Consider the following 121,896-nt stretch of genomic DNA (forward strand, 5'->3'; position numbering starts at 1 on the left):
ATGCATATACACTCGTAATCCAAAACATTATGAACATCCCTGTGTCCACGAGTGGACGCATTTCTCGCGCAGCATAATAGTAACTGCAACATATACAGACAGGCACAAACCGTTAATATAGCGCCTACCGAACAGACAAGCACTATAGTACAGTGTAGTGCATGTCTGTTCGCGAGTACCAAGCCCATGCAATGGAGAAAGGAAACGGGATTACTTTCAGGAAAACACAGCACCAACCTACCAAGCCATAAGAAAGATAGACAAATGGCAACCAGTACTCAACCTTAACAAGGAAACCCTATTCGCACAGAGAGAGAAAGATGGGCAAAGAAGGCACTCCATGTCAGACACTACAATGACCTCCATCAAGACTCAATCGATGGCTTCCAACGCATGGCTCACGAACGGGAAGCTCTTCCCCGAGACCTAAGGATTCATGTTTGCCATCCAAGATCAGCTAGTGAACATCAGGTAGTACATTGCTAAGGACCGCAGAGTGACAGATGGCACATGTCAACGATGCCACTTGGCCCCAGAAACAAATCAACACATAATCTCGGGATGCAGGGTGATCACCCAGGCGGAGTACACTCACAGACACGACCAGATCGCCAGGATAATAAATCAAAAGCTAGCCCAAAAATACCAGTTAATCAAGGAAAGTGTACCATATTACAAGTACGAACCATAAGCCGCACTAGAGACCCCTACTCACAAAATACTGGGACCGTGCCATAATAGCAGACAAGACAATTCCGCACAACAGACCATATATAATCCGAAGAAGTAAAATGGTGCCCAGCACCCTCCAGAAAACCTACGAGGAAAAGATCAGAAAGTACACAGACCTAAGACAGAAAGTCAAAGAAATGTGACATATGGAACAAGTAATGACCAGCCTGATGATCGTGTCAACCACCAGCATGGTGCCAAAGAGCCTCCATAGAACAATTACATGGAATTCCAGAAAGTCGCGATCCTGAACACCTGCAGGACAGTAGGAGAGTTCTTTGACCAACAGTAATAACAATAATAATAGTAAACAGACACAACCAAGCAGCCCACGAGTTTGGTACCAGTACCTGTTCTAGGGCGAAAAGCATCCCATAAAGGAGAAAAAGTTTCATAAAAATAATAATAATTCCTTTGCGTCCTAGTTGCAACATGGAGCATGTAAATCTTCCTTTATTTATCTAGGGAATTGCAGGGTGTTTCTGGTATTTCTGTAACTTTCTCATTCAGAATTCAGTGGGAGAAAGAGTTTGATAAAGGACACCACGAAGATTTAAAAATGCCTCGCAGTTTATCCATACTGAACGCAGTGGTGAAAGACATCATGGAACTGTTCCAATTTATCTGAGTTTAATAAACGCTTCGAGCATCTTAGAAAAAAAATAGGTCATTTGTTTTTTTTGAAACCCTAACCTAAGCTATTTGAATTCGCTGCGATTTCTTGGAACAGATGGGGGTTGTCGCAAAGAACCAGTTGAACGACCAGGCAACTTGAACTGTCTTGTAGTGGGTAATTATTTCGTCTGGATGTCGTGAGTACTATTTTCTGATGACTGAATTTGGTTCAACTTAGTATCGTTTCTGAAACCTCTTGTTCTCATTCGAAAGCTCAGCTGTGCTTCCTGTTTAAGAAAAATAAGTGCACTGTCTCTGAAAATTATTAGAACACCAAATGCTTTTGAGCTAGGACTAACATCGAAATCAGACAAATCACCTGCTTTCTATTAATATTCAGTGCACGCTAATAAATATCTTTGTGACGTACTTAGACACGTGATATTTTTATTCCTGTTTGGAACAAGTTTGGTTATGGCAGGGTGACCTACCATCAGGAACTCTTGAAGGTGACCCGGAAAAGTCAATACCCTCAGTGCTGTCCTTAAGGTTAAGTGCAAGGGCGTCGACGCTAGGAGAATGAAAATGTTGGATCGCCTATCAGACTTGTGTTTCCACCTCCTCCCCCAAGTTTCTTAAGGATTAAAAATGCTTTTATTTGAAATAGATTTGAATATGGAAACATTGCTCAACAACACCATGTGTTAACTTATGGGGAAATAAATGGCCACAACCTCCTTTGTCTTCTAATTTTCACATACGATGACCATACACTCACTGGATAAAATATTAGAATCTTTTTGCGAATGACATCAGATAAATAATGATAAAGATAAAGAATGGTATCAGATAAATATTGTATCTTTAGTCTGACGAGTATCGATTTACACTTTTTGCACCAATGGTAGGTTGAAAGTGTGGCACGTACCTTGTGAAGCCATGCATCCAGACTGTCTCTTATCCACCACTCAAATGGCTGGATGGATTATATTTTGTTGGTACGGACTGGGTCTTCTCATGCTGTTAGAAGGCCGTGGTACCTCCTCTTAATATCTTTCTGTCGTATCGGACCAACTTCATCCTGTAATGTTTCATTTTTACTCGGATGGAGACAACACAACTGTCCACTGTGCAACAGTTGTATCTGAATGGTTCAAGGAGCATTCCCAAGATTTCCAACATCTAACCTGGCCACCTAGTTCTCCAGATCTTAATTCAATTGAGAAAGTTATGAGGTATGTTGGAAGGACAGTTCTGTTTTGCAGATCTCTACCAACCATTATTTAGCAGCTGACAAATATCCTCATGGAAGAATAGTGCCCTTACTAGATATTGAATAAAGGTTTCTATTTTTTTTGGCCAGTGAGTCTATATGCACCGTGGTACACAAGAGTTGTTTAATTTTCCTGAGCGAGGCGCATGGAAAAGAGATAAAGGTATAAGTAAATGTTCTTACCATAAATGTTCTTATGTCTCCTTTTCATGATGCTTATAGGTTGGTTTTTGGATTCTTCTCCTTCTGCTCCTCCTTTTCCGGGCAAGGCTATGTTGTGAATATCACCGCAGACAGAATCTGTACTCATTTGCGAACATAAAGCAAAATGTAAGGTCTTACACCTGGGGAAACAGCATCCCCAAAATAACTTATACACGTGGTGGAGTTGAACTAAAGTCAGTAGTGGAAGAAAGGGACTTGGGAGTTACAATACGGTTAGACATGAAGTTCTTTGAGCATTGTAGACAAGTTGTAAGGAAGGCCCATGGTGTCTTATCGATGATTTGTTGAGCATTAGTAGAGATAAGGACATCATAATCCCATTGTATAAGACTATTGTTAGACCACACTTGGAACACTGTATTCAGGTATGGGACCGCACTTAAAAAAAAAGGACATCGAGCTTCTTGAAAGGGTCCAAAGACGGGTAACTCGCCTGGTGAGATGGACAAAAAGGTGTCCATATGAGGAAAGACTTCAAATATGTGGGTTGCAGAGCTTGGAAACTGGGCACCTTAGAGGAGACTTCATTAAGGTGTTTAAGGCTCTGAGAGGTAAAAGTAAAGTGAATGGGGACGAAATTTTCACGGTTCAGTCAAAGGTCAGCTAGATTATTATTATTTTACTCTTTTTTTTGGCTGGTACAGCATAAACCTTAGGCTTCCTTGCACCATATAGCCATTACTAATACAGTACTAATATGTGGTTATTGCGTCAGCTCGCTATGATTGGATAAAGAGCAAGCGCATAAAGGTTAAAAACTACCAGACAAAAGTCAAGTGTACTTAACTATTGTATGGTAGTGTATTTTTAACAATTCCTTTGAAATACAAAACAAACGTTCTTTTCTGTCATCTACAATATCAGATTAGCCTTTATCTCCCCTTAGCAGATATTAGAACATCCGCTAACCGCTTTGTCGGTCCTAACATTTAGCTTAATGTCTTTTGGTCTGTCGCATAGCAACAGGCGAACAGCCGACAAAAAGGAAAAAAAAAAAAGACCGAGGTTTTCGACTGCTATCTAAACTTGCAATTCGTAACGGTTTCTGTAAAAATCAATTTTCAGTGCCCGATCTGCTTGGCACGTGGCCGGATCACTTTCAGGACTGTCGTTTGGTGTTCGCAGGCCCCAGGTACTTTTTATTCTGACTCGACGTATTAACTCAATCCGGAGTGCAACAGAAAATTGATTTATTTGTCTGTTAAACGTTGAAGCCAAAACTACAACATACCTAGTTTGTCGATGTCAGGAGCATGATCCAAAAGTTGCCTCGTATTGTTAAGTGACCTTGGTATAGAGAGATCGATCACCGTCCCTTTAAAAGTCGATCGATTTGTTTTTGCTTTACTGGATTAGTCGAACCTTAGTGTAGTGGCAGGAATCTGAAATCTGTGGAAGATAAATATTTAATTTTAAATATTTCATCTCAGTTATATAATCTACAATTCTGTGAAGGCCTTGTTGGTGACGAGAAGGATAACTGAGGATAACTTAAAATAAACTGTACGTTTAATGCTCCAACATGTATTGAGACATTTATGTGTCGTGGAACAGAATGGATGAGACTCCACTTTTTTAATGAAGATCCCCCCCCCCCCCCCCCAAGCATGAGAAGTATTAGAGAACCTATAGTACTTAGTACCCTGCATGGGTTGAAGGTTGAGAGGATGAAAGAAGACATTTGTTGATATTAGACTTCAATTTCTGTAGATTGTAATTTTCAGGAAATTCTTATGAAGGGTGGTTGTTCAGAAGAAAACAGAAGTGGAATGATTAAATGAGGAAGAAGCATAGTTGGTTCTGTTAGTTTGAAGTTAGATGGTAAAAGGATGCTGACTGGTTGCGGCATGTGTTCGGACTGGCTTGGAAGAGGGAATTATGGAAGGCTATTCAGAAGAACAGTGCCTATGGAAGTATCTATAGAAAAGGCATGCAGCAGAAACACCACGTTTATGAGGCAGAGAGTGGAGAGACTGTTAAAGATGAGTCATTAATTAGAGTAACTGCTCTCTTTTGAATGGAATCTAGAAGCCTGAGAGAGGTTTTGGGAGCACCGTCCCCCCCAGATGTAGGAACAATATTTCATGGTAGCGCGGATTTGCGATTTTTACAGATTGAACAGCTGTTTGGAAGAAAAGTAACGCCGAGAGCGAAAGAGAAAACCAAGTTTTTTAGATGCAGAGGAAGCAATATTTGTAATGTGCTTGTGCCAAGAGAGATTAGAAGTCAGGGTAATTCCCAATAGATAAATGTGATTTCTAGATCTTGTCTAGAAATCAGTCATCGAAGATAAGCATAGGACCAGAAGAATCCGTTTTGCGAGATATAAGACAGGACTGAGTTTAGAAGGATGAAATCGACTTAGTTGTCCTTTGCCCCACTGGAGAACTACCTGATCAGCATTTAAGGAATTGGTAGTGGATATTCGAGAAGTTGAAGCTGTTTGTGCAGGGCAAGGTTTTTCAAACTGGAAGGCGCATTGCAATGTGCTATCATCAACAAAACTGTGGATAGGATTTCTGGTCACTGGAAGAAGATCATTAATGTACAAGAGGAAAAGAGTGGGAAAAAGAACTGAACTTTGGGGAAAACCAGCATTAGTGAAGAAGTTAGAAGACAGAGAGCCATCTATTATCACCCGCAATGAGTGGTCAGAGAGGAAACTGGATACTCAATTATAAAAACAGTTGGAAAGCCATAAGATGGAAGCTTATGTAGAGAATCTTTATGCTTAAACAAACAAAAGCTTTTGAAATGTCAAGAGCAACTGCTTGAGTTTCGCTACACTTTTCCATTGAATTTGTCCATAGATGGTTAATATTAGCCAGTATATCACCAGTAGATCGACACTTACGGTATCCATACTGGCGATCATTGATCAGATGGAGGGTTTCTAGATAGTTTAAGAGCTGGCGGTTCATTGATTTCTCCATTACTTTAGAAAGAGTAGAGTTAAGTGCAATGGTCCTTGAGGCTGTCACAGACATTCTTTCAGGTATGTAAAGCTGGGTTTGCCACTGATATTCAGGTGATACTGACAGCTAACTGATATTGTCATCTATCTGAAGATAACCGAAAATAAATCAAGGATAACTGGCTTCTGGAAATAACAATTACTTTCTTGGTACTTGTTGGAGGATAGTGAATTTTAAAGGTGTGAGGTTCACTTCGAAAATTTGTATATAGATTTTTTTTTACCCGGCTTTATAGTTAGGTTGTTTCAGTAAGAGGTATGAACTCCTTACGCCGCCCCAAAGATGCAATTTCAGTTTTTGGGAGAATTCGATGCTGGAGGATAACTTATATGGGAAGTTTGAGAAGGATTATGATAGCTCATAAAACCAGAGGGTTCCAGTTGCTGTAATTGGATCGCTGTGCTCCTCACACCGGTGGAAAAGACCTGAGTTTGAATCCCGTCGATGACGAGGATTTTTATGGGCGTTTTTCACAACGTGGCTGAGTTAGTCGATCTCCTGCGAGGGTAGCGTGGTTTTTTTCTCCGGAAAGGTACAAATTGTCTTGTAAGCAATGTAAATATAAACTGGAGATTTTTTCTTCAAAAAATGCAAACGTATGCAGACACTAGCGAGATCCATTGCTAATAAATTATATACAGTGGAGCAGATTTTAAGCTATGATACCTAAAATATGATACAATAGAAATATGAAGAATTCTTGGCATTATCAGAAAGTTGGCTGGCAGGATTCCAACAGACTCCATCAGCGAACTGCTCATTATGATTAGAAGTGTAGGTATCTGCAGCTCTTGTGAAGATTGAAGGGGTATTACCACCTCATAAATGTGTTATAAGTCTCTGGCCACTTTTAAAACTTTCTGATGCGGTAGATATGACGTTTTTAGTTAAATATTAATGCCAAAGATTGTCTGACATTATATGTCCACTTCCACGTGTATTCAAAGAGGAGTTATTGTGAAGTATAATATTGATTTTTAGGAACACATTAAAAAAATCCTCTGATTTTATACAAAAAATTTAACTTTTGACAAAATATAGAACGGACCATAAGTTCTGAGATATTTTCTTTTTAATGTGCAGTCAACTGACCAAAAAATTAGAAACCTTAAGGGAGCTTCTAAGTCGATTCGTTCGTGGGGAAACATAGGTGATGTTTCCGATTTTCAGACAGGAGTTATTGTTGGTGCACGTTTAGTAGGAGATACAATTGAGAAAACAAAGGAAATCGCTGAAGTGTCGATAGGAACCATCTCAAAATGATATGCAACGAGTGCCAGACCATTCTCTGGACTGGTTGGGCTTGTTTGTTTGGTGTTTGCACCATAATGTTGTTTGTTTTTGCACTGTGATTGTGTGCATTCCTTGGTTTTGCTGTATCATGAATAAAAATCTTAACTACCAAGGAAAAAAAACCATCTACCCGAAACCGGGTAACTGGGTCACAATATGAAAAAAACCCATAAAAATTCCTTCCTTCTCTCACCGCTAACATCAGAATATCACTACTATTACAATATTTTACTGCCTCCAAAAGAATAATTGAAGATATGCAGTTGTAAGAAAAAAGTTGTGGGACGTCACAAGACTGAAGGCCAACATTTCTCCAAAAGTCCCTCTGCAGTTTTCCCAGAATTAGGAGTGTTACGTCCAGGTGTGCTCACTTTTCCTATTTCAATTCTTGTGACTTAGATGTACAAGTATTACAAATAGCCTGAGGTATTTTTATTGCGTTTTCTATATATTTCCTGTATGTATTACAGAGCTATTAAGAATTTCTTGTAGGGGCGTTTCATGCATTAGTATATCCTATATACGCAAACAACATGTAGGATACATATTTGGAAGTAGAATTTAATAAGATCCATCTTTATCTGTAAACTGCCAGCTAATGAGCACTATTAGTACAGAATTAAGTGATCGAAAAGAAAACCTCATATTTAAGAGTATTTTGAAATGCTCTAAGATAAGCTATCGAGGTTCATTAGTTTCGTCAATAGTAAAAGCTACAATATTGACGAAAGATATTATTCCTTTACAGGTTGAGAAAGAAAGTCTAGATTTCCACATCGCCAAAAAAGTAATCATCAGTCAAAATTCCAGCAGGGGTACCACTGCCAACTTAACTTATATAGGTAAAGTAACCAACCTCCAGCTGTTACAAAGTAGAAAATCTTGTCTGCAGATACAATTTGTAAATCTTTTCGGGACTTTAATATAGAACCAGGCTAATTATAGTAAATTCAAATACACTGTAGTCATATTCTAAACAACATTTATCGTTATGCCATCAGTTTCAACTGAATGTAGTAACACTCTTAAAGAACCTTGATAATTTCTTTCCCCCTCAATTCTAGATTGATGACAGGATTCCATGAGCTATTTCAGGAATGCCACCAGATAATTTTGTGTTTGGTAACTTGATAATACTTGAAATTGGGAACGTCATTTTTGTTTTGCAACCTTTCTAAAAAGGAAAAAGCAACACGCGCTATATACAGCTGAATGATGATTGCAGACCTTTGTAATATCTACTACTCTACAAAGGTCAGTATAATATCTGGAAACTTAATAATGCTAAGAATGGGAAATTTCACATTTTTGTACTGTAACCTTTCTAAAAATGGAAGAAACTATCAATACACTTAATTCAGATCGAAAATCACGCGATGTAAGAGTGTGTCTTTTCCTTATAAATATTTGATTAGGTTTTCTCTTTCATTCGACAGCAGTGTAAACTTATAGAAAATGTAGAACAGTCGATGGCAATTTCACAGTCACACGTTGAGTGGCGAGTTTTAAACGTGTCAACAGTGGTTGTTGTTGCAATAGGATATCGGCAACTAAGGTCATATTGCTGTGTGTATATTTTCTGTAAATTGCGTGTGTTCTGAGCTCGATTTTCTGTTTGCTGGACGAAAAAAACCCCTAGTTTCCGGGAGTGAAAACAATGCTGGACCGACTAACTGAGCCACGTTGTGAAAAAGCCCATGAAAAATTGCTCACATCATCGACAGGACTCGAACTTAGGTATTTTCCAGCCGGTTGGGAGAGGACGCGATTCTACCAACTGTGCTACCCACGAGAGCATGGTAATTTTAAGCTGATGGCGATAACATAAGGATTTCATGATTATAATTTATGGAGGCCTATTTATTTTCAATCATATTAGATGGTTCTTGTAAGATCTGACCATTGACCTCATCTTAACGTCGAACTTTGTACTGGAAAATGATTTTTCTTTTGTGGAAATTTCCTTTAGAGTGGGAAATGAGTTTTCTTTTGTGGAAATTTCCTTTCATCTAAATATTTATGAAAGGTCGATGACTTTGGTACACCATCGATGAATGGAGCGATAATGTCATATGTGATACACATGTAAGTGTTATGGCAAAAAGTTCTTGTGTATTTCCTCATTAGTAACATTAGTAGAGGGCCCAACTGTTTCCTCTAGGTTATCTTTAGATAAGAAGAAAGTTACCATTCAGACGTATCAAAAACTATCACATAAAAGATGGTTAATACCATATGAAGATTGTGTTTTTTTATCCATTAATTAATTATAAAATAATTAGTTTGACTTGGCGCATTATGGCCTTAGCTGCCAATGCGCCATTAAAAACCAAATCAATCAATCAAGCAAACAAGGATCAGTAATTATAATCAGAACAAGTAATTATACAAAAATTAATTATACGAGTATTTGTATAATTAATTATTGGCCAGTTATGTTCTGCGCGTTACTGTATCAGTTCTGGATTCTGAATATTGTATTTTAAAATTAAAATTCTCCTCAGGAAATTATCCAAATTACGGAATTAAAAAAAAAAAGAAAAGAAAAAACAAACTGAAAAGGGAGATTAATCTTTTGTAATCTGGTTGTTATGATATATGGAAGTCACTTCACTCTGAAACTTATGTCCATCATATACTCATATTGGTTGGTTTGAACATTCTCCTCTTATAAGGCTAACTTGGGACTGGAAAAAAGGAAGGTGTGTGCAAAAATTGTGCTGCACAGCCTCACGGATGAGTAGAAACAACAAAGAGTGTTATCCTGTAAAGACTTCATTCGGACTTGTCAAGACAATCCTAATTTCCTCGACTGTATTTACACTGGAGATCACCAAGGCGCAAAAATTTTCCTTTAGAGAAGTTCAGGATCAAGATAATGCTAATCATGTTTTTCAACAAACAGGTTGTGATTCAAAAGGAATTTGTACCTGAAGGGGAAAGAGTCGATGCTGTATTCCACATGCAGGTGCTTCAAACAGTAATGAAGCGCATTTCCCGGGTTAGGTAGCAATTTCAAGAGAAAGGCACTTTTTTTTACACTTTGAAATGCGAACTATCGGCTTATCTTAAGTAGTTCTGAAAATGCCAGATTAAATAGCACGAATAGAGCAAGCCATACCAAAGTATAGATCAAAATAATAATTAATCGTTATCTGTAGTGTAGAGAAGCTAAGGGACTGCAGCAGGGCCGGATTTGAACTGGTTGTGGCCCTTCTCTCTAACTGTTCACTTCTAACAACATTTAAAAATGATTTTTTTAAGATGGAGCAAGGCCTCTTTGTAATGTGAGTCTCAAAGCGGTAGCTTGTTTAGCTTATATATAAATCCGGCCCTGTACTGCAGCACATACTCGTATTGGTTGGTTGGAACATTCAACTCTCATAATATCACTCGTGACTGCAACTGTGCATATTAACCTGTTATATAATTATTACTATGTAACTTATGTAAATAAATACGTAATTTTTTATACATTTATTGAGAAATAAATTATTTAAAATCTTAAATTCAGTCCAAGTAGCAAGGGAACAAATAATAAATTTTACGAATTAATGGTCAGACCTGGTCTGCAAGTGACTTTTCTGTAATATCTTTGCTTACCATTGAAATAATTTCCAAATGTGCAAAGTAAAGATGATTATGAAGTAAGGATCAGTCAAAATGACCAGTGTCTGCCTGCTGTAATATCATCTGCTGTTCTCCAGTTCTTTAAAAAATAAATTAATTAAATTAAAATAAATCTTGCAACTGCCGATGAAATGTAAGAAAAGAACACTTTATCAGCACGTACTTTAAAAAAAAAAAAACACAGTATAGCAAAAAAATTTACAGAATAACTTTAAGTTCTGTAAAGATTTTGGAAAGAAATTTGAGGTATGTTCGGTTCCTCTGGCCTCGTGGCTTTCATATGAAAGTTGTGCATACAGATACATTAGTATTAGCATTAGCATTAGTAGAGGCATATGATGCAAGAAAGCAAGCTTATGCAGCATCAGCCAAAAAAAAAAAAAAAAAAAAAAAAAGAAAAGCCTCAGCTGAGCCTTCATTTTATTTAGGCTATCAACTTCCACAACAAGGGATGGAAGTCTGTTCCACCAACCAACTACCCGCTGGCTACCGCACATCTATCCTACATCTGTCTTTCCTCAATTTGAATTTATGCCCTCTCAGGTGATTATTCTGAGCAAGAGGAAGAATCCCATCGGCATTGAGCATATTCAAACTATTCAAGGCTTTATACACACCTCTATCAGATCACCTCGCCGGTACCTAGTCTCCAGACACTGTAATTTGCAAAACTCAAGCCTTTCTTCGTAAGAGCAACCCTTTGTTCCATTCATTAATCTTGTTGCCCTTCTCTGTACTCGTTCCAGCATCTCTACATCCTTCTTGAAATTAGGCCTCCAGACCTGTACGCAGTACTCAAGGCGTGACCTGACCATTGCCTTATACAAGGGAATAATCACCTCCTTATCCCTGCTACAAAAATTCCTGTATATCATTGACAAGACACCATGAGCTACTCTTGCAGCCCGTCTTCACTACTCAGAACTCTTCATATCTGCCTGCACAATTACACCCAGGTCCTTTTCATTCTCTACCACTGTCAGTGTAGTAGCAGAGAGTTGATACGTTGCTCTGGGGTTATTGTTTCTCATATGTAGTACTTTACATTTGTCAATGTTAAACTTCATTTGCCACCTCTCAGCCCATCTGCTCAACCTTTCCAGATCCTGTTGCAGCAGCATAGCGTCAGAAGTGTACTTAACAACCCTGCCAACCTTTGTATCGTCTGCAATCTTGGACATTAAGCTTGATATACCATCATCGTCATTTATAAATACAGAAAACAACGATGGACCCAACACTCAACCCTGAGGGACTCCACTAATAACATTAGTACACGATGAGCAGTGTCCATTGATTACCACTCTCTGTCTTCTCCCCCTCAACCATCCCTTTATCCTAATAGCAATTTGCCTCCAATGCCACACTGCTCCAATTTGTGCAGCAGTCTTCCCTGTGCAATAATATCAAAAGCCTTTCTAAGATCCAAATATGTAATATCAAAGTTATTCCCTGCATCCAGTTCTTTTGTGACTGCATCATAGTATCCAATCAAATTGGTCAGGCAAGACTTTCCCTTAACAAAACCATGCTGTGTCCGAGCTATAACTGAAGTCTGGTCTACATGATCCTGCAGTGCTTCTTTAACCAGTGCCTCCATTAATTTTCCTGGAACAGAAGTTAAACTCACAGGTCTATAATTACTTGTGTTAGCCTTTTATCCTCATTTGTGAATTGGGATCACATTTGCACATCTCCAGTCTTTGGGTACTTCCCCTGAGTCCAAAGAAGCTCTCATAATTATGGCTAAGGGTTTGCTTACTTCATTTGCTGTCTCCTTTAATATAACTGGATAGATCCCATCTACTCTGAATGCCTTTTTTATGTTTACCCTCAACAATTTCTCCTCCACTTTCCTCTTAGTTATTACCAAATCATTCATCTAGCTCACTGCCAGAGTTTAGTTCACCTCTGGCATTCCCCTTCCTGAATAACTGCTCGTGTGTGAATGTAGATGCAAAATACTCGTTTAGTTTGTTAGCCACCTGAGCAGGATCCTCAACTGTTGAACCACAATATCCAGTGGACCAATCTGATTCATCCCTTTCCTTCTAGAGTTTACATAGGTAAAGAACTCTCTTCTGTTTTTCTTTGCATCCTTTGCCAAGGATTTCTCATAATCTGCCTTTGCCTGCCTAATCTCCTTTGTGACTTGGTTACAGACCAGCTTATATCTATCATAGGCTTCCATGTCACCCATTAATTTATATGTATCCCATGCATTTTTCTTCTGTGTCATACGTCTCATTAGTTCATCTGACATCCATTTAGGCATAAACCTTGAACAATATTTCTTAGTTGGTATGTGAAGCCTAGTAGCTTCCAAGATAAGCTCTTTGAATGCTTCCCATTTTGAATTTGCTGTGGGTAACATCATCAGTTGGTCCCACTGTATAGAATTTAAATACTGTCTCAGACCATCATAGTCGCCTTTACGAAAGCAAAAACCCTTCCCTTTACCCCTGATGGTAGTTACCTCTTCGAGTAAATCCTACTTCAGCACGGCGCCTCCGTAGCCAGGTGGGAAGGAACAGTAGTGCATATAGGCGCCATTTTATGAAGGATGTAAAGCAGCTGGAACGAGTACAGAGAAGGGCAACGAGATTGATTAATCGAACAAAGGGTTACTCTTATGAAGAAAGGCTTAAGTTCTGCGAATACAGTGTCTGGAGACTAGGCAACTGCGGGGTGATCTGATTGAAGTGTATAAGGCCTTGAGTGGTTTGAGCAAGTTCAATGCTGATGGGACTCTTCCTCTTGCCGAGATTAATCGCCTGAGCGGACATAAATTCAAATCGAGGAAAGACAGTTGTAGAATAGATGTGCGGAAATTTGCCTTTAGCCAGCGGGTGGTTAATTGCTGGAACAAACTTCCATCTGTCGTTGTAGAAGTTGATAGTTTAAATAAATAAAATCAAGGAAAGACTGAACAAACGTTTGGAGCGAATGACTGGATGAAATGGGAAGGTTTATTTATTTATTTATTATTATTATTTTTTGTTTGATGCTGTATAAGCTTGCATCATATGCGTCTACTAATATAGCATTTTGTCTGACTGACTGTTTATAGTCAGAAAATTCCTGCCTCTAAATATAGAGGCTGGAAAATACAGTCCCCACATGTTACGAAACAGCCTCTAAATATAGAGGCTGTTTCATAATATGTGGACTGTATTTTCTGAATCGATTCAGGACCTGAAAACAGTTATAAAAGTTTTATAAATGTGTTTTCGATCTTGATCGATTACAATGTTTTTTTTTTTTTTTGTTTTTTATATGAAAACCCCAAGCACGAAAGGTATCACAACCTATAGTACTTAGACCTGACGGGTTGTTGGAGATTTGGAAAAAGGGGATTACTCTGGTGACTAAACATGGGTTTCACCACTTCAGTATCCAATTAGCAAATTGGTGGTATTGCACCGGTTGATAAGAGTCATCTATCGCATAGAATATGGCTGTTTGAAGTTTAAAAAATGGGGGTTTGAATAATAAAAAAAACAATAAAAATAAGCAGACATATACCTAGGAAATGTCTGTTAATTCCAGGTACATGTTTGCTTATTCGTGTTTATTATTTATTTTATAAGAAAATAGTTATCAGCAAAGTTCTTTTCAAAAGCAATTTTCTTCCTAATAAATAATATTTGGCTAATTAATTTTTCAGTTAGAAAATAGTCAGTGAACATATATTTTAAGGGAAATCAGGTTTTTGACTAGGTTTTGTTTTGTCAGCGAATTTCATAAGATGCTGTTCATAATAGGAACACAGAAAAATCCCTACTGAAACCTGAATTCCAGAAAGTAGGTTTTTAGGGCGTGCTGTAAATGACGACAGCATAAAACGTAATTGAAATGCTTACGTGACTACAGACTCGTACACCATGTTCTCCTCTTTCAGTACACGTATTTAATAATATATATATTAATCAAAAATGAATAAGAAGTTTACCTCAGTAATTTCTTATAAACGCTCCAATATGGATACTCTCTGTTATATAATTAATTTAGTAAAAATTACTTAAATATCTTTACACCCGAAGGAAGGTGTAAAGATACATTTAAGTAATTTTACTAAATTCATTATATAACAGAGAGTGAGGATAATGGAGAGTTTTACAAGGAATTACTAAATCTCTTATTCATTTTTGATTTTTTATAAGGTAAACGTACTCAGCCTCGTTGTTCTTATATTTTCTAATATATATTAATAAATTATCATTAATTTATTAACATAAAATATTTATTAATACATAATTATTAAGATATAAAATTAAATAATTATATATTAAGTATTATGACGAGTACTGTATATTTAACTGCATGGACAGAAGCAAAGAGAAAAATAAAAATAATAATAATTTTCGCACTACCAGTTGAAATCACCAGGGGACACTGCTGTTAAAAATGACGTCACAAAACAGTTAATATTAGTAGAATTTCAGTATGGTTTTGAGAATTGTTTTCCTGACATTTAATCACTGTTAGTAAATATTTATCTACACTTGAACACACACACGTGAGTATGATATTCTTATGATAATGATTAAATTTATGCATCATTAGGGCATGCTCCAAAATGTTTACTGAGGTTATTTTTGATAATGGTACTTCATAATAAATAATAAATGGACTGTTTTTAAAGTAGCTGATATTTTAATTTAATATTTAAATTAAATTTATTAGTATTAGAAGTGGCCAATGATGCAAGAAAGCTATCTTCAGAGCCAAACAAAAAAAAAAAAAAAAAACCATTTCATCTGTCCATCCCCTCCAATAGTGTTTATCTAGTTATTTCTTGAATTTATTCACGCAAATTTCATTAATTTAATTAATAAATTAAAATAAATATTCATTAATAAATAAAACGACAACGTACCACATAAGAGGTAAACCGGTTCCCGCAGAGTCACCTGTACAATGTTATACACACGATAAAGATTGTATCTAGTTAGGTTAGGTGTGTGTGGTAATTGGCAAAGCAACTAAGGCTATGAGGCATCAGTATTTTGTGTATATAACTGCGTTTATTATATTGCGTTGCACCATAAGAGATCTGTTTTTGTGGGTATATTAAAGTTCCATGTGGTCGGATTATTAAAATTCAGACTTACATGTTCCATGTTAATATTATTGCTGCCATAATTTTCTTCTGCCAACTGTTGTTGGTTAGTGTCCACACTTTCTAATTCTTTTAAAGTAACTTCAACTGTTTGAGCTTTTTCTTGGACTTCCATTTCTGTGGCATCATCATTTGTTTCATCTTCATTCGAATCATGTTCGTTTTCTTCGTCACTTTCAGGTTTGGAACGGTTTATTGTAAGCCAGTTTTGTAAACAAGGGGAATGTTTTTTTCTAATTTCCTCTTTATGCAGTCTTTCCACTTTTTTTCTTTGGTGGCATGTCTAAAATTAATTTGGTCTTTATTGTTTTATTTAAATTTCCATTCGCCATTACCTGTTTATATAGCAATCAAAAAACACTATAACTTATAACTTATTCAGTTTGTACACAATGCGTGAATTGCGAACTGTTATGCATTCGATCTTGCGCTGATGAAACGATCGCCTGATTGGTCCCTTCAAAGTTACACCTGGACAGCAAATAGATCTACGATGATATGCAGTATGTACTCAGATGTAAGGATGCATGCAGGCTTGAATCACTGTGAGAAAATTAATTTTCACCCTCCCTGTGCTGTCTTGATTCGACATCATCGAGGGCGCCATTTCATCAGCTAGCCTCGGGTGTCGAAATAGCTTGACACTGTACTGATGTAGTCTGTCAGTGGCGTCCTTCTCCTGTCGGCGCCCTTGGTATCTGCCCCCAATGCCAAGGCGTTCCTACGCCACTGCCGGGGACCCCCAACTCTGTGTCACAGTACATTGTAAGTTTACATATAGATAGTCTGCGCAGTGTAGGCTATGTTGGTTCCTCCTGCCCTTTAGCTGCGGGGCCTCTAGCGAGACTCGCCGATTGCTTGTCCACACCTCGGGGTAGCCGGGAAAAAGGGGTAAAGATAAGACAGGTGGACGATAGAAAGGCTTTCCATCTGGAAGCAGGAAGTTAAAGGTATAGAGGGAGGACACATCCTGTGGAGGGAGCCCACCCATCACAGCACAGGGGGAATGCCAAAAGCAGTAAAGAGTTATTGGTGGTAGGGTCCACCAGGAAAAGGGTTTGGAATGGGAAGTGGGGGTGGACGGTGGTTATGACTACTGTGCTACCGCAAGGGCATCAACATCTAATACTGTATGAAGTGGCATGTATGTGGCTAAATGGTCGATGCGCCAAGGGGTCTCTCTAACAACCCACCAATCTATTTTAAAACTGCAACGCAAGTATTCTCTCGGGTAGTTCTTGACGGCACGTCGACCGCATGCAGTTATCTTGAAACCTTTCTAGAACCGGTACTTCTACCAATTCTACACTCGTTCCCAAATACTGTACAATTTCAATTGTGCACTGTAGAGATGTGAGGCAGTATGTAGGCAGGACCATGCCTGCCTGCATATTGCCTCACATCTCTACAGTGTCTACCAATGTACGCTGTTATTTATTATAATAGCGTACATTGGTGATGAAACCGTATTTATATCGGTTAAAAAAAGGGGTAGGTTGAGTAAGAGTTCTAAAAAAAGTATAATATTTGGCTCTTTTACTATGCTAGTTATAACAATGATATTTTCACTGTTTAATTGGAGCAGAACTGTAACCATTTCCGTAGTCTCTTTGCTAAATCTTCTGATTTGGCCTTGCTGTTTGCAGTATGTTTGCTGTACTTGAATGATGCTGAATAAATGAATTTTGATAAACTGGTTGGTTGATTAAAATTCGTCACGATGAGTGTATTATATACTTGTATATAACAGAATACAATATACATTTAAGTAATTTTTAAAGCCCTATTTTGTTTAAGTTTATTTCATTCATTTTAAAAGGAGTATTAATATATTTTGATATTTCAGACTGTTTATTCCTCTTATCATTAAACTAAAATTGATAGTGATCATTTCCCACACACTATTCATTTGCATCGGAAAACTTTAATTGGAAGCCTTAGAATCTGATAATTAGTTTAGTAATAATCCCCATTCAGAAACTGGGTGTAAGTTTCCAATTGGTTGTTTATGTTGTACAATGTTTATCTAATTTTAAAGGGGGATAGACTATGAATTGTGGTTATCAGGTTGGTTGGTAGTCAGGGTTCTTTAATTAAAGATACTTCAGAGCTGTAAATAGCCACTTCATTTCGGTTTTCTCATTCCTTACCTTGCTTCCGTTTTTTAAAATTCTATAATATCCTTTGTGTGTGGCTGCGATATGATCAGATTTAATAGTTAATGGGAAGTAGTTATTGACCATTATTTTGATCAAAATTCCAATACTGGTGGTTGCAAAGTAATCAACAATGTAGCAGAGTTAGGACAAGAAAGGCTTTGAACTTTGTTGGCCAAAGTCTGTTTAGGTCCATATCCGTTGTCCAAAGTCTACTGAGGTCCATGGCCGTTAAAGTAAACAAATAATTTTATCTCAGATGAGTAAAATTAAAACATGTTTGCCTTTTCTGACAGGTAACCGAGCAAAGATTGTTACCCAAAATAAGAGAATTTAAAAGTTTCAAAAACAATACTTTTCAGACAGAGTTTAAGCATCAGTTGTATTGAAGTGATGATTCAAATGAAATGCAAATAAATACTGCAGACAATTAGTTATAGATTATTTTATTGATTACTTAATTAAGATATCCAAGAAAATAAGCCATTTATGAGTTTTGAGGTACATCATAATAATGAAATCACTGTAAAAAAAGACGCACATTTAAGTATTTTGTAATTATTATACATCAGATCTACCTCAGTAGACTTTGGACAACGGATATGGACCTCAACAGACTTTGGCCAACAAAGTTCAAAGCCTTTCTTGTCCTAACTCTGCTGCATTGTTGATTACTTTGCTACCACCAGTATTGGAATTTTGATCAAAATAATGGTTCGAATAACTACTTCCCATTAAGAAAGAAAGGATGGTCTTTTCTACTGCTTCTTTAACTTTCGCCACTCAGTGCAGAAATCACAGTCAGTGTTCAGAAAATGGCACCAAAACACACACTAGCAACTGAAGTCATTTTGCGTCTTGTTTCATTGTACAGTGTTATAGCACACGAAAATAAGTTTTGGATTTCTCTGTTTTTTGTTGTTTACTTGGTAATAATGAGAATTTTAATTTCTATCTGTATCTGTATCTTCCTCGTTGTTCCAAACTAGGGTTAGGTCAGGCGAATCAAAGCCTTCCATCTTTTTCTATCTTCCCAAATCTTATCTTCTGTCATTCTCTCTCACTCAATTCCCTTCGTTTCCACATCTTCCCTAATCTGATCTCTTCGTCTTTTTCGGAGTCTTCCTGTCCATTTTAATCTTAAACATTGTTTTTGGTATTCTGCTCGAGTTCATTCTCTTCATGTGTTCAAACCATCTCAAACGTGATGCAATCATCTTCACCCCGCGCATTATAGCCTTAGTTGCTAATGCGCCAATAAAACCAAACCAACCAATCTTCACCCTCAAACTTTCTATTCCCAAGTTCATTCTAATGTCAATATTTCTAATTTTGTTTCTTCTAGTTTTAGCAATCATAGTCCTTAACACCTTCATTTCCATTGCTTGGATTCTGCTGGTATCCTTTTTATTCATCCTCGACGTCTTAACAACATAGGTCAAAATGGGGACAAAATATGACCTATTTATCAGATTTTTATGCTTAATTGAAACTTCCCTAGCACATAACATGCTGTTAACGTTATAGAAGAAACTCTGATTATAACAAGGAAATAACAAGGAGAGCTGCTACTCTCCTTGTTATTTCCATATCTAGCCTGCCATCCTTTGTTAATACACTCCCTAGGTACTTAAAATTGTTCAACACTTCCAACATTTCATTCCCAAATTTTATTCCTTTTACACTCACTTCTCCCACTCTGTCCATCATCATCTCTTTGCTTTTTTGGCTAGTTATCTTTAGACCATACTCACTGCTACACTTTCCCGATGTGTTAGTTTCTCTTGAAGTTCTTTCTCCTCGTTTGCAAGGACATCATCCGCAAACACAGCTGTTCCACCTTTTTTATCATCCAACTGTACATGCAATTGTTATACGGTATATTGCCGGTACATATAATTATTATACGGTATACTGTCCATGACAATAATAAAAAGCAGTGGTGACAATTTTTATTTCTAATTTTCACTATATCATCTGTTGTAAAAGATATAGCAAAATCAGATGAATGGGTTGTATATAAAACTCGAAAGTGACTCACTACACTGAGAAAATCTTGCATGAGTAAATGTATATCGGCAATTAATCTACATAACAAAATTTCCACACCATAAAGCAGTAAAATTTCTCTTTATAATTGTAAGTACCTTATATTACCGAGGTATATGATGATGGTTCAGTAAAGATTGCATCTCTTGCTAATTCATCTAGAATTAGCAAGGGATGTTTGAAACTAGGCACGTTTATTAAATCATTTTTTAAATGGTTGCCATCCAGGAAAATATAGTTTTGCCATCAAAAAATGCACCTTCAGAGAGCATTTCTGTAGAGTGCATGTGTTTCTTTAAAATTGTGACTCAGTTCTCTCACAGAAAAATGCTTGCAATTCGTAAAACGACTTCAGAGATGAAAAGTGACAGAATGTGAAGGGTGCCACTCTTGGAGAATAAGCTGTGGCCAAAAAATTAAGTTCAAGGATCTCCTTTGAGACTTTGGAGACATAATAAAATTATGGATACATTTTGGTAAATCCGGCGACCGCCTCAGAAATTGCTTTAGTTTTTATCTTCCTTAGAGGAACAGGTAGCGAAAGATGGATCTTTGCAAGGCTGGATTTATAGTGGTTCTCTTATGGCCCAGTAAATCTGGCCATTACCGAAGAATCCTTCTAAACAGAATCGTGTCAAGACTCTTGAATACCTAGATGTAAACAAAGAATATTTCCCCTCTCCACAAAATGAAAAGTTTTTCAATCCTGTGGCTGGCACATCGATGCAGTCACTTCAGGCTTTAACTTCAAAAAAGCATAAAAATATGACCTTATGTGTTTTTTCCAAATTTGGTGGAAATTTAGTTCCTTGCTTCCTTCGCTTCTTTTGAGCGTATTGATGGAGAGAGAGAGAGAGAGAGAGAGAGAGAGAGAGAGAGAGAGAGAGAGTATTGCCACAAGAAGATTACATATAATGTTGCAACTTGCACATCACGTTACTGTTGTTGTCTTTTATAAGTAATGCCACACCACAAGTCCACAACACCCAATCGGTTATATCAATGATAACGGCATGTTACCATAGGGAGGGAGAGAGAGAGAGAGTTTCTATCTGGGCAATCTTTGTAAAGGGTTGTGCACAGCCATCTTAGTTGTACAATACCAAGGAAATCATGGCGATAATTACAAATTAGTTGATTCAGCGGTATATTCATATGGCGAAGAAAGTGTAGCTAAATCAGGGCACAAAACTCGGAGAAGCCCAAATGGAAAAAAAAAATAAAAAATTACACAAAAAATATTTATGTTACACCAGGGTCCAAGTTCATGATGATACACTACTGCCTTTATGTCGTTATGAAAAAACTCAAGATTTTATGTAATGAAAAGTTTGGTTGTTCATATATCGTAATAGAGCAAAAGAACGTAGAATGCGCTATTAATAATGTATAAATAAACAAGATACACAAATAAACAAACAAAAACAATTAGAATGGATACAAATTTGTGCATGCATTCATACAAACAATAAATGTTTTTATCATAGAATATATTTTTTTAATTTTTGTTGTTTGCATATTTTTTGACGATATTGATATATCTTCTCATCAAAATAATAATAAATTATTCGTTTTATTATACACATAAGAAATGCATTAGTACATTTTTTTTTTTATGATCGTCGTCTTTGTTCCATTTTGACGAGGGTATGTGCTTGAATGAAATTATTATTTAAATAGTCGCCATTACCAGAAGGGCAAAAAAAAAAGTTTTTGTGCTATATAAAACAAACTGTAAAGTCTTTGTCAACTCGACGAAGTATAATTAAAATTAGCAAATGGAGTTAGTCGGTTTTTGACCTCTTGGAAGACGTGACAATCGAACAAGATAGCCTGGACTTTATGCTAAGCAGCGCTCAGTGGTTAGAGGTTACGCATGCGCAGTATCGTGTGACTGTCTTGTCCGGCTGTTAACTTCTGTTTGGCAAGATGATGGAGTTGGTTCTCGTTCGCTTTCCCCAAAATTTAATTTTTAAACTGTATGTGTTTTTTTGTTAATGGAGATTGAGTTTTGGGAGTTACGAGCCACAGTGTGTGAATCGCACTGGCTTCCTGCAAGGTGAAGTTTGTATTGTAAGCAACCGATTTGGCTGAACTTCGAATTTGAAGCAGTTTGTTCTCATTTCCTTCCTTCCTTTCTTCAACCTCAGCTTAACGCTGTCCGACCAAATTAGTAGAGATTTTTCGAGTTCTTGGTTATGCGTGGAAGTAGAGTATTTTTGGCTTCTCAATTGGACTTAAAATTTAACAGATTTGCTGGGTTATGATCACAATTTTGCATTAGTGTTATTTTATGTTATCTGAAACTTATCGTAGTCGATTAAACCCAACTGCCTTCTAAGATCAGCAGTTAAACACGCACAGAGGATTTACATGAGAGAATTAGAACCAGATTCGGTCAATATTAAACATATTTGAAGAGTATCCTCTAATTACAAACAACCCATCGAGTAGTTTCTTATAGCGTTAATGGATAACAGAAATCTAGCACTAATGCATTAATGAATCATAACGATTTTTAATCCCCCCCGCTCTCCTTTTCTGAAGCAAATTTGAAATAATTTTGTCATGATGCTTTTGTCCCAGTTTCATATTTGTTTGTGTCCTGGAAAAGAGATCCAAAAACAGAGCTTATCATGTATGAAAATTTATACAAAAACATCATCAATTCGAATGTTATCGTATTTTCGGGGACCAGAATATGGTCATCAGCTGAAAGAAAAAACGAAAACTGTACAGTCGTTCTATAACCAGTCTGCCATCGATGTTGCTGCTGCCAAGGTAAGTTCGAAGGCCTTAATTTATTTTTATTAGAATTACATAATCATTTTAAAACTGCTCTGAAAGTTTCTTTAGTTGAAGGCGTATAATCAAAAGAATATGGAGATTTTGTTAAAAAAAAAAAAAAAGTGTGTATGTGGGGGGTGAAGTAATGGTGGTATGCAAGTCAGTTAGAAATTAAGGGAATTAACATGCAAGTTAATATGTAATTAAAACAAATTACATATTAAAATAAATTTTTAAAAATTATGTAACCCCGAGTATGTTCTAAGCAAATTAAGTTACAATTGCAATAAGTGAAAAGTATGAGTTGCAAAATATTATCTTAATGTAAACTTATTTCGATAATGGCTGCAGTGTCACCTATTGTCTTACTAACTTGTGAACTGTAAATTAAACATTCTGGAGAGTATGATAAGATAAAATATCAGAAGTTGATGTTGGTAGTACTGTTGGAATTTCTTCTGGCAATTTATTGTCATGTAATATCTTTGGTTAATTTTTATTTTTTTATTATTTTTTTTTATATAAGCACTTTCTCATTGGTTACTTATCATTAATATCTATAAATGGCTCATCAGACTTCATTAAAAGATTTATCTACAGTAATTTGACAAAACAGGATTTTTCAATATGATAGAATTGTCTGAAACGTGTGGCAGTAATCAGGTTTTTATTAACTAGTGGCCCTTAATGCTTGTAAATTTAATTTGAGAGATTTTTGGTGGCTATTTTTATTTTTTTTTATTTAATTTAACTTGTGTTTTGAAGTCCTGCTCATCCAGTGATAACTTGGTATGTTTTGTTTTTTACCATTTCAGAATTCTCTGCTTAATGGGGTCAAAGTGATCTCTACATTTGCTGAGGCTTTTATTTACCTGTCAGTGATAATTTTGATTGCTGTTTCTTTTTGTTGTTTAAATACTATGAATGGATCCAAAATTTAAAGGATTTCTGAAAACAATTTTCAAGGAGTATGTGTTAGAGTTCTGTTGAAATTATCATGGGAAAAATAGGTTACACATTAGTTATCTTTTAAGAGTTGCAGTATGATAATTTGAATGAAGAGAGGGAGAAGTAAAAATGGCAGATTAGTGTTAGGGAAACCAGACGTATGACTACCGTACAACAGGTTTTGGACTTTTGAAATGAAATCAATTTTGAATTTATAAATTACTTATTGGCAGAAGTTGTGGATAGATTTATTTATTTCCTGTAGCATGAACAGGGGCATTCCTAAATCCATATGTGGTGCCCGGGCGCCAATTGAAATTTGGCACCCCTCTTTAAAATTATTCATGTGTATGTAAGTTTCAGATTTTCAGGTGTCCCTTGAACGTTGGTGCCTGGGTCCAGTGCACCACTTTCACCCTTGGGATGGCCTGCCCTTGATCATGCTAACCCAGTTTAAGTTGTGTTATTCTGTAACATGTAAATCAAATCTCATAAGGATTTAAGAATATCATGTTAGTAAATTAAATGCTTAATTCCTTATTTATGTTGCTGTAATTTGCTTTTAGTTAGCATATTTTCAAAATGTTTTCTATGGTGCAAATTACGTTTGCTTAGTTCAGACTTTAGAAGATGAAAGCTGATTAAGATTTCAAAGTACATAAATCCTGTTAGCTTGAGATATAATTTCATTAAAAATAATGTGCACTTATTGTGGTTTAGAATTCAGGTAAAACAGTATAAATAGGAATAATCTTTGTGTGGGGGAGGTTAATATTGAATCAGTGGTTTTGGCAAAAAAATCTGTTGTGGATCAGTTAATTTTTCAGTTATTACCCCATGGAATGCTAAAATTTTTGCAATTTTTTAAAAATTATTATACTCTTTAATGATTAGGTGCAATATGGCTTAAGTTGCTGATGCATTTAAAACTCTACAGCAAGTAATCAATTTTGATGATTAACCGTGAAATCATTGCAAATGGCTGTGCAAAAAGGTCCTTGGTGACCCAGATAAAAAGGGGGCTCGTTTATTTATGTTGAGATTTTGATGGCTCCCTCAAGTGGGACCTCTGGTGTGGTACATCCAATGCACCCTCTATTTGCATGGCCCTGATTGCAAACAATATTTAAAACATCATTCATAATGAACAAACAATAAAATTCACTTTATAACAATTAATGCAACTTAGTGTCATTCCTACTTTCCATTATTTCTTTAAGCTAAACTGCTTATTGTCCTTCTTTCAGAACATTTATGAACTTAATGAAATTTTATAATTTTCATTTTATTTTTTTTCTGTTGATCACTGAAATTGATATTTTCTTTTCATGGAATAACTTTTTTTTTTTTTTTTTTTTTAGTCTTAAATTCAGGGAAATTAAATATAATTAAGTTTAAGATCAGGCTGGTGTCTGAGAAAGACACTGATTAAATCCATGTTTCCTACATAGTTAATATGGATTTTTTTCACATTTGTGGAAAATGTATATAGGGGTTACCCAAGTGTAGGGTAAAAATGCACATACTCTTATCTAAATTTTTATCAAATATGTTTATTTGCACTTATTGTGTAATGGAGGCATGAAACTTTTGAAATAGTTTTAATGATTGCACAAGGTAAAAGTAATGTGTTATCAAGTCAAATGTTTTCAACAATCATTCACATCACTTCGATTAATCTAACTTGATAATATAGACTACTCTAGTTCTGTTTATATGCTTAAACAATGCTTTTACTCCTTTCAAGTAGTTCTCAACATGATATATGCGCTTCCCCCCATAATGAGATTGCTTAAATTGATATTGTGATTAACTATGAAGTGTAGTTTTTTTTTTTTTTAATTGAAATTTTTTTGATGAATAGGTGGGCCCTCAGAATCCTAATACATAGGATTGGCATTAGTAATAGCAAAAATGATCCAAGGAATCAAGTTTATACAGTATCAATCAGAAAAATAAAAAAACTACACAGTTTATTCATACCTGCTAATAATTTATTCAAACTACCCACTTCCACAATGCCGGATGAAGTTTGTTCCAACTATCACTCTTTAGCTGAAAGTAAATTTTCACATCTATTCTACACCATCCTCCTTTCGTTTAAATTTATGCCCCATGATGTGTGTATTGTCTGAGAAAGAGTAAGGGTGTCACCAACATTTAGTTTACTTAACCCACTTAAAACCTTAACTTTAAACACTTCACCCACATCTCCTTTTTGTTGCTTAGTTTCTAGCTGCTGTAATTTACAGAACTCAGGTTTTTCTTTCTGAGAGTACCGGTTGTGCTTCTGACTAATTTTAATGCTCTTCTTTGCACCTGTTTCAACAGCGTTCTTGAAGCCACATTGTCAAGCAACTAGGTATATTCTTGCTGTGTGTATGTCATAAATTTCATTACTTCTGACATATATCCCTAACTTTTCTTTACTATAGAATTCATTGTGAATAGTCATAAAACAAACCTGAGAAAAGAACTGAATCTCCCAATCATATCCTCTTTCGTTTCACAAATATAAGTGGTCCCACTTACTTTTTTGGGCAGAATCTTAATTATCAGGTAATTCGACCACTGCTCATCTCAATTGCCCTAATTATTTGCTTTATGATAACTTTTACTTCAAGGTCGTACTTTTGCATATGTTGGCTCTTATATTTCTTGTCAGAGACTTAGTAATTTGGAATCTCCTCTTTTTGATCTTCCCTGACTTAAAATCTTTTTACCCTATTCTGTAAGATTTAATCGATCTCCAATTCCACTGATCACTTGGAACTCTTAACTTCCTTTCTCAGGAACTACTTTCTCCAGTCTGTTCTTTAGTCATACAGATCCAGCTGGTTGAGATGCTGAGGCTATTACAGTTACTAATGGCTTTGCACAGATTGTTCAGAATACCAGACAGTCCTAACCACATCCAACACTCTTGATCTTTTCCTCACAACCAACCCTTCCATGTACACGACTGAAGTGAGTGGTCCTCTAGGCACCTTGTATTACAACTTGGTGAAGGTCTTTTCTCTAATGGAGCCTTTATCTCATGACCACTCTCACCCTTGTGTTGATTGGCATTACAAGAATGCAAAATAGCATGATCTGTGAGTTTTTTCATTTTCTTTTCCTTGGTTGGATTACTGTTTTAAATCTTCTGATGTCAGTGTTTGCTCATATCATGTAGGTAAAATTATTCTTAAGGCCTTAAATCCTTTATTCCACACTCCACCTTAAAATCTTTGTCCTTTATCCAAACCTTGTTTTTCCAATAAATTTGCTAAGGCTGTTCAAGATAAGAATGTTGCATCTCCCAATAGACTTACATCCAAATCTCCAGGTTTATTTTCTGCCAACACCAAAGATCACAACAATTGTAAAGCAGTTATTAATCAGCCCATTCTAGGTTTTTAACAGGCTAGGAGTAAAAAATTTGTCTTGTCCAAATGGTAGTCGAGCATTCTGTTCTCTTGCCAGAGCTGTTGGCTACAACTTTTGCTTGTCTCTACTTCTAAAGATAAGGTTGACTTACTGGCATCCTACTTTTCTTTAATTCTTTTATTGACAATCTTGACAAACCACCTGCTACCATTCTCAGTACAGTCCACTCATTGCCTCCTCTAGACTTTGGGGATTTATTGGATGACTGTTTTCTGTAGCAATATGCTAGGGAGGCAGTGAGAGAAAGTAATACTCTTGATTTCGTTATGAGTAGTGATTATTCATGCTTTAAGAATCTACAGATAAAAGAACCACTAGGTGGCAGTTATTTGGATTTTCTTAAGGATGTAACTATCATTAAGGGTAAAGGGTGGGACTTTTACTTTCATAAAGGTAACTACGGTGGTTTGACAGTTTTTAAATTGTGTGTAGTGGGACCAACCGATGATGTTACCATCAGCAAATTCTAAATGGGAAGCGTTCAAGGAATTAATCATAGAAGCCACTAAATTTTTCATACCAACTAAGAAATACTCCTCAAGGTATAGGCCTAAATGGATGTCAGATCAAATGTGGCAAAGAAGAAAAGTGCATGGGATGCATATAAATTATTGGGCAATTGGATGCCTAGATAAACTAGTCTGTAATAAAAGACAGAGTGGTTAATAACACACTGCTTTATGTGGATTAATGTTACAGTATTTGGGGAGTCTCCCAGTGTTCAGTGATGGGCCCATTAATTTTTCCAATAAATTTGCCAAGGCTGTTCAAGATAAGAATGTTGCATCTCCTAATAGACTTACATCCAAATCTCCAGGTTCATTTTCTGCCAACACCAAAGATCACAACAATTGTAAAGCAGTTAATCAGCCCAGTCTAGATTTTTAACAATATTTATTAATGACATTGATGAAGGTATATTGCACTTAATGTTTAAATTTGCAGATGATACCTAGGTTGGCAGGGTGGTTAATGACAGTTATCAGGGTGAGCTACTGCAACAAGATCTAGGAAAATTTGGTTGATGGGCTGAGAAATGGCAGTAAGTTTTAAACATTGACAAATGCAAGGTATTGCATATGGGCAGCAGTAATTCAGACTAACTTATCAAGTGTGCAGTACTACACTCAGGGCAGTGGAAAAGTACCTGAGGGTAGTTGTGCAGTCAGATATGAAATTCTCTGAGTAGTGCAGACATGCTGCTAAGACAGCCCACAGTGTTTTTGTCCATAATACACAGAAATTTTGCTAGTAGGGATAAGGAGGTAATTATCCCTTTGCACAAGCCATGGTTAGGCCACACCTTGAGTACTGCATACAGGTCTGGAGACCTCATTTTAGGAAGGATATAGAGTTGCTTGAGTGAGTACAGAGAAGGGCAACAAAATTGGTGATGGGAATGAAAGAGTGATTTTACCAAGAAAGGCTTCAGTTCTGCAAATTGCAGCATTTGGAGACTAGGCACTTGCGTGGTGATTTAATTGAGTTGTTTGATTGATTGAGTAAGCTGAATGTTATTGGAATGCTTCCTTTTGCTAAGACTGCACACATGTGAGGGCAGTAAATTCAATTTGATGAAGAATGGTTGCAGGACAGGTGTGTGGCAGTCTGCCTTCAGCCAGAAGGTGGTTGAATGTTGCAACAGGCTTCCATCTGTTGTTGTGGAAGTGGATGGTTTCAATAAATTTGAGGAAGAACTAGATAAATTCTTGGAAAGCTTGGTTTCTTGCATCATTTGGGGATTATCCTGACTTCTAATCTCTCTTGGCACAAATACATTACAAATATTGCTTCCTCTGCATCTAAAAAACTTGGTTTTCTCTTTCGCTCTCAACGTTACTTTTCTTCCAAACATCTGCTCACTCTGCATAAATCGCAAATCTGCCCTACCATGGAATATTGTTCCCACATCTGGGGTGGTGCCCCCAAAACCTCTCTCAGGCTTCTTTATTCCATTCAGAAGAGGGCAGTTAGGTTAATTAGTGATTCATCTCTAACAGAGTCTCTCCACTCACTGTCTCATGGACATACTGTTTCTGCTGCATGCCTTTTCTACAGATACTTTCATGGGCACTGTTCTTCTGATTTGGCTTCTATAATTTCCACTCTCTCTTTCAAAACAGTCTGAACAAGTGCAGCCACCATCCAACATCCATTTACTCTCCAACTTCAAACTCACAGAACCAACTTTTCATCTTCCTCGTTTACTCATTCAACTACTGTTTTCTGGAACAACCTTCCTTCGTACGTATTTCCTGAAAATTATAGTCTACAGAAGTTCAAGTCCAATGTCAACAAATATCTTCTTTCTCTTCTCAACCTCCAACCCAAGCACGGTACTAAGTGCTATAGGTTCTAATACCTCGTGTTTGGGGTTTACATAAAAAAAAAAAAAAAAAAAAATTTACTAGATGAGCATAGTAACAGTGTACTTTTTTGCAAGTAATCTTCTTCTTTAATGCTGCCGAATGGTGTTTGCGACTTCGTTTTGATATTGTTCTCTGTCTAGCGCTGCGTGTATACAGAATTTGTGCTGTTGTCATGTGAAGCCAGGTGTTGATGTTATCTAGCCATGCCATTTTCAGTTTGCCTGGGCGTTTCTTGCCTTCGTTTACCACTCACCTACTACCACTCACCCTCCAGGATGAGTGGTAGTAGGTGATATTTTTGTTGGTTCCTAGCGATGTGACCTAGGTATTTGCATTTCCTGCTTATGATGGTTTTGAGCAGGTCCCGTTCCGTGTTTACGTTGGTTATCTTGGCTGTCCACGGGATTTTCAGCATTCTTCGGTAGAGCCACATTTCGAAGGCCTGGAGCTTTTTTGTAGTGGCTGATGTTAGAGTCCAGGTTTCTACACCGTAGAGCAGTATTGGCCAGATGTAGCATTTCAATGTGCGTAATTTGAGCATGATGTTCAAGCTTCTGTCGGTGAGGAGGGTTTTCCAGTTGGTGAATGCCTGCCTGGCTTGTTCAGTTCTGCTTTTGATTTCGGCCTCATGGTTCAGCTGGTCATCAATGAGTACTCAGAGATACTTGAAGCGGTGTATTTGCTCTAATTTTTCATTGTTTAGTTTGATTGTGATTTTGCTTGCAGTCCTGCTGACCTTCATCACCTTTGTTTTCTTTTTGTTGATTCGTAGCCCCCATGCTTGGCTTTCTATGTCCACTTCGTTCAAGATGGTCTGTAAATCTTGTTCTGAATCCACTATTAGTGCTGTGTCATCGGCATATCTTAAGTTATTGATGTAGTGTCCGTTAACTTTTGTGCCGATGTTCTTGTCAGCCAGTGTTTGGTCGAAGATCATTTCCGAATAGATGTTAAAAAGAATGGGAGATAATGGGCAGCCTTGCCGGACGCCTTTTTTTATTGGAATTGGGACTGTCAGGTCATTGTCATAGCGAAGCCGGGCTGTTTGATTCCAGTAGAGAGTTGTAATAAAGTTGATATCGTTGTTTTCAAGCCCAAGTTTTCTCAGTCGGTCAATTAGACGTTCGTGGTCTACTGAATCAAAGGCTTTCTCGTAATCAATAAAACATATATACACGTCTTTTTGATGTTCATAGCACCTTTGTAGCAATGTTTGTAAACAGAAAATTGCTTCTCTGGTGCCTAGTCCCCTGCAGAATCCGAACTGTGTGTTTCCTAGTGCACTTTCGCACTTACATCTTATCCTTTGCTGAATCACCTTGAGGAAGACTTTTAGCACCTGGCTCATTAGACTGATCAGCCTGAAGTCTTCGCATTTCCGGCTGGTAGCCTTTTTTGGTAGGGCCACGAAGATGGATGGGAGCCATTCGGATGGAATGTCGTTGTTGTTGTAGATTTGATTGAACCATTTTGTTAGTTGTCGGATGTTGCTGTAGTCTAGTTGTTTCAGCAGTTCCACATGAATCTGATCAGGTCCACAGGCCTTGCCTGGCTTTGTTATTCAGATGACATGTTCCACTTCAGATGTTAATATGTGGAGATTGTCTTCCTGTGTTTGTTGCGTTTCTGCCGGTTTTTTGTTGGTGCCGAACAGATTGTATATATAGCTCTTCCAGGTGTCGAGTTTGGCTTGTTTGCTTAGTATTACCTTGAATTGGCGTTTAAAGAATTGGTAGTGGATATTTGAAGTTGAAATTTGTCCAGGACAAGGTATCTGAAACTGGAAGGTTGGAATGTAGTAAAGTGTGTTAGTTGTCTGATGGCACCATTGTATTCTTTGTATGTGTGACACAGGCCTCTATGGAGGCCAGAGGTTTAAAAAGTGTGTGAGGAGTGGTTTGTTGTGTAGTGTTATGTTCTGTTGTTTCTCTTACCATTTAGCTGTTGGTCCCTATTGGGACCCACCGACGCCCACACTTTAAATACTCTGGCAGGTCCTGCCACCTAATTTTCCGAGGACTTTTGATACTGTTGTATATGGAAGATTGCTGCACAAATTAGAGCTGTTTGGCATTGGAGGCAAATTGTTGCTATGGATAAAAGGATGGTTGAATGGGAGAAGACAGGGTGGTAATCAATGGACACTGCTCTTTGTGGACTAATGTTATTAGTGGAGTTCCCCAGGGCTCAGTGTTGGGTCCATTGTTGTTTTCTGTATTTATTAATGATATTGATGATGGTATATCAGGCTTAATGTCTAAGTTTGCGGATGATACGAAAGTTGCCAGGGTTGTTAATGACAGGTCTGGCCCAGAATCTGGTCTGCTGGTCATCCAGTTTAGCATCACTGGGCTCCAGTGTTGATTCATTCTAGGAATCTGGTGTATTTGTTGTGTGCTGTGACCTATGGAAACACAAATGGTGGTTGAGGGGGCCTAGCTTAAACACACCACTTTGATAAGATGGGAGGTCCTTGGATGACTCACCCTGCATCAGTTTTCCAGTGGGTTTGCCTGTAAGGGTCCACCATGTCATATTCATTCCTGTCCATCATGGGCTGAGGGACAAGATTCAGGCTGGTGGCAGTACAGTTAATGGTTCTTGGATAGCCCAAGCACTGAAACAAAATGAAAACCTCACCATTCACATTCTCTTTCTGTGGCCTCGACATGGTTCTATCAGAACATATTGACTCTCACACAATATGAATGCAACAAAATGGCCCAGGATGTAAGAAATATCAGACTTGCGCCACATATGAAGGTAATGCATTTCACAAGTGAAAAACCAGTGGGGGAAACATTCCTTTTTTTTTTTTTAAATTTTATTTCAGAAGCGGTTTGGAAGTGTTGGCAGTCTCCCCTAAATCTGTCAGATGTCTGTGTTTGACAAGCACCTCTTCTATTGGGGGAATGCCATTTACTGTAACACTGCATAAGACACTGAACTCATCCCAAGGAATGTTCTCAGAATGAGAACATTCCTTGGGATGTTCTCATTCTGACTTCCTTGAAGACTGAAGAGGAAATGTATTCTGATCTAAAGATACAAGGAGGGACAGCTGCAAAATTAATATTCGTATATTGGGATGGAAACCTAGTTCTCACTAGAAACCTTATCCCTATTTTCAGTTTACCGATGTCTCCAAATTAAATTACTGCTGGGTATTTCCACTGCCCAGTAAGGTTACACATACCTGACTTACTAAAATGCTTTAAGTGCTAAAAATATGGACACTCACAAAGGTTCTGTCGTAGTGTGCTTAATGTAGTGCAAAGGACTATAAAATTATGTTGTGTTTTGCTACAAAATCCACATGTGTTATTGTCTAAGGAGAACACCCTATGTTACATACTCATGACCATGTCAGCAGTGGAAAGAGGAAAAAGATATAAAGATTAAAGACAGAGCTGAATATATCATACCAGGAAACAAGCAAAGTGATTTAACTTATAAATAACAAACCATCATACATGCTTAGAAGGTTGCAAGATGTTCCATTGAAACACAAATTAAATTAGTATTCCGCCTGAAGAATCATTTACTCCTATTGCAAGCTATTTATTTTAAGCCAGCAAAAGTCCATCCAGAAATACCCGTAAGCTGCCATTCCTATATCAGTATCTCCTACTTCACTCCTCTCTACCAAAACCCAGTTGTAAAGGAAAACCTCCAAAAACTGAAGTATTCCCTTTTGCAACACGAGAAAAAGTGGTCGTTGAGGTCAAGGAGGTAGTGGCCTCCTTGACCTCATAAATCCAAATTACAGGGAAGAGTTTTAGGTTACACTTTGGGAAGTTTCATTTTATCTAGTAAATCATTGATTACTGGAACAAGTCACCTCTGTAGGTAATTGATGCTGACTATTTTAAGAAATTCAAAGATCAACTGGATTACCTGTGTGAGGAGGAAAGTGCATAATTTGTATTTTCTTATTATTATTATTTTTTTTTTTGGCTGGTGCAACAAAAGCCTGTGGCTTCCTTGCACCATATTGCTAATACTAATACTGTTCAGTGCCAGAGTCAAATGGAATCTTGGATGTTTTATTTCATCCATAATCCATTTCACTAGTTCAAAAGTAGTCTGGGAATAAGATCTGAAAATTGAAGGGAAAATAACCCTTGTGTCCTTCAGTGATCCTGGAGCAAATTGTATGTGAAATTGTAGATTCATCTGCAGTTGTAAATACTCTAGCAGAAACATTGTGAAAGTTTCTGCAATAACATCATTATCACCAGATATTCTGGTCCTGAAATAAAGAAAAAAGTGTGAAATGTGCTTTCAACTTCTCAAACACATAACAAGCCCTTCACACAAGAAGAATTATGGAACAAGTGATGTCCACTGTGAAATGATAAAAAGCCTTAACAAAAACACAAAAACTAAGGATTATCTTTTAATTTTATTTAGTGGAATATTTCTTGGCAAGAAATTTTTGGATTCCTGGCACAAAGCAATTGTCCTTGCCTTCTAAAAGTTAGGAAAGTATTCTAAAAATCCAAGTAACTATTGTCTTATTGCTCTGACAGGCTGTAGCATTAGTGTTAATAGTGGCAAATGATGCAACGAAGCATCATTTTCTATATTACTCCAACCTCTAATAATTTGTCTAAAAAAAGTAAAGTGCAGCCATTATCAACCCACTGCAGGATGGAAGCCTCCTCAACAATTCATGCTGAGGGAAATGGACCATAATCTACCACGCTGGTCCAGTGCGGGTTGGCAGATCGACCGTATTCAGCAGGCAGGGGCTTGAACCCCGGACTACTCAAAGAGCGTGTGCTACTGCACTCCCACTCCTGCCCACTCGGCTACGGAGGCTCACTTAATTTGTCTAATTCTTCCTTAAATTTATTCAAACTACCCATTACCAACATATGGAAGTTTTTCTGACCATCAACTACCTTCTGGCCGAAAGCAAATTTCTGCACATCTGTCCTGCTACCATCCTTCCCCAATTTACCTTTTATGCTGGTGCCTCCGTGGGCAGAAGCAGCAGTGCGTAGCACACGCTTCTTGATTAGACCGGGGTTCGAGACCGTGACCACCAGATATGGAGGATGCAGAAAGGTCAGGGAATGACCACCGCATTATCCCCGTACCAATATGTCTTTAGTTGCTAATGCTCCTAAAACCAAATAACAACAGACAACCTTTTATGCCCCTTATGCATATTATCTGAGCAAAAGTAAGGGTGCCATCAACATTTAGCTTACTCAGTGTCAAAGTTCTGTGAGTAGTGCAGACAGGCTGCCAGACCAGGTCATGGAGTTCCGTCAATGATATTTCGGAATTTTGCGAGCAGAGACAAGGTGATTATCCCCTTGTATATGGCAGTGGTTAGGCCGCACCGTGAGTAATGTCTGGAGGCCTCATTTCAGGATGTAGAGTTGCTAGAATGAGTATAGAGAAAGGCAACAAGATTTGTGAGAGGAACAAAGGGGTGCTCTTACCAAGAGAAGCTTAAGTTCTGCAAGTTGCAGCATCTGGAGACTAGGTACCTGCAAGGTGATCTGATTGAGGGGTATAAGGCCTTGAATGGTTTAAGTAGGCTCAGTGCTGATGGGATACTTCTGCTTGCTCAGATTAAGAACCTGAGGGGGCATAGATTCAAATTGAAGAAAGACAGTTGTAGAATAGATGTAGTTTGCTTTTAGCAGCGGGTAGTTGATTGCTGGAACAGACTTCCATCTGTTGTTGTGGAAGTTGATAGCCTTAAATAAATTTAAGGCTGAACTAGACAAACATGTGGAGTGAACGGATGGGAGAAATGGGAATTTTTTTTTTTTTTTGGCTGATGCTATATAAGCTTGCTTTCTTGTATCATATGCCTTTGCTAATGCTGAAGTGTCAGTCACCTTGATTAGATCTCACAAGTGGCTAGTTTCTAGAAGATGCAGTTTTCAGAACTGAGTTTTTCTTGGTAAAAGTTCCATTTTTATCCCCCTTACTAATCTCCCCTTGCCCTTCTCTGTCCTTATTCCAACAGATCCTCATCCTTCCTAAAATGAAGTCCCCAAATTGTATGTAGTATTCAAGATGTGGCATAACCACTGCCTTATGCAGCAGAATAATTATTCTCTTATCCCTGTGGGCAGAATTCTTGTATATAATCGAAAAAATCCCTTGAGCTGTCCTAACTCATCTACACTGCTCAGAGAACTTCGGGTTTGACTGCATTATTATCCCCAATGTCTTTTCGTTGTCTGCCACTTTGATTGTGATACCACATAGTTGGTACATTGTTCTGGCATTACTGCTACCCATATGCAGTATTTTGCATTTAACAGTTAAATTTCAGCTGCCATTCTTAGCCCTCTGCCTAATTTTCTAGATCTTGTTGCAATAGCAGACTGCAACAAGATCTCAAATTGATCTTGTTGATTATTGTCATTAACCAGCCCTGCCAATCTTTCTATCATATGCAGACTTAAGACATTAAGCCTGATATACTTTCATCAATATCATTAATATTAATATTGAAAACAAGAATGGGTTCAGCACTGAACTCACTGAAAGCATTAGTCCAAGAAGAGGAGTGCCCATTGATAAGCTGTCTTTTCCCACTCAACCATCCTCACTGCTCCAATTTGTACAGTACTCCTTCACTAGCATTAGTTGAGGCTTATGATGCAAGAAAACAAGCTTATCATTAATATTAATGATAAGCAAAAAAAAACAACCCTCCCCATTTCATCCATCCGGCCACTCCAAATGTTTGTCTAGTTCAGCCTTAAATTTATATAAGCTATCAACTTCCACAATAACAGATGGAAGTCTGTTCCAGCAATCAACTAACCACTGGTTTCAGGCAAACTTCTGCACATCTATTCTACAACTGTCTTTCCTCAATTTGAACCTAAGCCCCCTCAGATTCTTAATCTGAGCAAGCGGAAGTATCCTGTCAGCATTGAGTCTGCTCAAACCATTCAAGGTCATATACTCCTCTATAATATCACCTCGCAGGTACCTAGTCTCCACATGCTGCAACTTGCAGAACTTCGTAAGTGCACCCCTTTGTTCCTCGCACCAATCTTGTTGCCCTTCTCTGTACTTGTTCTAGCAATGCAACATCCTTCCTAAAATGAGGCCTCCAGACCTGTATACAGTACTCGAGGTGTTGCCTGACCATTGCCTTATATAAAGGGATAATCACCTTGTCTCTACTAACAAAATTCCTATGTATCATTGACAAAACTCCATGGCCTGGTCGAGCAGCCTGTCTGCACTGCTCGGAGGACTTCATATCTGACTGCACAATTACCTCTTGGGTTACTGCTACCCATATGCAGTACTTTTGTCAATGTTAAACATCAGTTGCCACTCTCAGCCAATCTGCCTAATTTTTCTAGATCCTGTTGCAGTAGCATAACGTCTTTACTGTCATTAACAACCCTGCCAACCTTTGTATCATCTGCAAACTTGGACATTAAGCCCGATATACCTTCATCGATATCATTGATAAATACACAAAACAACAATGGACACAGCATAAAATCCTGGGGGACTCTGCTAATAACATTAGTCCACGTAGAGCAATTTCCATTTATTACCATTCTCTGCCGTCTCCCACTCAACCATCCCTTTATCCATTGCTGTAACTTGCCCTTAATGCCATACCACTCCAACTTGTACAGCAGTCTTCCATGTACAACAGTATCAAAAGCTTTCCTGAAATCCAAATATATAATATCAAAATTATTTTTTGCATCCAGTTTCTTTGTGACCACATCATAGTATCCAATCGAATTGGTCAGACAAAACTTCCCTTTAACAAACCCATGCTGTGTCTGAGCTATTACTGCTGTCTTGTCTAGGCGATCCTGTATCACCTCTTTAACTAGTGACTCCATATTTTCCCCAGAACAGAAGTTAAACTAACAGGTCTATAATTATTTGTGTCACCCTTTAAACCCGCTATGTGAATTGGGATACATTTGCACATCTCTAGTCCATGGGGACCTCCCCTGACTCTAAGGATGCTCTTATAATTATGGCTAAGGGTTTGCTTACTTCCCTTGCTGCCTCCTTCATTATAACTGGATCGATTCCATCTGCCCCCAGGTGCCTTTTTTATCTTTAACTTCAACAATTTCTTCTCCACTTTGCTCTTAGTTATCACAAAATCACGTAGCTCCCTGTTAGAGTTTGAACTTTTGGCATTCCCCTCCTTGAATAACTGCTCATGTGTGAATGTAGATAAAAAATACTTATTCTTTATCAGCTACTTGAGCAGTATCATCAATAGTCGAACCATTATGTTAAGTTGACCAATCTGATTCATCCCCTTCCTTCTAGAGTTTACATAAGTAATGAACTGTGTCCTTTGCCAAAGATTTCTTGTAATCTGCCTTCGCCTGCCTAACCTTTATTGTGACTTGATTACAGACTAGCTTATATCGGCCATTGGCTTCTGTTTAGCCTGATAATTTATATGCATCTCATGCTTTTTTCTTCTCTTCCACGAGCGTAATTAATTCATCCGACATCCATTTAGGCCTGAACCTTGAACAGTATTTCTTAGTTGGTATGAAGAGCCTAGTAACCTCCAAGATTAAATCCCTGAAGGCTTCCCATTTAGAATTCACCGTTGGTGACATCATCATTCGATCTCACTGTGTAGAATTTAAAAGCTGTCTGAGATCACTGTAGTCACCTTTACGAAAACAAAAATCCTTCCATTTACCCTTGATGGTAGTTACATCTTTAAGTAAATCCCATATCAGTACACTGTGATCGTTGTCACCTAGTGGTTCCTCTATCTGCAAATTCTTAATGCATGAATAATCACTGCTGATAATCAGATCAAGGGTATTTCTCTCTCTGGTTGCCCCTTTAATATGTTGCTGTAGAAAACAGTCTTCCAATAAATCCATAAAAGTCTTGCGAGTGACCAATCCACAAGTTCCAGTCAATATCTGGAAAGTTAAAATCCCCCTTTGCAAGACATTCTGGTTTACTGGCCCGTTCTATTTCTCTTCACAACTGTTCATTGTACTTATCAGAGTCATTAGGCCTATAACATACTTCTACTCCCATTTTCCCTTTCCCTGTGTTTATGTTACACCAAACAGACTCAACATTGCACTGTCCACCCCTGTCAACTGAATGCACTTCCTTAGATTTTTTCTTAACTATCAGCATAAACCCTCCTTCCTTCCTACCCTGTCTATCTTTTCTGTGCACAATGTATTCCCCAAATTCCAATTCTGCACTGCTTATATCTGTGCGACACCATGTCTCTGATATCCCAACAATCCCAGCCTTTGATCTCTTGATATGCACATCAAATTCATCAATTTTATTTACTAAACTTCTGGCATTAGTGTATATACAAGTATTCATGCACTTATTCTTACTCTTAGTTACCCTAACATAGCCCATTTATTTACTTGTTCCATGATGACTCCGAGCAGCTCTTGAAGTCCCTAGCAACTTGCTCTCTAGGCTGCTGCTCATTAAAATAGAAGCAGTGCAAGAATCATTTCTGCCTCTGCTTGTGGCTACCGTTAGACTTTTAGTCTGTGAATCCCCCCCCCCACCAATCTAGCAGTTTTCTGACCTACCTAACACTGCCTCTATAGCATCAGCAAATATTCTTGCACCCTTTCTATTTAAGTGTAACCCATCCCTGTAGAAGCAGTCTCTCCTGTTAGCAAGCACAAACCACGCTGAAAAAAATTCTACCCTGTGAGCCTTGCACAATCTCTCAAGGGCCGAATTGATTGACAAGACTGTCATCATATTATATGCCATCCTATCATGTCTGGGCAGAATTGCAGACACTTTCAAATTTAACCCTAACTTGCGACTTTTTTCCAGCATTGACCTGTACTTGTTAAGTAAACCTGCAGATCTCTTACTCTTAAGGTCATTAGTGCCAACATGTACAACAATATCACCTTTTGTGACATTAAAAGATGATATCTGTCCTACATTGTTATCAACTTTTTCTCTTGGCAGACATACCCTGGTCCTGTTCCACCTATCCTTTTTGCTCAATATATTCCCCATCTCCTTGACAATAGAGTTACTGACAGTAATTAGTTCCTGTGGGACCAGTGCAATTCTGCCTTGAAGATTGCTGCTGTGTTGCCTGTGGAACAGAACAAAAGCTCTTCTTGAATCTGAATATGTCAAAATTATAATTTTCAGTTCTTTGTTGCTGCATCACTGTATCCAATCAAATTGGTCAGACAGCATTATCCCTTAACAAATCCATGTTGTGGTTGCTGTATAATTATATCCCTGTCCATATGGTTCTGTAATTACTTCTTCAGCCAATGACTCCATTATTTTCTCTGTACTGGTAAACCTTACAAATCTGTAATTATGCACTCTAATTCCCTTGTTTGATTCCCTTCTCCAATCCCCTGAATACAAGGATGCTTTCATAATTTTGGATGAAGTTTTTCTGGCCTCTTTGCTGCTTCTTAATATAATTGGACAGATCCCACCACCCCATTTGCCTTTCATCACAGTCATTTAGGTTCCTGTTAGGATTTGATGTACTTTTGTTATCCCCATCCCAAAAAATTTCTTCACATGAATGTAGATGCAAAATATCTATTCAGTTTGTCAGCAACCTGAACGAGATCATCAAAATTTATACCATTCATATCTAGTGGACTAATGTTATTCATTCCTTCTAGTGTTAACATAAGGAAAGTTACCTTGGTTGACCTAACCCCCTTCATTATTTGATTGCAGATTAGTTTATACTTTCTGTAGGTTTATGTGTTCCCTGCCTGCTAATTTATAATTATTCCATACATTTTTCTTCTCTGCTACTAGTGTCATCAGTTCATCCAACATCCATTTAATTTAAGCTTAAACAATATCTTAGATTGGTATAAAAAGCTTAGTAGCTTCTATGATTATTTTCCTGAATGCTTCATACTTAGAATTTTCATTTGGTAACATCAGTTGGTCTCACTGAAGGAAATTTAAAAATTGTCTACAGTCACTGTTGTCTTTAAGAAAGCAAAATCCTTTCCCTTTACCTGTGGTAGTTATCTCTATTAGATCTTGGAGATTAGATGGATGGCCAGTGGATTTTTGGCTGCTGTAGAGGGATAAGTATTTTTTAATTTAACATATTCTTCGTTATTTAACATAGTACATTGTGTTTTACAGAGATATTAAATAGGTTTAGTAGCGTTCATTAGCTTCTTATTTTGAATTTAACCAGCGATTTTTGGAAGTTACGACTCCCAGTGTTGGCGCCAATATTGTTGAACTAGCTGCCATATTGTAGTCAACAAGAAATAGCTTAATGTATGTATATCTCGAACTGATAGCGAAGGTATAATTTAAAACTAGATAGCGTAATACGAAGCACTGTATTAGGAATCTGTTAGCTTATTATAGTATTATCAATTAATCAAATATATTATTAATCTTATTAAATTTCATTGTTAATTAAATTACATTTAAACGGAAATCATGACCCAGACTAGAGCTGCGAAGCAAAAATCACACACTAGTGAGTGCTGTGGCTCGGGGGAGAAATGAAGGGGGCGATTCTCCAACATATCACAGTCTCAGAAAATGTGCGAAATGTGAAATGTTTGCCGATCTTTCTAAAACAGGACATGATCTAGCCAAGGAGGATGCCTTTGTGTGTGCTAGGTGTCTGGAGTGTCAAGAAATTAGGCGCCAACTCGGCGTTCTGATGGGCGTCTACGAGAGCTTGAGGTGTAGGGTAAATGCCCTCAAAGAAATTGAGAGGCCCATCAGGCTCTCAGCTGCCAAGCTCAATGACAGAGCTCACTCCTGTGCATCAGGCAACACAGAGGCAATATCCAAGGCAGAATGCACTGGTCCCAAAGGAACTAGTTATTATTGGTGACTCTTGTCAGGGAGACGGGGAATATACTATGGAAGAAGGATAGGTGAAACAGGACCAGGGTATTTTGTCAGGGGCAAAAGGTGATATTGTTGTATATGTTGGCACTAATGACCTTAAGAGTAAGAGATCTGCAGGTTTACACAAGTACAAGGTCAATGCTGGAAAAAATTCACGAGTTAGGGTTAAATTTGAAAGTGTCTGAAATTCTGCCCAGACGTGATAGGAAGGAGTATATGATGAGAGCCTTGTCAATCAATTCAGCCCTGGAGAGATTGTGCAAGGCTCAAGGGGTAGAATTTTTTTCAGCCTTGTCTGTGCTTGTTGACAGGAGAGACTGCTTCTACAGGGATGGGATACACTTAGATAGAAAGGGTGCAAGAATATTTGCTGATGCTATCGAGGCAGTGTTTTAGGTGGGTCAGAAAACTGCTAGATTGGGAGGGGGGATACACAGACTAAAAGGGTAACGGTGGTCGCAGGCAGAGGCAAAAGTGATTCTTGCACTGCTTCTATTAGAATGGGCAGCAGACTGGAAAGCAAGGTAATGGAGATTTCCAGGACTGCTGGGAGTCATAGTGGAACAAGTAAATACATTGGCTGTGTTAGGAAGGCTAGGAGTAGGAACAGGTGCACGTATACTTGTATGTACACCAATGCTAGGAGTATAGTTAATAAATTTGATGAGCTTGAAGTGATAGTCAAGACATCAAAGGCAGATATCAGAGACATGGTGTTACACAGATATAGGCAGTGCAGAGTTGGAATTTGGGGAGTACAATGTGTATAGGATGGGAGGAGGGGTTATGCTGTTAGTTAAGAAACACATAAAATCTAAGGAAGTGCAGCCAATTGATGCTGGTGGACAATGTAGTGTTGAGTCTGTTTGGTGTGAAATAAGCACTGGGAAAGGAAAAATGAGTGTGTTATAGGCTTAATCAGTGCTTTTTTTTGTGATGGTACACAACGGTACAGCATACGGCACCTTTATTTTTGTGTGACATTTGGATGCAGTGCACTTCGAAATTTGTAATATTCCGTAAATTTTGTTAAGATATTTTCTATTGTAAAACTGTATAACTATTTTTATAATTCTAAATTGCTCAGTCGGACCTCTGTTTAATTATTTTGAATTCTCCTTGCAAGTTACATTTAAAATAGTTTCTGTTGAGTGAGAAAATTTTCATATAGCAAACGGATTAGGAGAGAATTAACTCAGTGCGCACTGTTCGCATTTCTGGCCCTCAATCAATTTAGGCAATTAGCGCTGCTGAGTGAATTAAGAGAGTTAAAGGTATGATTACCATTCTATAATTTAGTGGTACCTGGTAAAACCTATCCGACCACCTGTCCCGCGTACGGAGAAGTTGCACTGGCCAACAGTGAGCAGATCAAGGTGTATTACCAGTGGGCTCTGGCCCACCTTCTACTGCAGTGGTGTCCAACCTTTTCCCGTACAGGTGCCATATTCAAAAAAATTCAAAGTTAGATTTCTTTAGTGTGTTACATTTTCCATATCTTGTTGCAAGTAAAATTGAAAATATTCAAAAATTTTATTAAGTACAATACACAATTACATTTACTGAACAAAACATTTAATGAGAATTTTTTTTTTCATAATTAACAAAATTGAAAATGCTGTTTTAGTTCATTTTCCTCGTGGACCGTAGACTGGACACCTTCGTGAATCAACTGTAAGCGCGCCATTCGAGAATTAGGAGGGAGTAATTTCTTTTACCCGACAAATAATCATCTGTTGTTTTGCGGAAGTGCGTTATCCACATTTTTCCGTAAACTTTCCCTATCTCTGTTTACATGGTCACAGTACCTGAATATCTGAATGACACTGACATTTTCAAAAAAAAAAAAAATTCAAATTTAAGAACTAGTGACAATACCGATGATGAGAGAAGGAAAACGAGGACAACGAAGGTATTAAACCTAAGCATGAATTGTTGGCATTTGGTGAAAATGAAGTTAGAAAATTGTCAATTAGGTTACAGTTAAATGCAATTTTTATTATTATTTATTATTATTATCATTAGCCATATGGTGCAAGGAAGCCTGAGGCTTATACTGCACCAGCCAAAAAAAAAATTTTTTTTTACCCCTGAGAGAGAGAGAGAGAGAGAGAGAGAGAGAGAGAGAGAGAGAGAGAGAGAGAGAGAGAGAGAGAGAGAGAGACAAGGGTCAGAAGTAAAAGGGAATCACCAAGAAAAAGAAGAATGATGATATCCAGCTCAGGACCCTAGGTGTGCCAAGCCCATACTCACCAGATGTGAGCCCCTGGGGTCATTTTGTGGATTTCGCGGGTACCTAATTGAAAAGATGGTTTCGGAAGAATTGAAGAATTTGATGGATGCTCTGAGTATGATACCAATTTCATCGAGTGAATGAGGATTTTCACAAATGAATCTGATTGCCAGCCCAACTAGCACTTCGGTGATGACAGAAACAGTTTCTTCACTACTGTTTCTTAAAAATTGTAGGCCCACAGCTGACCCGCTTCGATCCAGCAAAATATGTTGATCCGTGGCTGCTTCGGAAAGGTCATTCAGCAAGAGACACAAAGAGGAAGAAAGTAAGTCGGCATAGGGTGTCGGATGAGAACTTATTCAAAAATTTTATTAAGTACAATATACAATTACATTTACTGAACAAAACATTTAATGAGAATTTTTTTTCATAATTAACAAAATTGAAAATGCTGTTTTAGTTCATTTTCCTCGTGGACTGTAGGTTGGACACCTTCGTGAATCAACTGTAAGCAAAATTTGGAATATTCTACAAAAACTTTATTATAAAATTATTTTTACTTATTATTTTTAGGGGACCCTTAAAATGTCACTCGGTTGTCTGCCTGTCTATCCGTCTGTCACAGCATTGTATCTCTGGAGCCACTCAACCTATTGACTAGAAATTTTGCATTGGTTTGCACATCAAGTGGGCCAACATAACACCATATTGATCATTGTTGACAAAAATTTGTCTGAGGAGGGGGGGGGGGGGTTAAATGTGGGGGGGGGGGGATAAAAATGTCTACAACCTATAGCTATACCGTTGGAAAGAGCTCAATGAGTATGTTTAAAATATAATTTTAAAATATTTTTAAAATTAAAAATGGCGGCATTAGACAGGAAAACATAAGTGATTTTTGTGTCCCCCCCTCTATTTCCGTTGCTAACGGAGCTAAAAATTTTAAAATCACATTAACTATGCATTATTCGATGAAATCTATCATTTATTTTTGCATTAAAATTAGTTCAAAATCTTTTTTTTGTTGCACTTCAATTTATTGAACTTCAATAGCATGCTTCCTTTTACTAAGTAACTCTCCTTTTAGTGACAGAAAGGTTGCTAAATAGTTAGTTGATAATTCTATAAAAGTCACTTATAAACTTTGCAACAAGAAGTATTTTTTAACAATTTTCAAAGCTGGGGTTGTCCCGGCAAGGAGGTACTCAGATAGACAGTGTTGAAGCGGCGGTGGTGGGAGGCACCTGCGTGGAGTCTTGCAGGGCCCTCACCTGCCAGTCGATTCTCCCCCAAGACTTTAATTGCTTCTGCAGGAAGAAGTCAAGAGTCGTTTCTCCCACCCTTGGTATTCACAACAACTGGAAAGACTCAAATAGACAACGTTTTCATTATTTCCTAAGTTTTAGGCCAAGTCGGGGTACTAGAAACTTTTTTTTCAGTTACCATAAAGCTCTCTATTTGCGATACTACACTAACGACAATTCGTGTCATCCTGAGTGCCCAGCACTCAGTAGTTGACAGATTTATTTACTTATTTTATTCACATTTTACTTATTTTTCTATATATACTTGAATAATAAATTTACACTTAATAAACTATGTTAATATACTAAATTTGTTGTTCTTATTCCAAAAACATTACTACGAAAGTAACTATCAGGAAAAAAAAAAAATTGAGTACTTTTCATATCCTTTTAATTTTCAATTTTTCCTGATAGCAAAGAATGAGTACCAGCACCTATTTTTTTTTTTTTTTTTTTTTTTACAAAAAAAGCACTGGGCCTAATGAATCTGATGAGTATAATGAGCAATTGTGCAGAGAAATAGTGGGTCAGTAAATCAGAATGTCTTATAATGGGAGATTAACTTTCTAGATATTGACCGGAACTTGTGGTTGGTCACTCGCACACTAGTAACACTTTTGTGGATTTATTGGATCACTGTTTTCTACAGCAACATGTTTGAGAGGCAACCAGAGGGAGTAATCCCTTGATCTGATTATCGGTAGTGATTCTTCATGCATTAAGAATATGCAGATAAAGGAACCACTGGGTGACTGTGATCACAATGTATTGATGTGGGAATTATTTAAAGATGTAACTACCATCAAGGCTAAAGGGAAGGGCCTTTGCTTTTGTAAAGGTGACTACAGAGGTCTCAGACAGTTTTTAAATTCTGTACAGTGGGATCAACTGATGATGTTACCAACATCATCATCAGCCATTTTCAATCCACTGCAGGATGAAGGCCTCTCCAGCAACTTTCCAGTTCCTTCTGTTTTGAGCACTGGCCATCCATTTACTACTCAAAAACTCATGAATTTCATCTATCCATCTCCGCCTTTGTCTTCCAGGTTTTCTTCTAGCTCCTCTTGGGTACCATTCTGTTATTTTCTTAGTCCATCTGTCATGTCTTCGAGCTATGTGTCCTGCCCAAGACCATTTTAGTTCTTTAGTTTTGATAAGAATGTCCTTTACTTGAGTTTGCTGCCTAATTCTCTTCTTATCTAACAGTCTGATTCCCAATATGATTCGTTCCATTCTTCGCTGTGTAGTTCTCAGCTTCTCTTCCATTCTTTTGGTGAGTGCCCAAGTTTAATTTAATAAGTCATGGTGGGGAGTATACATTGATTCATTATTTTACGTTTCAGACAAACTGGGATATTGCTCTTCAGTATGTGACTATATTTCCTGAATGCTATCCATCCAAAATTTATTCTTCTCTTGACTTCCAGCCATTTATCATTATTACAGCTAATAACTTGTCCCAGATAAGTATGACTCCACCTTTTCAATTACTGCTCCTTCAATCATTATTTCCCTTTCCGTGGCATACTTGTTCATCATTACTTTTGTTTTAGCCATATTCATCTTTAGTCCAAAATCCTTACTAACTGTGCATAACTGATTAAGATTTTCCTCTAATTCTTTGGGATCGTGGCTTATGACCACAATGTCATCTGCAAATCATAAATGGTTTAGGTACTCTCCGTTCACATTGACTCCTTTCTGCGACCAGTCTAATCTTCTGAAAGCTTCCTCAAGGGCAGCAGTAAACAGCTTTGGAGATATTGTGTCTCCTTGTCGAACTCCTTTCTCGATTTTAAATTTCCTACTGTCTTTCTCTAGTCTAATAAAGGATGTAGCACTCTCATATATTTTCTTCAAAATCATAATATATGGAGTATCTATGCCTTGTCTTTCCAGTGCCCGAAACATTACCTTATGCTGTATGGAGTCAAATGCCTTTTCATAATCCACAAATGCCAGGCATAATGGTGTTTTATATTCATTTGCTTTCTCCATTAGCTGTGATATTACGTGAAGGTGATCCATAGTTGAGAATCCTGTCCTAAAGCCAGCTTGCTCTTTCGGTTGATTCTCATCAAGTATTCTTTCTAATCTGTTAGTAATGACCCTTGTGAACAACTTATAGATATGGGATAACAAGCTAATTGGTCTATAATTTCCAATTTCTGATTTATCTCCTTTCTTATGCAGCAAAACTATGATTGCATTATTCCACTGCTTAGGCATCACACCTTTTCTAATGCACTTTGTGAAGAGCCTTGCCAGTTTTTGTGTTATGTCTCTTCCTTCCAATTTTAACAACTCTACAGTAACTTCATCTTCCCCCGGGGCTTTCCGATTCTTCATTTTCTTCAATGCATGTTCTACCTCATCAGGAAGAATATCGGGTATGTCGTATGTGTTGCTACTTTGCAATCCATCTTCCCCACTGCTGGTATCATTCCCTCGCTCCTTGTATAATTCTCTATAGTAGTCTTCTGCTACTTGAATTATGCCTTCTCTGCTGTTTATAAGTACACCATCGCTATTCTTCAGTTTCAGTATCATTTGTCTTTCTGTATTACTGCTCATGGCTGCTGATTTAAATCCTTTGTTTTCCCTTAATGCTTGTTCTACTTTTCTTGTGTTAAATCTTCTTATGTCCTCTCTGAGTCTCTTTCTAATGGCTTTGCATAACTCAGTATACTCAATTTTCTCCCTGTCAGTGTTTTTCTTGCTCTTCATTTGTCGTCTTCGGTTCATCATGACAAGTGTTTCTTGACTAATTTTTTCTTCTTTGGATTTCTGTTTCTCTATAGGTTTCTTGGGCTTTATCACTTTCAGAAAGTTGTAATATTCCTCGTCGATATCTTGGTCCTGAGCAGTCTGCAGAAGCTCAAACTTGTTCTTAAGTTCCAGTACATACTGCTTTTTCTCCTCTTCTGTTATTTCAAAGACCTTTGTATTATTTACTCGAGTCAGTTTTTTCCTTTCCTTTCCTACATCTATATCAAGTGTACATCTTACCATTCTGTGATCACTTCCAACATTTACCTTATTCGGGACGGTAACATCATTCACAATATCTTCTGTTAGTGAGGATGAAGTCGATTTCATTAGTTGTTAATCCATTTGGACTCTTCCATGTCCACTTTCTGTTCACCCTTTTCTTGAAAAAAGTGTTCATTACTGACATTCCTTGAGATTCTGCAAATTCCACAAGTCTTTCACCCCTTTTATTTCTTTCACCAATTCCAAAATTTCCTATAGTTCCTCTTTCTGCGCTGTTTTGCCTTTTTCCAACCTTAGCATTGAAGTCCCCCATAATAATAGTGTAGTGGGTTTTCTGCTCATCTAGAAGACTCAATTTCAGTGTACATTTCTTCAACCTCTTCATCATCATGGCTCGATGTTGGTGCATAAATCATTATAATCTTTAGCTTGTACCTCTTAGAAATCTTGAGTATTAGTCTTGACACCCTTGGTGATGTACTTTTGAATTCCAAAATGTTGTTTTTAAAATCTTTATGGACCAGAAACCCAACTCCACCTTCACTCCTTTCACTGTTTCCATTGGTGTACAGCGGCGCCTCCGTAGCCAGGTGGGAAGGAGCAGCAGTGCATAGCACACGCTTCTTGATTAGACCGGGGTTCGAGCCCGTCACCACCAAATACGGAGAATGCGGAAAGGTCAGGGAATGACCACCGCATATCCCGGAGCAATATGGCCTTAGTTGCTAATGCTCCTAAAAAAACCAAATAACAAATAACAAATTGGTGTACAGCAGATTTCCACTTGATAAACTTATAAGTGATTCATTTCTTCTTCTTGTTTCAGCCAAACCGATGATATTCCAATTCACATTTTCTAATTCCTTTTCCAGCTCTAATATTAGCTCTAATATGTTACCAACAGTGAATTCTAAATGGGAAGCCTTCAGGGACTTAATTTTATAGGCTACTAGGTTTTTCATTCCAACTAAGAAATACTGTTCAAGGTTTAGGCCTAAATGGATGTCAGATGAATTAATGAGGCTAGTGACAGAGAAGAAGAATGTATGGGATGCATATAAAATATCAGGTGACACAGAAGCCTATGGCAGGTATAAACTAGTCTGTAATCAAGTCACAAAGGAGGTTAGACAGGCGAAGGCAGATTATGAGAAATCTTTGGCAAAGGATGCAAAGAAAAACAGCAAGGAGTTCTTTACTTATGTAAACTCTAGAAGGAAAGGGATGAATCAGATTGGACCACTTAACATAGATGGGTTGACTATTGATGATCATGCTCAGGTAGCTGATAAACTGAATGAGTATTTTGCATCTGCATTCACACATGAGGAGTTATTCAATGAGGCGAGTGCCAGAAGTTTATCAAACGCTAACAGGGATTTAAGTGATTTTGTAATAACTGAGAGCAAAGTGGAGGAGAAATTGTTGGAGTTAAACATAAGGAAGGCACCTGGGGTGGACGGGATCTATCCAGTTATATTAAAGGAGGCAGCAAAGGAAGTAAGAAAACCCTTGGCCATATTTATGAGAGCTTCCTTCAGGGGAGGTCCCCATGGGCTGGAGGTGTGCAAATGTATCACCAATTCACAAAGGAGGTTCAAAAGGTGACACAAGTAACTACAGACCTGTTAATTTAACTTGTGTTCTGGGGAAAATAATGGAATCACTGGTTAAAGAAGCATTGCAGGATCATCTAGACAAGACTGCAGTAATAGTTAAGACACAGCATGGGTTTGTTAAAGGGAGGTCTTGTCTGACCAATTTGATTGCTTACTACGATGTGTTTTCACAAAGGAACTGAATGCCAAAAATTATTTTGATATCATATACTTGGATTTCAGCAAAGCTTTTGATACTGTTGTACATGGAAGACTGCCGTACAAATTGGAGAGGGATGGTTGAGTGGGAGACAACAGAGTGGTAATCAGTGGACACTGCTCTTCGTGGATAAATGTTATTATTGGAGTTCCCCAGGGTTCGGTGTTGGGCACATTGTTGTTTTGTATATTTATCAATGATATTGTTGAAGGTATATCAGGTTTAATGTCTACGTTTGCAGATGATACAAAGGTTGGCAGGGTTGTTAATGACAGTATGCTACTCCAACTGGATCTAGATAAGTTGGGAAAATGGGCTGAGAAGTGGCAACTGGAGTTGAACATTCACAAATGCAGAGTACTGCATATGGGTAGCAATAACTGAAGAGAAACGTACCAACTGGGTGGTACTACACTTAGGGAAGTGGAAAGTGAAAAAGACCTGGGGGTAATTTTGCAGCCAAATATGAAGTTTGCTGAGCAGTGCAGATGGGCTGACAGGGAAGGTCATGGAGTCTTGTCAATGATATATAGGAATTTTGCTAGCAGGGACAGGGAGGTAATAATCCCGTTATACAAGGCAGTGGTCAGGCTACACCTAGAGTACTGTGTACAGGTCTGGAGGCCTCATTTTAGGAAGCATGTAGAGTTACTAGAACGAGTACAATGAAGGGCAGCAAGATTGGTGAGGGGAACAAAGGGGTGCTCTTACCAAGAAAGGCTTAAGTTCTGCAAATTGTAGCACCTGGAGAGTAGGCACCTGCGAGGTGATCTGATTGAGGTGTATAAGGCCTTGAATGGGTTGAGCAAGCTGAAGGCTGATGGGATTCTTTGTCTTGCTCAGACTAAGAACCTGAGGGGGCACAGTTTCAAATTGAGGAAAGATAGCTGTAAAATATGTGTGGAAATTTGCCTTTAGCCAGTGGGTAGTTGATTGGTGGAACAGGCTTCCATCTTTTGTTGTGGAAGCTAATAGCCTAAATAAATTTAAGACTGAGCTGGACAGGCATTTGGAACGAATGGAGGGATGAAATGGGACGTTTTTTTTGGCTGATGCTGCATAAGCTTGCTTTCTTGCATCGTATGCCTCTACTAATGCTAATCTCGCAAGAATATATTACAATCACAGCCACCTAGTTGTTCTTTTATATGGATATTTTTATTGCTTGAGGAATTACTGCTGCTATTTAGATAGAGTATTGCTTTCTCTCATTGCCTCTGTGACATACTGGTGCAGAAAACACTTATTTAATAAATCCAGAAAGCAGCTATTTTGGGAGTGGCTAACCCACATTTCCAGTCAGTATCTTGAAAGTTAAAATCTCCCATGAAAAATATTCCGATTTGCTGGCACAGTTTTTGTCTGTGTAGTTATTATACTCAACAGTCATTTGGCCTGGAACATACTCCCTGAATTTTGTTTTTCCCACTGCTTATGTCACACCAGACTAACTCAGCATTGCACCTGCTACCCACAATCAACTTAGTGCACTGCTTTAGTTTCTATCTGCTTCTTACCTAAGCATAACCCCATCCCCCACCTCATCTTTTCTATACCCAAGAGGCAAACTGTGAAGATGAAGAAAACTTGCTGTGCAACAAAGACAATTACATGATACATTGATGTCTTTTGCTGTACGCATTGTACTCACCATATTCAGATTCCACATTTCCTTATGTCTTATTAGTATTGTGTTCTGATATTCCTACATTGTTTGTTTGATTTTACCATTAAAGTAAACAAATTAATCAAATTTGTTTACTGTACTTTTAGCAGAGTAAACAAATATACTTGCACATACACATCAGTATATGTACATGTGCAAGTATATATGCACCTCTTTTTGCTCTTAGTAATTCTGACACAGCCCATGTATTTAGTTCCTTCATGAAGGTGCCTAACAGGCCTTACAGTCCCTGATATTCTGCTTTCCAGACTGCTGCGTGTCCCACTAGAAGCAGTGCAAGAATTTGCCTTTACTTCTACCTTGAGTTGCTATTAATCTGTTGGACTGTGTAATCCTCTGAACTAGCAGGTTTCTAACCTATCAACAAATATTCCTGTATCCTTTCTATTTAAATGCCCCATTCCTATAAAAAACACTTCTATTAATGATCAGTCTATACTGGTAAAAATTTTGCCCTGTGTGCCTTGCACAGTATCTCCAGAGGCAAATTTAATGACAAGGCTCTCATGTACTTCCTAGTATTGTCTGTGTAGAATTGCAGATACTTTCAAATTCAATCCTAACTCATCACTTTTCTCATTGTTGCTCTGTCTGCATGTTAAGTAAATCCTCAGGTCTCCTACTCTTAATATCATTATTACCAATATGTACAACAATATAACCTTTTGTGCCTTCAAAAGATAGCTGCTCTAAAACATCAACTTTTGCCTCTGGCAGGCATTGCCTGGTCCTATTCCACCTATCCTTTTTACAAAATATATTTCCCATTTCCATGAAGTGATTTGGATGCAGATCATAATAACAATAAAAATACTACAGAATGGAATGCAGGCTGTCTGTTTGCTGAAAGTTTGTCTACCCAGCAGTCCCTAATGCATGGTTTCTTTTTTTGTACAGTCAATACAAGCAGTGCAAGAATCTATTTCCAGGTTTGCTTTGTTACCTCCCATCCTTTATTATAGTTTCAAAATTTGTAAGTAAAATATATGGTCATAAATTAAATTTTGAAAAATCTTGTTGTTTTAAAGACACATCCTGCTCATTACAACTTGAAAAAGGAACAGGTCAAACAAGAAAAAGTATTTTAGAAGCCTTATTTCTTCCCTCACACTTGTCACCTCCTCAACAAAGGCAATTCTCTGGTCAAGAATCTCCCTGCCCTAGTACATCTGGGAGCAAATTTACAGATAGGTAATTACTGTATTTCCCCATGTATAAGACGCACCTTTTTTCGAAAAATTTGGGGTCTAAAAACTGGGTGCGTCTTATACAATGGTTGTAGATTTTTTTACTTGCATTTCCCGCTTTTTCGCGCTTGTCTTTGCGCTCATTGTTTCGCACTTGTTATTGGTATATTAGGTTACGTTTGCCACGTTCTGCCCAGAAAAGATTTTCGTATAGTGCTGAATTCAAGTTATGAGAAGTTGTATGAATTTTATTATGAATAAAACGAGTTCAATAACTTTATGTAATACTTTTTTTTTTTCAAATTTCGGGCCCTAAAATTAAGGTGCGTCTTATACATGGGGAAATACGGTAAGCACTGTGCATACAGATACATCCTTCAAAACAGGTTGTATTGAAGAGAGGCTGATTAGCTTCTATGTTCCTTCATATAGGGTGATGGGAACACTTTCTCTATATTCAAATCTACATTTTTATACATTTACATAAATTACAAATTCATTTGCTACAAACATTTTTTAATCAGTTGTTCGTACATATACAGAATTCGATGTTTATGTATGTACAAGTTAATATTTAAATCATTCCTAATTTAAATTCAGAATAATTCAACCTTGATTGAAAGAAAATATGAAAATGATAAAGGTGGAAATTTTTGCATTTAAAAAACTAACGTACATTATGAAATTGGAGAGTGTTTATGTAATTGGTAAATCCTTTTGGGTTATCTTTCTTTTTTTTTATTGCTAAATAGATTTCATTCACTTCATTTTTTTTAATAATGGTCCTAGATTAATGTATGTATAGATTGTTCTTTGTTTAAATAACTTTAATTTAGACCTTTATAGGACATATCCACTTAAGAGTATTACCTTTTCTTATAGCCATCTGTTCGCTTGACACCTGCAACAATATTATATTCTGGCCGAAATCAAGATGGAAGCCACCTTTTGGTATGCATTTAATTAAAGTGCTTTAACATTTAATTAGTACTAAGTAGATTTAAATTTTGCATGATATGTTTATCTACTTCCAGGGTGTGAAAACTGGGTGTTCATGTGCCACATGATGCCTATGTTCTATGGATAATTTCATTTATTCTTAAAAATAAAGAATATTAATGTATGCAACTTTTTGGTTTTTAATTAAATGTTTAATATTTGCATGCTCTTTTTTACATGTTTTATTTTTCAAAAAAATAAATTTTGGTAAAATAAAATTATAGGCATAAAAGATGAAGCCGTTTGCCTTTTACATTATTTAGTTTAAAATCCTATAAATATATGAAATTTATAACATGAATTTGTGCATATTTCTACTTGTTATTTGTATAAATAATTAAAAAAAAATATAGTATATACTATTATTCACTTCTGTTTTCAAATTTTTTCCAAATTTATTTAAAAATGGGTGCACTGGAGCATGTTCAATTTGAATATTATGCATGTGCTAACTCTGTACCAAACAGATATTGTCTTCTGTGTTTTCACATTTATTATTCAAAACCAACTTATTCGAAAATATCATATGGCCATTAAAACCACTGATATCTACAAATCATATGGGTGAGGTCTATAAATACTTGAACTTTCAAGCTTTGTAGCATCAATAGCAGTCAGATTACCATACTGGCATTTACAGCACCTCTGCACATTCTGTTTTTAGCAAGCTAAAAATAGAATGTTCAGTGATGCTATTCCTGATCGGGCCACTCATTCTAAATCTGGAAAAAATAGATTAAAAAACCCACACCAAGTAAATATTTGTTGATATTTAAGAAAGTATGGAAAATCAGATTTTTTCTTCAATCAACAGTAAATGTGAGCTCTATTTCTGAGATGACCCTCAAAGGGCCATTGCTACCACTGTATGGTTAAAGAAAATGTTTTTTAAATGAAGGTCATATACATAACATAATGATGAAAAGAAACACTAATACACATTTATCACCCGCTTTCTAATTTAGATGGATGGCCTCCTTTTATAATTAGCAAGTGGATATGAATTGCTTGGATATGTAAAGCACAACTTGTGCATGTGCATGCACCCCTCAAATGTAGAATGAACAGTCCTCTGTTAATTTTGCATATCTACTTGCATTTTTATTATAACCATTATAAAGTGAAATGAGGCATCTGGACAGTGTTTTTAATGAAGATAAAAATTGTGTGATAATGTTTTGCCACTTCATCAGACATCAATGAAAAGTAGACTCCATGGTGCAGGCAGGCTGCAAAGAGTGAATTTATTTTCTTGTCTAGAAATCTACAGAAGGTGTTACTTGCACCTGAATGCTTTGTAAAGACATTAAATAAGTAGAATCTCATAAAGCCAAAAACATTGGGACTAAGCGCTTTTCAGATGTTTGAAATCTGATATAGAGAATTGTTAGTAGTAAACTGCACAGTTGCAGAAATGATTTTCAAATAGTGCTGGGTTTAAAAAAATCCATCATTACTCATTCCCCAAATGTGTCAAATTTTAAAGAGTTTACTGTATTAGTATTTCATAGTATTCTGAAAAGAGCACCTACTGTCCCAAGCTTGAGAACCATTGCAGTGTAGTGGTCAATTAAATGGAATATAAAATGATGAAATGCCACGGAATGTATTTACTTTGCTTCTGGCACATGTTTGTGCATTTTTATATCTCAAATGTGTAATACTGTTTGTAAACAAACAGGGATAGTGTGTATGTTGAAAAGTGATTTTAAGAGAATTGTGCTGTTGATAAATTGCTTGCATTATAAAAGCAAAGTTACCCTTGAATTTTTTAATTTTTGCATTTATACTGAGCAAACTAAGATTAATTTCACTAACCATTCCGATGTTTTATGGACATATGTATGAATGCTAATAAATATAATATATTGATTAGCAAATGTCAGATAAGTAAGATATTTTGTCCCATTATGGTCCATGTTATTTTTGTCTGCAGAAAATTTATTTGTTGTGTGTGTGTGTGTGTGTTTTCTCTTTTAAATGAAAATCACGAACATGAAAGGTATTAGAAATTAGTGTTTACATGCATGTGTTAAAGGCTGAGAAGACAGAAGATACTTGTTGACATTAGACTTGAATTTCTGTAGATTATAATTTTTTGGAAATACATGTGGAAGAAGGTTGCAGAAAACAGAAGTAGAAAGAATAGATGAGGAAGAGGAAAAGTTGGTTCTGTGAGAGTTTGGATTTGAACAGTGACTGAATGCTATAACTGGTCTTGGCATATGTCAGGACTGATTTGGAAGAGTGTGGGGAAATTGCAGATGCCAATTTGGAAGAACAGTGTTCATGGCTGTATCTACAGAAGAGAGAAGATTATAGCATATATCTCTATCAGGATTAACTCTGATAGAGATGTATGGATAGTAGTGTTTAGAAATCTGAGTTGTCAAAGATGAACATAGGAGCAGTAGTCTTTTTGATGAGAAATAAGACAGATATGAATTTTTGCAGGATTGAAGTTTTCTTTTCTCCATTGGAGAATTACCTAGAAATTAGCATTTAAAAACGTTGGCATTTTTTTGGTGAATTATTAGTAAGAGATGTATTTCAATATTTGCATCTTGCTGACAGCAGGTTCAGAATCATGGATCATCATTTATTTATTTTTTTTAAAATTCAGTTAGCATTAGCAGAGGCACACGATGCAAGAAAGCAAGCTTATGCAGCATCAGCCAAAAAAAAAAAAAAAACCCCTCCCATTTCACCCCTCCATTTGTTCCAAATGCCTGTTCAGCTCAGCCTTAAATTCATTTAGGCTATCAACTTCCACAACAAAAGATGGAAGTCTTCCACCAATCAACTACCTGCTGGCTAAAGGCAAATTTCTGCACATCTATTCTACAACTTGTCTTTCCTCAATTTGAAACTGTCCCCCCCAAGGTTCTTAATCTGAGCAAGAGGAAGAATCCCATCAGCATTCAGCTTGCTCAACCCATTCAAGGCCTTATACACCTTGCAGGTGCCTACTCTCCAGGTGCTGCAATTTGCAGAACTTAAGTCTTTCTTGGTAAGAGCACTCCTTTGTTCCCCTCACCAATCTTGTTGCCCTTCTTTGTACTCGTTCTAGCAACTCTACATCCTTCCTAAAATGAGGCCTCTAGGCCTGTACACAGTACTCTAGGTGTGGGCTGATCATTGCACATTGCCCTTATATAACAGGATAATCACCTCCCTGTCCCTGCTAGCAAGATTCCTATATATCATTGACAAGACTCCATGATCTGCTCAGCGAGCTTTATATTTGACTGCACAGTTACCCCCAGATCTTTTTCACTTTCCACTTTCCTGAGTGTAGTACCACACAGTTGGTACGTTTCTCTTCGGTTATTGCTACCCATATACTTTGCATTTGTCAATGTTAAACTTCAGTTGCCACTTCTCATCCCATTTGCCCAACTTATCTAGATCCAGTTGGAGTAGCATACTGTTGTTAACAACCCTGCCAACCTTTGTATCATCTGCAAACTTGGACATTAAACCTGATATACCTTCATCAGTATCATTGATAAATATACAAAACAACAATGGGCCCAGCACTGAACCCTGGGGGAACTCCACTAATAACATTTGTCCATGAAGAGCAGTATCCATCGATTACCACTCTGTTGTCTCCCATCCCTTTATCCATTGTAGCAACTTACCCTTAATGCCATACCTTTTCAATCTGTACAGCAGTCTTCCATGTGCAACAGTATCAAAAGCTTTCCTGAAATCCAAGTATATGATATCAAAATTATTTTTGGCATTCGGTTCCTTTGTGACCACATCATAGTATCCAATCAAGTTGGTCAGTCAAGACCTCCCTTTAACAAACTCATGCTGTGTCTTTAACTATTACTGCAGTCTTGTCTAGATGATCCTGCAATGCTTCTTTAACCAGTGATTCCCTTTTTTTTTTCCCCTCTGGAACACAAGTTAAACTAGCAGGTCTATAGTTACTTGTGTTCAAAATTCAATTTAAAATTGAATAAAATTTGCGTGCTTGATTACATTTCATATTTGATTAGTGCATCATAAGCTGTCCACTGGTGCATATTATTTCTGTTTATAAGGGTTATTTGAAATGAAACCTTTAAGAGTTATGCCATTTGATTTAATATTCCCTCATCTTATCTGGATCCACCTATGTAGAATTTGCTCTAGTCTTCGTCTGCTTATCCTTGATCACATGGACAATATCAGTCTCAGAGTGTCACCCTAATTTTTTTTTTTTTTTTTTTCATAGAACAGGTGATAATCTGAAGGTAGCCATATCTGTGGTGAGTGCGACAACCTAAATTGATTGTCTTCATAATTACTCATGTTTTGATTGGGAATGCTTTCATGTAAGAAGAAACTACTGCAAAGATTCCCATGATCTTATTTGCACATTTGTGTTAATTACAATTGCTTTAATACAGTTCCAACTTTATTTTAATGTATTGTTGTAACTTTAAAAACAAAAAATCAATTTGCTGGATTTCTTTTTTTAACAGTAATAAAATTTTCTTCCAGAGAAGTGCTCAGTATTTGCAGAAGGAACTCCCAGTAAGACTAGCACACCATGTGTCTAGATTTAGAAGCCTTCCATTCATTGTTGGCTGTAACCCTACAATACTGAGTATAGTAAGTAGATAGAAGAAATTAATAAGTAGAATTTCCTTTAGATTATCATCACGAAAGTCCTCATCAGTAGTTTACAAATTAAAACTCGAATAGATTCAGAATATTATAAATTCATGGCTTCTTAAACAAAAGTATCAAAAATTAAACTACAACCAAAATTCAAAGCATGTTTTCTGGAACACCACAAGTTATTGGCTATTATCAGAGACTGAGCAGCAGCCATGTAGTCAATGGCCTTTCCTGGTCCAGACTGACCAGTACACTTTAAATTACAGTTCACATTTTTTTTTTTTTTTAATATGACAGAAGAATTAATTTCTTAAATAATTATAATTTCTCTTTCATATTTAATAATTATGGAGATTCATTTGTAACCAGGGGCAAATTAAAATTTTATATATTATGTATATATGCTTAAAGTTATTTGTTGTCTTTTTGAAAATCTCATTTTCAATTAGTGTTTTTTTTTTTTTTTTTTTTTTTTTTAAATTACTTCTCGACCTTAGTGGGAATTTTGGTTCCACTCAGTAAATATTAGCATTAGTAAAGGCATGTGATGGAAGAAAGCAAGCTTATATAGCATCAGCCAAAAAAAAAACCTTCCCACTTCACCCATTCATTTGTTCCAAATGTTTGTCTAGTTCTGCCGTGAATTTATTTAAGCTGTCAACTTCCACAATGACAGATGAAAGTTTCCTCCAACAATCAACTACCTGTTGGCTAAAGGAAAACTTCCGCACATTTATTTGACACTGTTTTTCCTCAATTTCAGTTTATGCCTTCAGGTTTGTAATCTGAGCAAGAATCCCATCAGCATTGAGCCTGCTCAATTCATTCAAGGCCTTGTACACCTCAATCAGATCTCCTCACAGATGCCTAGTCTCCAGACACTGCAATTTGGAGAACTTAAGTAAAAATGAACAGTAGTAAAATAAGCTTTCTTTGTAAGAGCACCCCTTTGTTCCCCTCACCAGTCTTGTTTCCCTTCTCTGTACTTGTTCTAGCAACTACATCCTTCCTAAAATGTGGCTTCCAGACCTGTATGCAGTACTCAAGGTGTGGTCTGACCATTTGCCTTATACAAGGGGATAATCACCTCCTTATCCCTGCTTGCAAAATTCCTGTATATCATTGACAAGACCCCATGATGACCTACTCTGGCAGCCTGTCTGCACTGCTCAGAAAACTTCATATCTGACTGCATAATTACCCCCAGGTCTCTTTCATTCTCCACTACCCTGAGTGTAACGCCACCCAGTTGGTACATTTCTCTGGGGTTACTGCTACCCCATATGCAGTATTTTGCATTTGTCAATGTTAAATTTCATTGCCAATTCTCAGCCCATCTACCCGACTTTTTCCAGATTCTGTTGCAGCAGCATACTGTCATTACTGTTATTAACAATCCTCCCAACTTTTGTATCATCTGCAAACTTTGACATTAAGCTTGATATACCCTCATCAATATCATTGATAAATATACAAAACAACAATGTGCCCAACACTTCTAATAGCATTAGTCCACAAAGAGCAGTATCCATTGATTACCACTCTGTCTTCTCCTACTCGACCATCCTTTTATCCATTGTAGCAACTTGCCCTTAATGCCATACTGCTCCAGTTTCTATAGTAGTCTTCCCAGCCGACCGGGCTAGCCGAGTGGGTAAAGTACCTACCTGGCAACCCAAAGGTCGCGGGTTCGATTCCCGCCTCGGGCTTGGATCAAAGTACTGCAAAAACCTTGGGAGGTGCAATATGGCTACAGAAGCCGATGCGCCAACAACTACCAAAATCAAATCAATCAGTAGTCTTCCCTGTGCAACAGTATCAAAAGCTTTTCCTGAAATCTAAGAATGGATTAGTGAAATGGGAATGGGGGTTTTTTTTTTTTTGGATGATGCTGTATAAGCTTACTTTCTTGCATCTGCTAATGCTATAATATAAAAATTAATTTTTGCATCCACTTCCTTTGTGATCACATCATAGTATCCAATCAAATTGGTCAGACAAGACTTGCCCTTAACAAACCCATGGTGTGTTTGAATTATTACTGCTGTCTTGTCTAGATGATCCTGTAATGATTCTTTAACCATTGACTCCATTATTTTCCCCAGAACAGAAGTCAAAATAACTGGTATAATTGCTCATGTTACCCTTTGATCCCCCTTCTCCTTTGTGAATTGGAGATACATTTGCACATCTCTGGTCCGTGGGGACTTCACCAGAGTCCAAGGATGCTCTCATAATTATGGCTAAAGGTTTGCTTACTTCCTTTGCCACCTCTTTTAATATAACTGGATAGATCCTATCCCCCCCCCCCGGGTGCCTTTCTTATGTTTAGCTTCAACAAATAAACATCTGGCCCTCTGCTCCTTGAATAACTCCTCATGTGAATGTAGATGCAAAATACTCATTTAGTTTGGCAGCTATCTAAGAGTGATCATCTACAGTCAAACCATTGATATCATGTGGACCAATCTGATTCATCACCTTCCTTTTAGAGTTTATATAAGTAGTCTTTTCTGTTTTTCTTTGCATCCATTAGGATGCAAAGAAATCTTTGGCAATCCAAAGATTTTTCATAATCTACCTTCGCTTGCCCAACCTCCTTTGTGACTTGATTACAGACTAGTTTATATATACCATAGGCTTCTGTGTTGCCTGACAATTTATATGCATCCCATCCATTTTTCTTTGCCACAAGTCTTATTAATTCATCTGACATCCATTTGGGCCTAAACCTAGAACAATATTTCTTAGTTGGAACAAAAAGCCTGTTAGCTTCCAAGATTACTTCCGTGAATGCTTACCATTTAGAATTTGCTGTTGATAACATCATCAGTTGGTCCCACTGTATTAAACTTAAAAAATTTGTGACCACTGAAGTCACCTATACAAAAGCAAAAATGAAAGAATTGAAAGTTTTCTCATCAATCCACTACTTGGTTGCTCATTCAGACATGAATATATTATTTACTTTTTAGCATAAAATTGGTAATGGAGGCTATCCCATCATTTGATCGAGGGATTAAGTTCCAAAACAACTGTTGCAATGAAGTTTGGTGTCTTAAATTAATAGAGGATTCATTTTTTTTTTTGGTCATTCTATTAAATTAAAAATATTATCAACTTAATAAGTTGACTTGTGGATAATGCTAGCACTTCCAAACTGAACATGAATCCAGGCCTTGTCACAGGAAGAACCAGTATCCCAAGATATAAAATGGAATGTAATGGTGTGCACTATCATCACATTATTTCAATGCCTGTATTGAAGGACCATCCTGTAACCTTTATTACTAAATAAGGTTACATTAGTGAATAAACAAGTACTTGACTTGTGGGCAGAGTATGATAAAATCATGGACTGTGAGTAGTCAAAGCAGCTGTTCATTGTTCATGGTAGAGTTTTAAAAACTTAACTGCAAATAAGCAAGTCAGTGAATGGCAAAGCTGTGAATAAAACGGTCTTCCTGTTCTTGTTAAAATTCTGTCAAAGTTTCCATTGGAAAATGTGTAAAGCACATTTTAATGTAAAGCTTAAGGATGAAAAACAAATAAAGGTGTGGATTTACAGTATAAGAAATTTTCTGTATCAACTATTTAATCTTTTTTGATGATAATATGTGATTATTCATAAATTATTATTATAATGAATGAAGATTAAAAGTGAGAATACAGCAGATTTTCTCAGTTTCTTGGATTTTATTCATTGTTTGTGCATTTTTAATAAGTAATTTCTTTAATGATAATCCATTACAATGTGCATTTTATTATTATTTTTTGTAGGGAATTTTCACTGATGCCTTTGTGGGGTGGGGGGAGGCTTCACTGTATCTTGTTTCATGCTTACTCCAACAAAAATATAGATCTTAACTATCAGCAGTTTGTTTATTAATATTGTCATTTTTGCTTTAAAGTTTTTATTCCATTTAGTTTCTGCAGTACAGGATTTTTTAAAAATTTAAATGTTTTAAATTTGCAGATGTATAATTTTATTTTTCTTTTATGTGTAAAATTGTGATTAAATTTTAGTGGCATCTAGCAATGAGATTGCCAGAAATTTTTTAGACTGCTTGAAGTATTTTTGGAATTGTAGTATTTTAGGTAGTGTTCAGACTTTTGGAAGCAATCTATTTGTTAATCTTTAGGTGTTTTTTTTTTTTTTTTTTTTTTTTTTAGCATGAGCAGTACATCAGGGCTTTTTACATTGCTTCTGAATTCCCACTGGTAAGTTTACAGCAGCCTTTATTTTTTATTATTTTGCTTAAAAATTATTAATTTCATGTATTTTAAAACAGTAACTTCATTTTGTGCATCTCCTGGCTTAGTTTTGTGGGTAATTTAGTGCATTTGGTTGAAGCTCAAAGACAGTTGAATGAGGCCTGGTTTCTGCATATGATCTTGATGGGTTGAGAAGAAAGTGGTGAAATTGTATGCCATTTAGTTGAACAGTTCCCATTTAAGTATCTGTAAAAACCATTCAACAAAAACACTGATAGAAAATGGAATCCTCTCTCTCTCTCTCTCTCTCTCCTGCAGACATAGTGAGACTAATGATATAATTTCATTCTTTTGAATGATATCAAGCTCAGGTTGTGAAATTTCAGGGACACAACTTCAGATTTGGGGAAGGTATTCTGTGGTAGAGCAATTTTGGATTTCTCCAGGATAGTCCTGGAGAAATCCAAAAAATTCCAGTATGTTAAGAAAGAGAAACCTAAGCTTTGGATATGCTTGAAATCATAATGTTTATGTGAAAAAGTATGTTATTCTGTTTGTTGAAATATAATCCTGTATAGAGATTTGGGTATTACTTGAAGGTAAGCGTGAGGAGAAAATTGTGGTAGCATTGAAGTTAACTAGACTATTTTTTACTGGAGATAAAAAAAAAAAAAAAAGTCAGATTCATTTTATTTCAGAGGCTGGCATCTTAGGACCTGATAAATAATCTAGATATTTTATTTTTTTGAAGAATAAATTTTGCAAGATGGGGTGTGGCATTCTGTCATCTACAAAATTGTGGAACTATTTTCATTAAGTGTAAGATCATTAGTTTATCAAGTCTTGGCACAAATACCATGACAGAGCATTTGAGTAATTACATGAGTGACAAATGAAATTGGCATACTATATATTGATTACATAAGTAATCAGTGATAGAATATCTAAACATTATTCTGTTTTTTTTTTCTCTTGCTTTGTTCAAATCTCAAAATGAGCAGGTTGGTCAATAATGGCAACCAGGTAATATAACATGTGATTATGGGTTGCATTTCTTTAATAATATCATTGCAAATCTGTATAAATTTGTCCCATATTTGTTGATATTTTGTGCGCTGCCATGTTTATTTTTAAAATATTGTTCCTGGAGGGATTATTCTATTTTGGGGAATAGACTGAAGTAATATGGACTTGACTTGGGATATGGTAAGTGCTCTAGTGTTCCCAACTTCATGTTTAAGTCAATTTTAATTGCCTGAACCTGTGCAGTATAGGCAGGTACTGCCCAACAGCACTGTGAATTGTCACTTAAAATGGTGGACAAAGTGTTCACAGATGCCTTCATGTCAATGCAGTTTAAGTTGCAGATGGTACTGAAAGAACAAGGAGCAGTATCGTGCATTGACATTTTGGTTATCAGCATCTTCAATACATGGTTCATCATCAGCATCTTCAATACATAATGGGCAGCATGTTTACATTTTTTGGTTCTGGTGAGAGCATCTCTTCTGTTTGAGGATTGTGGTATATGTATATGAACATTTGGCAGCATTGTGTCAATGTATGGCCTTAGTCTCGATCCGTGGATATTCTAGCTGGAACATGGTTTGGACTACTTATTAGCCAATATCTAACTTCACTGACATACCCTAACAGTAATAAATTTTCCTGTCTAATAGGACTGCTGCAAGTGTCCATAGTGGAGTGCCCATTTACTTTTTTGACATGAATAATGTCTATGCTGGGGGTACTCTATGGTGCTCAGGCTGTCACGAAAAGTGAAACGTCTAACCGTTGTTATATCTCTGAAACTAATAGACAGCAGTATAAACAATTTATACTTATTTTGTCGGGTATATAATACTGTCAACGAATATGCAAGAAAAAATGAGAAATTTTGATATTTAATGTCATTTTTTTCGAAAAACTAAAGTTCACATTTTGGTCATTTGCTGTTGTGCTTTGGTTACTTTCACTCTCAATAACTTCTAAACTATGATAGATAGATATAAACAGTAAGCAACAAAATTGTTCAGTAGGAAACTTAGTTTTCACATCTATAAATTGTTTTGATGTAGCTCTTATGGTTCCCGAGTAATAGCGATGCAAAGTTGAGAGAGTTGAAAAATTTGAGCATTTTCAAGTTTGTTTTCGCAATATCTTAAACTATAAATGTTAGACAAAAACAATAAGCAACAAAATTGTTGCCCTTTGAGGGCTCTACAAGGATATATAACTAGATTTCAAATTGGGTTTTCAGTTTTCAAGAGTTGAACAACTCAAAGTAACTACTCCGTTCAGTTACTTCACATTTGTTGAGCAGTGCAGTTGTGTTTCATTTAGTTATGTTGTGACGATGCTGAAAGTTACATTGACTAAACGTGTTCAAAGCTTTTGACAAAATAACAGATCTAACATTGAAAAGCAAGCACCAAAGTTGGCGGCGGAATGCAAGAGAGAGTTATAAGTGTAAATGCGAGCAAGATCAATTAGAGGAAGATGTCCGACCATCAACATCAAAAAGAACAGTGCAAACATGCAACAACAAAGGTTACCACAAACCTTTATTGTTGATTGTAAATGAAAATACTGAATAAAATAAAACTGATTTTATTAAGCTTAAATTGTATTTTTTTCATTTCACATGACTTTATTCACGGATCCACCTTCGGCTCCATGGAGCCAACGTCGATTTTTTTTCAACTCTTGTATGATTGTAATAAACAATTACAGTGGTTGAACCACTTTTGTTTCCTCATAAAAGCAATGATAGATTTAACCTTACTAAGATGTACAAAAAAAGAATTCAGTAGAAAAATAAACTATAAAAATTTGTGGGTAGAGTGTGGCAAACTGTCAATAAAAATAATCATCAGTTACACTGTTTAAGAGGAACACCTGCTGCCCCTGATCTTACAATTCAGCTCATCCTGAAGATGATGATTTGTAGAAATCAGGTTGGTAAAATCAAATTATTTATTCTCCTTCAGTTAAGTGCTTCACAAGCCTGGCTTTGCAGCTTTAATTTTATCATGCTGGTATATACTGAATGGGGCTCACAGAAGTGTTACAATATAAGTACTCTGATTATTGTTAAGCATGGTGAGTCAACCTAGAAGAAACTTCTCTCTATCCAAATCACAAGAAGCAGCCACATTATCACAATTCCTTTTACACATTTCTATTGGGATAGTTCATGTCATTTAGCAGCATTCTCCAAATCCATATTCATCTATTTGATCTAAAGAGTAGTAGCATAATTCTTTAGTGTCATTCAAGAATTAAAGAGCAATAGAAATGTATCATTCCAACACTTGACATTCACTGGTATTATACTGGACTTATGAGCTCTACAATTAAATCAAGTACATGTAATTCTCCAGATAGTGGAAGCACTTTCCCCTCCAGTTGTATGAACCTCCAACCTGAGTGTTTGCAAATATGATGGTCAGTACAGAAAAAGATCTCATGAGAGGGAAAGGAAAGAAATCCAGTCCTTTTCAGGAAACATCAGTCCTCAGTAAGTCTACTAGATCAGTTCTTGAACATCTTTGTTCTTTTAACACATTTATAACTTTGGTTACAGTTAACTTGGGAATGTTAAGAGATTGTAATAGCATATGACTGATATGGCATCTGAAAATCTATGTAATCATTGCTAGCTGCTTATCTGACAGATAGCTTAGTCTATCTGTCTGTCTAGAAAGCAAGTAAGCTTACATAGCATCAGCCAAAAAAAAAAAAAAAAAAAGTCCAGTTCCTCCTTGAATTACATAAGCTATCAACTTCTGCAAAGAGAGATAATCAACTACCCGCTGGCTGAAGGCAAATTTCTGCACATCTATTCTATAAATGTCTCATCAATTTCAATTTGACTCTTCAGGTTTGTAATCTGAGCAAGAGGAGGAATCCCATCAGAATTCAGCCTGCCCAACCCATTCAAGGCCTTATACACCTCAATCAGATCACCTTGCAGGTGCCTAGTCTCCAGATGCTGCAATTTGCAGAACTTAAGCCTTTCTTGATAAGATCACCCCTTTGTTCCTCTCACCAATCTTGTTGCCCTTCTCTGTACATGCTCAAGAAACTCTACATCCTTCCTAAAATGAGGCTGCCAGACACAGTACTCAAGGCGTAGCCTGACCATTGCCTTATACAAAGGGACAATCACCTCCTTTTCCGTAAGCAAAATTCCTGTATATTATTAGCCTGTCTGCACTGCTCACATCAAAAAGACGTGAGCAGTGCAGACAGGCCTCACTTCCTTAGATTTTGTTTCTTAACTAACAGCATAATCCCTTCTCCCTTCCTATCCTTTCTGTACACATTGTACTCCCCAAATTCCAATTCTGCATTGCTTATATCAGTGTGACACCACGTCTCTGATATCCCAACAATATCCGCCTTTGATGTCTTGACTAGCATTGGTGTACATGCAAGTATACATGCACCCATTCTAATTCTTAGTTACCCTAACACAGTCCATGTATTTATTTGTTCCATGATGATCCCACCAGTCCTTGAAAACCGTAGCGCTCCACCCTCCAATCTAATAGAAGCAGTGCAAGAATCACTTGCACCTCTGCCTGCGGCTACTTTTAGTCTGTGAATCACCCTCCAAGCTGGCAGTTTTCCAACCCACCTAACACTGCCTCGATAATATCAGCAAATATTCTTACACCCCTTCTATTTAAGTGTATCCCATCCCTGTAGAAGCAGTCTTCTGTTAACAAGCACAGACCACGCTGAGGAAAATTCTACCATGAATCTTGCACAATCTCTCCCGGGCAGAATTGATTGACAAGACTCATGTACTCCCTCCTATCCTATCGTGTCTGGGCAGAATTGCAGGCACTTTCAAATTTAACCGTAACTCAGCTTTCCCCCCCCCCCCCCCAACATTGACCTATACTTGTGAAGTAAGTCAGCCGATCTCCTACTCTTAATGTCATTAGTGCTAATGTGTACATCACCCTTTGTGCCCTTAAAAGATGCTATCTGCTCTACATCATAAACTTTTTCCCTAGCAGACATACCCTAGTCCTACTCCACCTATCTTTTTTACACAATATATTACCTGTCTCCCTGACAATGGAGTCACTCGTAATAACTATCTCCTGAGGGAGCAGTGTAGAGAGAGCCTGAACTGTAAACCTGTTGTGAATAGCTTTGAAGTATTAGTATTATCCATATAGAGCAAGGAAGCCACAGGCTTTTGTTGCACCACCCAAAAAAGGAAAAAAAGTCAATAGGTAACAAATTATGCACTTTCCTTCTCGTGTAATTATTTATTTGGTTTTTGGATTTTTTTCAAACCGTCAGCCTGAACTACTTGCAAAGGCAACTTTTTTTTCCAGTAATCAGCTGGCTTTCTAAAAGAAAACTTCCTAAAATCTAGTCTAAATCCCCCCCCGTAATTTGCACCTATGGCCCCTATTTCTGGAATTCTCTATAACAGTGAAAATTGTGCCTTCATTTTACTAACCCTTCTCAGAGCCTAGTAAATCTCAACCAGGTCCCCTATAAGGTGCCTATTTGCCAATTTCTCTAGCCCACATAATCAAAGTCTTTCCTTGTACAATTGCCTTTTGCCAATTTCACTGTGCAAGTTGTCCTTTTGATCCTTTTAAGAAGGTCAGTGTCTTTTTTTCAGATGAAGTCTATACTTGAACATGGTATTCCAAATGTGGTCTTGCAATTGCCTTGTACAGTGGGATTATGGCTTGCCTATTTCTACAGGATATTGTTTGATAAATCATCAATAGGATATCATGGGCTTTTCTGTCTGCCTGTTTACACTGCCCAAAAACTTTATATCTACCCATATCATAACCCCCCCACATCCCTTTCTTCCTTTCCTATTTTCAGTTTGACCCTACCAAGTGTATACGTTATATTGGGATTGCTATTTCCCAAGTGTAAGACCTTGCATTTTGCTGCATTAAAAAAATAGCTGAAACTTTTCTGACGATTCTTAGTCTGTTCAAGTCATCCTGAAGGGGGGTTACTTGGTACTGATTATTAACAATTCTCCCAGTCTTGTCTTCTACAAATTTACATCAAACCCATTATCCCTTTGTTGATGTCCTTTATGAAAATCAGAAACAATAGTGGTCCAAGAACTGATCCTTGGGACCACACTTCTGACGTTACAACAATCTGAAGAATATCCATTAATCCCAACATATTCCAGCTTAAATAGTTACCTCTCTTGAGGAATAAAGTCAAATGCCTTGATAAAAATCCAAATAAACAATTTCGAAATTGTTTCCGACATCTAGCTCACGAGTAACTGTGCCAAAATAGCTTACCAGATTAGTTAAACACAATTTTCCTCTAATAAAACCATGTTGTGTGTCCTTCAGAATGCCATTTTTATCTAAATGTTCCTGGATTGTACTCTTAATCATTGCCTTTAAGATTTTCCTTCCACTGAAGTCATTAAACTGGTCTGTAGTTGCTTATTTCACTCTTAGAATCGCCTATATATATTGGGTGATACCTTGGCAGTTATCCAATCCAAAGGAATCTCTCTCCTGAGTCCAGTGATGCACTCATAATTAACCTCAATGGTTCAGTGCACTCTCACTGCATTCCTCAAAATTACTGGATATATGCTATCAACTTCAGGAGTCTTTCTTGCCTTTAGGCTCAAGTTTTTCTAATGAACAGTCATCTGTAATTCCGAGATCACTAATTTCATATGGCTTGGCCTCACTCTCGTCTTTCGAGAGTAAAGTATGTCAGTTACCTATTACTGTTTTGTTAAATTTTTTGCAAGGATCACTATTATCATTAAGGCCAAAGGTAGATCCATACAGCATTTTTTCAATTAAACATCTATTTTCTTAAAAAATGCTGGTGCCTAAATATATTTAAATGCATATAATTTTAGATCAGCTTTGAAGACTTCAGTTCAGCAGCGGTATACCAATGACAAGTGACCATCCATAAATAGTTCACTTTTTAAAAATTATTTATTTGAAAACAGTATTGTTTTATGCTCTGTCAGTCCCATCTAGTTTTGAAAATCATTAGTGTATTGCACAAAATTATACAAAGAAATGCTCATTAGGTACTTTCAGGTATTATTAAAATAACAGACTATAAAAATACTGTATACCAATTTTAGTTTCATCTCTCCCAATCAGCTAATAATAACTGTTATATTTTTGGTTAAGCTTATTCTTGGTATGCGGACTGCAAAATGGTTTGCCATTAAGGTTTCTCTACATTTTACAGTGTAAATTCTTCATTATTGAGTTAAATATTTTCTTCTGTATGTTATATCTCTACACTCCAAAGCACTATAATTTAGATTATTTAATCAGGAAATTTCCTTCCTTGGTGATGTATGTTTTATTATTATATCTCATTTATATTACTTTTTAAATTATATATCAGAAGAATCAAGGAATATATTTAGGGATAGTGATTAATGCCTACATCTGAATTTTGTTGCGTATACCTGAAATAACAAAAACACACATGAAACCTTTATCCATTATGTTAGTGGTTCGGCAGTTGTCATTGTGCTTATAATATCCTTATTTATAGTTACTTAGCACAAATGCATCAGTTATTTCATTTTATATTTAAAAATTAACTTTATTTAATTCTTGTTAATATCATGAACTTTATTTAACTTTTTGCATGCTTGATTTATGTTTGTGGATGCAAAAGCTCTAGGTCTCATGAACAAATGTTTTAAGAACCATTTGATGATGTATTATAAATTTGATAATATTTGATTTAAACCCTCCTATCCAGAAAATGTAAAATTTAATAAAGAATAATGTTTTCTTTAATTCTAATCTTAAATATTTTATTTTGTTATATTTTTAAGTATTAATTTCATATATATAAACACACTTTACATAAAGGTTATGTAATTCTTTTCATAAAAGATGATTCCTCATATGCTAAAAGAGAACTGTTTTTGGAGTTTGGAATTCATGAAGAAAGTCAAATGCCACGGCCTGGTATTGTTTAATACAACTAGTTTTGCAATTGTCAAAATTTTTTTTTTTTTTTTTTTTTAAGTATTTCCTACTTTATAAGACATGTCTGCCCAACATGTCTTATAAAGTTTCGAGACTTTAGGATTTCCATAATGTTTTTCACACTATGTATTTCCTATTCATGAAGTATTTGAAGATATCAATATTCTATGTAAGCATATTGAATTGTTATTCATATGTATAGACACACTTTACACTTTTTTTTTTTTCTTTATCAGATTACTGACTTTGAGAAGGAGAAGCGCTTTTGTGATATGTTACAAGAGCTCTTAGATGATCATAAAGATATTGTCACTCAGCTTGCTGCCGGATTTCGCGAATGCAGGAAACACATCAAGGTAAAGTTTGTAGTTCTTTCTTTGGCATTGAACTGTTTGTACAGATTTAATTGTTAATACACTTAAATATATGGTCTTTCCAGTTAAACTTAATTAGCTGCATTATACACATTTTTAAGATGTAAATAAAATAAATATATGTATAAAGATATTTTGAAAGAATGAGTGTATTTAGCTGAAAAGAAACAGTTTTTGTTATTAGTTGTTCTTGGGCTGAGGATGCGTGCTGCTTTACTTTCAAATCCAGCGTGCACCAGGTCATACCCTGGTAAGACAAGTTGCAGTCACTGCGAGAAATGTATACCAAGTCATTTACAGCCAGGCCTCGCATAACGCGAGTTTGATTAATACGTTTTTGAGTTACCACTATTTGAAAAAATTATACTACTTTACACGATGCAAATTTCCAGTTAGTACGATTTTTTTTTTTTTTTTTTTTTATGCGATAGTTGAAAAAGACTTGAATCACGCGTTAAGCTTAAATTTTAAAGTTTAACTTATGTGTGAATTAATTTGTGTGTGTTGTCGTTTTTAGAATTTTGTGACAATTGTTTTTCAATTCTTGTGATGGCTTGTGGTGTTGGTTGGTTTTTGGAGGTTGCTGGCTGCCATCTTTCCGTGATTCTTTCAGATTTCCTTGACATGATATGAGAGATTTGGTTGTTGCAGAAAGACCAGACTTCAATGAAATTCAGTTCACATGACTCAAGTGTCACCTGAATATCAGTTCCATCAGCATTTTAGAACCCCAGGTAGCATGCCTAGGCTTTTCATATCAGAGAGAACATTTGCAACAGCCCCAAGAACAAACCATGCAATAAAGTGTTGTGTAACTTTCAAGTGTGAGTCTCATTCTTATTTTAATATTAGTATTAGTAATGGCCGCATGGTGCAAGAAAGCCTATGGCTTATGCTGCATCAGCCAAAAAAAAAAAAAAAACCCGAATAAAATAATGATTAAAAAAAAAAATAAATAATAATAATTAATAAAAGAAAAGTAAATTAAATCTATCATCCTATGCGCTTCCCTCACCCGAAGGTACTATCCAGATGACCTTTGAATTTCCCCAAACTGTCAGCCTCTACCACCCATGTAGGCAACTTATTCCAGTAATTTATAACTCGCTGGCTAAAATAAAACTTCTTGCAGTCCAATCTAAACATTCCCCCCCCCCCCCCGTAACTTGAATTTATGTCCCCTAGTTCTAGCATCATTTATAATCTTGAAAATTTTGTCCTCATTCATTTTACTGATGCCTCTCAGAGTCTTAAACACCTGAATCAAATCTCCTCTAAGGTTTCTAGTTTCCAAACTCTGCAACCCACATATTCGAAGTCTTCCTTCATAAGGACGCCCTTTTGCCGATCTCACCAGGCGAGTTACCGGTCTTTACACCCTTTCAAGAAGCTCGATGTCTTTCTTTAGGTGCGGTTTCCATACTTGATCACAGTATTCCAAGTGTGGTCTAACAAAAGCCTTATATAATGGGATTATCACGTCCCTATCTCTACTTGCAAAAGTTCGATAGATCATTGATAGGACACCATGGGCCTTCCTTGCAACCTGTTTACAATGCTCAGAGAATTTCATGTTTGACCCATAACACCCAAATCCCTTTCCTCCAGTACTGGGTTTAGTTGAACTCCACCAAGTGAATAAGTTATTTTAGGATTACTGTTTCCCAGGTGTAATACCTTACACTTTGTTGGATTAAAGCATAGCTGCCATTTTTCTGACCATTCCTGAAGTCTATCTAGGTCTCTCTGAAGAAGCTCAGCTTGACAGTGATCATTAACTACTCTACCAATTTTAACATCTGCAAATTTAGACATCACGCCCTCTATCCCTTCATCGATGTCATTTATGAAAATTAAAAACAACAGTGGACCTAATACTGATCCTTGGAGAACCCCACTTCTTACATCAACCCAATCTGAGGAATAGCCTCAGATTGGGTTGAGAAATATATGAGAAAGTCTTGTTTATTTCAACTTCATGGAGTTGATTTTGCAGTCATCCACCGTGGTAACAACTTTGTATTTAAGACTGCATGTAGGATGCATGAAGTTTGTTTCAGTGGGTAAGTCATCTGCTTTGAATAGCAAATTTTGTGAGATATTTTCATAAAGATTTAAAAACACTAAACAGAACAAAAAGCAATTACTGTATTTTTATTTTCATTATTGCTGTATAAAATACAGCCTTGGTTTCCAAAGTTTCAGGACTTACGGACTAATGCTGCTTTTCTCCTTTGAAGTATTCTCTCTTTTTGCATCAATGCAATGCAACATTGTCAACATTGGAAGTTATTTTTGGGAATATTGGTCATAGCTGCTTGAAACCCCAGGGGCTCACATCTGGTGAGTATGGGCTTGGCACACCCAGGGTCCTGAGCTGAATATCATCATTCTTCTCTTTCTTGGTGACTCTGTCGATCCACTGGAGATATTCTGGCTTATGTTACCCATTTATGGACTAATTCAATGGAAAGGTTCGGTGAAACACAAGTAGTTGCTCTTGACATCTCAAAGGCTTTTGATCGTGTTTGGCATAAAGGTCTTCTAAACAAGCTTCCATCTTATGGGTTGCCAACTGTTTTTAGTAATTGGTTATCCAGTTTTCTCTCTGATCGCTCACTGAGGGTGATGGTAGATGGCTCTCTGTCTTCCAACTTCTCCACTAATGCCGGTGTTCCCCAAGGTTCAGTTCTTTCCCCCACTCTTTTCCTCTTGTATATCAATGACCTTCTTCCATTGACTGGAAATCCTATCGATAGTTTTGCCGATGATAGCACATTGCATTCAACTTTCCATTTTGAGAAACCTTGTCCTGCTCAATCAGCTTCAACTTCTCGAAAATCTGCTACCAATTCCTTAAATGCCGATCTTCAGGTAATTCTCCAGTGGGGCAAAGACAATTTAGGTGATTTCAACCCTTCTAAAACTCAGTCTTGTCTTATATCTTACAAAAAGGATTCTTCTGCTCCTATGCTTATCTTTAGTGACACTCCGAGTTCTAGGCAAAATGATATCTCTTTTGGTGATTGCACTGACTTCTAATCTCTCTTGGCACAAGCACATTACAAATATTGCTTCCTCTGCATCTAAAACACTTGGTTTTCTCTTTCGCTCTCGACGTTACTTTTCTTCCAAACAGCTGCTCACTCTGTAAATCGCAAATCTGCCCTGCCATGGAATATTGTTCCCACATCTGGGGTGGTGCCCCCAAAACCTCTCTCAGGCTTCTTGATTCCATTCAGAAGAGGGCAGTTAGGTTAATTAATGATTCATCTCTAACAGAGTCTCTCCACTCGCTTTCTCATAGACGCACTGTTTCTGCTGCATGCCTCTTCTACAGATACTTCCATGGGCACTATTCTTCTGAATTGGCTTCTATAATCCCTGCTCTCTCTTTCAAAACAGTCCGAACACGTGCCGCCACTAGCCAACATCCATTTACTGTCCAACTTCAAACCCACAGAACCAACTTTTCATCTTCCTGATTTATTCATTCAACTGCCGTTTTCTGGAACAACCTTCCTTCACACGTATTTCCTGAAAATTACAATCTACAGAAGTTCAAGTCCAATGTCAACAAATATCTTCTTTCGTCTTCTTAACCCCCAACCCAAGCACGGTACCAAGTACTATAGGTTCTAATACCTCTCGTGTTTGGGGTTCACATAAAAAAAAAAAAAAAATTCAGAAATTTTTTTTGGCTGATGCAGCATAAGTCTCAGGCTTTCTTGCACCACATGGCTAATAATAATAAAAAATGTGCACAATGCCAGTGAATCACAAGTTTGGCAAATGTGGTAAAATAGTGACTTTGTTTTGGGCGAAAGCCTGTTGGAGAAACATTGCTGTGTATGTGCATTATCATGCAAGAGGAACCAATTTCTGGATTCCATCAAGGAATGGCAACATTTTTAAAAGTGAGTAGCACCTACTTTTTTTTTTTTTTTTTTCTCCAGGAAATTTGTGCTAAAAGGCAGTTCAAAGCAATGACCAGGACTCAATCTGGTCATTATTGGTAACTAAGAAATCTGCTCAGGCAACTGGTATTTTGCAGGTCAATCTAGCAACTATGATATTAAACTGAATTTTTGTTTTAAGATCATTGTGGCCTGATCTTGCCAAGGATTGGTGTATTTTTTGCCAAAAGTACAGTAAGGTGGACACTTAGTACGGACATTAAACTATGGGCAGCCTCAGCAAGAGGAAGAATACCATTCACATTCAGCTTATTCAAGCCTTTAAACACCTCAGTTGGATCACCCTGCAGGTGCCCAGTCTTTAGACTGCAATTTGCAGAACTGAAGCCTTTCTAGGTAAGAGCACCCTTTTATTCCCTTCACCAATTTGGTTGCTCTTCTCTGCACTTGTTCCAGCAGACCTACATCTTTCATAAAATGAGGCCTTCAGATCTGTATATAATACTCTAGATGTGGCCTAACCATGGCCTTGTATAAAGTTGTAATCACCTACTAGCAAAGTTTCTGTATATCATTGATAAAACCCTGTGAGCTGTCCTAGCTGCATGTCTGCACTGCTCAGAGAACTTCATATCTGACTGCCATTTCTCAGCCCATTGATCTAATTTTTCTAAGTCTTGTTGCAGTAGCATACTGTCATTATTGTTGTTAACTGCCTTGCTAACCTTTGTATCATCTTCACCAATCTGGTGAAGGGATTGGTTAGTCCATGAATAGCAGTGCCCACTGATAACCACTCTCTGCCTTCTTCCACTTAACCATTCCTTTATCCATAGCAGTAACTTGCCCTTAATGCTATATTACTCCAGTTTATACAGCAGTCTTTTATGTGCAACAGATTCAAAAGCCTTACAGAAATCCAAGTACTGTACATGATATCAAAATTATTTTTTTGCATACAGTTCCTTGATCACTTCATCATAGTAACCTATCAGATTGGTTAGACAGCAGTATCCCTTAATAAATCAATGCTGTGACCTGCAGTATAATTGCATTCCTGTCCCGATGGTACTGCATTACTTCTTTAACCAATGACTCCATTATTTTCCCTGGAACAGATGTGAAGCTGACAGATCTGTAATTACTCATGTCACTTTTTATACCCCTTTATGAATTGTGAGGATACTTGCACATTTCCAGTCCGTAGGGATCTCACCTGAATTGAAGGATGCTTTCATAATCATGGTTAAGGGTTTGCTCACCTCCTTTTCTGCTTCCCTTAATATGGTTGGATAGATCCCATCCACCACAGATGCCTTTTTTATGTTCAGCTTCAACAATCTCTTCCACTTCCCTTTCAGTTATCAGAAAGTCATTTAGCTCCTTGTTGGGATTTGATAAACTTGTGACATCCCTCCTATTTTAATATCACTGAAAAAAAATAAGCAATTAATTTATTTTAATAGACAATTATGTAAATTGATATGACTATAAAATAATATTTACAATATACAGGTATTTATGGATTGCATATACATTTAATAAAATTCTTATAGGATGAAAAACTTGTTCCAGCCTTTCTGGACAAGTTGCTTACATCTCGACTGGGTCTTAGGATGTTGGCTGAACATCATCTAGCCCTTCACGATGAGAAAGTAAGTGAATTTACTTAGTAAACATATTGATATGTTTCTTATGAATTTTTCTTCTTTAAAATTTATTCCATTTAATTTGAATGATAAAACTTTTTCTATTATAGTTAAGCAAAAAACCCAGCATTTGCAGATATAGTAGGGTGTCGAAAATCCGAACATCAATAATTCGAATGAGCCAGCGTTTATTATTTATTTTTTATGCTGGTGGCATAAAATTGTAGCAAGCGTTAGTTGAGGCATATGATGCAAGAAAGCAAGGCGCCTCCATAGCCAGGTGCAGCTGGGCGCAGCACACTCTTCTTGATTAGACTGGGGTTCAAGCCCATGACCACCAAATAGGGAGGATGCGGAAAGGTCAGGGAATGACCACCGCATATCCCCGGAGCAATATGGCCTAAGTTGCTAATGCTCCTAAAAAGCCAAATAACAACAACAGCAAGAAATCAAGCTTATATAAAAAAAAAAACTTTCCCATTTCACCCATCTCTTCACTCCAAATGTTAGTCTAGTTCAACCTTAATTTTATTTAAGCTATCAGCTTCCACAACAACAGTATGGAAGTCTGTTCCAGCAATAAACTACCCGTCTGGCTAAAGGCAAACTTCTGCACATTTATTCTACAACTGTTTTTCCTCAATTTGAATTTATGCACAATCAGGTTCTTAATCTGAGCAAGTGGAAGTATCCCATCAGCATTGAACCTGCTTAAACCATTCAAGGTCTTATACAACTCAATCAGATCATCGTGTAGGTGCCTAGTCTCCATATGCTGCAACTTGCAGAACTTGAGCCTCTCTTGGTAAGAGCACCCCTTCTGTTAGCACAATCTATTATAAACTGGTAGTTAACTCAATCTTATTGCTTTTGCGATAATACTGATAGCTGGAATTGTGTGGGTTTTTATGTTATGGCGAAGTGTGTTTCCCCTTCACTTCAATCTTCGATCATATAAAAACATAAATTTTCAGCATCTCTTCATTCTTTTTTTTTTTTTTTAAGCTTCGTAAACTTGTTACTCCCTGTGAATCATGTTAGTTTCAATTTGTGTGTGCTGCTAAAAAATGCTTAAGCATGCTATCGTGAAATTTATAAAGAAATCAGGATCTTGGAAACAAACACCTTTTTTAAAGCATTTCTGAAGCAGACAGCTCGTTGGTTTGTTGCAGCTATCTGCAACAAACCAACGAGTACCGACCCATCAACGAGTGTGCATTTAGTTGATGATGAAGAATAAACATTAACATTTGTAAGTCTTAAATAATTTCTTTAAATTATAATTTTCTTGGTTTTTACAAGTGATGTTTTCATTTCTTTGGATAAATCAATCATTGTTTGAACAAACTAATTAGCTAACTAATTTCATTGTTGAGAACGTAACCCTTGTTTTCAACATTGTCTATGGGAAATAAATTCTTGCTTTGTGTTCGCTTTACAAATGCACGCTAGGAATGAATTAACTCGTAAAGTCAGGAACTACCTGTATTATTCACAGGTTAGCAAAATAAAAATGAAAATGTGCTTACGTGTATAGCTTAATTAATATACATAGAATACTAACTAAACTTAACACTTTGTAATCTGATATTTATATTCACTGACTTTATTTATTTTTTGGTAAAAAAAGATCAGCATCAATAAATAAAGGACACAGCATGCAGAAATTGCATCTAACACAATACGGCAAGTGAGATGCAGAGTAAAATGTTTATGCGAAGTTTAGATATAGGAATGAAGAGATTCTGAACATCTACACAGTTTTATTTTTTTGTACTCAAGTTATGGTCTTCTTTTAAAAGGAAGCAGAAATTTTTAACAATTAAAATGAAGATTGAGATTTTAAACAGACCTTCAAAGGTAGAAAGCTGGTCTCTGTTAGCAAGATTTTACGAGGTGGGAAAGTTGACCATAACAGAAAACAGCAAGGAAAAAATTTTAAAGTTCACATTGAAACTTGATTCAGATGATGATGCAAAAAAAAAAAATGAAAAACTGAGAACAGCTAATTGCCCATCCCTCGAAGATGCTGTTTGTTGTTGTAGTTGAGTTCTGAAGCATCAACAACTAAAGCTATATTGCCCTGTATACACTGTCTGTAAATTGCATGTTCAGTGGCCAACTTTCTGTTTTCTTGATGAAAAACCCAATTTTTGGGGAGAAAAATGATGCTACCTGAGACTGACTAATTCAGCCATGTTGTGAAAAAGGCCCATAAAAATTCCTCCCATCATTGACGGGAGTTTTAAATCCAAGGTGGGGAGGAGGGTGCCTCCGTAGCCTGGTTGGCAGGAGCAGCAGTGTGTAGCACACACGCTTCTTGATTAGATCGGCGTTCGAGCACGTGACCATCAAATAGGGCAGATGCAGAAAGGTCACAGAATGACCACCGCATATCCCCAGAGCAATGTGGCCTTAGTTGCTAATGCTCCTAAAAAAAAAAAAACAAATAACAAGGGTGGGGAGGATGGTGATTCTGCCAAATGTGCTACCCACGAGGGCTAGGTATGGGCAACAAGCTGAATACTGTCTAATTCATCTACTCTTGCTGAAAAGAGTGAGAGATCTGGCAACTATAAAACGAAGTTCGAAAATGGTGGCGCAAAAAACAAGTAATCATTTTTGTTAAAGACTTATACATATGTGTTATTGTGGCTGAAAGTTTCATTTGTTTTTGTTACCTATAAATAAAAATATGTAAGTACAAATTAGTGTTTTTATTTCTAAACTTACTAAACCTTTTTTTTTAGTCTCCAGAACTGTTTTTCATAAGTTCGAAAATACCAATAAATTGGAAGTCCTTACTATCCTCAGTCACAGTTAGTTCGGATTATCAACGCTCTACTGTATATGATTATTATTATTATCAGTTTATTTATCTAGCACCCACGTACAGACATTATCTAGGAGGGTTGCTAATACAGACATCCTACAACAAATTAATGGCAACATTGAAAATCAGAAAATACATAAAAATAAATAAATCAGTATATACATAAGAATAAATACATCAACAGTCACTTTACACAAAAATCGTTCATTACAGATGATTAAGAGCTCATAAGCACAAATTCCGCAGAAATGTACACTCTCTTCATTAAATTTGTAGTGTAGTATACAAGTCTGCTGCTATCAGCTTCCTGTAGACTTTGTAATGGTAGTACCTGTTCGGGTCGATTTTGAAGTCTCTAAAGAGCTCCAGAGTACTGGCAGGAAACATCCGCCTTAATCCCTCCGTGAGATGTAGAGTGCTTTGGAGACTGAGGGTAGTAGAGCCTGGTCCCAGGGCTTGGCCTGACCACAGGATTATCAATTTGTGGGACATCTAAACTCCCAGTTATAGTGTCGCTCACTGTATTTTTATTACAGTAAGGAACAACACCTCTGATCCAAGCTGTCTATCATGCAGCAGAAGTTTAGGGAATTATTTTGAAATGTTAATTGTGGTATAATTTATTATTAATCCTACCATTTTAACTTTAATTACCAAACAAGTTTTGTAGCTTAATCCTGATATCGTAATTAATTTAATACAGAAAATATTAACTGATTTTCATCAGCGCTTTGCTTGCAGCATATGTCACCTTTAACTTTATGTTCTGAGTCTCTAAATAGGGTCGAGGATTTGTCTGTTAAATGAAGGTAGCAGTAAAAAATAGAACAGAAACTGCCCTATTGAAGTTAATTTGTATTATTAGTGGCAGTTTATACATCAACAAGCTTATACATCAACAGCCAAAAGAAAAAAAAAAAACTACTTGTATAATCTGTCCATTCTCTCTAATAATTAATATGTTGATCCTTAAATTTATTCAAACTATCTATTCCAAGAACACCAAGTGAGAGTTTGTTGCAACAATCACTGTCTGGCTGAAAGCAAATTTTCAAACATCTATCTTGCAACTATCCTTTTTCAGTTTAAAATGCCATACAGATTCTGTGCTGGCATGCGTATGTTCAAAATCTGGGAATGCTTATTGTATGTAGGCAATAGAAGTGATTTCCCCCCACCCTTCATAGCATCTCTATCCCTTTCTAAATACATTATACATGTCATAGCGAAACTTGTCTCCTATTTTTGGGGACCAATTTTTGTTGACACTGTTCTGTTGACATTAATTATTGTGTAGCTGTTCAAACCCACTCACTTTATTAACAATAATCCTGACATCACTTGGCTGAAATTAATCTACAGTTTTCTTATACTATCTTCTCTCCTTACACAGGAGAGAAGATAGTATAAGCTTGCTGTTATAGTTTAAGCTTGCTGTTATAGTATTAGCTACTCATTTTTAAAACATTGACCCTTGCACAAATTTAAGAATCAGAGGACACAGGTATAAAACTTCATGGAATAACAGATGACTGTATCTTGTGAAGTTCATTAGTGGTCAGCAGGTTAGTATTAGGTGGCAAATAATGTAAGGAAGTAAGCTTATACAGCATCATCCCCCCCCACCCAATTCTACCCACGTCATTTTTCCATCTCCTTTAATAATTTGTATAATCCTTCCTTAATTATATTCATAGCCCACTTTTATAAATTTCTGTTGTGCATGTCATCTGAGAAAGAATAAGGATGCCATCAGCATTTAGTTTTCATGTACCTTTTAAACTTTTCAATGAGGACTCTTTGCAGGTGTCTAGTTTCTGGATGCTGCAATTTGCACAACTGAACTCTTTCTTGGTAAGAATACCCTTGTATGCCCCTGACTAATCTTGTTATCTTCTCTGTACCCAACAGGTCTACATCTTTCCTCTAGTGAGTTCTTCCAGAACTGTATATAATGCTCAAGGTGTGACCTAACCATTGCTGTATACAACAGGATAATCTCTCCTTGCAGACAAAATTCTTTGTATGTCATTGATTGAATCCCCCTCCCCCACGAACTGTCCTAGCAGCCAATCTACACCACTTAGAGAACTTCACAATTGGACTGTATGGTTACCCTTAGATCTTTTCATTCTTCACTACTTTGAGTGTGGTACTACCCATTATGTTATTCCAGGGGTTATTGCTGCTGCCCACATAAGTAATATAGCAGTACCTTGCATTTTTCAATGTTAAACCCCAACTGCCACTTCAGCATATCTGTCTATCTAATTTCTCTCCATCTGGTTGTAGCATCTTGATTCCTGTCATGAACTGCCTTGCAACTTTTGTGTTATCGAAACAGACATTAAACTTGCTATGCCTTCATCAATGTTAATAAATATTGAAACCATAGGTATCCCAGCAGTGAACCCCCGAAGGACTCCACTATTAATTAGTCCAAGAACAGTATTAACTCTTTTTCCTTCCACTCAACCATCCTTTTATCTGTAATAGCAACCTCTACCTAATGTCACACTGCTCCAATTTGTTCAGCAGTCTTTGATTTGGAAGTGTCAGAACCTTTACCCTGAAAATTATGTATAATGGTGTCAGAATTATTGTTTGCATCCACTTTTGTTTATTATTGATTCAGAGTAGTTAGTCAGAGATTGGTCAGACAAGGTCTCACCTTAACGTATGTGCTGTGATTGCCTTCCTGTCAAGATGATCCTGCATCTATCTCTTCCTTAACTATTGACTACACTATTTTTCCTGCAACAGAAGTTAAGTTTATAGGTTCATAATTACTGATTTCACCCTTTGATCCTAATCCTCATAGTTCTGCCAATTTTTTTTCTATTCCGGTTATTTTTTTCCATTGTTTAGCAATACTTTCAGTTTGAGCAAATGTCTTGAGTGCAGATATGGTGAATGTGAGCCTCTCCCAATTTTGCAGTCTTAATTCTAGTAATCTTCTTAGGAGTAATATTGTTGTCTTCTTCTATTGTCCCTACTTTCCAACAGCTAAATCACTTACAACAGCAAATGATAGGATCAATTTTGAAAATTTGCTGCAATGCTCAGAATGTACTGCTTTCCAGTACATATAACTACCATGTGTGCAGTTTTTTTTTTTTTTTTTGCTACACTAGTCAATATCAACCTAATCATAAAAAAATAAAAATAACATTTTATTTTTATCAGAATGAAAGATAGGTTGAAATAGGAGAGGCTATTATTTTTCTGGTATTGTATATAGACATTGCTACACTTCTTATAGACTTTTTCATCAGCCTGAAAATAGAAAAATGTTCATTAAAATTGTCTCAGAGGTTGGGAATCACTTCATGATAAAATTGTTCAAACACCAACTTGTACTAAAAATAATCATCCTGTATGATGAAATAAATAATTCACCTATTTTTTGTGTTGGCAGTTTATTTTTATCAATAAGGTTAATAGATTTTTATACATTAGCAACTGCAAGCAGAGATAAATAAGGGAAAGAGTAGCTACATATAGTAAAAACACAAAAATCCTTTTGTTCTAATTTTCACTTGCTAAGAATATCCTATTTCTGAGTACAAATTGAACAGCAATATCTCAAGAGGTGTTTAATCATATGCACACGAATTAATTGTTTCTTTAAGTCACTTGTTTTATCTATGGAATTATTTTGTTGTATTCAGAGTCATGTTTAATGTGACACACGATCCATTCACTACATTATGCTGATTTCCATTCATGTTTGTTACAATTCAGTTAAGTTGCAAAAATTATTTATTTGAAATATTTTTATTCCAGTCGAACCATGTTGGAATCATTAATGTAGCGATGAAGCCAAAAGATGTTATCGAAAAGTGGGCGGACTTTGTCAGGTAGGAAATTCTAAGCACATGTTAGTTACCTGGCTGAAGCTGTTTTCACAGATGTAGTACCATTTTTATTCAGTGTCTAGTTTTAATTAAGTGCAGTTTGTTTATTTTTGAGATGAAACCACTTTTTGTAAGATATAACAGGGTTTGAAAAATTATAATCTATGTTAATATTATATGATTATATATCTTGTGAATTGTGCAAAATAAAATATCCTAAGAACAGTAATTTTACACAAGTACATTTCCTTAGTTCCCAATTTTAAAAATACGCATTTCTCCCATAGTGAAAAAAGAACATTTTAATGTTTAATATATCTGTATGAGAAGTGAAAGAAGAAAGTATTTGCATTTGAAGTTTCAAACCCTGTCATTAGTTAGTTGTTTCCAGCATTTCATATACATATTATTACTAATATTCCCTTTCTGAAACTTTTCTTTTGCAGGCAAGGTGAGTAGTGTTTGGAAGCTGCCTGTCTAGAACTAGGAGAGACTTTGCTGGAGAAGCCTTGACAAGACTGCCCCACTGCTGAAATTTCTCTTGCAGCTGCGTTTTATTTTATTTTTTTTTTCCCATATACATTTGATTCTTGGGAAATCATAATAGGGTCATTCTTCAGTTAGAACTTCTGTTAGGCTTTCGTTAATTCTGGTTTCTAGTTGTAATGGGGCAGTGGGAATATCTGCCTTACTGAAACGAGTTCACCAGTGATTTAGATTTATTTCTTAGTTTTAATTTAAAAAAATAGGAGTAAAATATTGGGGTCTAAGGTATTTCAAAGAAGAATTTAGTAAATGAATTTCTTTTTACAGTAATGTAATTAATCAAGTTTTTAATAGTATAAAACCTATTCTGGTAATAATAATCAAAAACATTAAACATATAAATTTTTCTTTATAATTAGAACTTAATGCACAAAAACAGCAGATATATTTAAACCACTGAGTAGAAAAATAAAATTGATATTACTGACGCAGAGCAGAAATAGGATTACTGCTAATTGAAAGTAAATTGCTTGTTTTGACTTAAGTATTTTGTTTTTCTTTTCACTTCCATTAGTAACATAAAAATGACTATTTTTGAACTTTTAGGATGAAGTAATTTTTAGATATGTATTTACAATAGAGATCAGAATTTTCGCTAGTATATTCAGTTTTGAACTTAGCACTTAACGTACTGCTACAGAAATTATTAGTGCAGATATGATCAGAATGTATAATCAGTTAATGTATGCTGTAGATATATAGATTTAATCTTTCTTATTATTTTATGACTTTTACCAGATTAATATCTATGATGTCTTAAATGTCAGATTTTGTATGTATGTTTTACTTTTTTGCATTAAATTAATTAATTTTTTCACATTTTGTTAATGGTTAATGTGATTCACGATATAAGAGGGGACATTAATTGGAATTTCAACCATCAAAAACAAGTTTTTTCTTATTTTTTATTTCAAGCAGTGTTTTTAAAATAAACTATTACTATTGACTATATCTGGAGGTGAAAATTGTCTAGAGGGTGCTGCCTGGTCACTAGTCTTTTTGTGCCTGTGCAAAGGTTGGATCTAATTTGACTTTGCCAGAGAACAGTCCTTGCACGTGGCAGTTTATCTAAAGTACATAATCACTATCTGCTACAATGTGTGACATGTCAGTTTTATGCTGGGTGCCCATTTGGGGAACCTAGAGCTACCCCAGCTGCTTCCTGCAGTATCTCGTCATCCACTTCCATGTGTTGTTGATCAGACAGCTTCAGCTTTACCGTGCCCTTTCAGACCATTTAATTTTTAAAGTTGTCAAGAAACAGGTTCGACTTGACTGTGACCTGAAAAAAATTCTGGGTTTGAGAGAAAGTTTTATGTAATTAATTTGTGACTATAGAAGGGTCGTTTACCCTTCACGGGTTACTTCCATTATGAGTTAAATTGCAAAGTATTACTGTTACTGTGATTGTTACATTTGTTAAGAGCATCATGTTCCAGAACCTCTGCCAGTTCCTTGGTCATGTGCACCACTAATTTCACTGATCAGGATGTTCAGAAAACTAAGGTGATGGCATAAGTTTCCTTGTTGGTGAATTAGGGATGCTCAGTAATTCTAACCTGCTCCCTAAAGCCGAATTTACTTGTAATTTTATGCATTGTATAATCCCTTTCCTGAGAGAGGGATTTATTAGAAATTTACTTCAATTTTATTATAATTTTATTTTTTAATTTGTATTCTGTTGCCACATAGATTCATCGATAGTGTATCTAATCTTCCCTTTATTTTTATTAATCCTCCTGTCCTTTAAACTTTTATCTGATGAAATGTCTACCCCCCTTGATTATTTTAATTTTTTATGCTGAGCATGGGAGCATTTATAGTCATGTTCAGCTGTGTCTGATTTCACATTATTTCCCTTTTCTTCATGCTTCCAGTGTTCTGTTATTCTGGTTTCAAATATCTTGTGCCTGTCTTGTCTTAAATTTTCTATAATTGCAGGTTTTTGTATTTGATATCTTCTGCTTGCAAGAATCATCTCTTAAAATATTACCCATTTAATATATATATATTTCAAAAGATTCAGCTTTTTAGAGTAGGATGGAGGTTATTGGCCAATAAGGGGTCAGTATTCTTATGATGTCATATCACTTCTCTTACTTTCCTGCACATCCCAATCATTGAGGTCAGTGGTGCATGTGATTAAGGAACTGGTGGAGGTTTTGAAACATGATGCTGTTAAACAGAGGTAATAATCATAGTTGTAGTAATTTGTAGTTAATTCTTAAATTGGTGTTATTAAAATATGTCAGTTTCATGTTTAAGCTGAACCACAAGCCTGAACATAAGCACAAACTGTAGATTAACTTTTAAATATTACGGCCATTTAATGAATACATTGCTACTGTATGGATAGTTAACTAATAGATATGTCGAAAGAAAGGAAGAGAGCTTTGCAGTTAAAGATAGAAGTTCTTTATTTTTTTTTAATGAAGTATTTTCAAATTTTTCTGCATTTCTTTCTCCTCACTTGCTTCTGTATTTTTCTTGTGTGGCATTCCTTTAGTGTACTTGTTCTTACCTCACCTGTTCTAACTGAAGAATAGCATGTTTAACGAAGAACAAGTTTATGTCATTAAGCTGAAGTTTCCCATTTTTATTTTATAATTTAACCCATCATTGTTGCCACCCTCATTTATAACAAAAATGGTAGACTTACAGACTGTTTCTTTGAAATTTTTTTTTTTTTAAATTCTGCTTGGATTGTACCATGTTTGACCTTTTGCTAATGAATTCCATTATTTACTAAAAGTAAATTTTACATTTTTAAATGAAAATTAGTTTTTTTTTTTTTTTATTTCGCCTATTCAACTGAACTTTTAATTCTGCTAAAAAATTATAAACATGAAACTATTAGTTTCTTCCAATTCCATATTTATAAAAATTATTAAATGTTGGCATTACACGTCATGTGTTTTTCTGCTTAGGATTCTGCTTGGAATATACCAAATGATTGATAATATTTATTTTTTCAAATAAATGAATGTAATTTATACAGGGTGATCACTACCAGTGCGACAAACTTGCAGGAGGTGTAGGGGCCACAAAGACGAATCGGAATCACATAGCATTGCAGGGTCCGAAATGCCTTCGTCATGCGGTAGAGGACTTTGAACGGGAGGTCGCGTGAACAGCGATCCCGCTGGAAGTCAGCATTTACACTTTTATTAATACACACAATTTACATACATTCATTTCATATATATACAAAACTTATATAGGTTTATACAAATATATATACATTTCCATCATCCAGGTGTATGTATGTATTTATGTAGGTTACTGGCGGTTTCCAGGGTTCCCCCTATGTCCGCCGTCTATTAAGCGGTAGTTATTGCCAGCAGAATTGTAATGATTCATCTAAAGTGAACGACTTGAATTTTGATACGACATCAGTGACTATTTTGAGTTTAAATTAGGTTTAGCCGCGTTTTGCTTTGGGATTACTATTTACACCCGCGCGTGCGAGGAGTTTAAGTTTAGCGTTAGTTTAGTATAGGGTGACATGAATGCACTAGGGAAGAATTAAGTTTATCGCTAGTTTAAGTTTTGGAAGTTTGGAAGGCGCGAGATAGAGTAGTATGGCGTATTAGACTAATTTAGTTTAGGATTCTTAATGCTGATAGCACTTAGATCTTTGTTCATTTTAGTGTGTGTGGAGTGTTGTATATGTTGTTGTGGCTGGCATCTGGCATTTAGCAGCAGGGGCCTGAAGGCAAGTAGAGCCTCAACCCCCGCTCCCGTCCCTAGCCGCGAGGAGGCAGCCAGGTTCTACTATCTTGTTTAGAATCAGTTATCAATAACACATTTTGTGTTAACTCAGCTTCAATCTATATAGTTGTGCACCCGGATCCGCAGGGCCCAATCCTGACCTAGATCACGGGACACACCCATAGTATTTTAAATTCAACATTGGCTCTACATGGTTTGGAGTGTGCCCAGTTCCCGCAGGGCCCAAACCTGTCCTGGAACAACCACACCCTTAAATTTTTGGGTTGGAATTACTGAAGTAACATGGTTTGGAGTGCGCCCAATTCCCGCAGGGCCCAATCCTGACCTGGAGTTGAAGCGCACTCAATCAATACGTTGATTTCGTTGATTTACATTGATTCCAATACAGTCTGTAGCAGTGTTTATTCTTGTGTTCCTAGTTTCCTGTGGCTTGTATTCTCTTTCTACGGGAGAATACCTTTTCTGCGAAGGTGGCCAGCGCTGAGAAGGACTCGGGGCTGTCGAGTAGCATTGGCAGGTCATTGGGGTTGTAAACGTTTGTTACAATTTGGAGTTGTGTTCTAAGGTCCACATAGTAATTGCAGTCAAAGGAAGTCAGCATTTGCGAAACGGTAGGATAGACGAGTATTCAAACGTTGAACTGGCTGACATGCACCTTGCGTATGGAGCTGCGGACTGTAACGGGCGCGCCGCTCTGTGCTTGTACCGGGAACATTTCCCGCACAGGCGTGCTCCTCATCATACGATTTTAATCGTATAATGAGAAGGTTACGTGAGACTGGTTGTTTCACAAGAGGTACCATGAATCGAGAGTGAATGACGAGGACGCCAGACAATGAGGAGAATGTCCTACGTCTTGCAGAAGGCAATCCGAGTAAGAGTACTTGAGCGATAGGCCAACAATTGGGTATTTCCCAATCCATTGTATGGGGGATACTGTCAATAAACCAAATGAGTTCATACCATCTGCAATGCATCCAATCATTGGAGCCTGTGGATTATCCACTCTGGAGGACTTTTGCTACTTGGTTTCTTCAACAGAAACGGTTCGCAAATGCTGACTTCCAGCGGGATCACTGTTCACGCTACCTCCCGTTCAATGTCCTCTACCGCATGATGAAGGCATTTCGGACCCTGCAATGCTATGTGATTCCGATTCGCCTTTGTGCCCTCTACACCTCCTGGGAGTTTGTCGCACTGGTAGTGAATCACCCTGTATAATAATTAAAACAAAGTGAACTGCCCAACAGAACTGAACATCTGGTAACAATTATTTTTTGGACCTGGGGACTTTTTACACCCCTAAAATATCCAATGTTTGTGTTCTCTGTCCATTATAGCTTCCTGTTTTTGATGAAGTCATCTGCGTACTCCAGCTGTGACAGGGTCTGATGTACTGTATATTACAATATACTCCCTTGTACACCTGTTTGTACTGTGCTGTCGTTTGACTGATTATAAATGTTTCCTCCAGATGTATTTAAGGAAATATTGGGTAACATAAGGTGCTAAAATGGGGAAATAAGAGAAGTGCAAGAAGGAAGAAGTATAGATATAGATAAAAGTAAAAAGCATAATAAAACAAATTATTTTATAATGAAATAAAAATATATACATAATATATATATTATTTTATATTGTCATATTGCACAACCTTTTCATCTCATGTGTCAACTGCCAGAATTGCATGAAAAAATGACAGTATAATGTCCTCTGTTTCTAACATAGCAAAGCACTATTAATAAAAGGAAATAAGGAGGAGATAAATTTAGAGTAGAAAATTATTTAGATATAAGTAATATGATGGGTATAGGGGAGGATATATAAAGCAGGCATGTATTTTATGGGTGATACAACAGAGAACTAAAGAAAAATGTATAGATAGCACAGCTAAAGAACTATTATCATAAGATGGAGCCCATAGTCAAAAGAAACACTTGGTTAAAATATATAAAGACAGTGAACAGAGAAAACATAGGGAAAGGTATAGACAAAACAGTTAATGAACTTACCTAATGAAAGATTACCACAAGATGGGACCAGGAGTCAAAAGAAACACATGGGTGAAATTTATACTGTACAAGGGTGATGAAAGCAACCTCAAGCAGTAAAAAATGTGTGGTAGGAATATGTATCTATTTTTTGAATATTATAATATTCAAAAAATATTTAGATATGTATTTCCCTTAATTCATTTTATGAATAGTGCTTTGCTATGGCATTTACTTTACATTATTTAGAAACAGGATACTATATTGTTTTTTTTATGCGATTCTGGTGGTTGATACATAAGGAGATGCCAGGTTTGTGCAATATGCGATGATATATTTTGATATATATGTATATATTTTATATATAAAAAAATTTCCTTTGTTTTATTATGCTTTTTACTTTTTATATATTTATACTCTTTCCTCCTTGCTGTTATCTTTTTCCAGTTTGTCTTCCCCTCAATTTTCTTTTCAGCTTTCCTTAATACACAACTCATGTTCATTATGGTTGTTGGGCACTTTGTCTATCAGTGGCCCTTGTTTATAAGTCTCCCTTCTATCTTCTTTTGCCCTTTTGTTTTATACATATATATTTCCATCTCATATGTAAAGAACACAGTGAATTTTTCATTCAGCATTTCTTGTCATATAATGTCCCATAGATAATTTATTATGAAATTTTATAGAAGCCATGAGTAAATGAGATAGTATTGTTTCAAATACAAACAGGGCAAGGTGACAAAGGCAAGAAATATCATTTTTAAGATTGAAAGTTATATATTCATGTCATAAAACATTTAGCCTATTTTGGCCTAAATTGCAGAAAATTAAGTCTTTGCTATGAATTTATTAATAAAATTCATAGCAAAGACTTAATTTTTTAGTTCTAAAAAAATTGGAGAAGGCTATGGCTACTTTAAAGTATTCCACTTTAAAATGGTGAAGAAAGTCTTGTGTTTTGCATGTTTTGACAGGCATGTTGCTTATTTGGATTTCCTTTATTAAGTATTTATCTTTTAATTTCAATTCTCTTTTTGTAAATAGTGTAATTATTGTAGGTTTCTTTTTTTCTTTTTTTTTTACCTGGTGAGAGAAAGAAGTAAAAGGATCTGGCAAAAATTTTCAGTAGTTGGTAGTATATAATTCATCCTTTGACTACATGTGGCATCTTAACAGACAACTTTTAAAAATTTATTTTTAAAAATTTAAGGAAAAATCCTATCCTTGCATGAAGTGGGAAATGTACTGAAACTATATTTTTTGTGTTAAGAGATTTGGATGAATGTGTTAGTGGGGGGGAAGAAAGTGATGGACTTGATGAGTACTATATTAATGAATAGAAATAGAGGTAGTTTGTCATGATGGACTGCTTCCAGGGTGGACACTTGATAATAGCACTCTTAACAACACTGCTCACTGAGCAAACTGTTCTCTCTGTGGGGGGGGGGGGTAAGAGAGAGAGAGATGCTTTGTTTAATAAGTAAACAGCTGTAAACCCAGTTGATCAAGTTGATGCTTTAGCATTCTAGAAGAGAACAGAGTTTATATATTTGTACAACAGGTTGTAGAAAGTAAGAACAGTGGTTGATAAAAACAGCCAAAGAGGCATTACAGTAATTGCACTGATTAATGCTTGAACATATAGAAAACTGTGCACTCTTGGGAAGAAAGGAAATGTAAATGTAAATATCAGCTGTGATATTGATTGCAGTGCTGATCAGGATATCTTTATAAAAGCATCAAGTATTTAATGAAGCAATTTGCAGAAATGGGCACAATGTCATCTGCATTAGTATTATTTGTATATAATTGTAAATGACAGCTATTTTTGTTTGTCTATGTGTAGTTCTGTTACAATAAATGTACACTTTTTGAAGCTTAATTTCTAGTGGAAGAAATTATTATTAGAAATATAAGCTAAGCCATTTACATATTTAAAAGAATGCAGGTAAATACGAAAAAAAAAATTAGCTTTTATTTTGACAAATATGCAGAGGGTAAGATTTTTTTTTTCGTTAGCATGTAGTGACTAGTATTATGATTAGTGGTTTTTTTTTTTTTTTTTTTGTGCTAATTTGGGCTTCCATATTTTTGTTATAGTTGGTTTGAGTTTAAATCTTATTGATGATGTAAGAAATTTTAGACCTTTTCAAGGTAGACTGAATTAGCCAGTTTCTGTAGATTGCTATATTAACAGGAAAAAAAAAAGTGGTGGTTCATTGTCTCTCGTTTCATTTTTGTAAATGAATGTTCCTGAGGGCGATAAATGGGTGTACTGCCCCTATGCACATGCACACATCCATTGTCTTTCCTCTTCCTGAAAGCAGTATTGTGACTGTGAACTGCAGTAATCATCTGATTTATTAACATCCAATTTATGTATGTGATCTTGCAGAAAAGAATTTTTGACATTTCTTTTCGATTTATGAACTCACTGCTCTATCCTATGAGCTTTTGCTGAACTTCAACTTCACAATGTGATCTTTTGAAAGTAATGTGAATCAGAAAGAAATACTTTGTATTATGTATTTTGTGTGCGTGTGCACGTGCTGTACTCCTACAATACAGCAAAATGTAATTTTTTAGTGATATTTCATTATTTACATATTTAGCGTATATACACGTGTACGGTACACACGCTTTTTGCAAATTGTTGCTACTGTGATAGACTAATTTCCATTAATCTAGAAAGTATAGTTGCTTTTCTGAAATTTGTTGGGCCTACAACTAGGATATTTTAGAAAATAAATTTAAAATAAAAATGCACTGGCTAATAACTGGAGTAAAACACTTAAATCCAGTAACTTTGGGATGAGAACATTGCCATATTTTAGAAAGAAATTTAATAGTTCAGTTGCATTGCCTTTGCTATATTTACATAACATAATGCTGCACTTTGTTTTTACCATACAACCTGTGTAAAGTAAAGCGTAATGTAAACATTGCACTTTTTCAGAAATATCTGTATAACTACATTTTTTTGTGTGGGGATTGGGTATTGGGGGAGAGAAGGGACATACATAGATCTACATTTTGAGGATTGCTTCTAACAGCATGCTCAATATTGTATGAATTTTCTTGGAAATATTTCTGGTACATGCTCCCATTTGAGTTTCAAATCAATTGTTGATGGTAACATGAAAATTACTTTGAAAGTTGAAGATGATTGCACCTCTTGAAGAACTCTATTGACTGATTTGGGCGTACAAAAGCTGAATATGAACTTCTTTGGAATTCAGATCCAGAAGGTAAAACCAAATCAAGTAATTCAAAAATAGATGGAGGATTATTATTACATCAAAAAGAAGGAACAAAAATGGGTTCTGTTTATTTTTTAAATTTAGTTTTGTGTTGGGCACTACAGTCTAAAGTAAGAAAAAAAATATTACTTTAAAGTATTGTGCAGAAATTTCATATTTTAAAAATTTCACACTTAACTCCAGAGTTTGCCCCTATCTCATTCACTGGGGTTGTGGGGGGGGGACAACCACGTGCAGAAGACACCGAAGAATAGGCATGGGTTAAATAAAGTACATCAGCCATACTTTAAAGATTTTGAATTTATTTATTTATTATTTTTTTTTTGTTATACTTTCTTCTGTTACAGTATATTCGCTGTAAAATTGATCCCAGTTTATGAATTTTCAATTTACAACCACTTCTGTGAAATTCGTGCTGTTCGTACATCGGAAAATTACAGTACGTGTACACAGTAGGTTTTTACTTTTTTATGGTTTTGAGTTGCCTTGTTATTCTGACAACTAGCATACACTAATTTTAGTTAGCATGCATAGACATTTATAGGTGTTATTTTTTCTTGATAGTGACCTATTTCTAAATTAACCAGCTTTTTCTTTAAGTTCAGCAATAATGAATGTAGATATTTAAAGGTAAAATAGAGTATAATTATAAGCTCTTTAAATTATAAGTAATTTGGGAAGGATTAATATTTTTTATCTGTTCTTATTCAAGTTAAACTTTGTAGCCCGCTCATGATAGTACACTTTGTATTCTGTTGTTTTCTTGGGATGCTTATTGAGAATTATTACATATTCAAATGGTTGCTCTTTGTGTAGTAATTATTTGAAGTGAGCATTTTCTGAAGACCAGAATACTCGAATAGAAGACTTGTGCTGATATAATCTTGCCAGTCTGATTACTACCCATAGATACTGCATATGGATTGTGAAAATTCATATGACAAAGAAAGCATTACGTAATCTTTTGGTACTGTGATGCAAAAAAGTGTTTGCAGCTATTAGCTCTGACACCAATGAGAAACCAGCAATATGGGTAGTCTTATGACATTAAGTACTTTCTGTACAGGCATCATCTTCAGCACTTTGCATAATGCCTTTCATAACTGAGAATTTTAATTTTTTTCATGCTTTTCTTTATTAATTTAATTTTATTTTTTTTATATTTTACAGGTTTATTATACACTAATTTACTTTTTCAGGTCCTGTTTCAGTGATTTTATTTTTAGGAATAGGCATTTATTTTATTCTTTAGGTGTGACTTATCAGAGCCTAGTATTATGAAATTAATTTGGTTGTTTAGGAAGCTTGCAAATATTTCAATAATATTGGCATATTTATATGAGACAAGCTATTCCAGTTCATCCTGCTTGATTGAATAAATTTTTATTGCATGATTCTATATTTTTGCTATAATGTATAAAACACTGTTTTGCACATTATGGCAGGTGCTTTTTGATGCATGATAGAATAACATTCCATCATGCATCAGAACTATTTTGAACAGTTCCACTGTTCAAGATAGTTATGAACTTTAAAAGAAATTTGTTTTTTTCAGCTGAGAGCTGCCTGTAGTTTAACATAGCATTGGTGTAAAAATAAAGTTTTGCTATATTTTCAGAAGCATTTACAGATCACAAGTTCTATAAATTCTTTTGGAATTATAAGTGTTTTTGTATTTCTGTATCCAAGACTGTCCAACTAATATTTCACTTGTTAAATTAAAATTTAAGTTCATTGTCAGTGTAAATTAAATAAGGAACACAGCATATTGCATTTTCAAGAACTGAGATATTCTTCAGTTATATATATCTTACATTTTTTCATAAATCATGATTGTGGAATTCTTTATTCCTATGTTAGTAAAGCAGATATCTTTTAAAAGTAAAGATCAGAAGTGTAAATTTATTTTTTTTCAAAAATAATAAAGATCAAACTTAAATTTTTACCTTATGCAGAATTATAGCTGAAGTTTTAATGCACTGTTAGTTTTGGACAGGCTTAGTGCAGGCTGTTATGAATGAAGAATACACTTTTCTTAAACAATAATAGTGATATGGATTATATAAACCAATAGCATTTGAAAATTATGAATAAATTTTTATTTTTTCTTTGGTATTTCTGGATGGATGAAAATCTTGCGTAGTTTTAGTCCAGTATGTTAATATACCCACTGGTGACTACTTATTAATTACTTTTGTATTTTCATTCAGTGTTAAGATGAACTAGGAAAGAATGTCTAATGATATTTCTCTTAAGAATACTTAATAATAAACAGTTTTACTTGTCAGAGAAGGTTTTTTTTTTTTTTTTTTATTTAACTGATGTTGAACTTGAAATATTAGCAGGCAAGCAGAAATGGAATTGCAGAATTTATCAATAGAATGTCATTTATGAAAAATTAAAACAAAAATTAATAAAAACCTGAAATAACAGTACTGAAGGTTTTTGGTGCCATAGTATGTCCTTGAGTTGCCTTGATATCCAAACAGCCAACATACTCTAATTAGTTGACATGCATAGGAATTTATAGATATTATTTTTTCTGGTATTGGCCTATGTCTTGTGCTAAAAGAATGCAAGAATCTGGATCTTTTACCTTTGAGCTTTTCAGCCTGGTCTGATGTTGCTGAGGAGATATGGCAGGGTTGAATTGTATATACAATTTTTCTGTGTGAGACATTTGATCATATTCTTTCATTCCAAATATTGTTGAATCTAATAGAAACAAAGTACGGTTAATCTTTATCAGAAACCTCAGGATAAAAGCATGTCATATAAAAAGTGATATTTCAAAAAATAAATAAATAAAACATGTATCCTGCTTCAAAGTAGAAAATGCGCTGAAAATAAGTAGTCACTATTAGTAGGTGTAATTATTTTAAAAAGTAATTTTCATTATTGAAAATATATTTTTTAATCATTTTACTTATGTAATAAAAATTTATTTCACATTCTCTTCACACTGTTGGTGAAGCCTCAGTTTTAATTTTTATTGGCTTTTTTTCACATCTTTGGTGGCTGAGTTAGTCAGCCTCTGGCGATAGTTGCATTTACACCCTTTAAACTCTGATTTTTCACACACAAAAACAGGCAAACTGAACATTAGTATATGCAATGTGCAGATATGATGCATAGATGTCTCATGGCCTTAGCTGCCTTGCATTGCCTTGCCAGAAATTCTGTACCAACAGACCAGCTGACATTCCTAATCCCTATATGGTATGATTTCATACTTTGTTTTTGAATATTAAATCATTTTTAAAATAATTTTAAACAGCACAATCATATAAATTTTTCATGTCTTTTAATTCCATATATAAGGAATGCATTTTTAATCACAAATGTTATTTCATAATAGTGAAGATTTTGAATTCTTTTTATTATTCAAACAGAATTGCATTCTGTTTGGTAGCTAATAATATTTCTTCAGTTCTAGACATTTAGCTTCTTCAACTGATTTAGTAATGAAGTTAGGTCTAATCCTCCATTTTAAGTTGTTCATAAGTTGTGAATGTGGAACTTGTTTTGTACACTCAGATAGTGCATCCATGTACTGATTGAACTGCTAGCAGTTCTGTACATTTTGGTCACAGTACATCTTTATAAAAATAGCCCCCTTGTTTTTAAGACCTCCTCCAGAATGTCATAACTTATTAAACAATTCAGGCGACTTAATGTTAAACTCTTTATAATTTAAGAAAGTGCATGTGAGTTGACTTCACCAAGAATTCATTCTTTAACCTCAAGAAATGTATATTTGACATAAGTGTCCTGCATGTTTTATGAATAATATAATTACTGTTTGCATAATAATGCTGCTGAATAGTGCTTCAACAAATTGTTAATATTAATATGCTTCCTGTGACTGCTGTAACTGTTACTGAATGAAAATTTTTTCCCATAATGAAAATGTATACATATTAACATTCTTATTGAAAATTGGTGTAGTATTTGAATAAATTAATTCATTCTACAGATTCTGTTTTAGAGAATTTAAATGTGATATGAATGAATATCTGTTAATGTAAAATGTTGTGTGCAATAATAATACATTTTAGGAGATGATATGTATTATAATCCCCATGATGTGTTGCATCAGTTTCTACTTTGGTATTTTTCCTCTGAAATAATTAGATAGAGAAGGTTACAACCTGATAAACACAAGATGATTAGTTACTGATGGATACCACCTTCTATACTAAGACCTTTTGCATTTTGAGTTACTGTTAGGAACCGTAACTGTCACATTGTTTCCATGCTAGTTGAACACATGATAGTTGGTAAGTTAAAGGTAAGAGACATACATTGGGTGTCAGTGAACCCTAGTTTCCACTATTTTTTCTAGAGATCAGTGGATGTCTCAGACTCCAAATTCTCTTTCTTTCAGTAGTTTTTTATAATAATTATTATTAGTATTATTATTTTTTTTTTCTCTATTAGCTCTATTGTTATTATGCATTGATCCATTTTGATGTATTTGTAGGCAAACTGCACAACATAAATATGGAAAATCTCCAGCTACGAAGTTGAATGGCCACATTACTTCTAGTTTTCCGTACATCCAGACTCCACTGGACTATATCATACCAGAATTATTAAAGAATGCTGCTAGGTATGCAGAAAGTAGATGATTTTACATAAGTAAATTGTGAAATTTGAAAATTGTACTCATTCATTATTAAATTCTATTTTTATTGAAATTTTCATAATTAATTAGGAAATGCACTTATCACTCGCATACTATAAATTATATTAGAGTAGTAGTCCTCTTATTCAGCATTCTGTAAAGTGTCATGTCTGGCTGGTATCTAACAAAAGAAGTGGGTACTATATTTTTTCAATGTTAGCATTAGTATTAGCCGTATTATTATTTTTTAAAATTATTTTATTATTAGCCATATGGTGCAAGGAAGCCTGTGGTTTATGCTGCAAAAAACACTGGGTGTGCCAAGCCCAAAGAGAAAAACAAAGAAAAAGTAGATAAGAAAATACAAAACAAATTATGTACTTCCTTCCTCGTGTAGATAACTATCCAGTTGACCTTTAAATTTTTACAAACTTTCAGCCTCTACTACCTGCGGAGGCAACTTGTTCCAGTAATCAACAATTTTGCCAGCTAAAAGAAAACTTCCTATAATGTAGTCTAAACCTCTTCTCCTGTGATTTGAATTTATGGCTCCTAGTTCTGAAATTTTTTATAACAGTGAAAATTCTACCTTCATTCATTTTGCTAACCTCTCTCAGAGCCATATACACCTCAATCAGATTTGTTCTAAGGTGCATGGTTGCCAAACTCTGTAGCCACATAATTGAAATCTTTCCTCATATGGTCACCCTATTGCCAGTCTCTCCTGGCTGCCTGTTTACACTGTTCAGGAAACTTAATATCAGCTCATACTGGAACTCCCAGATATCTTTTTCCTCGGCTGTTTTTTAATTCAACCTTACCAAATGTATAAATTATTTTGGGGTTGCTATTTTCAAAGTTTAAGATCTTGCATTAAAACATAGATGTCACTTTTCTTACCATTCTTAAAGCCTGTTCAAGTCATCCTGGAGAAGAGCTGCTTGGCACTGATCATTAACAATTCTCCCAGTCTTTGTTGTTTGGAAATTTCGACCTCACACCCTTTACCTCTATGTTGATGTCCTTTATGAAAATCAGAAACAACAGTGGTCCAAGAATTGATTCTTTGGAGACCCCACTGCTGAAGTTACACCAATCTGAAGACTATTCACTAATCACAAACTTCTGCCTTGCAGCCACCCTGCAGTCCATCTTAGAATCTTTCCAGTAATCCCATTATATTCCAGCTCATACAGTAACCTCTCATGAGGGCCTTGCTAAATCCAAATAGTGTGTAAAAGCAGTTTACCGTTAGTTAAACAAACATGATTTTCCCTTAACAGGTTGTGTTCTTCAGAATGCCATTTCTATCCAAATGTCCCTGGATTGCACTCTTAATCATTGCCTTTAAGATTTTCATTACCACTGAAGTGTGACTGATCTGAACTAGCCAACTTCACTCTTAAAACTGCCTTCATGTATTGATGATATGTTGGCACTTCTTCAGTCCAAAGGTATTTTGCCTGAGTCCAATGCTGCCCTCACAGTTAACCTCAGTGGTTCAACACACTCAGTGGCAACCTCCTTCAAAATTACTGGTTATATGCCATCAACTCTGGCAGTCTTATTGCCACTAGGCTTGCAAGTTTTTCCAATAAACAGCCATTTGTAATTTCGAAATCACTAATTTTGTATGGCTCATCCTCACTCATGCGGCCTCTTCTCAGCACAAAGGATCTTTCGTCGATTAAGACTGATGTGAATTAATAATTCAAACAAAACTAAATGAAATTTAGTCTTTATTAGATGGAACAGAATAAGAGAGGAGTTTAATATTAGCGAATAAAATTGGTATTTGCTGGTGTGTGGATTTTACTGGGCACATGATGGAAAATCATACATGTCATGTATAAATTAAAATATTAAATGGCAGAAAGATAAAATCAATTTTATAGAAATAAAAGAAATAAAATTATTTTATTTCTTTTACACAAACTGAATATTTTAAAAAATTTTATACATTAGTTTAACAGTAAATATGCACTTTGTATAAGTACCATACCCCGGCGTTGTAATTACAAAAAACTAGTTTTTTTTTTCCCTTTTGAACTTTTCCTTCACAGTTCCTACTTCACAGCACGTTATGCATACATAAAATATTACATAATGATAAAATAGAACTGTACAATTGTATTTTATCATCACACTTATACACTGCTGGACAAAATTAAAAGAACAATGTTTTTCATGAATATTTTATTGTGAACAGTGTCACCAAAGGCAAATATTTGATATAATAGGCATCCTGGCATGCAAATTCGGAGTATCCAATATAAACTGTCTGGGTGCGAGGTTAGCCTGTGCGGACGTTGCTCCTTAAAGCTCTTGAAACAGAGAAGTTTTTCCTGATTTATTTTCTGCTTTATTAGTTTAAATTGTCATATTAACTTATTTTCTAGAGTAGCTTTATACTCCTAGTTACGATACTTAGTTTAAAGTTTAACTTAGACAGAGATTTTGTAGATATTACTTAGTATCGGTAACGGTATCAAATCCACGTGTCACAAATTGAACGAGAGGTCTTTTTTTTTTAAACCAAATTTAGTCGATTTATTAACCAATTGTTATATCAAATTATCTTCTATAAGTACATTATAGACCTAGTTAGGATCCTTAGTTTATTCTAAATTGAGATAGCAAGATTTGGAAGCTAATCAATACTTACGAGTCCGTAGAAATACCGTTCGTGAATTCCCGCCATTTTTACACGATAGCATAAGCTTAGTGTAGTATAGTGCATAATATAATATTGTCAATTAATCAGTAAATCTATTAATCTTGATAAACTTTATTGTCAATTAAATTGTATTTTTAACTCTATATATATATATAACGACTTAATCGTAACAAATAGTTAATACATAACTATAGTGGTACACGTTATACGGAAGTTGTATAAAGGGAACTCGTAGAAAACACTAGATACCGAAAAAATATATATATAACATAACTGTTTTGGGATATAACTTAAGGATTAAATTTTTGTTTTGAATTTTATTGAATTAAATCGGAATCATGACTCTGACCAGAGCAGCAAAGCAAAAGGCTCAAGCTAATGGGAGTGCTGTGGTTCAGGGGAGAACTGAGGGGGGCAGTTGCCCTCTGAATCAGTCTTTTAAAATGCACTGTTTGCTTGATGTTTGCGGAGCAGTCGGGTACGGGACATGATACTGCCAAGGGGGATGTCTTTGTGTGTGCACGATGTAAGGAGTGCAAGGAAATCAGGCGACAACTCAGCGTTGTTATGGGCCTTTATGAGAGCTTGAAGGACAGGGTGGATGCCCTCGAAGGAAATAAATTGAGGGGCCCATCAAGCTCTCAGCTGCCCACATCAACGCCAGAGCTTGCACTTGGTCATCAGGCAACACAGAGGCAGCCCCCTAGGCAGAATGCGCTGGTCCCACAGGAACTAGTAGTTGTTGGTGACTCTATTGTCAGGGAAGCGGGGAACATGCTTTGTAAAAAGGATAGGTGGAATAGGACCAGGGTATGTCTGCCAGGGGCAAAGGTTGATGATGTTGTAGAGCGGATATCATCTTTTAAGGGCACAAAAGGTGATATAGTTGTACACGTTGGCACTAATGATATTAAGAGTAGGAGACCGGCGGAATTACTTAGCAAGTACAGGTCACTGTTGAAAAAAAGCCGTGAATTAGGGTTGAACTTGAAAGTGTCTGCAATTCTGCCCAGACACGATAGGAGGGAGTATATGATGAGAGCCTTGTCGATCAATTCGGCCCTGGAGGGATTGTGCAAGGCTCAAGGGGTAGAATTTTTTTCAGCCTGGACTGTACTTGTTAACAGGAGAGATTGCTTCTACAGGGATGGGATACACTTAAATAGAAAGGGTGCAAGAATTTTTGCTGATGCTGTCGAGGCAGTGTTAGGTGGGTCGGAAAACTGCTAGTTGGGGGGGATACAAGGACTAATAGATTAACAGTAGCCACTGGCAGAGGTGGAAGTGATTCTTGCACTGCTTCTATTGAAATGAGCAGAAGCCTGGAAAACAAGATGCAGGATATTTCAGAGACTGCTGGTAGTCATTGCGGTACAAGTAAACACATGGGTTGTGTTAGGGTAGTTAAGAATAGAAACTGATCCATGTATACTTGCGTGTACACCAATGCTACCAGTTTGGTAAATAAATTTGATGAATTTGAGGTATTGCTCAAAGCATCAAAGGCGGATATTGTTGGAATATCAGAGACATGGTGTCACACAGATATAAGTAATGCAGAACTGGAATTTGGGGGATACAACGTCTACAGAAAGGATAGGATAGGAAGGGAGGAGGGGTTATGCTATTAGTTAAGAAACACATAAAATACAAGGAAGTGAAGCCAGTCGACATCGATGGACAGGGCAGTGTCGAGTCAGTTTGGTGTGACATAAGCATAGGGAAATCAAAATTGAGAGTAGGAGTGTGCTATAGGCCTAATGACTCTGATGAGTATAATAAGATATTGTACAGGGAAATAGAGTGGGCCAGTAAATCAGAGAGTCTTATAATGGGGGATTTTAATTTCCCAGATATTGACTGGAATTTGTGGGTTGGTCACTCGCACACTAGCAAGGCTTTTGTGGATTTATTGGATGATTGTTTTCTACATCAGCATGTTCGTGAGGCAACAAGAGGGAGCAATACTCTTGATCTGATTATCAGTAGTGATTCTTCATGCATTAAGAATCTGCAGATAAATGAACCACTAGGTGGCAGTGATCACAGTGTGTTGAAGTGGGATTTATTCAAGGAGGTAACTACCATCAGAGGTAAAGGGAAGGGTTTTTGTTTTCGTAAAGGCGACTATGATGGTCTGAGACAGTATTTAAATTCTATACAGTGGGACCAACTGATGATGTTACCAACAGCAAACTCAAAATGGGAAGCATTCAAGGAACTAATCTTGGAGGCTACCAGGCTTTACATACCAACTAAGAAATATTGTTCAAGGTTTAGGCCTAAATGGTTGTCAGATGAATTAATGAGAAATGTGGCAGAGAAGAAAAATGCATGGGATACATACAAATTAATGGGTGACATGGAAGCCTATGATAGATATAAGTTGGTCTGTAACCAAGTCACAAAGGAGATTAGGCAGGCAAAGGCAGACTACGAAAAATCCTTGGCAAAGGATGCAAAGAAAAACAGAAAAGAGTTCTTTACCTATTTAAACTCAAGAAGGAAAGGGATGAATCAGATTGGTCCACTGGATGTTGATGGTTCAACAGTTGAGGATCCAGCTCAGGTGGCTAACAATCTAAACGAGTATTTTGCATCTACATTCACACATGAGGAGTTATTCAGGAAGGGGAATGTCGTAGGTGAAGTAAACATTGGCAGTGAGCTAGATGATTTTCTAATAACTGAGAGGAAAGTGGAGGAGAGATTGTTGAGGATAAACATAAAAAAGCACCTGGGGTGGATGGGATCTATCCAGTTATATTAAAGGAGGCAGCAAAGGAAGTATGCAAACCCCTAGCCATAATTATGAGAGCTTCTTTGGACTCAGGGGAGGTACCCATAGACTGGAGATGTGCAAATGTAACCCCAATTCACAAAGGAGGATCAAAGGCTGACACAAGTAATTATAGACCTGTTAGTTTAACTTCTGTTCCAGGTAAATTAATGGAGGCACTGGTTAAAGAAGCACTGCAGGATCATCTAGACAAGAATTCAGTTATAGCTCAGACACAGCATGGTTTTGTTAAGGGCAGGTCTTGCCTGACCAATTTGATTGGATACTATGATGTAGTCACAAAAGAACTGGATGCAGGGAATAACTTTGATATTATATATTTGGATCTTAGAAAGGCTTTTGATACTGCTGCACATGGAAGACTTCTGCACAAATTGGAGCAGTGTGGCATTGGAGGCAAATTGCTGCTATGGATAAGGGGATGGTTGAGTGGCAGAAGACAGAGAGTGGTAATCAATGGACACTGCTCAACGTGGACTAATGTTATTAGTGGAGTTCCTCACGGTTCAGTGTTGGGTCTGTTGTTGTTTTCGGTGTTTATGAATGATATTGATGATGGGATATCAAGTTTAATGTCCAAGTTTGCAGATGATACAAAGGTTGGCAGGGTCGTTAAGGACACTACTGACGCTATGCTGCTGCAACAGGGGCGCCTCCGTAGCCAGGTGGGAAGGAGCAGCAGTGCGTAGCACACGCTTCTTCATTAGACCGGGGTTCGAGCCCGTCACCACCAAATACGGAGGATGCGGAAAGGTCAAGGAATGACCACCGCATATTCCGGAGCAATATGGCCTTAGTTGCTAATGCTCCTAAAAACCAAACAAAGAAACAAACAAGCTGCTGCAACAGGATCTGGAAAGGTTGAACAGATGGGCTGAGAGGTGGCAAATGAAGTTTAACATTGACAAATGTAAAGTACTACATATGGGAAACAGTAACCCCAGAGCAACGTATCAACTCTGCGGTACTACACTGACAGTGGTGGAGAATGAAAAGGACCTGGGGGTAATTGTGCAGGCAGATATGAAGTTCTCTGAGCAGTGCAGACGAGCTGCAAGAGTAGCTCATGGTGTCTTGTCAATGATATACAGGAATTTTTCTAGCAGGGATAAGGAGGTGATTATTCCCTTGTATAAGGCAATGGTTAGGCCACATCTTGAGTACTGTATACAGGTCTGGAGGCCTCATTTCAAGAAGGAGGTAGAACTGCTGGAACGGGTACAGAGAAGGGCAACAAGATTAGTGAATGGAACAAAGGGTTGCTCTTACGAAGAAAGGCTTAAGTTTTGCAAATTACAGAGTCTGGAGACTAGGCACCGGCGAGGTGATCTGATAGAGGTGTATAAGGCTTTGAATGGTTTGAGCATGCTCAATGCCAATGGGATTCTTCATCTTGCTCAGAATAATCACCTCAGAGGGCATAAATTCAAATTGAGGAAGGACGGATGTCGGATAGATGTGCGGAAATTTGCCTTTGGCCAGCGGGTGGTTGGTTGGTGGAACCGGCTTCCATCACTTGTTGTTGAAGTTGATAGCCTGAACAAATTTAAAGCTCAACTGGACAGGTATTTCGAACGAACGGAGGGGTGAAATGGGAGTGGGGTTTTTTTTTTTTTTTTTTTTTTTTGGCTGATGCTGAATAAGCTTGCTTTCTTGCATCATATGCCTCTGCTAATGCTAATGCTAAACCAATCTACCACCTTACGGAGGGGCACGTTATGCAAATTATTTATGCCTATAAAAACAGCTTGCAACCACATCACTTCATTTCCATTTTTTGGCTTTCTTAGTGGGACAGTCACATCTCCAGTAATCAAGATGGCAAATCGCTGTCATTTAGATGATTCTTTGAGATGGTTTGCTGTTGAACAGAGGTGGCGTGTTGGCTTAATGTATCACATTGTCATTTTGGCACTATGGAAGCAGTTTCAGGAGACAGGAACCATTACAAGAAGACCTGGCCAAGGTCGCCCAAAGGCTATGTGAACCTGAACAGACCCCTATCTGGCTCTAACAGCAAGACAGAACCCTACAGTGTTCTTAGGACGTGTACAAGGGGCATTTATACAGGTTGTATAAGAATTGCCAAAAAGGTCAAGTTATAAAACTTGATAGAAAATGCTCGAAAATATGGTCACACAACATCAGTATGATGTATGAGCCCCCTCCAACGAATAAACAGGCCTGACAGTGGTGAACTGATGCTTGATATTAGCATTAGCATTAGCATTAGTAGAGGCATATGATGCAAGAAAGCAAGCTTATTCAGCATCAGCCAAAATAAAAGAAAAAAAAAAAAAAAAAAACCACTACTCCCATTTCACCCCTCAATTCGTTCGAAATACCTGTCCAGCTGAGCCTTAAATTTGTTTAGACTATCAACTTCAACAACAAGCGATGGAAGTCTATTCCATAAACCAACTGCCCGCTGGCTAAAGGCGAATTTCCGCACATCTATCCGACATCCGTCCTTCCTCAATTTGAATTTATGCCCTCTCAGGTGATTATTCTGAGCAAGAGGAAGAATTCCATCGGCATTGAGCATGCTCAAGCCATTCAAAGCCTTGTACACCTCTATCAGATCACCTCGGCGATGCCTAGTCTCCAGGCTCTGTAATTTGCAAAACTTAAGCCTTTCTTCGTAAGAGCAACCCTTTGTTCCATTCACTAATCTTGTTGCCCTTCTCTGTACTCGTTCCAGCAGCTCTACATCCTTCTTGAAATGAGGCCTCCAGACCTGTATACAGTACTCAAGGTGTGGCCTGACCAATGCCTTATACAAGGGAATAATCACATCCCTGTCCTTGCTAGAAAAATTCCTGTATATCATTGACAAGACACCATGAGCTACTCTTGCAGCTCGTCTGCACTGCTCAGAGAACTTCATATCTGCCTGCACAATTACCCCCAGGTCCTTTTCATTCTCTACCACTGTCAGCGTAGTACCACAGAGTTGATACGTTGATCTGGGGTTACTGTTTCCCATATGTAGTACTTTACATTTGTCAATGTTAAACTTCATTTGCCACCTCTCAGCCCATCTGCTCAACCTTTCCAGATCCTGTTGCAGCAGCATAGTATCAGTAGTGTCCTTAACAACCCTGCCAACCTTTGTATCGTCTGCAAACTTGGACATTAAGCCTGATACACCATCATCAATATCATTTATAAATACAGAAAACAACAATGGACCCAACCCTGAGGAACTCCACTAATAACATTAGTCCACGTTGAGCAGTGTCCATTGATTACCACTCTCTGTCTTCTGCCACTCAACCATCCCTTTATCCATAGCAGCAATTTGCCTCGAATGCCACACTTCTCCAATTTGTGCAGCAGTCTTCCATGCGCAACAGTATCAAAAGCCTTTCTAAGATCCAAATATATAATATCAAAGTTATTCCCTGCATCCAGTTCTTTTGTGACTACATCATAGTATCCAATCAAATTGGTCAGACAAGACCTGCCCTTAACAAACCCATGCTGTGTCTGAGCTATAACTGAATTCTTGTCCAGATGATCCTGCAGTGCTTCTTTAACCAGTGCCTCCATTAATTTTCCTGGAACCGAAGTTAAACTAACAGGTCTATAATTACTTGTGTCAGCCTTTGATCCTCCTTTGTGAATTGGGGTTACATTTGCACATCTCCAGTCCATGGGTACCTCCCCTGAGTCCAAAGAAGCTCTCATAATTATGGCTAGGGGTTTGCTTACTTCCTTTGCTGCCTCCTTTAATATAACTGGATAGATCCCATCCACCCCGGGTGCCTTTTTTATGTTTATCCTCAACAATTTCTCCTCCACTTTCCTCTCAGTTATTAGAAAATCATCTAGCTCACTGCCAATGTTTACTTCACCTACGACATTCCCCTTCCTGAATAACTCCTCATGTGTGAATGTAGATGCAAAATACTCGTTTAGATTGTTAGCCACCTGAGCTGGATCCTCAACTGTTGAACCATCAACATCCAGTGGACCAATCTGATTCATCCCTTTCCTTCTTGAGTTTAAATAGGTAAAGAACTCTTTTCTGTTTTTCTTTGCATCCTTTGCCAAGGATTTCTCATAATCTGCCTTTGCCTGCCTAATCTCCTTTGTGACTTGGTTACAGACCAACTTATATCTATCATAGGCTTCCACGTCACCCATTAATTTGTATGTATTCCATGCATTTTTCTTCTCTGACATATGTCTCATTAGTTCATCTGACAACCATTTAGGCCTGAACCTTGAACAATATTTCTTGGTTGGTATGTAAAGCCTGGTAGCTTCCAAGATTAGTTCCTTGAATGCTTCCCATTTTGAATTTGCTGTTGGTAACATCATCAGTTGGTCCCACTGTATAGAATTTAAATACTGTCTCAGACCAGCATAGTCTCCTTTACGAAAGCAAAAACCCTTCCCTTTACCTCTGATGGTAGTTACCTCCTTGAGTAAATTCCACTTCAGCACACTGTGATCACTGCCACCCAGTGGTTCATTTATCTGCAGATTCCTAATGCATGAAGAATCACTACTGATAATCAGATCAAGAGTATTACTCCCTCTAGTTGCCTCCCGAACATGCTGGTGTAGAAAACAATCATCCAATAAATCCACAAAAGCCTTGCTAGTGTGTGAGTGACCAACCCACAAATTCCAGTCAATATCTGGGAAATTAAAATCCCCCATTATAAGACTCTCTGATTTACTGGCCCACTCTATTTCCCTGTACAGTATCTTATTATACTCATCAGAGTCATTAGGCCTATAGCACACTCCTACTCTCAATTTTGATTTACCTATGCTTATGTCACACCAAACTGACTCAACACTGCACTGTCCAGCGATGTCAACTGGCTTCACTTCCTTGGATTTTATGTGTTTTTTAACTAATAGCATAACCCCTCCTCCCTTCCTATCCTGTCTATCCTTTCTGTAGACGTTGTACTCCCCAAATTCCAGTTCTGCATTCCTTATATCTGTGTGACACCACGTCTCTGATATCCCAACAATATCTGCCTTTGATGTTTTGAGTAATACCTCAAATTCATCAAATTTATTTACTAAACTCCTAGCATTAGTGTACACGCAAGTATACATGCACCTGTTTCTATTCTTAGCTAATATAAGGGTGCCCATAAGATTCTGTGGCAATGAATCCCCGTCTTCCATCAGCACAGACCTTAACTCACCAAGTGACTGAGGAGTTGGTTGGCAGCATGCAATGCAACACCCATGGGCTTCCCACATATGTTCAATTGGATTTAAGTATGGTGATCATGCTGACCACGGCAGTCTTTGTATTTTCAGTTTTAAGATGTTCATCCACCAGTTGAGCTCTAAGTGCAGTGGCCTTTTTGTGCATGAAAAAAAAAATCTGGGCCAGCTACACACCCCTAAAAAGTTGCACATATGGTTTGAGGATCTGTTCTCAGTATCTCTTTGCAGGTACGGTTTCCCTATCAAAAAAATAGATGGGTGTAGCCGTTGATCATTATTCCGTTCCATATGAGAACACTGCCTCCACTGAAAGTGTCTCCTTCTCTGATATTGGAGGGATGGTGCCGCATTCCTTGTCTCCAAATGAAACAGCGTCTAGAATCTTTGTAGGTTCAAATAGGACTCAGAAAACAGAACTGTGTCCTCTTTGTTGGGGCTTCAAGTCACATGTTCGTGCCACCAGTTTTGATGAGCTCTGCTGTGGTTTGGGGTTAATGGGATACAAACTACTGACTTCTTGCATAGAGCCCATTTGAATCGAGCCTTCTTAACACAGTTCAGTTGGAAATGTTACTCATTTCATTGTTATTCTGTGGTGCACTGCTATACCAAATTTTGTCTCGCTTCATTGCAAGCTGCATGAGTTACATTACGTTTTCTACATCTGTTAATTTTGTCGAGCAGTGTATTTTTCGTGTTTTACATACACTTTATGTAAGGTAAATTTATTTTATTAGATTATATTTTGTGTAAATATACACTAACATGAAAATTGCCTCTCCCTAGAAGTGTGGCTTGATTTATGAACTTTCATACATTTATTTAGAAAGGTATGTGCTCAATTACCATCATAAAATAAAGGGACTTATTAAAGGTTTCTTCACTCTCACTTCGAAAAACAAGAATCCTATGTGAATCAAGTTAACTTCAGGCTTGAAGTTAACTTGTTTCAGGCAAATGCATAAGGTTTTCATAGGTTTTTTTTTACCATGCAGATGGGTTTTGTGTACATAATCTACATACAGATTTATCTCTCTGTTTTTGCTTATATCACTCTGTTTTTAGTAAAATAATAAGCTTTTTGCCATGAAATTTTACCCAGTTTAGTTTGTGTATGGGAAAAGTGTTTTCCATTCCACAATCTTTAGAATGGAAACAAATTAAAGACATAGTATTAACATTGGTCAAAAGAGAGTGAGGAAGCCATATTTGTTGTATCAGAAAAAAAAAAGCCTTGTAATTTTGCTCTATCCATTTGTATCTTGCTTTTCCCATTGCTAAAAAGTACTGATCTGGCTTCTGCTTAAATTTTGCTGGTCAGCCTTCTGAGTCAGTGATTGAACTAGAAGGAAAACTCTGACCAAATTAGATTCAGTATATATTTCCTTGGTAGTTTTTATTTATATGCTTTGGTGTTTACTTCATTTCACTATGAAAATTCCACATTTATTCTTTTTGCTCTCCCCTCTCCCAATACTTCATCTAAATCAGATTTAATCTGAGAAGTCTGTCTTTTGAAGCTCTCTCACCGTTTTTCACTCATTTTAGTATTGATGTCCTCTTGATGTCCACTCTTTGGATCCTTTTTGATGCAGCCTTCAAATCTGAAAACAGTATTCAAAATGCAGTCTCACATTTGACAGAACAATAACCTCCTGTCTAAATGCGATGCAGTGATTTTGCAAATCATTGGCCTTTCACTTTCCTAAGCATTGAAAAATTTACAAAGAAAAAAAAAATACTGAAATGATTAATATTAACAATAAAAAATACTTTTTTTTCATATCTGTCACATTATCCAATGTTGATGGCTTTTAGCCCAAGCAAACTGTTTCTTTTGATTTTCCAGTTTTAATAAGAATTTTCAGACCTTTACATGACCATGAAGCCCAGTTTGTTTAAGACAAAGTTTTACAGTTGATATAGACATGGGAGGTTTGTCTGTTTCTATTGAACTCAGCTCAGATTTCAGGTGCAGTAAGTGGTTGATTGTGTTTAGAAATCGATGTTATGGTCTTATCTTGTTGTTATGCATGCTTGTCCTGATTGTGATTTGTCCTTTAAACTGTCAATTTCCTTGAATCATTCAAAATGCAGTCTCACATTTGACAGAACAATAACCTCCTGTCTAAATGCGATGCAGTGATTTTGCAAATCATTGGCCTTTCACTTTCCTAAGCATTGAAAAATTTACAAAGAAAAAAAAAATACTGAAATGATTAATATTAACAATAAAAAATACTTTTTTTTTCATAAAAATATCCCCCACAACGATTTATCACTGCCTTACACAGATGTAGTATTCTGGTGATTAATTTTATAATAGTGTTTTCACTAACATTATTCCAAGCAACCTACAAGGTTTCCCGTAAATTTTGTGAAGATGGGCAGACTTCATGGACTTGATGGTCTAGATGATCCCATTAAAGCTCTGTTGAGTTTGTCAGGCAGTTTGGGTGGCCCTACCATAATTTGCAATAATACCCCTGCTGTTTTTTAATTTCTAGAAAGTCTGCACAGCTTAGAGTGTGTTTTGGGTCATTTTCATTTTGGAATATTAAATTTCTTCCATAAGGTTGAAGACCATATGTTTACGATGTTCACAAATGTCTTCATAGCATTTTTTTTTTTTTTTTTTTAAATTCCTATTTCAATGTCACCCACTCCAGAAAAACAGAAGAAACCCCAGATCATAGGGGAAACCACTGCCATGCTTGACTGTAGGCACTAAATAATGTGGCACCTTTATTTCTTCAGTTGAAAGTCTCACATAACTGTACACTTTGATCCAAAATTTTCAAATTTGGATTCATCTGTCCACAGTGTTTATCTGTCACATATCCAATGTTGATGGCTTTTAGCCCAAGCAAACTGTTTCTTTTGATTTTCCAGTTTTAATAAGAATTTTCAGACCTTTACATGACCATGAAGCCCAGTTTGTTTAAGACAAAGTTTTACAGTTGATATAGACATGGGAGGTTTGTCTGTTTCTATTGAACTCAGCTCAGATTTCAGGTGCAGTAAGTGGTTGATTGTGTTTAGAAATCGATGTTATGGTCTTATCTTGTTGTTATGCATGCTTGTCCTGATTGTGATTTGTCCTTTAAACTGTCAATTTCCTTGAATCATTGAATGGTAGTTTGTACTCCCTTAAACGAAACACCTAGCTTTTTGCCAATAGTTCATGGAATAACTTTCTTTTAACACTTTTTCTTTCAATGCTTGGTTCCTTATTTCTTGCCATGTTTTTGACAAAACACACAATTTATACCAAACACTTTCTGAATGATGGATGTTTAATTTTATAAATTAAAGTTCTTACTCCTCAATTTATATTATTGCAAAACACTCTAGAATCGTCTACAATATTCAGGAATCTTCTACAATGTCCTACCATGTTCAGGAATCTTCTACACCTTTCTGGAATATTCTAGAACTTTTTAAAATATTTCTTAAATTTTGTCTTTTGAATATACATAATTGAAAATATTTTGATAAAAATTGGTAAACAAGTTAAAGGTCCAATTTAATAAAAACTTTGAAATTAAGAAAAATGATACAATTACAAACTTTTAGGCAGGAGCATAAGTTTCTCTTCATTGATACCATTTAGTGCTACCTCTCTTATTGTACGAGTTTTATCTCTGATTATTTCACAAATGTAGAACCTTTTGTAAGGTATTAAAATATAACTGCAATTTCTCTGACCGTCCACAACCTGTTCAAATCATTCTGAAAGAGTTCAACCTGATTTACATTGTGAACCATGCTCTCAACCTTCACCTGTTAGTTTCTGCATTTACCTTTTATTTTTTCAGTATGATTCAAGAAAATTGGAAACAAGAGTGGTCCTATCATTTCTTGATTCATTTCTAAACCTGATCCATCAGTTTCCAAGGCTTCTGCCTATAACTTAACCTCTCCTTTTCAATAATCTTTGTTAAACTTGATCATTTTAAATTAAACAAAACTAAACTGTTCATTACAACTCTTACTTTCACTTATATATTTATGACCACTTGGCTGGAAGACCCCTCCCCCCCACCGAAGCCACTGCTTCAGTGTGGGTCTCTGCTGTCTAACAATCACACCCACTGTCAAACTTGTCTGTTTAATATCTATCGTATAGATATGTTGCCACAATTTCAGCATCTTAATCATCCTTTCTCTGCTTTCTCCTCTTAGTCACTTCACCAGACCTAGCAGAAGCTGAAAAATTAAATTATTGTAAGCTAGGAATGTTAGGAGGCCAAATGTCCTTTATTAAAATTACCTGCTGATCATCAACATAATTCATATAATCAAACAATGTGAGTATTAGTCTTAAAGAATCACTCATACAGATTGTTATTGCATAACCTAAGTCAGATGACCTACTTTTCAAACCATGATCTTTTAATAAAAATTTGATTTGCTGTTTGTAAATTCAAACTGTATATTTGAACTCATACTGTTCTAGACACTTATTTTGAAACTTCCAGTCTCTCTAACATCTTGTCTAATAATGGCAAGAGCACTATTGGGTCTGTAATTTGGATCTTTACATTTTATTTGCTTTTAATAAAATCCTGCAACTGCTTGTTTCCATTGATCAGGGAACCACTTATTAAGGCTCTCTTAAAACTGATTTTATCATATATCTTGAAGTATTATAAAGCATTTAATGGCATCACTTTCTGCTACAGCCAACTCTGGAGCTTAGTCATTTCTAATTAAACATATTACTTCAATTATCTCTTGATATGTGAGTGACCCTAGCACCGAACTTTGAAGATACTCTCGACTTATAACTTTGGCGGCACTCTAAAAACTGATCTTTTTTGACAGTTCTGCTTCCTTTCCTTCAGCTATCCCTAATCTACCTTAGAATCGATAATCTCAATCTGTTCCAGCATGTACAGCTGCCCTCATATGGAAATGTCAGATGCTTTGCTAAAGATAAGTTTCTCCTATGTTAATTTATTCATCAGTCTAATGTAGAACTTGAAACAGATTTAGTTCTGGCTCAACATTCAGTGTGTGTGTGTGTGTGTGTGTGTGTGTGTGTGTGTGTGTGTGTGTTATATGAACAGTTACAGCCAGTCCATTTTTTTCTCATGTTTATTTTCACTCTGCAGACTGCATGTGAATTATAGAACTTGGATCATTCATGAACGTATCTTATATGGTTGTGTTAATGGTATTTTGACATTGTTTTGTGGGAGGAGAAAGAATACCAGTTGTTTATAATTTATATGGCTGAATTCTGAAAACAGCAAATACTAATTTTTGGAAATTTGCATTTTTAGATCAATTATAGAGAGCCATTTGGACTCCCCTGAATCTTCTCTTCCTCCAATTACAGTTACAATAGCAAATAATGAAATTGATTTTGTTATCAGGTAAGTGAGTATATTTATAAAATATTTACAGCAATTTGCAAAAATCTTTGTATTGTACAGCTATGTTAAAAATACCTCATCATCAACTTTCATAAGGTTTTAGGTAGTACAATTTAATTGTCAATGGTTAAATGCAATCATTACACTTTGAGTTATATAAATGTATTCCTGAATTATCACTCATATAGTAATTCATATAATATGAGCACTGAATAATGTGTCACAGCAAAACTAAATTTTTGGAATATCATCCTCGAAATTTGTGAAATAAGTTAGGGTGGTAGAGAGTAATCAGTAGAAAGAGTTCGTCATTGTTGTGGGAAAGAAGGAAGATAATGTGAGTGACAAAGAATTGCAAATTTGATTAAAAAATTATATGCATTAGAGACATTGACAGGTTGATGGTGGATGAAAGTGTTAGATTTTGTTGTAATACAAATTGTTTCAGAAATCGTTTTAAAAATCTTATTATTGTATCTGCAATTGACTCGTTAAAATGAGGAGCATGTTCCATAGACAAAAGACATCTTTATTATTAAATGTATCAACTGAAGACACCCTGATAATTTCTGAAATTGTCTTGCTATAATTTGTGATCAGGGATTTTAATTTGTTTTATAACCTCAACCCAGTTTATCAGTTTTTTGAAAAGCACATTTAACTTTAAAATTGACTTATCCATTTAAAATTTCTTAGTACTCATTGATTCAAAGATGTTTTTTTTTTTGTTTGTTTGTTTGTTTGTAATCCGATTGGGTGGGTTATGCAGCAAGACTATTTCTCAGAATTATCTTCATGTACATTGACTTTTGTCTATATGAATTAAAATTAGCTATTAATTTTTGGCAGATGATATTAAATGGGCCCATAAAATATTTTTGTACCATTAATGGTCATTTGCCCAATTAATGGTTAAATTATTTGACCTTTAATAATTAATGAAATTAATTATTAATAAACAAAATTAATGGTCAAATTATTTGACCTCTAATATAAAAAAAAGTGAACCTAAGTGACAGTTTGGAGCACTGCTTGAAGTGCTGCCCACAGCCAGAAGATATTTCTTGTATATTTTTCTAGTATTTCTAGTCATACTCTGTGCCTTAAAAAATATTACATTCACAACTACAGTAATTTTTTATGAATTTTGCAAACTTAACCTTACCAATTTTTTTTTTTTAATGCAGTAGTTTACTTTTTCATTTTATTTTCATGTCATCATTATTATTTTAAATATAAAATTTACAATATTCTATTCATTACACACACACACACACACACACACACACACGGTGCAGAGAAACCCTACCGACGAACTTGAACAGGTGATAGATGGTGCCAAAAGAAACATCTTTTGTCAAGTAAACATAGGTTGTAAATGAGTTGTTATAGCAGCAGAGGCTATTGAAGGGTTGTAAAAATCAAAACAACACATTCAGTGATTTAATGTCGTTTAATGCATACAAATCATTTGCTGTTGCACACAAAATAGAAAAAACAATTCATAAGAAGTGCTCAAACTGGTGACCATGATGTTCAATGCATAACCCACACTGACGCATCATTGAATGTTGTAGGCATTGGAAGTTCCTAGGATTGTCTTGTATCTTTGCACTTGCTGTGACAATCCGTGCTGTAAGTTCCTTCATTGGCGTTTCATACACAAGTCTTCATGTATTCCCAAAAGAAAGTCCAAAGAAGTCAGATCAGGTGGTCTTGCTGGCCAGGCTACAGGTCCACCTTGACCAATCCATCTGCCTGGAAAGGTTGTATGTAAGTGTGTGCGTACACGTCTGTGAAAATATGGTGGTGCGGCATCATGTTGGAACCATATTTGTGCTTGGACAATCAGAAGAACATCCAACAACTCTGGAAGTGTTTGCTCTAGAAAACGCAGAGTTGTCCATCTAAATGTGCAGACAACATGTATGGTCCAACTAAAACGTTTTCCACAATGCCAGCCCATACATTGACGCAAAACCTGTGTTGGTAGCCTAGCCATGTTCAATCATTGCATGGAGATTATTCTCTGTCTACACATGACTGTTGCAGCTGTTGAACAATCCCTCTTGAGTGAAACATGCCTCATCAGTGTAAAGCACATTATTGGCAAAATCAGGCTGCAAGTTGATTTCCTCTAAAAACCAGTCGGAGAACTCTACATGGTGGGCAAAGTCAGCAAGTTCTAGTGCATGCACTTTCTGGCATTGGAAAGGATGTAGTCTGGCTTCATGCACCACATCCCACACCAAACAAAGCTGCACACCCAATCAGCGTGCAACAGCACTTGTGCTGGTAGAAGGAGTATTAGCGAAGATCTGCAAAACCTGTTCCTCAAACCAGGGTATCCTAGCAGTGTGTCGATGTCCAGTATCATGCATATTCATACCGAAAGAGCCACTATCCCGCAATCTTTGGTGTATTGCAGCAAATGTGTGGTGAGGCAACCTTCTGCCTTGGAAGTGTTCTTGATAAATCCTGTGAGCCTCTTCCATTTCCATGTCTGTACCCATACTGAACATAAAATGACATTATGTGTTTATGCTATTAGCGGCAGATACGCACCACTCCGAGGACCTCTCAACGCATGCATACATTAATGTTGATGGTAGTTGTACGTTAGGACACTGTGTTATGGATTGTTTTTTCTATTTTATGTGCAACAGCAAATGATTTGTATGCATTAAATGACATTAAATTACTGAATGTGTTGTTCGATTTTTACAACCCTTTAATAGCTTCTGCTGCTATAACGACTCATTTACGACCTATGTTTACTTGACAAAAAATTTCATTTGGTACCCTCTATCACCTGTTCAAGTTTGTCGGTAGATTTCCTCTGCACCCTGTATATATCTAAATTTTATCTTGCACTCTTTCTTGACAGAACTTTTGAAGGTTGGCTTATAAAAGCAAATGAATAGAAATTTCTTTTAAGTTATTTACATTCAATAATCCATCTCTCAAATATGAGAGCAGAAGACTCAAGTTTCTGTAAACTTTGTTGGAGAGCAACTCGTGGTATCAACAAACAACAGAAGACTGCCCATCCTTCTACTGAATGGAAAACAGTTGCTTCTTCTGTGTGAGTGACTTTGCAATAATTGCAGAATTTATGAAATAATGGCTTGTGAAAAGGAATAGGAGTAGCCAAGGAGTTTTAAATTGCATTTTTCTCCATAATGGCAGGTAAATAGATTTATATTGCAAGGCACTTTCCCACAGGAGTGACTCAATGTGATTTTTCACTCCCTCGGTGATGACCAGTTGTAGTTAGACGCTTTCAAATGCTGGGCAATTTGTTTACAGTCTGTTTTGTAAAGTGTCTAGTGAGGAGGATTGCATTGTCATTGCTACATTTTGGTACTTGAAATGAAATAGAATTAAAAGAAAATAGTGGTTTCGTCCACATTCTTTAAGCTTTTGAACATTTATTTATTGCTGCTAATGAACTTTCACAAGATGAGCAGAAATTTTGCTCATTTTACTGCATGTCTAAAGATGCAGGAAAACTCATTTCAACTAATTTGTGAACATTGAAAAATAAAATTAATAACACTACTATAAAGGTTCTGTGTTAAATTTATTTATTACAATATGAATAGTTCTGTAATTTAATATTACATTAATGCAAATTAGTAACCTGTTCTCCTTGCACTGAGGCACTGAAAAATAAATATAAATAATTATTTGTGGCAAACAGAAACTGTGTACTCTTGATAAATTGAGTGCAGTGAGGTTAGAGTGGATTGATTGGCTTATCCAGAACTTTGGGAAAAAATCCAAAAGAATCAGTGTATTTAGTAGGCTGATATGTCAAACTACAGCTTAAATTCTGTGTAGTGCAAATCAAATGTGCTACAAGCTAGTAGTAGTATGCAAAGCAATAGGTCTGTATTTTGCAGTGTTGTGTGATAATTGCCCTAGATTTGAAAGGTATTTCACCATTTACTCAATATGAATATTGCATTGTAAGTTATTAGGTTTTAAGGATTTAAAAATATTAGTTACTTTTGTTTTGGCCCTTTTCGTATTTTTATTTTATGTAGTGCAAATCAAATTTTATTTGATTTATACTACATGAAATCAAATAAAATAAAATTAACAAAAAAAAATCTTTAAAAATTGGTAGATGTTCAGTGACCATTTAAACATTATTTTTATTTTAGAATCTCTGATAGAGGAGGTGGCATACCCCATCATGCAGTTCCCCACATTATGGAGTATCATTTTACCACTGCAGGAACTAGCACAGATCATCGTCTTGATGGAGGAATATTTGGTACAATGATGACGGAGTCTGCTGATGGACCAGCTGCAGGACCTATGCATGGGTAATTAAAACTAATTTAAAAATATTTTCAAGCCACTTAGCTAGAAGTAAGATATTGTCAAAATTATTAAAAAGTTCATGTGCAGGAGATATAGTTTAGTTTACTTAGCAGCATGTTGTCTCATTTATTGTAAATATTAAGTAGCACCAGTCTTGAGTAACAACACAAGAGCGAAAATATTCCATGGGAGAATAATGCTGTTGCCTAAAAAAAAAATTGAAAAGTCAATGTTCATTAACTGCTGAGATAAATGTTATTCATCTCAATTAGTGAATGAAATTTAGATAAAAAGCTATCTGAGAATTTTTTTGCAATTAAGCCATTTCTTGAAATGCTAACATTTCATATAAACTTAAATATGATCTGATTGGCTACATTTTGATATTCCACTAAACCGCATCAGGGTTTTAGAGGAAAAGGAAAAATGGTTACAAATGAATCAGCTTATGGAAACATGTGCTTAGGGTTTGTGATATAAATCTGATAAAAGGAAACTTGGCATAAAGGGGAGACTAAAAATCCTTAATTTTTGAGTGAGGAAAACCATTTAAATGTAAAGTGAATGTTGGGGAATAACAGGAGTAAAAAAAAAAATTACAAACATAGGATTCCAGACTGAATTGTGATCCTAGAAACAACACAAACAAGGAAGAGCAGGCTTGTTTATATGCTCATACTGATTTGTAATTCAACTTATGGGAGATACTGAAAGTTTGCCCTTTGGTAGCTAGACTTATAAAACAAATGTTGGGAACTAGCATATGAATTACAAAACCTTCATGGCCAGCAGGCAGAGTATTAAATTAATAAATCCAGAATAATAGTGCTGAAATCGTTATGGAATGAAATAATATTAAAAATGGTCATTGTTAGGATAATAGGACAACAGTGATTATTTTTTGTGTTATTTAATTTGTTCCATTGGGATTTGATGACTTAGAACGTAATAGAGAAGTTGCAAAATATCTTAAGGGATTTTAGGTAATAAGGCATAAGCCCTAATGCATTATAGTGGTAAGAAGGTAATTAAGTGTCTGGCAGTGTTGTTGTTATACAACCTCGGTTTGTTTCCCACTGTAGGGCGTTTTAATACAGGCAGTTCTTGCTTTAAGAGTTTTTTTTTTTTTTTTTTTTTCTTTAAAGTATCAACAAAATTGAAAATATGAACATCAATTGCAAAAAATGAATGTAAAACATTTCATAAATACTGCATTTCAAACCGCGCACGTAGCTATACAGTACAGTGTACGCCGCTTTACGGATATTAATCCGTTATCATCATGTCGCAAAAATATCGTAATGTGAACCCCAATAACATTGTTTTTTGATAACTCATTCCATGACCTCGGAAGTTTAAATTTTCGCTATATAACTCCCTAAAAGGTTGTTTTTATATGCAATTTGTGCATTCCGTTAAAAATTGCTTATGCATGCTATTGAAATTTATAAAGAAAAGAGAAGATTATCTTGGAAATAAATGCCTCGTGAAGCATTTCTGAAGAAGACAACTCCTTGTGCAACAAACAGTACTGAGCCAATAACGAGTGATCAACGAGTGTGCATGAAGAATAAACATTCTTTAACATTTGTAAGTCACAAATAATTTCTCTATTATAATTTGCTTGATTTTTACGGGCTACGTTTTCATTTCTTTGGATAAATCAATCATTGTTTAAACTTAAGTTAGCTAACTAATTTCATTGTTGATAACGTAACCCCTATTTTTAACATTGTCTATTGGAAATAAATTCCTGCTTTACGAGGGCACGCTAGGAACGAATTAACTCAAAGTCGAGAACTACCTGTATTCATAATTTTTGCTTGATGTTTTACGTTTAGAGCATTTTTTGTTTAAAGTCTTCAGAATATTCTTTTTTATCATTTTTAAAATTTAATTTTCATTAAAATTTTGGTTTTTATTTCATATTTTTACAATTTATGTACTTACAGGTTTGGATTTGGCTTGCCAATATCAAGAGCTTATGCAGAATATTTAGGTGGCAGTTTGACAGTGGAAACAATGCAGGGAATTGGAACGGATGTTTATCTGCGATTACGCCACATTGACGGAAAATATGATAGCTTCCGCATTTAAAATAATTGAAAATTTGTTTTTTCATAGAACAAAATTTTATAATACTATGTAACCTTTTTATGGTTACATACCTTGATGAAAACTACTAGGAATCTCTGTATATTAAGATTTTGTGTTATATGAAAGTACTTGTTTTATCTGTTTTTCTGAACTGCAAATTGTCTTAATTGTTTTTTGTAATGTAGCTGTCAGTAATTGCCAGTTATGTCCTTTAGGACCTGATCCTTTCTGCCTTTTGATTACAATTTTTCATAGATCTGAACTTCATGATTCATGTACTGAAAAATCATTGGGTTTAATCATAAGATACTCATTTTACATATTATTTTTTACATATGATTTCTGTGAATTTCATTCATGGAAAGTAAAAGTGTTTTTGTAAATGTATTGCTAATATTTTATGAAAACTACATGTATAACAATGCAATTTATGAATACCATTTCAAAATATGGTTGAATGTGATGTAAATGTTTAAATTAAGGTAATAAATCTTATACACTTTGTGGTAAATAGTTTATGGTTTTTCTGTGTTATGCAAATTGTTTCTTGACAAATTATTATGGAAATATTACATTTCTTGACATAAATATAATTCTTAACTTTTTACACAACAGTCAAAAGGAATTTTCTATAATACTGTTACATATGTTCTAACAGAGCAAAATTGTGTTAAATGAACCATCCATGTGTTTTTATGTTGTTATAAATATTGAAATGCTATTTCAATATGTATATTGAAATGCTATTTCAATATTTATATTGAAATAGCATTTCAATGTTGAAATTTTGATGTTGTACATAGTACTAATTATATTAACACTAATTATACAAATTAGAGCTGTGTGACATTAAGTGAGAAGTTACTGCTATGGATAAAGGGATGATTGAGTGGGAGAAGATAGTGATTAGACACTGCTGTTCTTGGAATAATGTTATTAGCAGAGTCACCCAGAGTTCTGTGCTGGATCCATTTTTGTTTTCAATATTTATTTAATGATATTGATGAAGACATATCAGACTTAATGTCTAAATTTGCAGATGATTAATCGCAGTAATCTGGGTATTCTACTGCAAAAAGATCTAGGCAAATTAGGCACACTGGCTGAGAAATGGCAATTGAAATTTAATGTTGACAAATGCAAGATGCTTCACTCAGGGTAGTGGAAAATGAAAACGACTAGGAGTAATTGTGCAGTTAGGTTATGAAGTTCTCTGAGCAGTGCAGTCTACCAGGACAGCTCATGAAGTTTTGTCAATGATATACAGAATATGGAGGTTATTATAGTGGCAGTTGTGAAGCCACATCTTGAGTAGTGCATACAGGTCTGGAGGCTTCTTTTAGGTGCCTCTGTAGCCAGATGGGAAGGAGCAACAGTGCATAGCATACGCTGCTTGATTAGACCGGGGTTCGAGCCTGTCACCACCAAATACGGAGGATGCAGAAAGGTCAGGGAATGACCACCGCATATTCCTGGAGCAATATGGCCTTAGTTGCTAATGCTCCTAAAAACCAAACAACAACAAACAACTGGAGGCTTCATTTTTGGAAGGACATAGATCTGTTGGAATGGGTGCAGAGAAGAGCAGTGATGTATGAGAGGAACAAATGGGTATTCTTACCAGGAAAGGCTTCAGTTCTGGGTGCCTCTGTAGCTAGGTGGGAAGGAGCAGCAGTGCATAGCACACGCTTCTTGATTAGACTGGGATTCGAGCCTGTCACCACCAAATACGGAGGATGCGGAAAGGTTAAGGTATGACCACTGCATATCCTGGAGCAATATGGCCTTAGTTGCTAATGCTCCTAAAAACCAAACAACAACAACAACAGCTTCAGTTCTGTGAACTACAGTGCTTGGACACTAGGCACCCACGAAGAGATCTGATTTGAGGTATTTTAAAGCTTTGAATGGATTGAGTAGGCTCATGTGTATTGTCTGAACAAGAGGAATCTTTCCTCTTGCTCAAGCAATACACATGAAGAGGCATAAATTCAAACAGAAGGATGGTTTCTGGGTAGATGTGTGGAAACTTGCCCATCGGGTGATCAATTATTGGAACAAACTCCCATCTGGTGGTGTAGAGC

The 121,896-nt window shown here is 36.2% G+C and overlaps 1 protein-coding gene across 2 annotated transcripts; it reads left to right on the forward strand.

Annotated features, from left to right (window-relative positions):
- The first annotated feature begins 21,982 nt into the window (after nt 1-21,982).
- LOC150088997 (branched-chain alpha-ketoacid dehydrogenase kinase-like) lies at nt 21,983-119,883 on the forward strand. Of its 2 annotated transcripts, XM_090370989.1 has the most exons (11): nt 21,983-22,851; nt 53,586-53,654; nt 58,200-58,310; nt 62,493-62,540; nt 70,774-70,893; nt 76,385-76,483; nt 83,097-83,170; nt 97,180-97,308; nt 113,291-113,383; nt 117,553-117,717; nt 119,668-119,883. In XM_090370989.1, exons 1-11 carry the CDS (start codon nt 22,639-22,641, stop codon nt 119,810-119,812), a joined length of 1,266 nt encoding a protein of 421 aa, XP_090227115.1. In that variant the 5' UTR covers nt 21,983-22,638; the 3' UTR covers nt 119,813-119,883. The 2 variants fall into 2 exon arrangements, with proteins under 2 accessions (XP_090227115.1, XP_090227116.1); XM_090370990.1 differs by lacking the exon at nt 62,493-62,540.
- The last annotated feature ends 2,013 nt before the right edge of the window (nt 119,884-121,896 follow it).

Source organism: Mastigoproctus giganteus, chromosome 3 (assembly GCF_048544385.1).
Source record: "Mastigoproctus giganteus isolate SK-2022 chromosome 3, ASM4854438v1, whole genome shotgun sequence".
Lineage (NCBI taxonomy): Eukaryota > Metazoa > Arthropoda > Arachnida > Uropygi > Thelyphonidae > Mastigoproctus > Mastigoproctus giganteus.

Coding starts and splice junctions, on each gene's coding strand:
- LOC150088997 (XM_090370989.1), top strand. CDS start 22,639: ATGATGCTTTTGTCCCAGTTTCATATTTGTTTGTGTCCTGGAAAAGAG. Junction 53,655..58,199: donor AAGATGGAAGCCACCTTTTG/GTATGCATTTAA, acceptor ATTTTCTTCCAG/AGAAGTGCTCAGTATTTGCA. Junction 70,894..76,384: donor AATGCAGGAAACACATCAAG/GTAAAGTTTGTA, acceptor AAATTCTTATAG/GATGAAAAACTTGTTCCAGC.